Below are 135,813 nucleotides of genomic sequence, written 5' to 3' on the forward strand. Positions count from 1 at the left end.
CAAAGCATCAGCAATAATATTCTCTTTCCCTTTCTTGTGCTTAATAACATAAGGAAAAGATTCAATAAATTCAACCCACTTAGCATGTCTACTGGTTCAATTTCCCTTGACTACGAATATGCTTCAAAGACTCATGATCAGAATGAATAACAAACTCTTTGGGCCACAAGTAATGCTGCCATGTTTCTAATGTGCGAACAAGAGCATACAATTCCTTATCATATGTAGAATAATTTAGAACAGGCCCGCTCAATTTTTCACTAAAATACGCAATAGGTTTGCCTTCTTGTAACAAAACACCACCTAGTCCAATTCCGCTAGCATCACATTCAAGCTCAAAAGTCTTATTAAAATCAGGAAGTTGGAGGAGAGGTGCATGTGTCAACTTATCTTTTAACATATTGAAGGAGTTCTCTTGTACTTTGCCCCAACTAAAAGGCACTCCCTTCTTTGTAAGCTCATTCAAAGGTGCAGCAATGGTACTAAAGTCCTTCACAAATCGGTGATAGAAACCAGCAAGTCCTAGGAAACTCCGCACTTATGTGATAGTCTTTGGTATAGGCCATCCCTGTATAGCTTCTACCTTGGCTTGATCAGCCTCAATTCCATGTGGAGTCACAACATAGCCAAGAAAAGATACTCGATCGGTGCAAAAGGTGCACTTCTCAAGGTTACCAAATAAACGTGCATCTCGTAAAGCATTAAAAACAGCACGTAAGTAATCAAGATGTTCATCCATAGATTTGTTGTAAATCAATATATCATCAAAGTAGACTACAACAAATTTTCCTAATGAAAGCACGCAGAACCTCATTCATTAACCTCATGAAGGTACTAGGTGCATTAGTTAACCCAAAAGGCATGACTAACCACTCATATAAACCAAATTTAGTTTTGAAAGCATTTTTCCATTCATCTCCCAATTTCATATGAATCTGGTGGTACCCACTTCGCAAATCAACTTTGGAAAACACATTAGCACCACTCAGTTCATCAAGCATATCATCTAATCATGGAATAGGGTGTCGATATCGAATAGTGATATTATTAATAGCTCTACAATCAACACACATACGTCATGTTCCATCTTTCTTAGGCACTAAAATGACAGGAATAGCACAAGGACTAAGGGACTCACGCACATAACCTTTGTCGAGTAGTTCTTGCACTTGTCGTTGAATTTCCTTCGTTTCTTCTGGATTAGTCCTGTATGGCGCACTGTTTTGGCAATGATGCACCAGGAATAAGATCAATTTGGTGCTCAATCCCTCGTATTGGTGGCAGCCCCAGCTGGTATCTCACTTGGAAAAACATCCTGAAAACTCCTGCAAAATGTTAGCAACAGCAGGGGGCAAAGAATGCTGCATATCGTGAACTAAAATCAAAGCACCCTTGCATACCAAAGCATAGGCAACAGAAGTGGAAGCAACCAATTCATTAATATCAGATTTAGTAGCAAGCAAGCAATGTCCTTTCAATCTTATCTCATCTTTGTTACTACTATCAGATTTGACATTTTTATCGATCTCAGATTTAGTTTTCTTAGCTTTAGCAACATCATCACGCACAATAGCTTCAGGAGACATAGGAAGCAAAACAATTTTCTTATCATGGTGTATGAGAGAATACATATTTGATCTACCATGATGCATACAATCTGTATCAAATTGCCATGGTCTACCTAGCAGAATATGACAAGCTTCCATAGGCACAACATCACACTCAACAACATCATGATATGATCCAATAGCAAAATGAATTCGTACCAATCTTGTTACCTTAACCTTACCACTATTGTTGAGCCATCGAATGTGATATGGATGTGGGTGCGGTTTGGTTGTAAGTGCAAGCTTCTCTACCATATCGCTGCTAGCTAAGTTGTTGCAGCTACCTCCATCAATTATCAAATAGCACGAACGCTCTTTAATGACACACTTTGTTTGGAACAGTGTACGCCGCTGATTTTGCTCCGCTTTCTCCATTTGTGCGCTAAGCACACGCTGCACAATGAGGCTCTCATAATGATCTGCATCCTCTGCTCCAATCTGCTCTTCTGGTTGTTCCTCACTTCCTACATGGTCAGCAGCAAGCAAAGCAAGTGTATCTTCATCAAAATCACTAGCAGAGGAATACTCACCATCAACTTTGATGACCATAACACGCTTGCTTGGACAGTCACGCATCACATGTCCATATCCCTTGCACCGGTGACACTGAACGTCTCTTGTTCTACCTGTAGATGCCATGGATGAAGCACTCGCAGCAGGCTTCTGGGTCGTCTTCGCCACTGAATTTGCGGAAGTAGCATGAGGTTTGTCGCTGGATGTTGGCATAGGAGCACGTGTAGTTGGAGTAGTAGTCGTGCGGGGCTGCCATGAATTAGTTTTCCCTACAGAAATATTATTCTTGGTACTGGCACGTCGCCCCTACACTTCCCTTTCAGCTTTACAAGCAAGATGAAACAAACGGGTTACATTAGTGTATTCTTTATAATCAAGGATGTCCTGGATTTCACGATTTAACCCACCCAAAAATCTTGCCATAGCAGGTTCCTCATCCTCATCTAAATTACAACGCAACATACCCATTTGCAATTCTTGATAATATTCTTCTACACTTTTAGCACCATGTCTCAGTTGTTGCAATTTATTTAACAAATCACGTGCATAGTAAGAAGGAACAAATCTAGCCCTCATGATTCGTTTCAAAGCATTCCAAGTTCAGTGGTATGTTATTAGGATTTTTCTTGCCATATTCTATCCACCAAACAGTAGCAAAATCAGTAAACTCACTAGTAGCAGCCCTAACACGTGTATTCTTAGGAAATTCATGACATGCAAACTTTTGATCAACAGCAATTTCCCAAGTAATGTATGCATCAGGATCATATTTACCATCAAAAGGAGGTATCTTAAATTTTATCTTACTGAAAGCATCATTATTATTGGGTACCTCACTGTCGGCGGTGACCACCCATACCTCTATGATTATGGCGTAGGCGACGCCGGTCACGAGTGTCATGAGCATCGTGTTCAGTATCAGCAGTATAATCATCATCATAATTATCTTCGAATCGCTCTTCGTCCTTGTTGTCTTCATTATGCTGCTCTTTGTCTTTCATGTGGAAGTCATCAAAACGCTTCAGAAGAGCAGCAAGGCTTCTGTCCATACGGGCAACAGATGTCCTCCAATCCTGTAAGCTTGGTGGTGGAGGCAAGATTGGGTGGCCTCCAGTTGCCCAATCTTGTCATTGGTCACCTGTAAATCTTGATCAAGTCCTTCTGTATGCTGCTGCACTTGCCTTGTAAAATGTTGAATGATGCCCTTGGTGCGAGTAGATTGTGGCCTCCTTGTTAACATCCTATGATCCTGACATGGTTTAAAAGACAAGGGCAACAAGAAAAATAGGTGAAGAAATAAAAGCCCTACAGCTATTAGGATGTAGCTATTGCAAGGCGCTCACTCTCAACCTATTACAAAAGCTCTTACCAATTCTTACCTTGCTCAACAGGAGGGAACGGCAACCAACAAGTCTGCAACCTGTGGAATAAGTGTATCGGTGCCGCAACAACAACACCTGTCAAGCTGTAGTCGAAATATGTGGAGCTATAGGTGGGCTAAAGCAAGGAAGTACTAGCACCACGTTAGTCACAGAAGCAAGCTGAATAATCGTTTAACGGTGGTACTGTGCTGGTTCTAGCCTAGACCGTGCTAGAGACACGAGCCTGGGCACAAAGGAGGTCACAACACACCACCGGAAACAATGGAGAAGCACAACAAACAGCCCCCCTTTTTTCTTTTTTTTTCTTTTTTTCTTTTTTTCTATTTTTCTAGGGATCCTTAAAACTGATTATATAAACAAAAAGACTTCACAGGAGCTCTCTCTCTCTCTCTAGAGTAAAAAACTGAGCCAAAACGTATATGCAGGACGTGGAGTGTTTGAGTATAAGTAGGACTACTGCTGCACAAAGATGTACTCAGATTCGGACTCACAATAGCAGTCAGCTGTCAATTCAGACTAAAAACCGATTCCAACTTGAACTCAACACCACGTGGGATTCGGTCTCCAACTCATATTCCTACTCAGTCTTGAACACAAGGATGTATTCGGATTCAGCCAATAGAAAGTTTATATGTTAGCACACGGCTGTGACTAGAACGTGACAAGAACTCGAAACTCTAAAGGACAAAAACTAAGACCAGCAACTCGACACAACCGATGCAGCCGATGACTCAACAAGCCCTAACTAAGCAGTGCTAGCAAAGGCTCAAAGGGTTTATAGGATCGCGGTAAAACTAATCTACTATATTTTTTTTGGCTTTTCTGAACTATAGGAAAAATTAGAACAACGAAGAATTGGAAGACTCTCACCGATAAACCTTGCTCTGATTACCAACTGATATAAACCCGCTAGGGTTTGTTCCCGATCTTTCGATGAGAGGTGTGGGATAACTCGATTGGTGGGTGGAGATGACATTCATGGCCCGACTACAGCCTTCCAAGCTGTGCCTTAGCAACCGATACACCACCTCCAATGGCTGCCGCGATCTTGTGGAGCGCGTCACCCAGCCACTAGGGCACTCGTCCTGCAAGCAATCGAAGAACTAGCAAGAACAAGTATAGCAAGTACTGAATTACTAGATGTAGATGAAAGTTTCAAACTCAATCTCAATTAAGGTGGGGTTCCGAAGACAAGAAGACGGGCGGCTGATCCAGCACGCGCGCTTACAAGCAAGTAGTGAGAGCTAAACTTGATCTAAACAAAACCCGACTATTCTTGGTGGTGGCTAAGGAGTATATGAAGGTGGAAGGACGACCAGGGGGGTGTTGGGGTCGTTCTCCAACCCTAGGACGCGTCCCTAATGGACCCAACTTGATACACGGCCCATTGGACCAAACTAAGGTGACAGTAGCACCTTTGGACAGACAAGCTCTCAGTAGTAATTCAGTCATTGCGGCCGCCTCAAAAGAGATATGAACTTGATTCCAGATCCGTATGAAAATAGACTTCATAAGGATTCCATGAAGTACTTGAATGCCCCAATCCGAGTCCGTATGCGACCGTGGTGACCATCACAAGTTGGAGCTGTCCTGGAGTCCGAATTCAGCCTCCGCGGATCCTTGTCCCTTTCGGTCCTCTCCCTGGTTCCTAACCAAAACAAGAGTGCACGCGTCTCCATGGTCTAAATATGATGAACAGGAACTCAAGAGTGAACTTACTTGATGATTAATGTGACGAGCACGGGCACGAGTAATAGGACCAGAAACTGGTACTCGTGTCGGCGTGGATGTATCGTTGGTGTTCATGTCCTCATCAGTGCCCCAAATGTGGACGTCGGCCATCGTGCCGGCTTTTTCTTGCAGGTTTTGGAAACCTCCCCGTACAGGGGAGGTTCTGCTGATTTTTTCATGTAATAGTGATGTGTTTCTTCTTTTGCAGAGCAGGAGCTGTCGGAGGGGACCCGGAGCACCTCGGCGATCCCGATCATCTTCGTCGGCACTGCGGTCGTGCCTGCACTGCTTCGTCTCGCCACTGCACCGACTCGCCACTACGCCGCTAGCCTTTCTCCACCACCACCCTAGGTATAATAGACCTCTCTTGCTTACAGTTGTCGTACATAACCCAGTTAGGCGTCTCCCATCCGAAACAGATACGGTTGGAGGTATGTGGATCTTTGCATATCTATGACCGTATCTGTTTTGGATTGTCCACATTTTTTGGACAGCCCGTGGATACATAGATGGGTTAGTTTCCATGTTCTGCTCGGATCCGAGACAGAGTTTCGACACCACCTCCCCGTTGTTCTCCAAATACACACTCTCCCTTCCAGGATGTGTATCGGGAGAACAGCGGGGAGGTGCTAGCCGAAATTCTATCTCGGATCGGAAGTAGAGCATGGAAACTAACCTCATCTACGCATCCGCGGGTGGGATTAGGACCTATCCTCACCTATTAGACAGCAGGCACGCTGTGTAGATGCAACAGGGAGAACCGTGTGTATATGATATTGCTCCGTTATGTGTATATGCTAGAGGATGGAGAACCGTAAGTGGATGTACATGGGACACCCAAGTCAGGCTCAAATCACCCGTGAATGGATGGATAAGACTGAGAAATTCTTGGACCATGCATTTAAGGAAGCTAAGGGAGCGAGAGACACGTTCTGTCCCTGCAGCGATTGTGAAAACAAGAAAAGAAAAACAAGGGAAGTCATGATGAAGCATCTTTGCAAGTTTGGATTTATGCCAAACTATACCGTTGGTGCTATCCAATCGAGAGATGTCTAAAGACTGTTCGCCAGAAATATGTAAACAAAGGCAGGATTGAGGCTTCCATAGTAGAGGCATTCATTCATGAGGAGGTGTCAAACTTCACAACATTATACTATAGTGACAACCTTCCTAGCGTGCATAATCCACCCCCTTGTTACAACAAGGACGAAAATGAATCGACCCTCAGCCTATTCAAAGGGCAATGCGGGAGATCAAGTGGGGCATCCAAAAAGTTCTTGACCAATGAAGAGTGGCGCAAGATCATGCTCTACGTGTTGACGATCCTTGACTGAAGTCGACAAGTATCAGAGGTAAATTCTCAACGAACTTGTTACATAGCCAGTCATCTTTTCTGCATCCAACAACCTTGTTGCTTGTCGGTGCAGGGAATTTTTTGACCAATACTGGCATCATCCAAGGCCACCTTCTGACCATGAACGAGAGACCCTTCTTGAACATGGTTCGCCTGATTTCATTACATGGTTCCAAAGAAAGGTACCTTTTGACCAACTTAGCTCGTTCCAAGTTTGGCATTCCTAGTTACCTAATTTCATTTCTCTCCTGCTTTACCTTGCAGTGCCAAAGTGATTTGTCTATAAGTGCCGAATTATGACAAGTGGGCAAAGGCTTTGACTATAAGGTCTCAGTCATTTAATGCTTATGACATGAATGGATATCGCTTTCACACAACAAGCTACGAGAAGAGTCGGCCCAATGCAAAGACCACGAATACCAGAGTATATACGCCCGGAGTAGTTACGCCCGGCGCTGAGCAGGAGGACTATTATGGCATAGTTGAAGAAATATATGAGCTCCAATACCATGGTGAAAAAGCACCTAGGCCAGTCATATTCAAATGCCAGTGGTTTAATCCTGCAGTATCGAAAAAGTCCCCTAAACTTGGGATAGTCGAAACGAGACAGGATTCCTTCTATCTAGGAGATGATGTCTATATTGTGGCTCAACAAGCTAGGCAAGTTTATTATTGTCCATATGCTTGCAAAACCGACCCACGTCTTCAGGGTTGGTATATTGTGCACAAGGTATCACCACATGGTAAATTACCTCGCCCAAACGATGATGATTACAACTTGAACCCACCCACGCATGATGACGGGGAGTTCTATCAACAAGACGAGGGGCTACCAGGGATGCTTGAGATAGACAACAAGAGAGATTGAAATGGAAGTAGACGAGGAATGGGTTGTTGACGAGGAAGCTGCAGATGAGGTGCATGATCCGAGAGACTTGAAAATGCTTGACGGACTACAACTAGGCAACGACAGCGATGAGAATGAGGCTGTTGACGATTTGGAGGCTCTTGATAGTGATGACGATACCTATCGTTCAGATAATCCCGATCATGAAGAATATTAGAAATACATGTAATACTATGTTATTTTGTAATTACTTTTTTTGCATACCTTGCTAAGTACTTCTCGTTTATCTTGACTAATACTGGTTTATTCTTTTTAATTACATGTGATGGGGCCCACTAGGAGGAGCTATCACTCGACTTACATGAGATCGAGGGACACACCACAGGCTGAGGAGACGGAGGCGGAGGCGAAGACATCATAGAGGCAGAGGAGGCCGAGGGGCAGGCCTAGACGGGAGCCATCGACTGGCCACGAGCTCGGCTCCTCGCGCTCTTCTAGGGACGACGACGGCCCTCTGGCCACGGTGGGCGAGGAGGCGGCTCCACAGATGTACGACGAGGAGGTGGTTCCGCACACGTCCGAGGAGGGGGCAGGGGGTTTGACTTCCTCTGCAGCCTCCAAACCCTACTTGCGAGGTCCCAGCTAGCTCCCAAAGCGACCGATTCCTCCTCACCGCCGCCCACTGATTGCACCCGAGGGGGATAAGTAAGTAACTTCATATGTTCTTCATTTGATATGTTGAAAAATGATAATAAGAGCTAATAATAACTATTGTTAACCACTTGTGCAGGAATTGGATGCTTGTGGAGGAGGGGATCGAGGCTCGCAATGTCAATGGGATCCTGGGACTTCTGTGCAGGGAACACTTCCCTGGCCTGGTGTGGACGTTAGAGGATGGGGACCTAGTGGTACCCTCGTTTGACCAGTACACCCTCGTCGCCACCGACACTGAGCATAGAAACTTGGCGGATCGGGTGATTCAGGAGTTGTGGGTAAGCCTTTCTCGCACTACGGCCCTCAATTCATTGCATTCAATGCACATTCTTTAAACAAAATAATGGATACCTCGTGTCTTTATGCAGGACTTCTTCAGATGCCAGCCGAGACAGGAGGATAGGGCGTATCAGGTGGCTTACGCTTCCTGTAAAATGCGTGTCTCGGACTTGTATTACGAGGCCCGCCTCCAGGCGCACAGAGACTACAACGCCACCTTCCGTAATAGAAGAATCAACAAGACACAGGCAAGAAGGGAGACAGAGGTTCTTACCAGGGAGCAGTACCTACAGGTAAATAGAAAACAATCTCCTATTGATTTCTTCTGAGATTAACTATGCCTAATTTGATCTTATGATGGCTTGTAGGTGATTCCAAACTGGTGCGCCACCCACCCCGATTGCTGGGCTGCTATAGTGGACAAATGGTTGGACGCGAACTGGCAGAGGGCGCACCAAGAGAAAAGCGAGCACCTATGATGATGCCAGGTGTACCTCACCATCAGGGCAGCGCCAGCCTCAGCAAGTATGAAAAGACATATGTAAGTCTCCACCATTTGTCTTATCTAGCCGCGCTCAGTTTTGCATTATTTCTTACCACATGTTGTTGTCTTTCTCGCAGTCGGCGGCGCACGGTGGCCAGCCAATTGGCCAACTCACTGGCGTATGCTCTGGCCCACATGGGCCCGGTAAAGTCCAACATCGAGTACAACCCGATTGCGGGCCCAGAGGCGTACACCAACTCCAGCGTCCACACCCGCCTCACTTCTTACACGAAGGTGGCAAGGTCAGTCCACGGGCCCGCCTATGATCCGAGGACCGAGGAGCGCCTTGATCCTGAGCTCGTGATGAGGGTGGGGGAAGGCAAGAAGCATGGGCGTTTCTGGATTGGTGATGGCATCCTCGACACGGGCTCTACTCCTCCTATCTAGCACCTCCGAGCAGCGAGCACGAGCTCTAGCGTGCCCATAAGGCAACGACCGTCATCGGTGGCGGCACTCCAGGTAAGTATTCCAGTTTCATTCGTCGTTCTTTGTCATTTACATTCCTTAGCTATGCATTATTGAAACATTGGTGTCAAATGTTGCAGGCCGAGCTGCAGCAACTTCGGTCCCAGCAGGAGGCCCAGCTGGCTGAACGGGAGGCCGAGCGTTAGAGGCTATAAGCTTTGGAGGCCCAGCAAGCAGGTTTGCTCCAGTTCGTGCAACAACTTGGGCTGCAACAAGGTTGGGAGATCCCAGCCAACCTGCTTGCACCACAACAACCACCACCACCACATCGTCCAGATTCTACTCCGGTGAGTATGAGTACGGATGCTTTACTTTCTATGCTCATGCTTAGTGTCAAATCTAGTGATGGCCTTCGTGCCGGATTTGTTGATGTGTGGGCCTTCGTGCCGGGTTTGTTGATGTGTCGGCCTTCGTGCCGGAAATGTGGTTGTCGGTCTTCGTGCCGACATTTTTCTTGCAGGTTTTGGAAACCTCCCCGTGCAGGGGAGGTGCTGCCGAAATTTTCAACTTTTCTTTAAACTGCTTACATTTTTATCTTGTCACTCACGTGCAATCTCTTCTCTTTTGTGCAGCATCAATCGGGGGCGGCGTCGAACCATCTCGGAGGGTCGCCGGCATCACAAGTTGGGGCGTCGCAACCCTCACATTCGCCGTGAGCCACTTCCGGAGTCAGTTTTATGTAGGCATGCCTTTATGTATTGAACTTGTGAACTTTGAACTTGTGGTTTGTAATATATTGTGGATTTCGGACATAATTGATCGTTTGTGATATATATATGTGGTTTCTGATATATTGTGTTGAATTGTGGTTTCTAATATATATATATGCACTGTTGTTTACATGGAAAAGCAAAAAAAAAATTTGCTGTGGCTTTGCCAAGTGCAATGACCATTGCACTCGGCAAAGTTGGAAAAATAGCAGCAACAATTTCCCAGATTTGCCGAGTGGAATGGCCATTGCACTCGGCAAAGAAAATTTAAAAAAAATAAAAAATGCTTTGCCGAGTGCCTTGACAGTGGCACTCGGCAAAGAAAATTTTAAAAAAAATAAAAACAGTCTTTGTCGAGTGCCTCGGCGCTATGGCACTCGGCAAAGAATTTTGAAAAAAAAAAGAAAATTCTTTGCCGAGTGTTGCACTCGACAAAGAAATTAAAAAAAATTAAGACAGCGTGAGCCTTCGGCCAACGGCCATCAATCCTTTGTCGAGTGCTAGCTTGACACTTGGCAAAGCCTTTGCCGAGTGCCTGAGATTTGACACTCGGCAAAGCAGGCTTTACCGTGAAAAGGTTCGACGGAGCCTCTTTGTCGAGTGTTGTACTCGACAAAAGATTTGCCGAGTGCATGGGTGTCTTTGCCGAGTGCATGGGGCACTCGGCTGCTGTAGTGGTTAGTTCCATCACAACAAGTCGATCTTTGGCGGCAAATAAACTTTGTTCCCTGCATATATGTTCAAGCGATCTTTGTCTCTTCCTTTTGTATTGCTATATAAGGTGGACCATAGCTTTATACATGTGTATAAAGCTACGGTAGGCATCCTTCCAAAGCAAACTTCCTTTTGCTCCCGCTGGCCTACGGTAGGAGTATTTGTTTATGACGCCATGACAAAGAGCTGGTGGCTTGTCGCTCTCATAGACATTTTTAACTCACCATCATCTATATGGGCCGGCCCTTATAATTTACAAATAATGCAACTTGCATAGATGATTAGAAGCGACATCTTTTTAAAATATACAATACATTTGCTTAGGTCAGTCTTAGTGAGAGTTTTATTAGAATTTTATTTGCATTTAATAAGCTGCCATATAAGCGTTTTTGATGATGCGACAATATTTTTAAGAAGCGAGAAGATGTGACTTTCATGTGGATGAAACTCTCTTGATACGATTACAAGTTATCTATGAGTCATAAAATTAAATGCCTATGAAACCATAGAATAAAACTTACCATTAAGAGTGAGTGTTTCATCCATATTTTATTTCGTGATATATGCAATGTCAATCTTGAAAACAATGCCACAAAACTCTCTACTGAGACGGGCTATTAACTTATTTTCCAGGCCTTGAACTCTGGGTTATGCATGGTAGGCTGCTTTTATTAGGATTACTATCAATTAATTAATGCCAATAGGCTGCTCGTTAACTTAAATTACAGTACTCAACAACCGGCCCGATTAATTAATATATTAGCGTTTGAAGACTGCTTTTGTAGTCTACACGCGTCTTCTATCCATGTACCCATCACACATTATCCGCTAGATGTAACGAAGAGGAAGCAAGCTGACTGCTACCTCTCCAGTTTCCAGCTACTATTATATTTCATCCTTTAGCTCTGCTTGGGGCTGCTCAAGATATGCAAAGGGCCATGACCTCCAGCTGATGAAAGAAGACTTCTTATATCCTCCTTTGCCATCTCATTAAACTTGCAGAGATAGCAGAACATACTAATCAGGTATCTCTGATATCGTGATGATTCTTCTCCTCTTGTTAAGCACATATGCTAGCTATAGTTATTAATTCAACTAGGCTACAATTTAACAGGCAGTGTGTTGTGTACTTCTGTTTGTTTTCTTTTATGTAGGCGCCAGTGTGATCTATTGGTTTTCCCTTATCCAAGTCATGAATTGATACTCCTCTATCATCTATTCGATACATAGCATTGGTTTCTCCAAGCCGTTGCTTTTCATCTCTCCATGGATCCAGTGCGTCGAGATCTTAAAGAAGTGACGGGTTAAACGGCTGGAATTGCCTCCACAGGATGATTACTGCTTATTATCAACCACCTTTCAGTACCGAAGGATAGGTCTTTATATTAAAGGTAAGACTTGTAAGTTGTAACTGTGCTTTAGAAGTTTAGATAATGCATAGTTAATTGCATACGTATTTCCATGACATATGACGACTTCTAGGCTAGTTTGGTAGGAAAGCCTTGGCAGTAGTAGCAGACGGTGGGCATGGAGTGGAGACCGGACAAAGACCGGGCACATGGATTGAGTCGGAGAGCGGCCGGGTTGGGAGGATTGAGTTAGGAGCTTCAAGAGACGGGAGAGGAGGCCGGGATTGGAGGGGTGAGTGGGGAGAAGGCAGGGGAGTGGGGTGTTGCGGCAGCGGGAGGATTGGGGTGGGGAGTCGAGAGCTGGTTTTGTTTCATATATGTAGGGTTTTTTCTTGTGCACGCTTTAACAGCTTGTTGACTACATAGGTCATGCTTGTGCTAGCACTAGGGGCCAAGGCTGTGGCCCAGCCCAAGCATGACACTAGTCATCGCGTAATGTCGGCACGACCTGTTTAATTGGGGCGTGCCCCGTGCCGCATGTTGGGCCCGACCTATTTGACCATTTAGCCTTTCCAATTGTTCCATATTCAGCAGTTGTTTCAATTTCTAACAGCTTTGATAGTTCATGGTTACTGTTCATTATTCTTGCTAATTACTTGCTTCACTCATGAGTCATGATCCAAAATATAAATGGTTTATTCCCAGTGAATTCGATGGGTGTATAACTACCTAGTCAGAATGGTTTAAAAACTACTTCCTCCGTCCCAAATTATAAGTCATTCCAACTTTTTAGAGAGTTAAAGCATCTTAAGTTTGACCAAATTTATATAATAATAATATTTATAATACCATCTAAGAATCATTAGATTCTTCATTAATTATATTTTCATAGTATAACTAGTTGATGTCATAAATCTTTATAATTCTCTCTATAATTTTGGTCAAACTTGAGATGGTTTGACTCTCCGAGAAAGTTGCAATGAATGAGAGGTGTGACGGGATAACTCGATTGATGGGTGGAGGACGACTGTTCACGGCCCCTAACTACAGCCTTCCAAGCTGCGCCTTAGCAACCGATACACCACCTCAAGGCTGCCGTGATCTTGTGGAGCGCGTCACCCCGCCACTAGGGCACTCGTCCTGCAAGCAATCGAAGAACTAGCAAGAACAAGTATAGCAAGTACTGAATTACTAGATGTAGATGAAAGTTTCAACTCCATCTCAATTAAGGTGGGGTTCCGAAGACAAGAAGACGGGCGACTGATCCAGCACGCGCGCTTACAAGCAAGTAGCGAGAGCTAACTTGATCTAACAAAACCCGACCTATTCTTGGTGGCGGCCTAAGGAGTATATGAAGGTGGAAGGACGACCAGGGGGGTGTTGGGGTCGTTCTCCAACCCTAGGACGCGTCCCTAATGGACCCAACTTGATACACGGCCCATTGGACCAAACTAAGGTGACACGAGCACCTTTGGACAGACAAGCTCTCAGTAGTAATTCAGTCATTGCGGCCGCCTCAAAATAGATATGGACTTGATTCTAGATCCATATGAAAATAGACTTCATAAGGATTCCATGAAGTACTTGAACGCCCCAATCCGAGTCCGTATGCGACCAGTGGTGACCATCACAAGTTGGAGCTGTCCTGGAGTCCGAATTCAGCCTCCGCGAATCCTTGTCCCTTTCGGTCCTCTCCCTGGTTCCTAACCAAAACAAGAGTGCACGCGTCTCCATGGTCTAAATATGATGGACAGGAACTCAAGAGTGAACTTACTTGATGATTAATGTGACTGAGCACGGGCGCGAGTAATAGGACCAGAAACTGGTACTCGTGTCGGCGTGGATGTATCGTTGGTGTTGATGTCCTCATCATCCTCCCCTTCTTGCATTTGAGGCATCCTCGACTCAAGCTCGTCTTCTTCTCCCAAATATGGCTTCAAATCTGCAATGTTAAATGTGGGACTAACCCCAAATTCTACAGGCAGATCGAGTTTATATGCATTATCATTAATTTTCTCTAACACTTTAAATGGTCCATCAGCCCTAGGCATCAATTTAGACTTTCTGAAATCAGGAAACCTATCCTTTCTCAAGTGCAACCAAACTAAATCTCCTAGGTTCAAATATTAGTTCCTTTCTACCTTTATCACCAGCAATCTTATATTTAGCATTCATACGCTCTATGTTTTCTTTAGTTGTTTCATGCAGTTTTAACATCAATTCAGCACGCTTAGTAGCATCAAAATTTAGTTTTTCAGAAGATGGCAAAGGCATCAAATCAATAGGAGCACGAGGCAAGAAACCATAGACAATCTGAAATGGGCACATCTTTGTAGTAGAATGCAGCGAATGATTATAAGCAAATTCAATATGAGGCAAACAATCTTCCCACATCTTAATGTTCTTCTTTAAAACAGCCCTTAACATAGTAGACAAAGTTCTATTGACAACTTCAGTTTGACCATCGGTTTGGGGATGACATGTAGTAGAAAACAAAAGCTTAGTCCCCAGTTTTCCCCATAAAGTCTTCCAAAAATGACTAAGAAATTTAGCATCACGATCAGAAACAATTGTGTTGGGCACACCATGCAAACGAACAATTTCTCGAAAGAACAAATCAGCAATATGAGTAGCATCATCCGTTTTATGACAGGGTATGAAATGTGCCATCTTAGAAAATCTATCAACAACCACAAACACACTATCACGTCCCTTCCTAGTCCTTGGCAAACCCAACACAAAATCCATAGAAATATCTTCCAAGGGGCACTAGGAACAGGTAGAGGCAAATACAAACCGTGTGGATTTAACCGTGACTTAGCCTTTTGACATGTCGTGCAACGAGCAACAAACCTCTCCACATCTCTTCTCATCTTTGGCCAAAAGAAATGACCAGCAAGTATGTCCTCCGTTTTCTTAGCTCCAAAATGCCCCATCAAGCCACCTCCATGCGCTTCCTGCAGCAACAACAAATGAACGGAGCTAGCTGGAATGCATAGCTTGTTAGCTCTAAACACAAACCCATCACTAAAGATGAATTTGTTCCAACCTTTCCCATCTTTACAATGCAGCAACACATCTTTAAAATCAGCATCATTAACGTATTGGTCCCTTAATTGTTTCTAATCCAAAGATTTTGTAATCAAGTTGATTCAGCAAGGTATATCTCCTAGACAAAGCATCAGCAATAATATTCTCTTTCCCTTTCTTGTGCTTAATAACATAAGGAAAAGATTCAATAAATTCAACCCACTTAGCATGTCTACGGTTCAATTTCCCTTGACTACGAATATGCTTCAAAGACTCATGATCAGAATGAATAACAAACTCTTTGGGCCACAAGTAATGCTGCCATGTTTCTAATGTGCGAACAAGAGCATACAATTCCTTATCATATGTAGAATAATTTAGAACAGGCCCGCTCAATTTTTCACTAAAATACGCAACAGGTTTGCCTTCTTGTAACAAAACACCACCCTAGTCCAATTCCGCTAGCATCACATTCAAGCTCAAAAGTCTTATTAAAATCAGGAAGTTGGAGGAGAGGTGCATGTGTCAACTTATCTTTTAGCATATTGAAGGAGTTCTCTTGTACTTTGCCCCAACTAAAAGGCACTCCCTTCTTTGTAAGCTCATTCAAAGGTGCAGCAATGGTACTAAGTCCTTCACAAATCGGTGATAGAAACCAGCAAGTCCTAGGAAACTCCGCACTTATGTGATAGTCTTTGGTATAGGCCATCCCTGTATAGCTTCTACCTTGGCTTGATCAACCTCAATTCCCTGTGGAGTCACAACATAGCCAAGAAAAGACACTCGATCGGTGCAAAAGGTGCACTTCTCAAGGTTACCAAATAAACGTGCATCTCGTAAAGCATTAAAAACAGCACGTAAGTGATCAAGATGTTCATCCATAGATTTGTTGTAAATCAATATATCATCAAAGTAGACTACAACAAATTTTCCAATGAAAGCACGCAGAACCTCATTCATTAACCTCATGAAGGTACTAGGTGCATTAGTTAACCCAAAAGGCATGACTAACCACTCATATAAACCAAATTTAGTTTTGAAAGCAGTTTTCCATTCATCTCCCAATTTCATACGAATCTGGTGGTACCCACTTCGCAAATCAACTTTGGAAAACACATTAGCACCACTCAGTTCATCAAGCATATCATCCAATCGTGGAATAGGGTGTCGATATCGAATGGTGATATTATTAATAGCTCTACAATCAACACACATACGCCATGTTCCATCTTTCTTAGGCACTAAAATGACAGGAACAGCACAAGGACTAAGGGACTCACGCACATAACCTTTGTCGAGTAGTTCTTGCACTTGTCGTTGAATTTCCTTCGTTTCTTCTGGATTAGTCCTGTATGGCGCACGGTTTGGCAAAGATGCACCAGGAATAAGATCAATTTGGTGCTCAATCCCTCGTATTGGTGGCAGCCCCGCTGGTATCTCACTTGGAAAAACATCCGAAAACTCCTGCAAAATGTTAGCAACAGCAGGGGGCAAAGAATGCTGCATATCGTGAACTGAAATCAAAGCACCCTTGCATACCAAAGCATAGGCAACAGAAGTGGAAGCAACCAATTCATTAATATCAGATTTAGTAGCAAGCAAGCAATGTCCTTTCAATCTTATCTCATCTTTGTTACTACTAATAGATTTGACATTTTTATCGATCTCAGATTTAGTTTTCTTAGCTTTAGCAACATCATCACGCACAATAGCTTCAGGAGACATAGGAAGCAAAACAATTTTCTTATCATGGTGTATGAGAGAATACATATTTGATCTACCATGATGCATACAATCTGTATCAAATTGCCATGGTCTACCTAGCAGAATATGACAAGCTTCCATAGGCACAACATCACACTCAACAACATCATGATATGATCCAATAGCAAAATGAATTCGTACCAATCTTCGTTACCTTAACCTTACCACTATTGTTGAGCCATCGAATGTGATATGGATGTGGGTGCGGTTTGGTTGTAAGTGCAAGCTTCTCTACCATATCGCTGCTAGCTAAGTTGTTGCAGCTACCTCCATCAATTATCAAACGGCACGAACGCTCTTTAATGACACACTTTGTTTGGAACAGTGTACGCCGCTGATTTTGCTCCGCCTTCTCCATTTGTGCGCTAAGCACACGCTGCACAATGAGGCTCTCATAATGATCTGCATCCTCTGCTCCAATCTGCTCTTCTGGTTGTTCCTCACTTCCTACATGGTCAGCAGCAAGCAAAGCAAGTGTATCTTCATCAAAATCACTAGCAGAGGAATACTCACCATCATCTTTGATGACCATAACACGCTTGCTTGGACAGTCACTGCATCACATGTCCATATCCCTTGCACCGGTGACACTGAACGTCTCTTGTTCTACCTGTAGATGCCATGGATGAAGCACTCGCAGCAGGCTTCTGGGTCGTCTTCGCCACTGAATTTGCGGAAGTAGCATGAGGTTTGTCGCTGGATGTTGGCATAGGAGCACGTGTAGTTGGAGTAGTAGTCGTGCGGGGCTGCCATGAATTAGTTTTCCCTACAGAAATATTATTCTTGGCACTGGCACGTCGCCCCTGCACTTCCCTTTCAGCTTTACAAGCAAGATGAAACAAACGGGTTACATTAGTGTATTCTTTATAATCAAGGATGTCCTGGATTTCACGATTTAACCCACCCAAAAATCTTGCCATAGCAGGTTCCTCATCCTCATCTAAATTACAACGCAACATACCCATTTGCAATTCTTGATAATATTCTTCTACACTTTTAGCACCATGTCTCAGTTGTTGCAATTTATTTAACAAATCACGTGCATAGTAAGAAGGAACAAATCTAGCCCTCATGATTCGTTTCAAAGCATTCCAAGTTCGTGGTATGTTATTAGGATTTTTCTTGCCATATTCTATCCACCAAACAGTAGCAAAATCAGTAAACTCACTAGTAGCAGCCCTAACACGTGTATTCTCAGGAAATTCATGACATGCAAACTTTTGATCAACAGCAATTTCCCAAGTAATGTATGCATCAGGATCATATTTACCATCAAAAGGAGGTATCTTAAATTTTATCTTACTGAAAGCATCATTATTATTGGGTACCTCACGTCGGCGGTGACCACCCATACCTCTATGATTATGGCGTAGGCGACGCCGGTCACGAGTGTCATGAGCATCATGTTCAGTATCAGCAGTATAATCATCATCATAATTATCTTCGAATCGCTCTTCGTCCTTGTTGTCTTCATTATGCTGCTCTTTGTCTTTCGTGTGGAAGTCATCAAAACGCTTCAGAAGAGCAGCAAGGCTTCTGTCCATACGGGCAACAGATGCCTCCAATCCTGTAAGCTTGGTGGTGGAGGCAAGTTGGGTGGCCTCCAGTTGCCCAATCTTGTCATTGGTCACCTGTAAATCTTGATCAAGTCCTTCTGTATGCTGCTGCACTTGCCTTGTAAAATGTTGAATGATGCCCTTGGTGCGAGGAGATTGTGGCCTCTTGTTAACATCCTCTGATCCTGACATGGTTTAAAAGACAAGGGCAACAAGAAAAATAGGTGAAGAAATAAAAGCCCTACAGCTATTAGGATGTAGCTACTGCAAGGCGCTCACTCTCAACCTATTACAAAAGCTCTTACCAATTCTTACCTTGCTCAACAGGAGGGAACGGCAACCAACAAGTCTGCAACCGTGGAATGAAGTGTATCGGTGCCGCAACAACAACACCTGTCAAGCTGTAGTCGAAATATGTGGAGCTATAGGTGGGCTAAAGCAAGGAAGTACTAGCACCACGTTAGTCACAGAAGCAAGCTGAATAATCGTTTAACGGTGGTACTGTGCTGGTTCCTAGCCTAGACCGTGCTAGAGACAGCGAGCCTGGGCACAAAGGAGGTCACAACACACCACCGGAAACAATGGAGAAGCACAACAAACAGCCCCCCTTTTTTCTTTTTTTTTCTTTTTTTCTTTTTTTTCTATTTTTTCTAGGGATCCTCAAAACTGATTATATAAACAAAAAGACTTCACAGGAGCTCTCTCTCTCTCTCTAGAGTAAAAAACTGAGCCAAAACGTATATGCAGGACGTGGAGTGTTTGAGTATAAGTAGGACTACTGCTGCACAAAGATGTACTCAGATTCGGACTCACAATAGCAGTCAGCTGTCAATTCAGACTAAAAACCGATTCCAACTTGAACTCAACACCACGTGGGATTCGGTCTCCAACTCAGATTCCTACTCAGGTCTTGAACACAAGGATGTATTCGGATTCAGCCAACTAGAAAGTTTATATGTTAGCACACGGCTGTGACTAGAACGTGACAAGAACTCGAAACTCTAAAGGACAAAAACTAAGACCAGCAACTCGACACAACCGATGTAGCCGACTGACTCAACAAGCCCTAACTAAGCAGTGCTAGCAAAGGCTCAAAGGGTTTATAGGATCGCGGTAAAACTAATCTACTATATTTTTTTTGGCTTTTCTGAACTATAGGAAAAATTAGAACAACGAAGGATTGGAAGACTCTCACCGATAAACCTTGCTCTGATTACCAACTGATATAAACCCGCTAGGGTTTGTTCCCGATCTTTCGATGAGAGGTGTGGGATAACTCGATTGGTGGGTGGAGATGACAGTTCATGGCCCGACTACAGCCTTCCAAGCTGTGCCTTAGCAACCGATACACCACCTCCAATGGCTGCCGCGATCTTGTGGAGCGCGTCACCCGAGCCACTAGGGCACTCGTCCTGCAAGCAATCGAAGAACTAGCAAGAACAAGTATAGCAAGTACTGAATTACTAGATGTAGATGAAAGTTTCAAACTCAATCTCAATTAAGGTGGGGTTCCGAAGACAAGAAGACGGGCGGCTGATCCAGCACGCGCGCTTACAAGCAAGTAGTGAGAGCTAAACTTGATCTAAACAAAACCCGACTATTCTTGGTGGTGGCTAAGGAGTATATGAAGGTGGAAGGACGACCAGGGGGGTGTTGGGGTCGTTCTCCAACCCTAGGACGCGTCCCTAATGGACCCAACTTGATACACGGCCCATTGGACCAAACTAAGGTGACGTAGCACCTTTGGACAGACAAGCTCTCAGTAGTAATTCAGTCATTGCGGCCGCCTCAAAAGAGATATGAACTTGATTCCAGATCCGTATGAAAATAGACTTCATAAGGATTCCATGAAGTACTTGAATGCCCCAATCCGAGTCCGTATGCGACCGTGGTGACCATCACAAGTTGGAGCTGTCCTGGAGTCCGAATTCAGCCTCCGCGATCCTTGTCCCTTTCGGTCCTCTCCCTGGTTCCTAACCAAAACAAGAGTGCACGCGTCTCCATGGTCTAAATATGATGAACAGGAACTCAAGAGTGAACTTACTTGATGATTAATGTGACGAGCACGGGCACGAGTAATAGGACCAGAAACTGGTACTCGTGTCGGCGTGGATGTATCGTTGGTGTTCATGTCCTCATCAGTGCCCCAAATGTGGACGTCGGCCATCGTGCCGGCTTTTTCTTGCAGGTTTTGGAAACCTCCCCGTACAGGGGAGGTTCTGCTGATTTTTTCATGTAATAGTGATGTGTTTCTTCTTTTGCAGAGCAGGAGCTGTCGGAGGGGACCCGGAGCACCTCGGCGATCCCGATCATCTTCGTCGGCACTGCGGTCGTGCCTGCACTGCTTCGTCTCGCCACTGCACCGACTCGCCACTACGCCGCTAGCCTTTCTCCACCACCACCCTAGGTATAATAGACCTCTCTTGCTTACAGTTGTCGTACATAACCCAGTTAGGCGTCTCCCATCCGAAACAGATACGGTTGGAGGTATGTGGATCTTTGCATATCTATGACCGTATCTGTTTTGGATTGTCCACATTTTTTGGACAGCCCGTGGATACATAGATGGGTTAGTTTCCATGTTCTGCTCGGATCCGAGACAGAGTTTCGACACCACCTCCCCGTTGTTCTCCAAATACACACTCTCCCTTCCAGGATGTGTATCGGGAGAACAGCGGGGAGGTGCTGCCGAAATTCTATCTCGGATCGGAGTAGAGCATGGAAACTAACCTCATCTACGCATCCGCGGGTGGGATTAGGACCTATCCTCACCTATTAGACAGCAGGCACGCTGTGTAGATGCAACAGGGAGAACCGTGTGTATATGATATTGCTCCGTTATGTGTATATGCTAGAGGATGGAGAACCGTAAGTGGATGTACATGGGACACCCAAGTCAGGCTCAAATCACCCGTGAATGGATGGATAAGACTGAGAAATTCTTGGACCATGCATTTAAGGAAGCTAAGGGAGCGAGAGACACGTTCTGTCCCTGCAGCGATTGTGAAAACAAGAAAAGAAAAACAAGGGAAGTCATGATGAAGCATCTTTGCAAGTTTGGATTTATGCCAAACTATACCGTTGGTGCTATCCAATCGAGAGATGTCTAAAGACTGTTCGCCAAAAATATGTAAACAAAGGCAGGATTGAGGCTTCCATAGTAGAGGCATTCATTCATGAGGAGGTGTCAAACTTCACAACATTATACTATAGTGACAACCTTCCTAGCGTGCATAATCCACCCCCTTGTTACAACAAGGACGAAAATGAATCGACCCTCAGCCTATTCAAAGGGCAATGCGGGAGATCAAGTGGGGCATCCAAAAAGTTCTTGACCAATGAAGAGTGGCGCAAGATCATGCTCTACGTGTTGACGATCCTTGACGAAGTCGACAAGTATCAGAGGTAAATTCTCAACGAACTTGTTACATAGCCAGTCATCTTTTCTGCATCCAACAACCTTGTTGCTTGTCGGTGCAGGGAATTTTTTGACCAATACTGGCATCATCCAAGGCCACCTTCTGACCATGAACGAGAGACCCTTCTTGAACATGGTTCGCCTGATTTCATTACATGGTTCCAAAGAAAGGTACCTTTTGACCAACTTAGCTCGTTCCAAGTTTGGCATTCCTAGTTACCTAATTTCATTTCTCTCCTGCTTTACCTTGCAGTGCCAAAGTGATTTGTCTATAAGTGCCGAATTATGACAAGTGGGCAAAGGCTTTGACTATAAGGTCTCGTCATTTAATGCTTATGACATGAATGGATATCGCTTTCACACAACAAGCTACGAGAAGAGTCGGCCCAATGCAAAGACCACGAATACCAGAGTATATACGCCCGGAGTAGTTACGCCCGGCGCTGAGCAGGAGGACTATTATGGCATAGTTGAAGAAATATATGAGCTCCAATACCATGGTGAAAAAGCACCTAGGCCAGTCATATTCAAATGCCAGTGGTTTAATCCTGCAGTATCGAAAAAGTCCCCTAAACTTGGGATAGTCGAAACGAGACAGGATTCCTTCTATCTAGGAGATGATGTCTATATTGTGGCTCAACAAGCTAGGCAAGTTTATTATTGTCCATATGCTTGCAAAACCGACCCACGTCTTCAGGGTTGGTATATTGTGCACAAGGTATCACCACATGGTAAATTACCTCGCCCAAACGATGATGATTACAACTTGAACCCACCCACGCATGATGACGGGGAGTTCTATCAACAAGACGAGGGGCTACCAGGGATGCTTGAGATAGACAACAAGAGAGATTGAAATGGAAGTAGACGAGGAATGGGTTGTTGACGAGGAAGCTGCAGATGAGGTGCATGATCCGAGAGACTTGAAAATGCTTGACGGACTACAACTAGGCAACGACAGCGATGAGAATGAGGCTGTTGACGATTTGGAGGCTCTTGATAGTGATGACGATACCTATCGTTCAGATAATCCCGATCATGAAGAATATTAGAAATACATGTAATACTATGTTATTTTGTAATTACTTTTTTTGCATACCTTGCTAAGTACTTCTCGTTTATCTTGACTAATACTGGTTTATTCTTTTTAATTACATGTGATGGGGCCCACTAGGAGGAGCTATCACTCGACTTACATGAGATCGAGGGACACACCACAGGCTGAGGAGACGGAGGCGGAGGCGAAGACATCATAGAGGCAGAGGAGGCCGAGGGGCAGGCCTAGACGGGAGCCATCGACTGGCCACGAGCTCGGCTCCTCGCGCTCTTCTAGGGACGACGACGGCCCTCTGGCCACGGTGGGCGAGGAGGCGGCTCCACAGATGTACGACGAGGAGGTGGTTCCGCACACGTCCGAGGAGGGGGCAGGGGGTTTGACTTCCTCTGCAGCCTCCAAACCCTACTTGCGAGGTCCCAGCTAGCTCCCAAAGCGACCGATTCCTCCTCACCGCCGCCCACTGATTGCACCCGAGGGGGATAAGTAAGTAACTTCATATGTTCTTCATTTGATATGTTGAAAAATGATAATAAGAGCTAATAATAACTATTGTTAACCACTTGTGCAGGAATTGGATGCTTGTGGAGGAGGGGATCGAGGCTCGCAATGTCAATGGGATCCTGGGACTTCTGTGCAGGGAACACTTCCCTGGCCTGGTGTGGACGTTAGAGGATGGGGACCTAGTGGTACCCTCGTTTGACCAGTACACCCTCGTCGCCACCGACACTGAGCATAGAAACTTGGCGGATCGGGTGATTCAGGAGTTGTGGGTAAGCCTTTCTCGCACTACGGCCCTCAATTCATTGCATTCAATGCACATTCTTTAAACAAAATAATGGATACCTCGTGTCTTTATGCAGGACTTCTTCAGATGCCAGCCGAGACAGGAGGATAGGGCGTATCAGGTGGCTTACGCTTCCTGTAAAATGCGTGTCTCGGACTTGTATTACGAGGCCCGCCTCCAGGCGCACAGAGACTACAACGCCACCTTCCGTAATAGAAGAATCAACAAGACACAGGCAAGAAGGGAGACAGAGGTTCTTACCAGGGAGCAGTACCTACAGGTAAATAGAAAACATCTCCTATTGATTTCTTCTGAGATTAACTATGCCTAATTTGATCTTATGATGGCTTGTAGGTGATTCCAAACTGGTGCGCCACCCACCCCGATTGCTGGGCTGCTATAGTGGACAAATGGTTGGACGCGAACTGGCAGAGGGCGCACCAAGAGAAAAGCGAGCACCTATGATGATGCCAGGTGTACCTCACCATCAGGGCAGCGCCAGCCTCAGCAAGTATGAAAAGACATATGTAAGTCTCCACCATTTGTCTTATCTAGCCGCGCTCAGTTTTGCATTATTTCTTACCACATGTTGTTGTCTTTCTCGCAGTCGGCGGCGCACGGTGGCCAGCCAATTGGCCAACTCATGGCGTATGCTCTGGCCCACATGGGCCCGGTAAAGTCCAACATCGAGTACAACCCGATTGCGGGCCCAGAGGCGTACACCAACTCCAGCGTCCACACCCGCCTCACTTCTTACACGAAGGTGGCAAGGTCAGTCCACGGGCCCGCCTATGATCCGAGGACCGAGGAGCGCCTTGATCCTGAGCTCGTGATGAGGGTGGGGGAAGGCAAGAAGCATGGGCGTTTCTGGATTGGTGATGGCATCCTCGACACGGGCTCTACTCCTCCTATCTAGCACCTCCGAGCAGCGAGCACGAGCTCTAGCGTGCCCATAAGGCAACGACCGTCATCGGTGGCGGCACTCCAGGTAAGTATTCCAGTTTCATTCGTCGTTCTTTGTCATTTACATTCCTTAGCTATGCATTATTGAAACATTGGTGTCAAATGTTGCAGGCCGAGCTGCAGCAACTTCGGTCCCAGCAGGAGGCCCAGCTGGCTGAACGGGAGGCCGAGCGTTAGAGGCTATAAGCTTTGGAGGCCCAGCAAGCAGGTTTGCTCCAGTTCGTGCAACAACTTGGGCTGCAACAAGGTTGGGAGATCCCAGCCAACCTGCTTGCACCACCACCACCACATCGTCCAGATTCTACTCCGGTGAGTATGAGTACGGATGCTTTACTTTCTATGCTCATGCTTAGTGTCAAATCTAGTGATGGCCTTCGTGCCGGATTTGTTGATGTGTGGGCCTTCGTGCCGGGTTTGTTGATGTGTCGGCCTTCGTGCCGGAAATGTGGTTGTCGGTCTTCGTGCCGACATTTTTCTTGCAGGTTTTGGAAACCTCCCCGTGCAGGGGAGGTGCTGCCGAAATTTTCAACTTTTCTTTAAACTGCTTACATTTTTATCTTGTCACTCACGTGCAATCTCTTCTCTTTTGTGCAGCATCAATCGGGGGCGGCGTCGAACCATCTCGGAGGGTCGCCGGCATCACAAGTTGGGGCGTCGCAACCCTCACATTCGCCGTGAGCCACTTCCGGAGTCAGTTTTATGTAGGCATGCCTTTATGTATTGAACTTGTGAACTTTGAACTTGTGGTTTGTAATATATTGTGGATTTCGGACATAATTGATCGTTTGTGATATATATATGTGGTTTCTGATATATTGTGTTGAATTGTGGTTTCTAATATATATATATGCACTGTTGTTTACATGGAAAAGCAAAAAAAAAATTTGCTGTGGCTTTGCCAAGTGCAATGACCATTGCACTCGGCAAAGTTGGAAAAATAGCAGCAACAATTTCCCAGATTTGCCGAGTGGAATGGCCATTGCACTCGGCAAAGAAAATTTAAAAAAAATAAAAAATGCTTTGCCGAGTGCCTTGACAGTGGCACTCGGCAAAGAAAATTTTAAAAAAAATAAAAACAGTCTTTGTCGAGTGCCTCGGCGCTATGGCACTCGGCAAAGAATTTTGAAAAAAAAAAGAAAATTCTTTGCCGAGTGTTGCACTCGACAAAGAAATTAAAAAAAAATTAAGACAGCGTGAGCCTTCGGCCAACGGCCATCAATCCTTTGTCGAGTGCTAGCTTGACACTTGGCAAAGCCTTTGCCGAGTGCCTGAGATTTGACACTCGGCAAAGCAGGCTTTACCGTGAAAAGGTTCGACGGAGCCTCTTTGTCGAGTGTTGTACTCGACAAAAGATTTGCCGAGTGCATGGGTGTCTTTGCCGAGTGCATGGGGCACTCGGCTGCTGTAGTGGTTAGTTCCATCACAACAAGTCGATCTTTGGCGGCAAATAAACTTTGTTCCCTGCATATATGTTCAAGCGATCTTTGTCTCTTCCTTTTGTATTGCTATATAAGGTGGACCATAGCTTTATACATGTGTATAAAGCTACGGTAGGCATCCTTCCAAAGCAAACTTCCTTTTGCTCCCGCTGGCCTACGGTAGGAGTATTTGTTTATGACGCCATGACAAAGAGCTGGTGGCTTGTCGCTCTCATAGACATTTTTAACTCACCATCATCTATATGGGCCGGCCCTTATAATTTACAAATAATGCAACTTGCATAGATGATTAGAAGCGACATCTTTTTAAAATATACAATACATTTGCTTAGGTCAGTCTTAGTGAGAGTTTTATTAGAATTTTATTTGCATTTAATAAGCTGCCATATAAGCGTTTTTGATGATGCGACAATATTTTTAAGAAGCGAGAAGATGTGACTTTCATGTGGATGAAACTCTCTTGATACGATTACAAGTTATCTATGAGTCATAAAATTAAATGCCTATGAAACCATAGAATAAAACTTACCATTAAGAGTGAGTGTTTCATCCATATTTTATTTCGTGATATATGCAATGTCAATCTTGAAAACAATGCCACAAAACTCTCTACTGAGACGGGCTATTAACTTATTTTCCAGGCCTTGAACTCTGGGTTATGCATGGTAGGCTGCTTTTATTAGGATTACTATCAATTAATTAATGCCAATAGGCTGCTCGTTAACTTAAATTACAGTACTCAACAACCGGCCCGATTAATTAATATATTAGCGTTTGAAGACTGCTTTTGTAGTCTACACGCGTCTTCTATCCATGTACCCATCACACATTATCCGCTAGATGTAACGAAGAGGAAGCAAGCTGACTGCTACCTCTCCAGTTTCCAGCTACTATTATATTTCATCCTTTAGCTCTGCTTGGGGCTGCTCAAGATATGCAAAGGGCCATGACCTCCAGCTGATGAAAGAAGACTTCTTATATCCTCCTTTGCCATCTCATTAAACTTGCAGAGATAGCAGAACATACTAATCAGGTATCTCTGATATCGTGATGATTCTTCTCCTCTTGTTAAGCACATATGCTAGCTATAGTTATTAATTCAACTAGGCTACAATTTAACAGGCAGTGTGTTGTGTACTTCTGTTTGTTTTCTTTTATGTAGGCGCCAGTGTGATCTATTGGTTTTCCCTTATCCAAGTCATGAATTGATACTCCTCTATCATCTATTCGATACATAGCATTGGTTTCTCCAAGCCGTTGCTTTTCATCTCTCCATGGATCCAGTGCGTCGAGATCTTAAAGAAGTGACGGGTTAAACGGCTGGAATTGCCTCCACAGGATGATTACTGCTTATTATCAACCACCTTTCAGTACCGAAGGATAGGTCTTTATATTAAAGGTAAGACTTGTAAGTTGTAACTGTGCTTTAGAAGTTTAGATAATGCATAGTTAATTGCATACGTATTTCCATGACATATGACGACTTCTAGGCTAGTTTGGTAGGAAAGCCTTGGCAGTAGTAGCAGACGGTGGGCATGGAGTGGAGACCGGACAAAGACCGGGCACATGGATTGAGTCGGAGAGCGGCCGGGTTGGGAGGATTGAGTTAGGAGCTTCAAGAGACGGGAGAGGAGGCCGGGATTGGAGGGGTGAGTGGGGAGAAGGCAGGGAGTGGGGTGTTGCGGCAGCGGGAGGATTGGGGTGGGGAGTCGAGAGCTGGTTTTGTTTCATATATGTAGGGTTTTTTCTTGTGCACGCTTTAACAGCTTGTTGACTACATAGGTCATGCTTGTGCTAGCACTAGGGGCCAAGGCTGTGGCCCAGCCCAAGCATGACACTAGTCATCGCGTAATGTCGGCACGACCTGTTTAATTGGGGCGTGCCCCGTGCCGCATGTTGGGCCCGACCTATTTGACCATTTAGCCTTTCCAATTGTTCCATATTCAGCAGTTGTTTCAATTTCTAACAGCTTTGATAGTTCATGGTTACTGTTCATTATTCTTGCTAATTACTTGCTTCACTCATGAGTCATGATCCAAAATATAAATGGTTTATTCCCAGTGAATTCGATGGGTGTATAACTACCTAGTCAGAATGGTTAAAAACTACTTCCTCCGTCCCAAATTATAAGTCATTCCAACTTTTTTAGAGAGTTAAAGCATCTTAAGTTTGACCAAATTTATATAATAATAATATTTATAATACCATCTAAGAATCATTAGATTCTTCATTAATTATATTTTCATAGTATAACTAGTTGATGTCATAAATCTTTATAATTCTCTCTATAATTTTGGTCAAACTTGAGATGGTTTGACTCTCCGAGAAAGTTGCAATGAATTATAATTTGGAATGGAAGGAGTATTACACAAATACTTTGGTGACTTAAAATCTTTGTCTAGTTTTCTAAAAGCTTGATTATTCTCACTAAAGATAATTTAGCAAAAAGAATTTCGAATGCAGATTCGTCTTGCTGTTTTCGTAGCAACCCTGAAACCATTCGACATCTTTTCTTTGAGTGTGCTAAGTTTTTGTGGAGTGCAATACGAGTGGTGCTAGGAATTAACCCACATCGAAATGCCTTAAACCTATTTCATGTTTGTTATTCTTGGAGAAACAAAACTTTTTTTCCTTTTAATTGATTAGGTGTAGCAGCCGTTTTATGGTCAATTTGGATAACTCGGAATGAATTTGCTTTCGACGAATGTGGATCCAAATCTCTTTTGTAGGTTCTATTCATGAAATTCATTGGCTTCAATTTTGGGCCTAATTCCAACGGTGTGAGCTTTGACAAGAGCTTATGGTTTGTGTTATGGATGCCCTTTCATATTGAAATTAGGTCTTAATCTGAACATGTTTAAAACTAGTTTGTTCGACTTGTCGTGTTTAGTTGTAATAAGTTGGTCTAATTCCTCTCTGATAGGCATGAAGTGATACTCTTTCCATTATTAAAAAAGTACTTGCTTCAGTCACAATTCATTACATAATTTTAGTGTAATAACTTATCTGATTCTCTTGGTCGCAAGAGATTCTCTTGGTCGCAAGACATGAAACCGAATATTTTCCTTTATCTAAAAAAATAATTGCTAAGCTTTTCTACCCATAAGTGTTGACCAACAAGTCTAACAATTAATTTGTGTTGACACCGATTTGGGTCATACAATAGCAATGGCTAGCATGCCCAAGGTTGTACACGACTTTGATCAAAGCAATAACGCAGTGAATCGAAGAAACCGACTGACAACAAGCCGGTTAGCCCGATTTGAATCCCATTCTTCGCCCGGTAGACTCCCAAACGCCTCTTGGAAAGACTCGTTGGGCAGGGGCACATGGAGATTGTCTTAGGGTCGGCAAGGCTACCTAGAACGCCACCAAATCTCGTTGAGACTTGAGAGACATGACGAACATCAAGGTAGAGAGAAAGTAGGGCAAAAGGGTAGTTGTGTTTTTTTATAATTAGAAGTTGTATTCATCAATCAGTCGTGATTCTCTCGTTTATATAGAGGGTGGTGGTCTTATATCCCAGTAGAAAACAAGTCCAAAACGCAATCTCCAAGTGTCCCATGTCGAAAATAGATCCAAAACAAATTTGGAAATAAATCGGTTTGGAATAGGCAGGAAAACCAGCCTGTTTTCTCGTGGCATGTCCAGGCTTAACATAGGGAAACCAGCCAGGCCAGTTTGGGCAGGGCAAGCCCAATTTTGTCCATCCTTTGCTTATGCTTTGAATTTTATTGCACTAAATATTTTCTAATATAACTTTGACGCCAGGAACTTATTGGTATAGCCCAAACTTCCTGTTGGCACATTTTTGGTTGTTAACAATATGCTAAGCAATTCTAGGTGTCCCCACTATTTGTCGGAGTTGTTGTGTGGTCACTTGGTTTTCTTTTCTCTAATGATCGGGTGATATTCGTGAGTTATTTATTCTATCTTTTCAGGCACTTGATTTTTAAACTTCTCCCCTCACCTGGAGATCTTAAGGCCTAATTTGCGAGCAAGGGAAGCCAAACCCAGGGAGAGAAAACCTCCCATAAATAACTAAATATCTTATTCAAATAACATCCCTATTGGTTGCTCACCCTGGGAAAAGTCAGGGATCCAAACTAACCCTAAAAGTAATGATATGAACAAACTTCTTCTGCGAGATGATTAATACAGGTTCTTATTGTCAAACTCTTTTCCGCAGGTGGTTTCTACTTCTAGTAATCACTTCATGGCGACCATATTATTTCCTTTTGCGGGATCATGCATCCAAAAGCATCAAGAGATTATTACAAGTGAAGCAATCCAAATACTAGGAGTTAAACAAGAGATTAGTGATCTGCAGCAAACAATGACACAAATACAGTGTTTTCTCATAGATGCTGATCGGAGAAGGATATATTGAAGACTTATCGGTTAGCAATTGGCTTGGTGAACTGAAAGATGCAATGTATGATGCTGATAATATCATTGACTTGGCCAGATTTAAAGGCAGCAAGCTACTAGGAGAAAACCTTTCTTTGCCATCAAGAAAATTATCCGCATGCAATGGTTTTCCACTTATCTCTTGCTTTTCTAATACTTGGACACGTCGTGAGATTGCTATAAAACTTAGAACCCTCAACAAAAGAATAGAGAAGATCACAGAGTTAGGTACAAAATTCAAGTTTCAAACAGAACCTGTTGCTAATATTTTAGATCATAGAAAAACGTCCCACCTTATCGAACCAAATATTGTGGGAAAAGAGATTGTTCATGCTACCAGGACATTAGTAGGGTTGGTGGTGGAGCATAGGGAAGAGAAGGCTTACAAGATAGGTATTGTTGGAACAGGAGGAGTTGGAAAGACAACACTAGCTCAGAAAATATACAATGACGAAGGGTTAAAGGTTACTTTAAGAAACATGCATGGATCTGTGTTTCCCAACAGTACTCTCAAGTTGCTTTGTTGAAAGAAATACTTCGAAATATCGGAGTGCACCAAGAGCAAGGTGAAAGTGTAGGAGAGCTCAAAGGCAAACTTGCAGAAGCTAAGGAAAGAGCTTTTTGCTTGCGTTGGATGACTTGTGGGAGTCTGATGTATGGACCAATATGCTAAGAACTCCTCTACATCTTGCTGCTCAAGTAACAATTTTAGTAACAACTCGGCATGATACAATTGCAAAGGCAATTGGGGTGAGACATATGCATCGTGTTGAACTGTTATCAGACGAAGTAGGATGGGAACTACTCTGGAAGAGTATGAATATCTCCGACGAGAAAAATGTGTGCAACTTGCACGACATAGGAATTGAGATTGTTCGAAAATGTGGTGGCCTTCCTCTTGCAATTAGTGTTGGCCCACAGGATCACCGGCTCAGATGAGTGAACCACTCACCAGTCTTGCCGAGCACTCACTAGTGTTGCCGAGCACCCACCAGTTAAGTCGACCACGAACAAGCGTTGTCCGTCCCCACACATTATGGCTAGAGGTTGAAGAAGAGGGAGAACAGAGCATACACACACAGTACAAGACACCAGCGTTGGCCGAAGCCCTATATGGGAGATGGCAAATCTGAACTCTCTTTACTGAGTTTCCGTGGTAGTCTATTTATATAACTATATCCATCTAGTCTCAGTACAGCGCACATGCTGTAACAGTAACTAGATAACATACATGGCTGACTCTACACCGGCCTCTGCATGTGGCTACAGTGTTGCAGATGAGCCGTTCGGCGCCTGCACCTGTAGCGCGCTACAGTATCACAGCAGGGAGCCTTTTCGGTGCCGCCTTCCCCTTGTTGTGTGTTCACACAAGGAAATAGTAGATTATTCTAACAATTCTTCCCCTAATCCTACTGATGTCCCTTGTACCCCCTCCATGCCGATCATCTCCTTCAGCTCCGTGAGTCGAAGACGTCTGAGCGGCTTGGTGAGAACGTTCACGAGTTGCCGACCAGTTTCGACGAACTCGATGACGATCTGCCCTCCATCGACACAGTCCCTGAGGAAGTGGAACTTCACGTCGATGTGTTTGCTCCGGTCATGCAGAACCAGATTCTTCGCGAGGGCGATGGCGGGCTGGTTGTCCACCATAAGTGCTGGTGGGTGAGCTTCCACGCTGGTCAGCTCGCCCAGCAGCAGGCGCAGCCACACAACTTGGCACGCCGCTGTGGCCACCGCTATGTACTCTGTCTCGCACGTAGATAGCGCCACCACCTTCTATTTCAGCGACAGCCATGAAATTAGGGCCGACCCGAGGAAGACGAGCACGCCAGAGGTGCTCCATCGTCCGTCGATGTCCCGTGCTATGTCTACATCGCTGAACACAGTGAGCTGCAAGCTACTTCTACCAGCTTTTGGGAAGATGATCCCCTGATCTACCGTCCCCTTGACATAGCGTAGTAGCCGCTTCACCGCAGCCCAGTAATCCTCTCTGGGATCCTCCATGAAGCGGCTGACGTAACCCACGGCGAACGCAATGTCTGGCCTCGTGTGGACTAGGTAGCGCAGACCGCCGACAATGCTCCGGTAGAGTGTTGCATCCACATTCGCCGCGGTGCTGACCTTCGTCAGTTTTATCCGCTCCTCCATCGGAGTCACGCATGGCTTGCACTCAGCCATGCCGCCCCGCTCCAACAGCTTGGAGGCATATGTGCTCTGACCGAGCGTGAGTTACTCCTTCCCTTGTCTCACCTCGATGCCAAGGTAGTAGGAGAGTGCACCGAGATCGCTCATTCAAAAATGAGTCGTCATCTCACGCTTGAAGCCGTTGATGTCCTCCTTGCGCACGCCGGTGACGATTAAGTCATCCACATACACGTCGACGACGAGCACCTCCTTCCTCCGTCATCGCGTGTAGAGTGCGTGCTCGGTTGCGCACTGCTGAAACCCAAGCTCGCCCAGTGTGGCGTCAAGGTTGGCGTTCCATGCTCGTGGGGCCTGTAGCAGCCCGTAGAGCGCCTTGCGCAGTCGGAGCACCCTGTGCTCGTCTCCCTTGACGGCGAAAGCTGGAGGTTGCCTGACGAAAACCGTCTCCACCAGCTCACCGTTGAGGAAGGCCGATTTAACGTCCAAGTGATGGACATGCCAGTCCTTTGCTGCTGCCAAAGCTAGTAGCAAACGGACTGACTCCAAGCGCGCTACTGGCGCAAAGACCTCCTCAAAGTCTATGCCCTCGCGCTGAATAAAGCCTCTGGCAACGAGGCACGCCTTGTACTTGACAATGGCGCCGAGCTCGTCCCGCTTGAGCTTGTATACCCACTTTAGGCTGATCGGACGACATCCTAGAGGTGGATCGACGAGCTGCCATGTCTCGTTTTCCTCGATCGCCTTCATCTCCTCCAGCATCGCCCATCGCCAGTTTTAGTCATGCTCGGCTAGCACGAATGTAGGTGGTTCCTCTGCACTGATGAGCAGCAGCTCTTGGTCATTGAGCAACCGACCAACTAGTCCTGAGGACCCTATGTCGCCGACGATGTTGTCCAGCCTGCGGAACCGCACCTCCTCACATTCGTGAAAGGCATCCACGAACTCAGTGATGTCACTTGGGGGTGAGGCAAACTCAATCAGTGTTGACGGAGTTCCCTGTGTTAGATGATATAGGTTGTTGCCGTGTATCACGGCATGTAATCTTGGCTGTTACTATAACTTGTATGCTAAGTATAGAATAGATTAGATTAGATCAGGTGTATCAATTTGTTGTAAACCATTCCATGTAAGTGCCACGGCAGGGACTCTTCTTGTCATATATATAACAAGGAGCCGAGAGACCAGAAAGGGTCATCTCGTTCACCCTATTTCGTCTTACATGGTACCAGAGCCATACACGCCATAAACTTCATCCATGGCGTTTTCATCTTCATCTGCACAGTCTGCGGCGGTGTTTCTCGGTCTCATGTTCATCCATGTGACCGAGAAGCTGACCCAGAACAATTACCAATCCTAGAAATCCCAAGTCCTCACGGCGATCAAGGGAGCCCAAGCCGGGAAGTTCATCGTGACAAGAGCCGTCCCACCCGTCGAGTTCCTAGAGCCCAAGAATGAGAAAGAGCCACCAGTCTCCAACCCGGAGTACGAGAACTGGGTGGCCAAGGATCAATAGGTTCTGAGCTACCTGTTGAATTCGCTCTCCAAAGAGATCCTCGGTCAAGTCTCGGCTGAGGTGACTGCGTCGGCGGCATGGGCCAAGATAGAAAGCATGTTCGCGTCCCAATCACGGGCGCGGATCATCGCGACGCGAATGGCACTTGCCACCGCGTCGAAAGGTTCCTCCTCCATCAGCGACTACCTCACCAAGATGAAGGGGCTTGCTGATGACATGGCATCAGCAGGCAAGAGACTTGAAGATGAGGAGTTGATCTCCTATATTTTGACTGGTCTCGACATCGACTATGACCCAGTTGTTTCGGCGGTGGCGGCGCACGTCGAGCCCATCAGCGTGTCTGATCTGTACACGCAGCTCATTAGTCATGAGCAGCGCATGGAGTTGCGCAACAACAACAACGGCGGAGGACATCAATCCTCGGCAAATGTTGCGTCTAGAGGAGGTCGTGGTGGTGGAGGCTCTCCCCATGGCCACGGAGGGCGCAACGGCAACAATGGAGGACGCGGCGGTCGTGGTGGTGCTGGTCGTGGCAATGGAGGCCGTGGCCAGAACCCTAACACGTTTTTTGAACCAGGTGTGTACTGCCAACTTTGTGGCAAAGAGGGGCACATGGTAGTGCGTTGCTTCAAGCGCTTCAATCGTGACTTCACCGGGCCACCGCAAAGGAGTGCATCCGCGGCAACTAGCTCCTACGGCGTCGACACCAACTGGTACGTCGACTCGGGGGCAACCGACCACATCACCGGTGACCTGGAGAAGCTGACCGTTCGTGATCGTTACCATGGTGGTGATCAAGTCCATGCAGCGAATGGATCAGGTATGGAGATAGACCACATTGGTCATAGTGTGTTGCAATCCTCTAATGGCAAAATCAATCTACAAAACATCCTTCATGTGCCTAAAGCTAACAAAAGTTTGATCTCTGTTAACCGCTTGACTCGTGATAACAATGTTTTCATTGAATTTCATCCAAATTATTTTTCCATCAAGGAACAGCAGACGAAGAAAACGGTTCACAGCGGCAGATGTGAGCGTGGCCTTTATCCCTTGAAGCTGTTGAATAAACAAGAGCCTGGTGGTGTGAAACATGCTCTTGGTGTCGTGAAACTATCCAGTTCTTTATGGCATTCTAGGTTAGGTCATGCGTCTACTCAAGTTGTTCAGAAAATAATTAGTCGTCATAAACTTCCTGTTTCCAAAGATTCAAGTCATCAAGTTTGCAATGCTTGTCAGCAAGGCAAATGTCATCAATTGCCTTATAATCATTCTAGTACTATTTTGTCAAATCCTATGGATCTTATTTTTTCTGATGTGTGGGGGCCGGCGCCTACTTCTGTAGGACGGCATACATACTATGTCAGTTTTATCGATGATCACACTAAATTCATTTGGATCTATCTGTTGCGACAGAAATCAGATGTTTTCAAGTGTTTCACCGAGTTTCAGCACTTAGTTGAGCGACAGTTCAATAAGAAAATTAGATCTATTCAAACCGATTGGGGGGGGAGTACCAATCCCTAAATTCCTTCTTTAAGCGGATCGGACTAGTTCATCGTGTTTCCTGTCCGCACACACATCAACAGAATGGTGCTGCAGAAAGGAAACATAGACATATAGTCAAAGTGGGTTTAACTCTCCTTGCTCATTCGAGTATGCCTCTGAAATTTTGGGACGAGGCATTCCTTACTGCTGTTTTTCTCATCAATCGGCTCCCATCTAGAGTTATCAACAATGAAACCCCCTATGAGCGCTTGTATGGTCATACACCTGACTATAGCTTTCTACGCACTTTCGGCTATGCGGTTTGGCCAAATCTAAGACCATATAACGCTCATAAACTTCAATTTCGTTCCAAACGCTGTGTGTTCCTCGGATACAGTAATATGCATAAGGGGTTCAAGTGTTTAGATCCTTCAAAAGGTCGTGTCTATATCTCTAGAGATGTTATGTTTGATGAATCCATTTTTCCCTTTTCCGAGCTTCACCCAAATGCTAGAGCAAGACTTCGCTCCGAGATTTCTCTCTTACCAGACACATTGCTCAATCCAAATGCCAGTTTTGGGGATGCAACATTACTTGACAATGTTCGGTCTACTCCTATGCCTACCGACTCTGCTATGAGTTTTACTCGAAATCCTGATTGTGCAGGTGAAAACGGGAGTAAAAATGATCAAGAAATCAACACAAGGCGTCGACATCTCATGTGCTAGGATAACGCCAAAAATTGCACAGGATCTGAGGCTGATCCGGCGGCGGGATCGTCTTCGGGATCGGCAGCATCCGATCTGTTGCCGGGTCCGATCGGGGTGCCAACGTCCTCGCCTGGTGATGCGTCTGCGCTCGACGGCGGATCTTCCGCGCCCCAAAACGACGGAGCTCAAGTTAATTCACAAGCTGTTTTGCCACAGCTTGATCCGGCCACGGGAGACTAGCACGCCGACCGGATCTACTGATCCTGGAGCAAGCGGATCATCTACATCAGCTGATCCTGTGGCCGCGCCTGCTCAACGTCCTGTTACACGTCTTCAGCGAGGAATCAGTAAGCCAAAGATTTACACTGATGGTACTGTATGTTGGTGCAACAATATTGTATCATCTACAGGTGAACCTGCAACACTTGCTGAAGCACTGGGTGATCGAAATTGGGTTTTAGCTATGGATAGTGAGCATCAAGCACTACTTCATAATAGGACTTGGCACTTGGTTCCACGCCCTAAAGGGAAAAATATCATAGGTTGCAAGTGGGTTTACAAAATTAAGAGGAAAGCAGATGGGACAATTGACAGGTATAAGGCACGATTAGTGGCAAAAGGTTACAAGCAACAATATGGTATAGATTATGAAGATACTTTTAGTCCTGTTGTTAAAGCTGCTACTATACTACAAATCTTGTCCATTGCTGTCTCAAGAGGTTGGTCCTTGCGACAACTCGATGTGCAGAATGCCTTTCTTCATGGTGTGCTGGAGGAAGAAGTTTACATGCAGCAACCACCTGGTTATACTGATAAGTCACATCCCAGTTATGTGTGTAAATTGGATAAAGCTTTGTATGGAATGAAATAGGCACCAAGAGCATGGTATGCACAGCTCTGTGGCAAGCTGAAAGAGTTGGGGTTTCAGTCATCCAAAGCAGATACATCCTTGTTTTATTATAATAAAGGAGGACATACTTTATTTGTTCTTGTTTATGTGGATGACATTATAGTTACTAGTTCTTCACAAGCAGCTACTGATGTTCTACTAAGAGATTTGCAGGTAGAGTTTGCACTCAAAGATCTCGGTGATTTGCATTACTTCCTAGGTATTGAAGTTAAGCGGTTGGAGGACGGTCTGATACTCTCACAGGAGAGATATGCAACCGAGATACTCAGCAAGGCTGGTATGAGGAATTGTAAACCGATCAATACTCCTTTGTGTACTTCGGAGAAGCTAAGCATTACTAGTGGTGACAAGCTCGGGGAGGAAGATTCTACCAGATACAGGAGTATGGTGGGAGCTCTACAATATCTCACTCTTACTAGGCCTGATCTTTCTTTTGCAGTTAACAAAGTGTGCTAGTTCTTGCATGCACCGACTACTGCTCACTGGGTTGCTGTGAAGCGAATCTTGCGATATGTGTGTGGTACACGCAACATGGGTTTGAAGATAAGAAAGTCAAAGTCCATGCTGGTGAGTGCCTTCTTAGACGTAGACTGGGCTGGGTGTGTCGATGACAGGTGATCCACTGGTGGCTTTGCAGTATTCTTGGGGTGTAATTTAGTCTCCTGGTGTGCACGTAAACAAGCTACAGTCTCACGGTCCAGTACAGAAGCAGAATATAAGGCACTTGCAAATGCTACGGCGGAGATGATGTGGGTTCATAAGGTTTTGCAAGAATTGAAGGTATCCCATCCTCCTGCGGCAAGGTTGTGGTGTGATAACCTTGGTGCTAAGTATTTATCAGCAAATCCTATCTTTCATACTAGGACGAAGCATATTGAAATAGATTTTCACTTCGTCCAAGAACGGGTTGCTCAGAAATTGCTTGATATCAGATTCATAAGCACAGCAGATCAGATAGTAGATGGTTTCACAAAGCCACTGTCGGCAGCCAAGCTACAGAGTTTTCGGTTCAATCTCAACCTCAGAAGTGGCTGAGATTGAGTGGGGGTGTTAGATGATATAGGTTGTTGCCGTGTATCACGGCATGTAATCTTGGCTGTTACTATAACTTGTATGCTAAGTATAGAATAGATTAGATTAGATCAGGTGTATCAATCTATTGTAAACCATTCCATGTAAGTGCCACGGCAGGGACTCTTCCTGTCATATATATAACAAGGAGCCGAGAGACCGGAAAGGGTCATCTCGTTCACCCTATTTCGTCTTACACCCTGTTCCGCCGGAGTGCTCGGCATAGCACCTGGAGTGCTCGGCGCCCTGGTTGTAGTGCTCGGCACTACTTCTGGACAGCTCGTCACTACTCCTGCAGTGCTCGGCACCACTGTAGGAGTGCTCAGCCTCAGTCTTGGAGTGGTTGGCACCACTGCAAGACCTCTTGGCTCTGGCACGGGAGTGCTCGGCACCCGTCCAAGAGTGGTCGCCACCACTGCAGAACCTCCCGGCACCACTCCTGACATGCTCGGCATCCCTCCAGGAGTGCTCGGCACTCCTCCTGGAGTGCTCAACACTCCTCCTGGAGTGCGCAGCATCCCTCCCGAAGTGCTCGGCACTGCCCTAGGAGTGCTCGGCTCTACGACCCACGCGGAGACAAGGTACTTGTCTCGTGCGACGTCGTATTCGACGAGAAGGCGGCTTGGGACTGGAGCAGTCTGAGCACAGGGGATCATCGGCTTTGATACTACTTGTTGGCCCACAGGATCATCGGCTCAGGTGAGTGAACCACTCACCAGTTTTGCCGAGCACCCACTAGTGTTGCCGAGCACCCACTAGCTAAGCTGACCACGAACAAGCGTTATCCGTCCCCATACACTATGGCTAGAGGTTGAAGAAGAGGGAGAACATAGCATACACACACAGTACAAGACACCAGCGTTGGCGGAAGCCCTGTATGGGAGATGGCAAATCTGAACTCTCTCTACTGAATTGCCGTGGTAGTCTATTTATACAACTCTATCCATCTAGTCTCAGTACATCGCACATGCTGTAACAGTAACTAGATAACATACAGGGCTGACTCTGCGCCGGCCTCTGCAGCGGCTACAGTATCGCAACAGGGAGCCTTTTTGGCGCCGCCTTCCCCTTGCTGTGTGTTCACACAAGGAAGCAGTAGATTATTCTAACAACTAGGACTATGGCTACTGTCCTAGCAACAAAGGAGACAACAAAGAAGGAATGGCAGAAGATTCTAAGCAATGATGCATGGTCTATGAGTAAGCTCCCTATTGAACTGAGAGGTGCTTTGTACTTGAGTTATGACTACCTGCCACAAAAGTTGAAGCAATGCTTCCTTTACTGTGCTTTGTATCCTGAAGATTGTTCAATGCAACGTGGTCATCTTGTTATGTCTTGGGTTGCTGAAGGCTTTATAGAAAAGCAAGAGAACCAACTAATGGAAGATACAACAGAAGAATATTACTATGAGTTGATCTCAAGGAACCTCCTCTTACCAGATCCTTTGTATGCTAACCAAAAGTGGTGCAAAATGCATGATCTATTAAGACAGCTTGCCCATTATTTATCAAAGGAGGATTGTTTCCTCGGAGACCCACAGTTGCTGGAGGGTACCATTGTATCTAAACTATGACGTGTGTCATTTACAACAGACAAGGAAATGGTTGTTTTCCCAAGTGTGGATAATCAACAACGCAAAGTGAGAAATATAATAAGTTTTTGTGACAAGTCACTGAAAATTGAACCTTCAATGTTCAAAAGATTTCTATATGTTCATGTTTTGGATATCAGCAGGTCAAATATAAAAATAATTCCAAACTATATTGGAAGTTTGATTCATCTGCGTTTGTTCAATCTTCTGGGTACTAGTATAACTTGCCTCCCTGAGTCCATCGGTTCATTAGAAAACCTTCAGGTACTGAACTTGCAGCAGTGTGCTGATTTGCACAAGCTTCCTCTAGCAGTCACTCGATTATGCAACCTACGGCATCTTGATCTTAAAAACACACCGATAAATCAAGATCCAAAAGGAATAGGCGGATTACAGTTTCTCAATTGTCTGGAAGGATTCCCTATTGGTGGTGGTAATGCAAATAGAACTAGAATGCAAAATGGATGGAACCTGGAAGAGTTGGGCCCTCTTATGCAGTTGAGGTGCCTTGATATGATTAAACTGGAAAGAGCACATCATTGCAGTACTGATTCAGTACTAATAGACAAAAGGTATCTCAAAAGATTATCTCTAGTGTGCACTGAATCAACAGATGAACCACATTCTAAAGATTCTGTAACCAAAATTGAGAAGACCTTTGATTCGCTAATCCCTGCGCACAACCTAGAGGATCTTCGTTTTGTGAATTTCTTTGGTCAGAGGTTTTCCAACTGGCTAGATAGTGCTGCCCATTTGCCTTCACTGAAATATCTGCAGCTCCTAGAATGCTAGTCATGTGTGCATCTTCCAGCAATCGGTCAGCTCCCAAATTTGAAATATCTAAGAATCAATGGAGCAACTGCGGTTACCAAGATTGGGCTTGAATTTGTTGCTCTGCACTGGGTACAGAGGCAGTAGCTTTCCCCAAGCTTGAAACGTTGCTCATCAAGGATATGCCCAACTGGGAGAAGTGGACCTTTGCTGAAGAAGAAGAACAACAAGCAAGTACAGCGGGTAAGGAAGGGGGAGAGGATGGAGCTGCTGCAATCCAAAATCCATATAACAGGGGCATGCCGTTGGATATATTATGGGCTTGGCCCATATAATATTTAATAAAGCAAATAAAACTCTATGGTCCGTAACATTAAGCGTCGTATGGTTTAATACCGTACAGAATTTTGACTAAACGTTGACTCAACTTATTTGGTTGGAAATTATCCATCTTAATTGAGAAGCTGAGAAAATGACACAAGAGTGCCACACACGCACGCGCCGCCGCCGCTGGCCGGGCCGAGGCCGTGGGCGTGGAAGGCAAGGCGACGAGCGAGCGGACGGGCGGGCGTGGCTTGCGCCACTTGCTGTCTCTTCGTGTCTCCGTCTCCTGAGTTCCTCGGTTGGCTTTCTCCCTCCCCGCCGCAGGCATAAAAGTAGAAGTCCTCCGTCAGTCCAATCTTCCCTTTCGCTTCTGAGAGACCACATCTCAGCCGTCCTTTGGTTTTCCCCGTCCCGTACCTCTGCGCACAGAGCAACGGGAGAGCAGGTGCCTCCGAAACCCTCGTCCGCCTATGAACCTTGCACGGGGTGTGCGGCGATTAGGTTTTTGGGGAGCGATTTCGCGACTGCTCGTCCACATCGCAAACGTCTTCTTCCTAGTGATCGCTCGCGGAACAACAAGGTGTCTTCTTCCTGGTGACCATTCGTGGGACTGCACTGCGAACACCTTCCTACATCGACTGTGGTCCACGACTTCGAGTAACGCACTATGTCTGGTGCGAATGGAGCCTCCGATGCCCTCGGCATGGGACCCTCCGCTGGGTACACTCTTAACTCTCTTATTACCGTACTTTGCGTACTTACTGTATCGATCGATATGTCATACTTGCATGCTGTAGCGTTTGTTAGTGATATACACATACACATATATGTCGTCACGAACATGCTGATGTTTTATTTCTGAATTAAATTGACCATGAAAATACCTAATTATCTAACAATCCAAAAACCTAATGTTAGGCAATTTTTATCAGTGGTTTTGCTGCTGCTTTGAAGCCGAATATTTTTTATGGCAAGAATTTCATGATATGGCGTGCCAAGTTGGTGTTGTGGTTGACTGCTATGAACTGCTATCACGCCGCATAGGAGGAGCCTGAACAATTTACTCCTAAGGAGGAGCAAAAGTTCTTGGCTACCGATAACCTGTTTTGAGGCACCGTGATTAGTGCACTTCATAGTAAGTATGAGAAAAACTACATATCTTGCACATCAGGCAAAGAATTATGAGATGCTCTTGAGGCAAAGTTTAGAGTTTTTGATACTGGTAGTGAGTTGTACCTTATGGAGCAGTTGTATGACTATAAAATGGTTGAAAACCGTTCTGTAGTGGAACAGGCTCATGAGATACATGCGCTAGCAAAGGAACTAGAATATTTTCCATGTTTGTTGCCCGACAAGTTTGTGGTCGGCGGTATAATCGCTAAGCTGCCACCTTCTTGGAGAGATTTTGCTATTTCTCTAAAACACAAGAGACAAGAGTTTAGCGTGGCTGAGCTTATTGGATTTCTTGATGTTGAGGAGAGGGCGAGAGCAAAAGACAACCGTGGAAAAGGAGTTGAGTCTTCCGCTGCCAATATGGTGTAGAAGAAAAACTCATTTGCATCCCGTAATAAAAAGAAGAAGAACATGTAAGAGAACAACAATACAAAGCCTAAGCAAACTGTTCAGTTTAAGAAGAAAAACAACAAGAAAGGTGGAGGTTGCTTTGTTTGCGGGAGTGATGAGCAGTGGGCAAGTGCATGCCCAGATCGCAAATATAGGCAAGAAAAGAAATCAGCAAACGTGGTGATTAGCGAGACTGGAGGAGGAATATCTGGGTATGGTAATTCTTTACCTTTTGTTCTTTTAGTTTATCTTTCACCTGAGTGGTGGATGGATAGCGGTGCTAATATTCATGTGCGTGCTGTTGTTTCTTTGTTTACTTCTTATCAGGCTGGCGGGACTGGAGCCTTGCTGATGGGAAACAATTCGCATGCACGTGTTCTTGGTGTTGGTACGGTCGTTTTGAAGTTTACTTCAGGAAAGATGATGCTATTCAAGAACATGCAACATGTCCCCTCCATCAAGAAGAATCTTGTTAGCGGTTCTCAAATGTGTCGCGATGGCTTTAAAATTATGCTTGAGTCCAATAAGTGTGTTGTGTCGAGACATGGAACATTTGTTGGAAAATGTTATGATTGCGGAGGCTTGTTCCACTTATATTTGCTTGATGATGTGTGTAATAAAGTAGTGAACAATGTTAATGTTTCGGATTAGTCGAATATATGGCATTCACGACTTTGTCACATTAATTTTGGTTGTCTCATGCAGCTTACAAATCTGAATTTAATCTTAAAATTTAACTTAGTCAAAGATTCTAAGTGCCAGGTGTGTGTGCAATCGAAGGCGCAAGCCTCACAAGGCTACTGAGCGCGAGGAACTTGGCACCATTAGAACTCGTTCATTCTGAAATATGTGAAATGAATGGAGAATTGACTAAAGGCGGTAAATGACACTTCATGACATTTATAGATGATTGTACTAGATTTTGCTACGTGTATTTATTGAAAACTAAAGATGAAGTGTTGCATTATTTTAAAGTCTATAAAGCTGAGGTAGAAAATCAACTTGAGAAGAAAATCAAACGTTTGCGGTCCGATCGTGGGAGGAATATTTCTTAAATGAATTTTCTGAGTTTTGCGCGGTGCATGGAATTATTCATGAGAGGACGCCACCATACTCACCACAGTCCAATGGGATTGCAGAGAGAAAGAACCGCACTCTAACTAATTTGGTTAATGACATGTTAGAGACTGCGAGACTATCTAAGGAATTGTGGGTGAGGCTATATTGACAGCGTGTCATGTCCTGAATAGGGTGCCCACAAAGAATAAAGAAATTACACCATTCGAGGAATGGGAGAAGAAGAGATTAAATCTCTCTTACCAATGAACTTGGAGTTGTTTGGAAAAGGTGAATGTGCCAATAAACAAAAAGCAAAAGCTTGGACCAAAGACTGTTGATTGTGTTTTTCTTAGTTATGCTATTCATAGCGTGGTTATAGATTTTTAATTATAAATTCTAGTATTCCTGAGATGACTGTTGATACAATCATAGAATCTAGAGACGCTACATTTTTTGAGATTGAATTTCCCATGAAAAATGCACCTAGCACGACTGGTCATGAATTTATAATTCTCCATGAGCATGAAAATTTTACTCCGATAGAACAAATTGAGGAACCCTATATGCAAAATCCTGAGGAGGATGACACTATAGTCACTAGAAAAAGTAAGAGACAGAGGACTACAAAGTATTTTGGTGATGACTATATTGTGTACCTTGTGGATGACACACCAACGACCATTGAAGAGGCATATTTCTCTCTTGATGCTGACTTATGGAAGGAAGCAGTATGGAGTGAGATGGATTCTATTATGTCTAATGGAACTTGGGAAATAGTTAATCGTCCTTATGGGTGCAATCCTATAGGGTGCAAATGGGTGTTCAAGAAAAAGCTTAGGCCTGATGGTACTATCGAGAGGTACAAGGCAAGACTTGTGACCAAGGGTTATACTCAAAAGGAAGGTGAGGATTTCTTTGATACTTATTCATCGGTTGTCCGATTGACTACAATTCAAGTTTTGCTTTCCCTGGCAGCCTCTTATGGTCTTATCGTTCATCAAATGGATGTTAAGATAGCTTTCCTAAACGGAGAGTTAGAGGAGGAGATCTATATGGATCAGCCGGGTGGGTTTGTAGAAAATGATCAAGAAGGCAAGGTATGTAAATTATTAAAGTCATTATATGGTCTAAAACAAGCTCCTAAGCAGTGGCATGATAAGTTCGATAGAGCTCTAACATCTGCTGGCTTTGTTGTGAATGAAGCTGACAAATGTGTATACTATTGGTATGGTGGAGGTGAAGGAGTTATTTTGTGCTTATATGTTGATGACATACTGATCTTTGGATCCAGCCTCAAAGTGATTGAGGAGGTGAAGGGATTTTTATCTAATAATTTTGAAATGAAAGATTTAGGAGAGGTTGATGTTATTCTTAATATCAAGCTTCTGAGAGAAGGTGATGGTGGGGTAACTCTGTTACAATCCCACTATGTGGAAAAGGTGTTGAGTCGCTTTGGGTTTAGTGACTGTGAACCTGCTCCTATACCTTATGATCCTAGTGTGCTATTGAGGAAAAATTGGAGAATAGCAAGGGATCAATTGAGATATTCCTAGATTATTGGTTCGCTCATGTATCTTACTAGTGCAACAAGGCCTAACATCTCATTTGCTGTGTGCAAGCTGAGCCGATTTGTGTCAAACCCAGAAGATGATCACTAGCGTGCTTTTGAGAGAGTGATGCGCTATCTAAAAGGTGCTATGAGCTATGGTATTCGTTATACCGAACACCCGAAGGTGCTGGAAGGCTATTATGATGTCAATTGGATCTCTGATGCTGATGAGCTTTATGCCACAAGTGGATATGTGTTTTTGCTTGGAGGTGGTGCTGTTTCCTAGAAGTCTTGCAAGCAAACTATCTTAACGAAGTCTACAATGGAAGCAGAACTCACAACTTTAGACACCGCTGGCTCTGAGCCTGAGTGGCTTCGTGATCTCCTTATGGATTTACCGGTTGTTAAAAAACTCATACCAGCTATTTCTATGAACTGCGATAACCAGACTGTGATTACGAAGGTTAACAGTTCTAAGGATAACATGAAGTCCACAAGGCATGTTAAGAGATGACTAAAATCTGGTAGAAATTTGAGAAACTCCAGAGTAATAGCATTGAACTATGTTCACACGTCTAATAATCTGGTAGATCAATTCACTAAGGGTCTGTCACGCAATGCGATAGAATGTGCATTGAGAGAGATGGGTTTGAGACCCATATGAAATTTACTATAGTGGTAACCTATTCTATGTGATCGGAGATCCCATGAAGTAGGATGGTGAAACAAGCTAGTAGTAAATTGTGAGGAAAGATCCTTAGTAAGACTCATTTCTGATGCATATCTTTCTTTTCTGTAAGGTAGGTTGGTTTTTACCTTAATGTGTTCCAAGTGGCTTGCTAAAGCAAAGATATTGTCATATAGAACATCTTTTGAGGAACACACCTATATGAGTCAGACTGCTGGTCACAGTCTATGAGATTGGGGTGGTCTCTAAACACTCATGAAGGGCACTGGAGTATGACTTATATGCTTCAAATAGAGGGGATGTCTTTTGCAGCCTAGTATCAGCTAAGGACTTTAGTGACATTCACCTCACACAAAACTATCAATTCAAGGCTTAGTCCATTATTTAGTTGTGACTGAGTGAAATTATTGCTCTAGATGGATGTTCAACTTAACAGTCTCCATCGAAACACTGGTATATAAAAGAAATGTGATTCTAAGACTACTTTGTTATAAACCCTAAAGTTTGGTGGGGATCGTTGGATATATTATGGGCTTGGCCCATGAAAGGATCAAGATGCCCAAGAGGGGGTGAATTGGGCTAATTCTAAATTTCTTTGCAATAAATAAATCATATGGTTAGCCCAATTAACCCCTTGTGCCTAGAAAGTGTTTCTAATTGTTCTACTGCACAAAAGACTTGCAACCTAAATTCCAATCCTACTCTAGTATGGCCATTCTATGAATGTAAAGACACGAATTGAATTGCTCAAAGTAAATGCTCAAAGTGAATAGAGAAGGAGGAACGCGGCGATGTTTTGCCGAGGTATCGGAGAGTCGCCACTCCCCACTAGTCCTCGTTGGAGCACCCACGCAAGGGTGTAGCTCCCCCTTGATCCGCGCAAGGATCAAGTGCTCTCTACGGGTTGATTCTTCGACACTCCATCGCGGTGAATCACCCACAACCGCTCACAACTTGAGTTGGGTCATCCACAAGCTCTCCGGATAATCACCAAGCTCCCAATCACCACCAAGCCATCTAGGTGATGGCGATCACCAAGAGTAACAAGCACGAACTCTCACTTGACCACGACAAGCCTAATGAGAAGGTGGATGCACACTTTGCTACTCTTGATCTTCACTAATGAGGGCTCTCTTTAGGATTCTCAAATCTCAATCACCTCACTAGGACCTTGTTCTTCTTGGCACTCTCTAAGGTGTTTCTCAGCTGTTAGAATGAGCAAAAGTACCCCCACATACGAGCAGAGGTTGTATTTATAACACCGGCTAAAAACGAACCGTTATGTGCCTCTGCGGGGTGACCGGACGCTCCGCTCATGTTGACCGACGCACCGGTCAGTACACCCCGAACTCCAGTTGTTAAGAGTTGACCAGACGCTGGCAGCGTCTGATCAACACTAACCGGACGCGTCCGGTCAAGTTTTCCCCTCACTGGAACCTTACTGATGTCGATCAGGACTCTGGACCCCCAGCGTTCGGTCACTTGCATGAGCAGCGTCCGGTCAGTATTCGAAACCTAATCAGCGTCCGGTTAGCATTGACCGGACGCTGTCCTGATCAGGATTCTCCCTCTCTAGGACCTTACTAGGAGTCGATCGGATGCTGGCCCTCAGCGTCCGGTGACATGACCTTGTAGCGTCCGGTCACTTCCAGATGCTTTCACCTTGGTCAAATGAACTGACCGGACCCTGAGCCCGCTGTCTGATCACACCGGAGCCAGCGTCCGATCAGTATTTGAACCCTCCATTCACTTCCAACTCTCGAACATATGTGAATGAAGTTTGCTCCATTGGATCAAAGGGTTGTTGTGGAGCTACCTAGTGCTAGTTTTAACAAGTGTGCACCACACCTAACTCACTAGACTCACCTAGGTCAAGCTACCCGTTCATACCCCCCTTAATAGTACGGCCAAAGGAAAAACAAAGTCCTAAACTACTCTAAGTGTCTCTCTAACTCCAAACGACACTTAGAACTAGTCCATCCTTAACCTTGTCGTCCATCCTTTGAAAACCGAAACGATTTCCATCGTAGGGGCATGACAACCATGATTGCCCAATCAATCTCCATTGTCGTGACCTAACTCAATTGTTTCTGCAAAACACACGTTAGTCACAGTAATCACATATTGTCATTAATCACCGAAACTCAACTAGGGGCCTAGATGCTTTCAATCTCCCCCTTTTTGGTGATTGATGACAATACTACCTCGAGTATGTGAAAGAGATGAGGTTTTTAACATGCTTGGTTCATATAAGCTTTTGGCAATAAGAACAAAAGTGTTAGACAAGCTTATATGACCCAAGCCAACATGATGTACTCAAAAGATATGAAATAAGCATGAGTACAAGAGAGAAGCTCATTTGCATCGGAGTAAAACGCGGAAGCAAAGGCAAATGAGCAAAACACAAGTGATATGACATATAAGGAATTCAAAGTAGAGAGCACACATGTCATATATCACGATCACATAGATATCACTATCACATAGATATAGTAGTAAACATGAATGCATAATGTATCACACACACAAAAGCATAATAGTGTATCTCACACATAAAAACTCCAAATGTAATAGATAAGCTAATATAATAACTAAGCTCCCCCTAAATAAGTAGCTCCCCCTAAGCCTAACATATTCAAACCCTCTCCCCCTTTGGCGTCAAACACCAAAACCTAAGGGTCGGTCGGCGGGGCTGCAGCGGACGAGCCGGGCGCTGAGGTACGAGGAGCGAGGTGGAACTGGGTGCCATCATCGTCTGATCCTGAGTTTTGGGCTGTCTGACCCTCTATAGCTGGTAGTGATGCTGAAGTAGTCTGGGTCAGATTAGGAACTGGTGCTGCTGTAGGATGAGCTGGTATAACTGAAGCAGCCGACTCTGATGATGCCATGGAGGAAGGGAGCGTCTCTGTCGTCGCTGTGATAGGTGTAGCCATAGAAGGACCTAGAACATGCAGGTATGGAGGAGTGGGCTGCCCTGTCAACTCACTGAAGGAGGCTCCAAGACTCCTGGAGACTGAAGTGTCTGGCTCAAGCAGCGACAACATCTGTGCCGGTGTGAAGCCTGTCTGGAGTGGTGTGAACTGCGGGGCTACCACTGGCGAAGCGAACCACTGGGACACCTACTCTGTCGGTGAAGCATACTATGCTGGTGACTATCCCTGACTCTGAAGCCCACTGGGCTGTAACACTAGAGTGATCGAAGTGGTGGTAGGCTGACCAAGCTGGGGCGAAGCCTATGGCGGTGGGGCCCCAATCGCTGTCACTACATGCTGTATGAATCCGAGAAGCTGCTGCTGCATGAGGATCTGCTGCTAGTGCATAGCCTACTGCTGCTGCTGTAGAGCCTATGTCTGCTGCTGAATGACTAGCTGCTGGCACTAGAACTCATCCTGCCAAGTCTGGAACTGAGCAAATGTAGCAGCTGTCTCCTGAGCCTGTCGTGTCTGGTCCTGCCTCATCTGCTCAAGTATAGCCAAAAGAGCAGGGTTTGTCTATGGGGTAGGTGGCACTGAACTAGAGCTTTCGGCCTCAGCATCATGTCATCGTGGAGGCATCTGAGGAACGGGCTGGTAGTCATCATCAGAACTGTCACTGGGCTCGCTAGTGACCAACCCCTCCTGAGCAAGCTGCTCCTCCTCTGTGGCTGCAATACCCTTGATAATATCATCCTTCTGGGCTGCAGTCTCTGGCACCTCTGGACGATGGCTCGGCTGGCTAGGTGCCTGTGGTGTACTGTGGCGAATCATCCGAGTCAGGTTATAAGCAGGAAACTCTATAGTGGCACCACTGTACTCAGCAATCATCTTAGGCGACTTAATAGTAACTGCTCTATGGATAAGGAATGTGACCCAGTGAGCATAGGGTAGCAGCATGTGACCTCTGAAGCCCTCAGCTATAGTGTCCTCCATCTCTGACAGAAGAAGATCCCAGATATCAAAGACTGTCTGCTACATCAGAGAGTTGAGAAGCCAGAGCTGTATCTGAGTCAATCCCTCTCTATATCCCATCCTCGGAAGTAAAGTCCTCCTCATGATAGCCTCAATCACTCGAGTAGTGGGAGTGAGATCACTGGGTTCCTCCTCGACCCCTCGCCAAAGGGCTCTGTGAAGCAGTGACGAACCAAGTCTGTAGGAGGTACCATACCACCATGAGGGCGTCTGGGGGGTACGGTCTATCCATAGCACACCTCATGGAGCCTGACTGGCTACTCCTGAAGCCTAAGAATCTCCCTGACCCTGGTGCTCGTCAACCGGTAGTCTCTGCCTCCGAATGCAAAGTGTATAAATCTATGATGTGGGTCAATCCATAGAGATGCATAGAACTGGCGAACCCAAGATGGAACATATAATCTGGTCCGTCCAATCAAATCTGTCAGCCCTGGCAGATATGCAAGGTAGGGGCAAATGTTCTCTCCAGCTGCTGCAATAATAGACTCTATGTTGCACACTCTCTACGATCTGAAGACTGCTCCACTATTGAGATAGGCATTATAGAAGTCCTCCTACAAGGGTGTATAGAATCCCTCTGATGCTCTCTCATCCCGCCTAGGTGGAAACCACACCTCAAAGTCCATGAACCTCAGCTGCTGCACCTGCTTGGCCATGGCGGCTCTCAAGTCAAGATGGGTCACTAGAGACGGACCCTGTGGTCGAGGCGGTGGACGAGAACCCCTACGCTGAGTGGCTGGCCTCGGTGAAACTGGGACACGAGTACGACTAGAGTGGCATAACTATGGCTATGGTGCCGGCTCTGTCTCCTCGGCCTACTTGACCTGCTCACCCTCCTAAGACTGTTGTGCTGGCTATGGCTCCTGAGTCTGCTGAGCTGGCTGTAGCTCCTTAGTCTGCTGAGCTGGCTAAGGCTCCTGAGTCTACTGAGCTAGCTGAGCCTGCTGCTGTGGCTCCCCCTGTGACTGAACCTCATCAATGTCAACACACCATCCACCAATCATGAGAGTCCCAGCTAGACCACCATGAAGGCGCTCAACTCGCTGAAGTGAAGTCATCGCCTCTGGTGAAAGCGGATCAGCAATCCGGACTCCACTGCGAGCACCTCCTCTCTCGGCACGCTCTACGGCCTCAGCAACTTGAACCTCATCAATGGCAACATGCCGTCCACCAATCATGAGAGTCCCAGCTGGACCACCATGAAGGCGCTCAACTCGCTGAAGTGAAGCCATCGCCTTTGGTGAAAGCGGATCAGCAATCTGGACTCCACTATGAGCACCTCCTCTCTCGGCACGCTCTGTGGCCTCATCAACTACGGCGGCTCTCGCTGTATCTACATCTGGATACTTGCGCTTCCTTATTGCCAACTTCTTGGTCACCTTCCCTTTTGGTTCTATGGGCTGGCGAGGTGGGGGCCTCGGATCCTTGTCACTAGGACCACCTCCGACATTCTTCGTACGAGCCATCTGAAGGATCAAAGAAGAAACAACTGCCCCTGACAAAGATCAACTGACACTTTTGAGGCTTGGCCTCGTTCTGTACTCACGAGCTTGGCCCCGAGTTAACTGACAACTACAATGGACACCAAAATGGCACCGACTCACTGCACGATGGAATAGATAGGATATACAAATAAATACAATATATCTAAAGATGTGAAACCCTAGGAAGCAAGCAATTTAGATACAAAATTGAAATGACTGGCTTGCTACTTGATGAACCAGCGATCCGAAGAAAAAGAAGTGACACGCGAGGAACCACCGAAAGATCCAGGGTTGCTGGTCGGCGAGGATCTGCAATGCGATGCGGTGAATCGATGGCCGAGGGTTCGCTGTGCTGAAGTTGGGGCAGCTAGGGTTTCGGAGTTAGGGCTTTACCGGCGCTGGATGTGATGGCATTGCTATTGTGGAGGCATGGCGGCTCAGGCAAGGCACAGCATGGTGGCGCGCGGTGCAGCAGGGGAGCCCTCAGGTGGCGCTGGTGCGGCTCAGGTGGCATGGCGACGTGTGGGCAGTGGAGGCACTGGCAGGCACGAGCTTGCGGTGGCTCGGGGAGGCGCTGTGGGCGATGGCACAAGGAGCGGTGTGGCTATGCGGAGAGCAGGGCAGGAGTGGCGGCGACGCACGGTGTGGTGGTGTGGCGCTCGGGCGAATGGAGCACAGCGTGGGACTGTGGCGATGAAGGAGAGCTCGGTGGTGGTGGCTAGGGCATGGCTAGTGTGGTGGCTCAGCGATGACGGCGGCTAGGGTTAGGTGCGGATGCTATGGATTGAACCCCATGCGAATAAATGGAGGTCCCCAACCGTAACAGAAAAGGAAACAGAGAAAGAAACCTGATGCCGCACGTTATCTACTAACCGGACGCTCCGGTGGCAGCGACCGGATGCTGCCACCTAGCGTTTGGTCGATTCTAGGGAGGTCCAATTCCTCTGGAATCATGACCGGACGCATCCGGTGGACACCGACCGGACGCAGCCAGAGTCTAGTCAATACAACCTTCGTCTTCTTCCACACGATTGGACGCTGAAAACCTTCTGACCGGACGCTAAAACGTAGAGTCCGGTCACTCCTTCGCAGCAAGTTCACCTCCTGTGAACTGACCGGATGCTGGAGCACAGAGTCCGGTGCAACGTTCGGTCACTCTTTCTTCAGCGAATCTTCAAAGACCTTCATGCTGCATGTTCCCAATCAAGTCCCAACTTGAATAAGATCCAAATAAACACCAATTGGGACTGATATGAGTGACCTCTCTCAAACCCTCAAGTTTTTCAAGATATTTTGCCTTAGGCTATAATTCTTTTTAAGAAAATAGGCAATAAGAGGGCAATTTGAAGACGAACGACAAACAACAATCATGCAAATGCAATGCAATACTTGAAAGTAAATCTAGTTGCTTGTCAAGTTTGATCTAAGGTTAAGCTTCTTCACACGCTTTTTGGCGGTTATCTTAACCATGTTAGACAAGCCCTATATGCATTATGAAACATTAAACATGTTGTATATTACAATGTAATGCAAGGGACAACACAAGCTCAATTTTTAGTGAAGTTACTAAAATCAAGCACATTGAGCTCATTCCGCAATCTACAAAATGTTGCCTCATCTAGCGGTTTAGTGAAGATATCCGCCAATTGATCCTCGGTCCTTACACCTTCTAGTGATATATCATTTTTAGCAATATGATCTCTAAGAAAGTGATGGCAGATATCTATGTGCTTGGTGCGAGAGTGTTGAACCGGATTATTTGCAAGTTTTACCGCACTTTTCATTGTCGCACAAAAGAGATACTTTATCTAGAACTACACCATAGTCTAGCAAAGTTTGTTTCATGTAAAGTATTTGTGCACAACAAGCACCCGCGGCAATGTATTCCGCTTCGGCGGTGGACAAAGCCACACTATTTTGCTTCTTGGAGGACAAGACACAAGTGATCTACCAAGCAAATGGCACCCTCCAGATGTGCTCTTTCTATCAACTTTGCAACCGGCATAATCCGAATCGGAATAGCCAACCAATTCAAATATAGCTCCTTTGGGATACCAAAGGCCAATGCTTGGTATGTGCTTAAGATACCTAAGGATTCTTTTTACGGCAATTAAATGAGTTTCCTTAGGATTAGCTTGAAATCTAGCACACATACACACAATAAACATGATGTCGGGCCTAGATGCGGTCAAATATAACAAGCTACCAATCATAGAGCGGTAGAGAGTTTGATCAACAGGGTTACCTCCCTCATCTAGGTCGAGATGTCCATTAGTTGGCATTGGTGTCTTGATTGGCTTACATTCATCCATCTTGAATCTCTTGAGAAGATCATTAGTATATTTCTCTTGAGAGATGAAAATCCCTTCTCTCATTTGCTTGACTTGAAAACCAAGAAAGAATGTAAGCTCTCCAATCATTGACATCTCGAACTCTTTCGACATCAATTCACCAAACTCTTTGCATGAATCTTCATTTGATGATCCAAAGATGATATCATCAACATACACTTGACAAATGAAGATATGCACATCAAGCTTCTTGGTGAATAGTGTGGTGTCGACCTTCCCAATAGTGAAGCCCTTCTCAATGAGAAAGTCCCAAAGGCGCTCATACCATGCTCTTGGGGCTTGCTTAAGCCCATATAGTGCCTTGGACAACCTATAAACATGATTAGGATATCTAGGGTCTTCAAACCCGGGAGGTTGATAAACATAGACTAGTTCATTAATAAAGCCATTTAAAATGCACTTTTCACATCTATTTGATAAAGTTTTATTTCATGATGTGATGCATATGCAAGGAGGATACGGATGGCTTCTAATCTTGCAACCGGGGCAAAGGTCTCTCCAAAATCCAAACCTTCAACTTGAGAGAACCCCTTTGCAACTAGTCTTGCCTTGTTCCTCACAACAACATCTTGATCATCTTGCTTGTTTCGGAACACCCACTTTGTTCCAATGACTCTTGCACCTTTTGGCCGCTCTTCAAGAGTCCAAACAGGTGAAGTTGTTTAACTCTTCATGCATGGCATTTATCCAATCCGGATGTTGAAGAGCTTCTTCTATCTTAGTAGGCTCAAAGCAAGAGACAAAAGAGTGATGAGCAATAAATGAAGCAAGTTTTTAAGATCGAGTCATTACAACCTTTGATGGACTCCCTATGATGAGATCTTGTGGATGGTCTTGAAGTAGAGGTGTATTTCTTCTATTGACCACTTGAGGGGGAGGTTGTGGAGCATCAACATCTTGTGCTTGTACCACCATTTGTTCATGGGAGATATGAGTATCTTCATTTTCTACTCTCCCATCTTTTTCACCATCTTGTGGCACACTTGATGAAGAAGGTGGATCAATCACTTGTACATCATCTTTATGCTTGATGTCTCCAACCGGAATGTTCTTCATAGCCTCCCTCAATGGTTCATCACCTACATCATCAAGATTCTCATGTGCTCATTGGGAGCCGTTAGATTCATCAAATTCCACATCATATATTTCTTCAACTAAGCCGGTGGCATGATTAAATAGTCTATATGCTTTGGACTTCGATGAGTAGCCAACAAGAAAACCAATATCACAACGTCTTTGAAACTTCTCTAGGTGTTGCCGCTTCTTGTAGATGTAGCATTTGCAACTAAACACCCTAAAGAAGGAGACGTCCGGCTTCTTCCCATTGAGCAACTCATAAGGTGTCTTGCCAAGGAACTTTTGAAGGAATAGGCGGTTTGATGCATAGCATGCGGTGTTGATTGCTTCCACCCATAGAGCTTCGGGGGTGTTGTACTCATCAAGCATTGTTCTTGCAAGAGTGATCAATGTCCGGTTCTTCCTCTCAACTACACCATTTTGTTGAGGAGTATATGTTGCGGAGACCTCATGTTTGATTCCAACTTCATCACAATAAGCTTCTATGTTTGTGTTGTCAAACTCCTTCCCATTGTCACTTCTTATCTTCTTGAGCTTCACTTCAAATTCATTTTGTGCTCTCTTGGCAAACTTCTTGAAGCAAGATGCAACTACAGATTTGTCATGAAGGAAGAATACCCATGTATACCTTGAATAATCATCAATGATCACAAGACAATAGAGATTTCCTCCCAAACTCTTGTATGTTGTTGGTCCAAATAAATCCATGTGAAGGAGTTCTAGCACTCTTGCGGTTGACATGAAAGCTTTTGTTGGATGGTGTCGGTGTTTCAGACCGGGGGGTCCTCAACCAACCAGTGAATTTGAACTACGTGTTTCCAATCCCGGATGGTGATGCAAAGAGACACAAAGCTTATACTGGTTCGGGCAATTCGTGCCCTACGTCCAGTCTGAGAGATTGATCTTGTATTCCTTGCACCGAAGTGCTTGTAGTAGGGGGTTACAAGCTAGGTGAGAGAGGGAGCCAGTCCCAGGTCTCGGTGAGGTGTGATGTGGGCTGCTTGAGACGTTGCTCTCAGGCGGTAGGGAAATGTGTGTGTTACAGGGTGTTGTTCTTCGTGAGTGCCTGTCCCCCCAAAATAGCCCAAGTCCTTTCCTTTTATAGTTTGAAGGGAGGACAAGGGTAGTACATGAGCTAACTGTACGGCGTCGTGCAAACAGAGGCGGCGTGTCCGAGCCCTGTGGCCTGTTCCTATGGCGGCGTAGTCATCGGAGTGGTTCGTCCTTGGGGCACTAGGGCGGCGTGCTGGTCACATCCGATCCTGTGCATCATGGGAGCTCCAGGGTTGCCTTAGAGTGGGTGCGACGGTCAGTGTGCGAGTTGCTGTGGACTGACTATGCGCGAGGCCGAGGCTCGATCGGTGCTGAGGTTGCATCGCAGTGGGGGTCTCGACAGACACGAATCCCGAGATAGCCGAGACCCTGGTGCATAGTGCCGAGGCCTAGAGAGAGCGGTTGATCTGGTGTGCTGGCTCAGAGGCGGTGATGACCCGGGCCAGGCTGTCTGTGTCGTGTTGTTTTCAAGGCAGGGATCGCGGGGCACAGTGTAGTGCGGGCGCTGATCGTGGGCACAACGTCAGAATACAGTGACTGGTAATCCCCGCCATGCCCTGTCTCAGCTGGTATGGTGCTGATGCGACCTCACATCCCATCGGCCACTCCGCGGTGTCGAGCCATCGTCCGGCTGAGATTGCGGGAGTGGTTGACGTATTAATGGGACATGACGTGCTGTCAGGAAGATCGGTCGAGGTGGGGGCGACTGGCTATGGACAAGCCAGCCTCGAGCGATACGGAGAATGAGGCCTCGCGCGAGATGGAGATTGGGCTCCTTGCCGAGGCCTTCCGTGAGAGGCCTCGCACGAGGCGGAAATTGTGTCAGGATGCCTAGACCTCCCGTGAGAGGCCTGAGGCGATGCGGAGAGCCGGGTGGGCTCGGATGGGGCTGGTTATGAGCCCATGGCTTACCCTCTAACTTTGCCATTGATGGGACTTTAGTGCCTCTTTTGCTATACGCTTGGGGTACCCCATTTTATGGTACCCGACAGTAGCCCCCGAGCCTCAGGGAGGGTGAGTGCATTCTCCCTGAGGGTTTATCGAGACTTGGTTTGCAGTCGCTCCCGTAGGGATTGTGTTTTGTTTCTTGAGGTTTTGGTGGTTGCACGCGAGCGCACCCGTCGGGTGTAGCCCCCGAGGCCCTAGAGGAGTGGAGTTACTCCTCTAGGGGCTTTTTTTGTTTTTGTGTTTGAGTGAGGAGTTTTTATCGTATTTGCCGAGCCCACAAGTGCGAGTTCGGGTCGCGGGGGTCTCGGCGAGGTTGCAGGAAGAGCCCTCTAGCCTTCGCATGGAGCGAGAGGTCTGTTAGGGGTTCCCCTGGCTTTTGGTATGACCCTCACGCTTCCTTTTCGCTCAGAAGGAGGGGTGGACTGTGCCAGGCTACCCTCGATGGGCACAAGCGTCGACACTTCCGGTGAGCTGTTATCGGGTGAGTCCGAGTGGAGGCCTGTGCCCCATTCGCTAGGGGACGGCTAGCGGTCCAGAGACGCACTCCAAGAGTACCAAAGGGTTTCTCTAGTGGATGCCGAGGCCGTTCGCTGGGCCTCGGTGGCTCGGTGCCTCCCTATGGTGGGATCCCATTTGGAGACTTCCCTGCCGGTCTCGGACACGACTTAGGATGCCCCAAGCGATTGTTCGCTCGGGCCTCGGCCATTCGTAGGCTCGCCCCAAAGTCGTCCCTGACTCTGTTGCCCTAGGGCGGCTATCGAAACCTCTAGGGGCCCAGCCTTCAAACCCCTAGACCGTAACGGGCTCAGTGCCCTTTATCGTATTTGTAACGAAACTTCTAGCGCGGACTTAGATCGTTTGTCATTGTCTAGGGTGCAGGAGGAGCCCTCGAGCCGCCGCCTGGAGCAAGAGGGCGGTCAGGGGTCCCCTGGCTTTTTTATTCGACCCTCACATATCCTTTTCGTTTGGACGGAGGGTTTGTTTGCCGAGCCCATTCGGGTGCGAGCCAGAGCCGCTGGGTCTTGACAGGGTTGCAGGAAGAGCCTCCTAGCCTCTGCACGGGGCGAGAGGGCCATCGGGAGCTCCCCTACCTTTTTATACGCCCCTCACGCTTGAGGGTTTGTTTGCCGAGGCCCCTTTGGGTGTGAGCCTTGGTCGCGGGGTCTCGGCGAGGTTGCAGGGAGGGCTCCCTAGCCTCCGCATAGAGCAGAGGGCCGTCAGGAGCTCCCCTGGCTTTTTGTACGACCCTCGCGCTTCCTTTTTGCTCGGAAGGAGGGGTTGTTTTGCCGAGCCCCCTCGAGTGCGAACCGGGGTCGCTAGGTCTCGGCAAGATTGCAGGAAGAGACCCCTAGCCTCTGCACGGGGCGAGAGGTCCGTCGGGGGTTCCCCTAACTTTTTTGTACGACCCTCATGCTTCCTTTTTGCTCGGAAGGAGGGGTGGAATGTGCCAGGCTACCCTCGGTGGGCATGAGTGTTGGCACTTCCGGTGAGCTGTTATCGGGTAAGTCCGAGTGGAGGCCCATGCCCTGTTCGCTAGGGGACAGCTAGCGGTCCAGAGACGCACTCCAAGAGTACCAGAGGGTTTCTCTAGTGGGTGCCAAGGCCGTTCGCTGGGCCTCGGTGGCTCGGTGCCTCCCTACGGTGGGATCCCATTCAGAGACCTTCCTGCCAGTCTCGGACACGACTTAGGGCGTCCCAAGCGTTTCGCTTGCTTGGGCCTCAGCCCCGTATAGGCTCGCCCGTGGTCATCCCTAACTCTGTTGTCTTGGGGCGGCTGTCAAAACCCCTTGGGGCCCAGCCTTCGAACCCCTAGACCGTAATAGGCTCAGGGCCTGGTTCCTTCATCTGAAAGGAATAGGCCGAGGGGAATATCTTCCCCATTGGCTCGGCAACGGGTGGCGCGCCTTTTGAGGCAGTTTCCTAGGGAGGCGAAATGACGCCTGCTGCCATAGTGGCCGAGCGTGACGTGGTGGATGGGACATAATTGTTCCCGCAATTAATGAGAAAGAAGTGGGCGCGTGGGCGGCAAAATCGGCTCGTGGTTAACTGCGCCGGATTGGGGGGAAACTTCCCTGATTTCATCGCCTGTTTGTTTCGCCTCCCCCCTACATAAATACTCGAAGAGTCTCGCCCCTCCTCACCTTACCTTGCCTGCGTTGGCTCTGCCTCCATCGAGCCGTCGCTAGAGCAGCGGGTGCCGGGAAGAAGAAGGGAGAAGAGCGAGCCAGGGAGAAAGCGAGAAAAAGCGAGAGCGTGGGAGAGAGAGAAAAACTCACCGCTGCCTCTGATCCTTCCATCACGCTCATGGCCAGCGACATCATTGTTGTCGAGGCGGACCCCTGGGATCCTTCCGATGTCACCGTGGAGACGCTCTAATCGCTCGTCGATGGCGGACTCCTTCGTCCGGTGACAGACCCCAACAGGCCAGAGTGGATCGCTCCGTACGGCAAGCCAGAGCCGAGGCCTCACGACGGCTATGTCGTGAGCTTCGTCTCCTTCCACGAGTGCGGCCTCGGTGTCTCGGCGGATCGGTTCATGCGGGCGCTCCCGCACTACTATGGCGTGGAGCTCCACAACTTCAACCCCAACTCCATCGCACAGGCGGCCATCTTCGTTGCCGTCTACGAGGGGTACTTAGGGATTGCTCCCCATTAGCAGTTGTGGCTCCATCTATTCCGGGTGGGGCACACCACTAAGCCGACGGGCACGTTGGGTACGAGGAAAGTGATGAGGGCCGGCGGCTGCACTCTCCAGGTGCGCCAAGACCGCCAGCATCTCTACATCCCGGCCCAGCTCGCGTCATCCAATCACCGGTGGTACACAAGTTGGTTCTACCTTCGTAACGACGATGGAGGACTTCCCCCCTACACTGGGCGGATTGTGGGGAGCTGCCCGGAGAGATGGAAGTACGGCGTCCCGAAGGACGACCAGCCCAAGCTGCAGCCGCTTCTAGAGGGGTTGGAAAGGCTACAGGGCCGTGGCCTTACTGTGGCTGTGGTCGTGGCTACCTTCCACCATCGGAGGGTGCTGCCGCTGATGGCTCGGCGGCGGCGGCTGTTTGAGATGAAGCCGGGTGAGCCCATTGAGGGCATCCGGATGTCCTCCTCCGCCCTTTCCGACGAGGAAATTGTTCGTTGGGTGGGGGAGACGGTAGAGGCGAAGTTGAGGGGTGGCAACTTGACCCCCATCGCGATGCAACCGTCGCGGCGGTTCCTCTCGCTGGTAAGTTGTGTGCCGCTGTAGCCCCCGAGCCTCCTCCGTTTCCCCTTACCTCTTGTTCCCTTATGCGCGTTCATCGTTCCTGCAGGGGATGAGGGATGTGCGCTCCTCTCTGCCACCCGTTCCTGAGGACGCGAGGTGGCGGGCGATCAACCGGGCGCACGCCGACGCACAGAAAAAATGGAAAGACGCCAAGGCGGCGAAGCGCACAAAGAAGATCCTCGCGCGCGAGGAGGTAGACAAGCGCCGCCGTCAACAGAGGAAGGATGGCCTCCCGTTGGAGGAATCCCTGTCACCGTCGCTATCGACAGAGGCCTCGGACGGGGATGACGAGGGCGAGGTGGGGTGAGGTCCCCTGGACCATCTCCCTGATGTAGTGGAGGTGGTACCTAGGGCGTCGGCAAGCAGCCCAGCGCTCCCGGGAGGAGGAGGAGGAGTGGACCCGGGGTCGGCGATTGCCCGCTCCGGGGCCGAGGCCGACATGCCTGGGGCGTGGGCATTGGGCAAGCGCGCCGTCAGCCCGGTGGGCTCGACGGCGGTGGTGGAACAAGTGGCGGCGGAGGCGACGCAACCGCCCCCGTAGAGGACCGACGGGGCACCGGGGTCCTTTGAGGACCGGCCGACGCCGATGGACACGGAGGCGATGCCTCTGCCGCCGCCACCGCCTTTGTGGACGAGGGTCGCCGTGGCGAAGCGGTTGCTGCCCCGTTCAAGGTAGGTGTATTTTTGGTGGGGTCGTAGTACCTTCCGTTCACTCTTTGGTCTCATGCTGACCCTGTAGGTGATTTTTCCTTAGTCAGAAGCGGCCTGCGGATGAGCTTCCCTTGGCGCCCCTTAAGGCGCTCAAGGCGAGCCCCGGCTCCTCCGCCCATTGGGTGGCGGAGGCACAAGCCGCTATACAACGCGGCGCGGCGTCGGCGAGGGCCGACCCGAAGGAGCCGGCCACCCAAGGAGGGGCTGCCGAGGCGACCCCGACACAGACAGGGGAGGGAGTGCTTTCGCCCCGCGAGGGCAAGGCTCACGAGTCGGATGGGGCCGGGGTGCCCTTGGTTGTCGAGGCCCCCGGGGTCTCCGAGGCTGAGGTGACGGAGGCCGGGGCGCCCAAGACCGCTGAGACCGCAGCGGCGGAGGTCGGTGTTTCTACGACCATCGAGGCCACGATGGTGGAGGCCGGAGCCCCCGAGACCGTCGAGGCCATAATTGTGGAGGCTGGAGCCCCCAAGATTGCCAAGGCCAATGTGATGGCGGCGAGGCCATCTATCCAGGAGGCGGAGATGAAGGCGGCGGAGGCCTTGGTGGCGCCCTTGGTTCAGGGCCCGCCGTTGTTACGAGAGAGCGCCCGAGAGGCGGAGGTCTATCCGATCTCCTCCGACGATACTTCCCGGGCGTGGGAGGCGGTCGACGCCGAGGAGACCGGCGCCGTGGAACAGCCGGCTCCGATCTTGGGTGAGGGAAGCTCGGCCCTCATGCGGGCGCGACCTGAGCCTCACGGGTGGGATCACCTGCGGGTACTGTGGCGGAGCCGGGACGACCCTGAGGGGGAGCCTCTATTCACCCTCGAGGACACAACCGAGGGCAGGCGCTGGGGCACCTTCGATCAATACCACCAGCTGGCAGAGCGGTCACTATGGACGGCGTTGTCCGTGGTGGCCGACGAACTGCCCAGAGTCGCCTAGGTTCGCGTTTTCTTTTCTCGCGCGACGTTGTTTTTTCTGAGTTTTGTTGCAATCAATGACCCCTATTCTGCTTCCCTAGGAGCTCGAGACCTGGTCCCTTGGGAAGTCGGTCTTTCTCCGACGAGAGAGGGACATCTGGGACTAGCTCCAGCGGCAAAAGGGCCTGCTTGCGGGTGCCAACGAGCTCCTGGCGGCGCGGAGCGCGGAGGTGGAGGACCTCCGCCTTCATTGTGCCGACGTGAAGGTCAAGGTGGCCACGGCCTAGGAACAGCTTGCCCCTCTGGCGGTGCGGGTCAAGGAGTTGGAGGAGGAGCTCGCCCGCGCGGCCAGTGATCGGGATGCCTTCAGGGCTCAAGCCGTTGAAGCTACGGCCTCGGCCACCGCTCTCGCGGGGCAGCTAGGGGCAGAACAGAATGCGCACCAGCTGACGAAAGGTGCCTTAGATGAGGCTCTTGCTGCAGCTGAGGCCTCGCAAACCGAGGCTGTGGTTTGGAGGGGGACAGTCGAGGGTGAGTTTTAGTCCCCTTGTCTTGTTTTCTTTTCCTTATGTTCGCTCCCTAACTTCCTTGTGTGACACAGAGCTGGGGAGTGAAGCTTCTAGGGCGGCCGAGGCTTCTCGGGTCGAGGCCCAGTGCTTGAAGGAGAAGGCCGAGGCTTCCCGGGCCGAGGCCCTATGCTGGAAGGAGAAAGCCGAGGCCTATCAGGTCGAGACCCGACGCTGGGAGCAGAAGGCCAAGGGTGAGTTCCGTGGGCTTCCACCCCTAATTTTGGTTGTTTTTTCCCTCGCTCAACCTCATTCCGCTTTCTGTGGTGCAGAGTCAGAGGTGAAGGTTACTCGGGCAGCTGAGGCTTCCAGCATGGTGCAGACGGTGCTCGAGACCAAGATCGGGGAGCACGAGGCGCTGAAACGTGCCGCCCTTTCCGCCTGCGAGGCCTTGGAGGTCGAAGGGGTTTAGTCAGGCAGCTCCCTTGGGAGCCGTTTGATCACGCTGAGCAGCCAGATGCACGAGTGGCTCCGAGGAGCACTGCACACGGGTGTCAAGCGCGCGTTGGCTGTCATCTCCTCTCACTATGTTGGCGTCGACCTCCCGGCCATCAGTGATGGCTATGTACTGCCTGATGATGACGAGGAGGCCGACGCGGCGGTCACGAAGCTGATGGAGGCAGCGGAAGGCCCTGGCATGATGTTGGCGATGCTCTTCGAAGAGGAGGTGGTCCCTCCCCTACCATCTGCCGATGCTGGAGACCCTGAGCCTTGACCTGGGCCCAAGGGGCCATGTAAAAATAGAGTAGGAATTATCTTTGCATCGTAACGCTTGTGGCCGTCGAGGCCTTTCTTTTTGAAGTATTTGTGTTTCTTAGTTGTTTTTCTCGTGTTTCCGAGCCTCTACCCTCTGTTGCTTCTGATCATATTTCTTTTGCAAAACGCCTCCTTGGAGCCTAAGCCGTCCCTTGGGCGAGAGGTAGTGAGGGAGTGCCGTAGCCCGGAGGCGTAGGCCATCTTGTGACTCTACCGGCCTCTTGCTTAGGAAACATACTTTGGTCCGAGGGGTTTTTACATCCGATTCGTCAGAGCGTGCGTGGGACTTAGGGGGAGTCCCCCATTTAGCCCCCAAGGGAGGCTTGGTTCTGCCGAGGCAGAGCCGAGTCTCCCTTACCGTGTTATTGTATTGCCGAGACCCACAATGGGCTTGGGGGGTTTCTCGAAAAATTAGACCAACTAAAGAACACTTTTTAATTGTATTCCGAGAAACAACATATACAATGCTTGGAAATTTAAGGATAAAAGCGACGTAGTTGTTCTATGTTCCAAGCGTTGGTGAAGATTTTGCCCTTCTCGTTGGCCAGCTTGTAGGTCCCGGGCTTCAGTACTTGGGCGATGATGTACGGTCCTTCCCATGGTGGGGTCAGCTTGTGGCGGCCCTTGTTGCTCTGTGCTAGCCTCAACACCAAGTCGCCTACCTTCAAGTCTCGGCTTCGGACGCGCCAGGCCTGATAGCGCCGTAGGGTCTGCTGGTATTTAGCCGAGTGTAGTAGCGCGATGTCTCGGGCTTACTCTAGTTGATCGAGGGCGTCCTCTCGGGTGGTGCGGTTACTTTGTTCGTTATAGGCTTGTAGCCTTGGGGAACCATATTCCAAGTCAGTGGGGAGGATGGCCTCGGCCCCATAGACTAGGAAGAAAGGCATGAACTCCGTGGCTCGGCTTGGAGTGTTCCTCAGGCTCTAGATGACCGATGGGAGTTCGGCGAGCCATTTCTTGTCAAACTTTTTCAACCGGTTGTAAATTATTGGCTTGAGGCCTTGTAGGATCATGTCGTTGGCATGTTCTACTTGGCTGTTGGTCCTTGGGTGTCCTACGGCTGACCAGGCCACACGGATGTGGTGGTCGTCGCAAAACGTCAGGAACTTTTTGCCGGTGAACTGTGTCCCGTTGTCGGTGATGATGGTGTTAGGAACCCCAAACCTGTGGATAATGTCAGTGAAGAATAGCACTGCCTGCTCAGATTTGATTCGATTGATCGAACGAGCCTCGATCCATTTGGAGAACTTGTCGATTGATACCAGTAGAAGCATTTAGCCTCCGGGGGCCTTTTGTAGAGGCCCGACCATGTCGAGCCCCCATACGGCAAACGGCCACATGATGGGGATGGTTTGGAGGGCCAGGGCCGGAAGATGTGTTTGTCGAGCATAGTACTGACATCCTTCGCAGGAGCGTACTAGCTTGGTGGCGTCGGCGACCGCCGTTGGCCAGTAAAACCCTTGGCGGAAAGCATTTCCTATGAGCGTCCGAGGCGCCGCATGGTGCCCGCAGGCACCTGCATGCAAGTCCCAAAGCAGGGCTCGGCCCGCCTCAGTAGTGATACATCGTTGGAGGACAAAGGACGTAAGTCTTGGCTCGGCGCGCAAGCTGTTGGGCTTCGGCCCTGTCGCTAGGAAGCTCCCCCTGATCAAGCCAACCGAGGAACGGGATTCGCCAATCCACGTCCTGGTCGGTCTGCAGAGGCTCGGTGTTGACTTCCATGACCTCGAGCTCGGTCGAGGGGGTCTCGGCAGTAGAGGGGGCGTCGAGCCCCGCCGTGGTTTCCACAGGTGGGCCCTTCTCTATTACCAGGGTGTGGTCAATGGAAGGTTTGTGAAGGTCCCTGGCAAATACGTTCGGGGGACCGGAGCCCGTGCCGAGGCCATCCTTGCCAGTTCGTCGGCGGCCTCATTGTACTTCCACGCGATGTGGTTTGGTTTGAGACCGTCGAACTTGTCTTCTAGGCGACCAACCAACTTGCAGTAAGCCTCCATTTTGGGGTCGAGGCAATTTGACTCCTTCATGACTTGATCGACGACGAGCTACGAGTCGCCCCGGACATCGAGACGCCGTACCCCAAGTTCGATGGCGACTTACAAGCCATTGACGAGGGCCTCATACTCGGCCACGTTGTTGGAGGCGGCGAAGTGGAGCCGCACCATGTAGCGCATGTGTACTCCGAGGGGCGAGACGAAGAGGAGTCCCGCGCCTGCCCCGATCTTCATCAGAGACCCATCGAAGTACATGGTCCAGCATTCTGTCCGAACTTGGGCAGGTGGTAGATGGGTGTCGGTCCATTCAGCCACAAAATCGGCCAAGACCTGAGACTTAATCGCTTTTCGAGGCACAAAAGTCAAGGTTTCCCCCATAAGCTCGACGGCCCACTTGGCTATCCTGCCTGAGGCCTCCCGGTTATGGACTATCTCTCCCAAGGGGAAAGACGATACCACGGTCACTGGGTGAGACTCGAAGTAGTGACACAGCTTGCGTCGGGCCAGGACTATGGCGTAGACCAGCTTCTGGATGTGGGGGTAACGCGTTTTGGTCTCGGAGAGCACTTTGCTGATGAAGTAAACAGGTCGTTGGGTGCGTAGAGCATGCCCCTCTTCCGGCATTTCTACTACTATGGCAGCGCTGACCACTTGGGTCGTTGCGGTGACGTAGAGTAAGAGGGCCTCGTCCCTGGCCGGGGGTACCAGGATGGGAGGATTTGTGAGCAGTGCTTTGAGTCTGTCGAGGGCTTCTTTGGCCTCGGGGGTCCAAGAAAAACGCTCGGATTTTCTCAAGAGTCGGTACAGAGGCAATCCTTTTTCGCTGAGGCGCGAGATGAAGCGGCTCAGGGCCGCAAGGCATCCCATGATCCTTTATACTCCCTTGAGGTCTCTGATTGGTCCCATGCTGGTTATGGCTGAGACCTTCTCTGGGTTGGCTTCAATGCCGCATTCTGAGACTATGAATTCCAAGAGCATGCCTCGGGGGACCCCGAACACACACTTCTCGGGATTGAGCTTGATGCCCTTCTCTCTAAGGCATTTGAAGGCTATCCTCAAGTCGTCGACGAGATCCTCGGCCTTTCTAGTCTTGACCACAATGTCGTCCACATAGGCCTCGACGGTCCGCCCAATGTGGTTGCCGAAGACCTGGGTCATGCACCGCTGGTATGTGGCCCCTGCGTTTCTGAGGCCGAAAGGCATAGTCACGTAGCAGTACATGCCGAATGGGGTGATGAAAGAAGTCATGAGCTGGTTGGACTCTTTCATCTTGATTTGATGGTAACCAGAATACGCATCAAGGAAAGACAGGGTCTTGCACCCAGCAGTGGAGTCAATGATCTGATCGATTCAGGGTAATGGGAAGGGAACTTTTGGACAGACATTGTTCAAACCGGTGTAATCTACACACATCCTCCATTTCCCATTTTTCTTCCTAACTAACACGAGGTTAGCCAACCACTCTGGGTGGGACACTTCCTTGATGAACCCGGCCGCCAAGAGCTTCTGCACCTCCTCACCGATGGCCCTACGCTTTTCCTCGTCGAAGCGGCGCAGGCGTTGCTTCACCGGTCTAGAGCCGGCATGGATATCCAGGGTGTGCTCGGCGACCTCCCTCGGTATGCCCGGCATGTCCAAGGGACTCCATGCGAATATGTCGGCATTCGCATGGAGGAAGTCGACGAGCATGGCTTCCTATTTGATGTCGAGGGTGGCGCTGATCCTCAGCGCTCGGTTGTCGAGGCAGGCGGGGTTGACCGGGACGAGCTTGATGGCCTCCACGGGCTCAAACGTCCCCACGCTACGCTTGGAGTCAGGTGCCTCGCCACTGAATTGGTCGAGGTTGGCGATGAGGGTCTCGGCCTCGGCGAGAGCCTCGGTGTACTCGATGCACTCGACGTCATAGTCGTATGCATGTTCGTACGTGGACTCAATCGTGATGATACCGCTGGGGCCTGGCATCTTGAGCTTGAGGTAGGTATAATTGGGAACTGCCATGAACTTGGCGTAGCATGGTCGCCCCAGGATGGCGTGGTAGGTTCCTCCGAACCCGACCACCTCGAAGGTAAGGACTTCCTTGCGGTAGTTGGAGGGGGTGCCGAAGCAGACGGGAAGGTCGATGCGCCTGAGGGGTCGCGTGTGTTTCCCTGGCACGATGCCGTGGAAGGGTGTGGCGTCGCCTCGAAGCCTCAATCGGTTGATCTCCAAGAGCTCTAGGGTGTTGGCGTATAGGATATTGAGGCCACTGCCTCCGTCCATCAACACCTTGGAGAGTCGGGTGTTGCCGATGATCGGGTCGACAATAACTGGGTACTGCCTAGAATTCGGAACATGGTCGGGGTGGTCATCTCGATCAAAGGTGATCGCCTCCCGAGACCAGTCGAGGTATCGGGGAGTGGCCACCTTGACTGAGAAGACCTCTCGGCGTTCCCTCTTTCACTGCCGTGCCGTAAGGCACGCCGAGGGTCCGCTGAAGATCATGAAGGCGTTGTGTACCTCGAGGAACCCGTCGTCCTTGTCATCGTCCCGGTCGCCGGCGTCCTTCTGCTTGGCGTCGTCGTCGGGGGGCCCGAGCCTGGCGTAGTAACGCCGTAGCATGGAGAAATCCTTGAGGGCGTGCTTGACCAGGCCTTGGTGGTAAGGGTAGGGTTTCTTAAGCATGTCGTCAAAGGGTCTAGGGCCCCTAGGGCCTCAGAGATTCTTGCATTTGCGGCAGCGACCATATTGGTCTCGAGGACGGCCCGCTTCCCCTAGTGATCCTTCTTCTTCCTTTTGGGGAGGCGGGGAACCGAGGCCTCGAGGGCCTCATCCCTTCGCTTCCCCTTGGCATCGTCCGTGGGGAAGATGGCCCCTACAGCCTCCTCGCCTGAGGTGAAGTTGGTGGCGATGTCGAGGAGCGCGGCGGCCGATCGCGGCACGTTCCAGCCTAATTCTCGGACCAAGTCTCGGCAAGTGGTGCCAGAGAGAAAGGCCTGGACAATCTCTGAGTCGCCGACACTGGGCAACTCGGTGATTGTTTTGAGAAGCGTCGGATGAAGTCTCGGAGAGACTCGTCTGGTTTCTGGCAACAACTCTTAAGGTCCCAGGAGTTTCCAGGGCGCATGTATGTGCCCTGGAAATTCTCAACGAAGATCCGAACTAAGTCGCGCCAATCGTGGATCTGAGAGGGAGGAAGGTGCTCGAGCCAGGCTCATGCTAAGTCTGATAAGAGCAATGGAAGGTTGTGGATGATGAGCCGATCATCGTCGGCGCCGCCTAGCTGACAAGCCAGGCGGTAATCGATGAGCCAGAGCTCAGGGTTGGTCTCACTGCTATACTTGGTGAGGTTGGCTGGCTAACGAAACCGGGCTAGAAACTGAGCATCGTGGATGGCTCTTGTCAGGTACCTTAGAACAGGGTACCCCAAGCAAACATCAAATGGGTCGCTAAAATCCCATCTAAGAAATAAAGCTAGAAGGTAAGCCATGGGCCCCTCACCTGCCATGATCGAGCCCACTGGGTCCTCCTCCACCTTGCCTCGAGCCTCAAGCAGGAGGTCTCGGCATCCTGGAACAAACTCCGCCTCACGCGAGGCTCCCCAGGGAAGGCCTCGGCAGGGAGCGCCGTCTCCATCTCGCCCGAGGCTCTCCAGGGAAGGCCTCTGCAGGGGGTACATTCTCCGTATCGCATGAGGCGTCTCGCGCAAGGCCTCGGCAAGGAGCCCGATCTCCGTCTCGCGCGAGGCCTCAATCTCCGTGTCGCTCGAGGCCGGGTCACCCGTAGCCCGTCACCCCCCGCCTCGACCGACCCTCCAGACAACGCGTCATGTCCCATTAATGCTTCAACCACTCCTGCAATCTCAGCCGGACGACGGCTGAACGCCACAGAATGGCCGACGCGACCCGAGGTTGCATCAGCGCCATACCGGCCGGGACAGGGCACGGCGGGGATTACCAGCCACTGTGTCCTAACGCTGTGTCCACGATCAGCGCCATACCGGCTTGGACAGGGTACGGCGGGGATTACCGGCCACTGTGTCCTAATGCTGTACCCATGATCAGCCGCCCACTCGAGGCCTCGGCACTGTACACCAAGGTCTTGGCTATCTTGGGGTTCGTGCCTGCCGAGACCCCTCCACCATGGTGCAGCCTCGACACTGACCAAGTCTCGGCCTCGCGCATAGTCCGTCCACAGTGGCTTGCACGTTCACCGCCACACCCACTCTGAGGCAGTCCCGGGGCTCCCACGACGCACAGGATCTGATGGGACGGCCACGCCATCCTAGTGCTCCAAGGACGGACCACTCCGATGACTACGCCGCCACAGGAACAGGCTACAGGGCCCGGACACACCGCCTCTGTTCACACGACGCCGTATAGTTAGCTCATGTACCAGTCCTAGTCCTCCCTTCATGCTATAAAAGGAGAGGACTTGGGCTGTTTTAGAAAAGAGGAAGAAGAACACCTTGTAACACACACACACACACATCCCTGCCGCCTGAGAGCAACGTCTCAAGCGGCCCGCACGACACCCTGCCGAGACCTGGGACCAGCTCCCTCTCTCCTTTAGCTTGTAACCCCCTACTACGAGCACCTCAGTGCAAGGAATACAAGATCGAATCTCTCAGACTGGACATAGGGCCTCGATTGCCTGAACCAGTATAAACCTTGTGTCTCTTTGCATCACCATCCGGAATCGGGAGCACGCAGAACAAATTCACTGGTTGGTTGAGGACCCCCCGGTCCTAAACACCGACAGTTAGGCGCGCCAGGTAGGGGGCGCTGCTGTGTCGGTTTCGTCATCCCAGCAGGTTCTGGATGGCAGACCCCGTACGACCATTGCGTCTCGGCACCGTGGTTTGGTTCGGGAGCCTAGAGTTCATGTCTCTAGGGCATGAGTACGACATGGTACTCCTCACTCCTCGAGCCCCACCGTCCGACGATGAAGTTACGCCCCGGCAGCCCAGGCGCAGGCGGCGTCCGGGCGGCCGCTCTCGCCGCGCTCGCCAAGCACGGCACGAACAAGGCCACCCCGACGCTACGCGAATCCTGGGGCGACACGCCACCCCCCTGCCGATATCCTACGACCAGCTGTTGGCACAGGGTCCCTGGCTGGGGACCTGTCTAGCCTGAGCTTAGGACAAAGGAAAGTTGCCTGTGGCACGCGGCGATGCCCAGTCGTCAAGCTCCGCTCCACCACTCCCTGAAGAGCCGACCCCGGCGGGGCAGAATCTGGCGACGGCACCGTCCCCATACCCCTTTGGGTTGAGAAATGCCGCCGCCTCTTACGCCTACGCTTACATTGCCGCTCACGAGCATCCCTCGGAACTGCAGCCAGCGCTTCGCTCTCGACCTGAGCACCCACGCCGACTCCTCGGATGAGAACGAGGCATGGCCCGGAGTGGATTTCTCCGGACTCAACAACCCTGGGGCTCTGCGCCAGTTCCTGGCCGCAAGCGACTACTGCTTCGGCTACTCCGACTCCGACGACGAAGGCACCTACGACCCCACTCGCGAGTGTTTTCACATCGGGCTCGGGATGCCGAGGGCGGGCGAGGAGGACGAGGGGGCAGGTAGCCGTTCCCCGCTTCGCCCAGGCGCGGGCGCCGTCACACCTCCACGCGCCGTCCTGCCGGCCGCACGAAACGAGAATGTCGCTCTTGCGCGACCTCAGCGCCCAGACCTAGAACAGCTCCGCGAGCTCCAGGCCAAGGTCGAACAAGACCAACTCCTTCTGTAAGCAGCTTCGAGACTCTCTCGAACAGGAACAGCGAGGTCGCAGGCGAAGGCGGGGGAGCCCAATGGAGGGCCCGCGATGTGCATCACCACATCCATGACGACGAAGGGAGTGAGCAACCCCCAGTCTTTAATCGCGCTAGCCAGAACGTCGCGGCTGCGGTAATGCTGGTCCGCGTAATGCCCGAGCCTTCTACCACGGAGGGGCGGCGGGTCCGCGGCGAGCTCCGAGATCTCCTAGAGACCGCCGCGGTTCAGCAGGCTGAGAGTTCTGCCTCCCGACGACATGGGGGCGCCTCGAACCTGCCCACGGCACCGCCTCGGCAGGACAGGGAAGCCCCAGCTCATCCTGAGCCCGACCGGGCACCGATAGCCCACAGGGCCCCCGTGCTTCTGGACCGCCTCGGTAATCGACGCGAGGTACAGGGAGACCATGAGGTGGTCAGCAGGCGACGACGCCACGACAACGAGGGGCCCGCTCGGGGCTACCACCCACACCGAGATGGTCGCTACGACAGCAGAGAGGACCGCAGTCCTTCCCCTGAACCTGCCTAGGCCCTCGGGTCTTCAGCAGGGCCATCCACGCTGCTCTTTTCCCCGCCCAGGTTTCGGCAACCAGCCAATCTCGCGAAGTACAGCGGCGAGACCAACCCTGAACTCTGGCTTGCCGATTACCGCCTGGCCTGCCAGCTAGGTGGCGCGGACGATGACCTGCTCATCATCCGCAATCTCCCTTTGCTCTTGTCGGACTCAGCGTGAGCCTGGCTCGAGCATCTTCCTCCCTCACAAATCCACGACTGGCGTGACTTGGTGAGGATATTCGTCGGGAACTTCCAGGGCACATACGTGCGTCCTGGGAACTCCTGGGATCTTAAGAGCTGATCGCCAAAAGCCGACGAGTCTCTCCGAGACTTCATCCGGCGCTTCTCCAAACAGTGCACCGAGTTGCCCAGCGTCGGCGACTCAGAGATTGTCCAGGCTTTCCTCTCCGGCACCACTTGTCGGGACTTGGTTCGAGAGTTAGGTCGGAACATGCCGCGCTCTGCTGCCGCACTCCTCGACATCGCCACCAGCTTCTGCCTTAGGTGAAGAGGCTGTTGGAGCCATCTTCCCCGACACCGACACCAAGGGTAAGCAGGAGGGACGAGGCACCCGAGGCCTCAGCCCCCCACCTCCCCAAGAGAAAGAAAAAGGGGCGCCTGGGGAAGCAGGAGGTCCTGGAGGCTGATCTGATCGCGGCCGCAGAACGCAAGAATCCCCGAGGCTTCAAAGGCCCTAGGCCCTTCGATGACATGCTCAAGAAGCCCTGCCCTTACCACCAGGGTCCTGTCAAGCACGCTCTCGAGGATTGCACCATGCTGCGGCGTTACTACGCTAGGCTCGGGCTCCCCGACTGACGACGCCAAACAAAAGGGCGCCGGCGACCGGGACGATGACAAGGACGACTGGGTTCCCCGAGGTACGCAATGCCTTCATGATCTTCGGTGGGCCCTCGGCATGCCTCACGGCGCGGCAGCGCAAGAGGGAACGCCGAGAGGTCTTCTCGGTCAAGGTGGCCACCCCCAGTACCTCGACTGGTCCCGAGAGGCGATCACCTTCGATCGAGATGACCACCCTGACCATGTTCCGAATCCCGGGCAGTACCCACTGGTTGTCGACCCGATCATCGGCAACACCCGACTCTCCAAGGTGTTGATGGATGGAGGCAGCGGCCTCAACATCCTCTACGCCAACACCCTGGAGCTCTTGGAGATCGACCGGTCAAGGCTCCGAGGCGACGTCGCACCCTTCCACGGCATCGTGCCAGGGAAGCGCACGCGACCCCTCGGGCGCATCGACCTTCCTGTCTGCTTCGGCACCCCCTCCAACTACCGCAAGGAAGTCCTCACCTTCGAGGTAGTCGGGTTCGGAGGAGCCTACCACGCCATCCTGGGTCGGCCGTGCTACGCCAAGTTCATGGCAGTGCCCAACTATACCTACCTCAAGCTCAAGATGCCAGGCCCTAGCGGTGTCATCACGATTGAGTCCACGTACGAACATGCATACGACTGCGACGTCGAATGCATCGAGTACGCCGAGGCCCTTGCGGAGGCCGAGACCCTCATCGCCCACCTCGACCAACTCAGTGGCGAGGTGTCTGACTCCAAGCGTCGCGCGGGGGCGTTCGAGCCCGCGGAAACCATCAAACTCATCCCGGTCGACCCCGCCTGCCCTGACGACCGAGCGCTGAGGATCAGCGCCACCCTCGACATCAAATAGGAAGCCGTGCTCAGTCGACTTTCTCCTGTGCGAACGCCGACATATTCGCATGGAGTCCCTCGGACATGCCGGGCATACCAAGGGAGGTCGCCGAGCACTGCCCTGGACATCCGGGCCGGATCTAGACCCGCGAGACAACGCCTACGCCGCTTCGACGAGGAAAAGCGTAGGGCCATCGGTGAGGAGATACAGAAACTCTTGGCGGCCGGGTTCATCAAGGAAGTGTCCCACCCAGAGTGGTTGGCTAACCCCGTGTTAGTCAAGAAGAAAAATGGGAAATGGAGGATGTGTGTAGACTACACCGGTTTGAACAAAGCCTGTCCAAAGGTCCCCTTCCCATTACCTCGAATCGATCAAATCGTTGATTCCACTGCAGGGTGCGAGACCCTGTCTTTCCTTGATGCGTACTCTGGTTACCATCAAATCAAGATGAAAGAGTCCGACCAGCTCGTGACTTCTTTCATCACACCATTCGGCATGTACTGCTACGTGACGATGCCCTTCAGCCTCAGGAACGCAAGGTGCCACGTACCAGCGGTGCATGACCCTAGGTCTTTGGCGACAACATCGGGCAGACCATCGAGGCCTACGTAGATGACATCATGGTCAAAACCTAGAAAGGCTGAGGATCTCGTTGATGACTTGAGGATAACCTTCAAATGCCTTAGAGAGAAGGGCATCAAGCTCAATCCCGAGAAGTGTGTGTTCGGGGTCCCCCGAGGCATGCTCTTGGGATTCATAGTCTCGGAACGTGGCATTGAAGCCAACCCAGAGAAGGTCTCGGCCATAACTGGCATGGGACCAATCAGGGACCTCAAGGGAGTACAGAGGGTCATGGGATGCCTTGCGGCCCTGAGCCGCTTCATCTCGCGCCTCGGCGAAAAAGGTTTGCCTCTGTACCGACTCTTGAGAAAATCCGAGCGTTTTTCTTGGACTCCCGAGGCCGAAGAAGCCCTCGACAGACTCAAAGCACTGCTCACGAATCCTCCCTGTCCTGATACCCCCAGGCCATGGACGAGACCCTCTTACTCTACGTCGCCGCAACTGACCCAAGTGGTCAGCGCTGCCGTAGTGGTAGAGAGGCAGGAAGAGGGGCATACTCTGCCCACCCAATGACCTGTTTATTTCATCAGCGAGGTGCTCTCCGAGACCAAAGCACGCTATCCCCACATCCAGAAGCTAGTCTACGCCGTGGTCCTGGCCCAGCGCAAACTGTGCCACTACTTCGAGTCGCACCCAAGTGACTGTGGTATCATCTTTCCCCCTAGGCGAAATAGTTCATAACCGGGAGGCCTCGGGCAGGATAGCCAAATGGGCTGTCGAGCTTATGGGGGAAACCTTGACCTTTGCGCCTCGAAAAGCGATCAAGTCTCAGGTCTTGGCCGATTTCGTGGCTGAATGGACAGATACCCAACTGCCACCCGCTCAAATTCAGACGGAGTGCTGGACCCTGTACTTCGACGGATCCCTGATGAAGACCAGGGTAGGCGCGGGTCTGCCCTTCGTTTTGCCCCTCGGAGTACACATGCGCTACATGGTGCGGCTCCACTTCGCCGCCTCCAACAACGTGGCCGAATACGAGGCCCTCATCAACGGCTTACAAGTCGCCATCGAACTTAGGGCACGGCGCCTCGACGTCCGAGGCGACTCATGGCTCATCATAGATCAAGTGATGAAGGAGTCAAACTGCCTCGACCCCAAAATGGAGGCTTACTGCAAGTTGGTACGACGCCTAGAAGACAAGTTCGACGGTCTCGAACTAAATCACGTCGCACGGAAGTACAATGAGGCCGCCGACGAGCTGGCAAAGATGGCCTCGGCACGTACCCTGGTCCCCCCGAACGTCTTCGCTAGAGACCTCCACAAACCTTCCATTGGATACACCTCGGCAACAGAGGAGGGCCCACCTGCGGAACCCGCGGCTGAAGCTCGACGCCCCCTCTGCTGCCGAGACCCCCTCGACCAAGCCCGAGGTCATGGAAGTCAACGCCGAGACTCCGCAGACTGATCAGGACGTGGATTGGCGAGTCTCGTTCCTCGATTGGCTTGATCGGGGGGAGCTTCCTGACGACAGAACCGAAGCGCGACGGCTTGCGCGGCGAGCCAAGACCTACGCCCTCTACAATGATGAATTGTACAGGCGAAGTCCCTCAGGTGTCCTCCAACGGTGTATCAGTTCCGAAGCGGGCCAAGCCCTGCTTTGGGACTTACACGCAGGCGCCTGCGGGCACCATGCGGCGCCTCGGACGCTCGTAGGGAACGCTTTCCGCCAGGGGTTCTACTGGCCGACGGCAGTCGCCGACGCTACCAAGCTGGTACGCTCCTGCGAAGGATGCCAGTACTATGCTCGGCAGACACATCTCCCGGCCCTGGCCCTACAAACCATCCCCATCACGTGGCCATTCGCCGTGTGGGGGCTCGACATGGTCGGGCCTCTGCAAAAGGCCCCCGGGGGCTTCACCCATCTATTGGTATCAATCGACAAGTTCTCCAAATGGATCGAGGCTCGTCTGATCAATCGAATCAAATTCGAGCAGGCGGTGCTGTTCTTCACTGACATCATCCATAGGTTTGGGGTCCCCAACACCATCATCACCGACAACAGGACGCAGTTCACCTGGCAAAAGGTTCCTGACGTTTTGCGACGACCACCACATCCATGTGGCCTGGTCGGCCGTAGGACACCCAAGGACCAATGGCCAAGTAGAGCATGCCAATGGCATGATCCTACAAGGCCTCAAGCCAAGGATTCACAACCAGTTGAAAATGTTTGGCAAGAAATGGCTCGCTGAGCTCCCGTCGGTCATCTGGAGCCTAAGGAACACTCCAAGCCGAGCCACGGGATTCACGCCTTTCTTCCTAGTCTACATGGGCCGAGGCCGTCCTCCCCACCGACTTGGAATATGGTTCCCCGAGGCTGCAAGCCTATAACGAACAAAGTAACCGCACCACCCGAGAGGACGCCCTTGATCAACTAGAGGAAGCCCGAGACGTCGCGCTACTGCACTCGGCCAAATACCAGCAGAGCCTACGGCGCTATCAGGCCCGACGCGTCCGAGGCCGAGACTTGAAGGTAGGCGACCTGGTGTTGAGATTAGCGCAAAGCAACAAGGGTCGCCACAAGCTGACCTCGCCATGGGAGGGACCGTACATCATCGCCCAAGTGCTGAAGCCCGGGACCTACAAGCTGGCCAACGAGAAGGGCGAAGTCTTCACCAACGCTTGGAACATAGAACAGCTACGTCGCTTTTATCCCTAAATTTCCAAGCATTGTATATATCGTTTCTCGAAATACAATTAAAAAGCGTTCTTTAGTTGGTCTAACTTTTCGAGAAACCCCCCGAGCCCATCGTAGGCCTCGGCAATACAGTAACACTGGCAAGGGAGACTCGGTTCTGCCTCGGTAGAACCAAGCCCCCCTCGGGGGCTAGATAGGGGACCCCCCTGGGCGTCCCCTAGGTCCCATGCGCCATTCTTCAGTTGTTTTTCAAAAATTCCTACGCTAAGTCCCTAGCAGGCTCTGATGAATCAGTTGTAAAAACCCCTCGGACCAAGGTCTGTTTCCTAAGCAAGAGGCCAGTAGAGTCACGAGATGGCCTACGCCTCCAGGCTACGGCACTCCCTCACTACCTCTCGCTCAAGGGATGGCTTAGGCCCCAAGGGGGTGTTTTGCAAACGAAATCCGATCAGGAGCGACAGAGGGCAGAAGCTCGGAAACATAAGAAAAAACAACTAAGAAACACAAGTACTTCAAAAGTAAAGGCCTCGACGGCCATAAGCATTACGATACAAAAAATAACCCATATTCTATTTTTTACATAGCCCCCGGGGCCCAGATCAAGGCTCAGGGCTTTCAGCACCGGCAGATTGCAGGGGAGGAACCACCTCCTCTTCGAAGAGCGTCGCCAGCACCGTGCCAGGGCCTTCCGCCGCCTCCATCAGCTTTGCGACCGCCGCGTCAGGCCTCCTCGTCATCATCAGGCAGAACATAGCCATCACTGATGGCCGGGAGGTCGACGCCAAGGTAGTGAGAGGAGATGACGGCCAGCGCCCGCTTGACACCCGTGTGCAGTGCCCCTCGGAGCCGCTTCGCGCATCTGGCTGCTCAGCGCAATCAAGCGGCTCCCAAGGGAGCTGCCTGACTGAACCCCTTCGACCTCCAAGGCCTCGCAGGCGGAAAGGGCAGCACGCTTCAGCGCCTCGTGCTCCCCGATCTCAGTCTCGAGCACCGTCTGCACCATGCTGGAAGCCTCGGCATCCCAAATGATCTCTGCCTCTGACTCTGCACCACGGAAGATGGAATGAGGTTGAGCGAGAGAAAGGACAACCTAAGTTAGGGACGGAAGCCCACGGAACTCACCCTTGGCCTTTTGCTCCTAGCGACGGGTCTCGGCTTGACAGGCCTCGGCCTTCTCCTTCAACCGCTGGGCCTCAAACCTAGAGGCCTCGGCCGCCCTGGAAGCTTCACTGCCTAGCTCTGCGTCATACAAGGAAGTCAGGGAGCAAACATAAGGAAAGGGAAACAAAACAAGGGGACTGGAACTCACCCTCGACCGCCCCCTTCAAAACCACAGCCTCGATTTGCGAGGCCTCAACCGCAGCAAGGGCCTCGTTCAGAGCGCCTTTTGTCAGCCGGTGCGCACTCTCCTCTGCCCCCAGCCGCCCGGCGAGGGCCTTGCCCGAGGCCGTCGCTTCTTCGGCCCAGGGACCTGAAGGCATCCCGATCGCTGACCGCGCGGGTAAGCTCCTCATCTAGCTCCTTGACCCGCGCTGCCAAAGGGGCGAGCTGTGCCTGGACCGTGGCCGCCTCGACCTTCGCGTTGGCACAGCTGAAGGCGGAGGTCCTCCACCTCCGTGCTTCGCGCCGACAGAAGCTCGTTAGCGTCGGCAAGAAGGCCCTTCTGCCACTGAAGCTGGTCCCAGACGCCCCTCTCCCGCCAGGAGAAAGACCGACTTCCCAAGCGACCGGGTCTCGAGCTCCTAGGGAAGCAGAACGAGGGTCATTGGTCGCAACAAAATCAAGAAAGGAAATGTCGCGCGAGAAAGGAAAACACGAACCTGGGCGACTCCGGGCAGTTTGTCGGCCACCACGGACAGCGCCGTCCGTAGCGACCGCTCCGCTAGCTGGCGGTATTGCTCGAAGGTGTTCCAGCACCCGCCCTTGGCCGCGTCCTCAAGGGCGAACAGAGGCTCCCCCTCAGGGTTGTCCTGGCTCCGCCACAGTACCCGCGGGTGATCCCACCCGCGAGGCTCGAGCCAGACCCGCACGAGGGCCGAGCTTCCCTCATCCAAGAGTGGCGCCGGCTGCTGCATGGCATCGGTCTCCTTGGCGTCGACCACCTCCCGCACCCGAGAAGTATCGTCGGAGGAGATCGGATAGACCTTCGCCTCCCGGGCGCTCTCTCGCAACAACGGCGTGCCTTGAACCAAGGGCACCACCGAGGCCTCCGCCGCCTGCATCTCCACCTCCTGCACAGACGGCCTCACCGCCATCATGATGGCCTTGGTGACCTCAGGGGCTCCAGCCTCTGCAATTATGGCCTCGGCGGTCTCGGGGGCTCTGGCCTCCACCATCGTGGCCTCGGCAGACGCAGAGACACCGACCGCGGCCACCGCAGGTCTCGGCGGTCGTGGGCGCCGTAGCCTCCATCGCCTTAGCCTCGGAGACCCCGGGAGCCTCGGCAACAAAGGGCACGCTAGCCCCATCCAACTCGTGAGCCTCGCCCCCATGAGGCGGAAGCGCTCCCTCCCTCGTCTGTGTAGGGGCCGCCTCGGCAGCCCCTCCTTGGGCGGCCGGCCCCTTTGGGTCGACCCTCGCCGACGCCGTGCCGCGTTGGATAGCGGCTTGTGCCTCCACCACCCAGTGGGCAGAGGAGCCAGGGCTCACCTTAAGCACCTTAAGGGGCGCTAAGGGGAGGTCGTCCGCAGGCCGCTTCCGACTAAGGAAAATTAACCTACAGGGTTAGTGCAAAACTAAAAAAGCGACTGAAAGACACCATGACCCTGCCAAGAATAAACTTGCCTTGAACGGGGCGGCCCCCGCTTCGCCACGGCAAACCTCATCCACAGCGGCGGAGGCGGCGGCAGAGGCGTCGCCTCCGTATCCATCGACGCCGGTCGGTCTTCAGCGGACCACGGCGCCCCTTCGGTCCTCTGTAGGGGCGGTGGCGTCGCCTCCGCCGCCACCTGCTCCACCATGGCCGCCGAGCCTACCGGGCTGATGGCATGTTTGCCTAACGCCCGCGCCTCGGGCGTGTCGGCCTCGGCCCCAGAGCGGGCAACCGCCAGCCCCGGGTCCGCTTCTCCTCCCCTTCCTAGGGGTGCCGGGCTACTTGCCGACACCCCGAGCGCCACCTCCACAACATCAGGAAGGTGGTCCAGGGGACCTCGCCCTCCCTCGACCTTGTCGTCCCCGTCCAAGGCCTCCGTCGACAACGACGTCGACGGGGATTCCTCCAGCGGAAGACCGTCCTTCCGTTGTTGATGGCGGCGCTTATCCAGCTCCTCGTGTGCGAGGATGTGCTTCGTGTGCTTCACCACCTTGGCGTCCTTTCGCCTCTTCTGCGCATCGACGTGAGCGCGGTTGACCGCCCGCCGCCCCGCGTCCTCGGGAACGGGCGGTGGAGAGGAGCGCACGTCCCTCATCCCCTGAAGGAACGACAAACGCACATGAGGGAACAAGGGGTAAGGGGAGACTAAGGAGGTTTAGAGGCTACAGCGGCGCACGACTTACCAGCGAAAGGAACCCCCGTGACGGCCGCATCGCAATAGGGGTCAAGTTGCCGCCCCTCAGCTTCGCCTCTACCGTCTCCCCCACCCGATGAAGAATCTCCTCCTCGGAAAGGGCGGAGGAGGACATCCGGGTGCCCTTAATGGGCTCACCCGGCTTCATCTCGAACAACCGCTGCCGCCGAGCCATCAGCGGCAGCACCCTCCGGCGGTGGAACGCGGCCACAACCACAGCCACGGTGAGGCCATGGCCCCGTAGCCTCGCCAGCCCCTCTAGGAGCGGCTCTAGCTTGGGCTGGTCGACCTTTGGGACACCCCACTTCCACTTCTCCAGGCAACTCCCGATAATCCGCCCGGTGTAGGGGGGAAGCCCTCCACCGTCGTTACGAAGGTAAAACCAACTCGTGTACCACCGGCGGTTGGAGGACACGAGTTGGGCCGGGATGTAGAGGTGCAGGCGGTCCTGACGCACTTGGAGAGTGCAGCCTCTGGCCCTTGCCGCCTTCCTCTTACTCGACGTGCCCATTGGCTTTGTAGTATGCCCCGCCCGGAACAGATGGAGCCACAACTCCTAATGGGGAGCGATCCCTAAATACCCCTCGCAGACGGCAACAAAGATAGCCGCCTGAGCGATGGAGTTGGGATTAAAATTGTGGAGCTCCACGCCGTAGTAGTGCGGGAGCGCCCGCATGAACCGGTCCGCCGGGACGCTGAGGCCGCGCTCGTGGAAGGAGACGAAGCTTACGACGTAGCCATCGCGAGGCCTCGGCTCCGGCTCGCCGTATGGAGCAATCCACTCCAGCCTAGTGGAGTCGGTCACCGGGCGGAGGAGCCCACTGTCGACAAGCAACTAGAGCATCTCCTTGGTGACGTCCGACGGATCCCAGGGGTCCGCCTCGACAACAACGATGTCACCAGCCATGGGTGCAATGGAGGAATCAGGTGCGGCGGTGAGTCTTTTCTCTCCCTCCCACGCTCTCGCTTTTTTCTCGCTTTCTCCCTAGGCTCGCTCTTCCTCCTCTTCTTCTCGGCACTCGCTGCTCTAGCGATGGCTCGACGGGGGCGGCGCTAATGCAGTCAAGGTAAGACGAGGAGGGGCGAGAGTCTTCGGGTATTTATGCGGGGAGGAGGTGAAACGAACGGGCGACGAAATCGAGGAGGTTTTCCCCCCCGATCCGGCGCGGTTAACCACGAGCCGATTTCACCGACCCACGCGCCCACGTCTCCCGCATTAAATGCGAGGACAGTTACATCCCATCCACCATGCCACGCTCGGCCACTACGGCAGCAGGTGTCGTTTTGACTCCCCATGAAACTGCCTCAAAAGGTGCGTCGCCCGTACCGAGCCAATAGGGAAGATATTCCCTGCGGCCTATCCCTTTCGTATGAAGGAACCGGGCTCTGAACCTATTACGATCCAGGGGTTCGAAGGCTGGGCCCCAAAGGGTTTCGACAGCCGCCCCAGGATAACAGAGTCAGGGACGACCGCGGGCGAGCCCATACGGGGCCGAGGCCCAAGCAAGCGAAACGCTTGGGACGCCCAAAGTTGTGTCCGAGACCGGAGGAAAGTCTCCGAATGGGATCCCACCGTAGGGAGGCACCGAGCCACCGAGGCCTAGCGAACGGCCTCGGCACCCACTAGAGACATCCTCTGGTACTCTTGGAGTGTGTCTCTGGACCGCTAGCCATCCCCTAGCGAACGGGGTATGGGCCTCCACTCGGACTACCCGATAACAGCTCACCGGAAGTGCCACCGCTCGTGCCCATCGAGGGTAGCGAGGCACATTCCACCCCTCCTTCTGAGCGAAAAGGAAGCGCGAGGGTCGCACAAAAAGTCAGGGGAACCCCCGACGGCCTTCTCGTTCTATGCAGAGGCTAGGGGGCTCTTCCTGCAACCTTGCCGAGACCCAGTGACCCTAGCTCGCACTCAAAGGGGCTCGGCAAAACAAACCCTCCTTCCGAGCGAAAAGGAAGCGTGAGGGTCATACAAAAAGACAAGGGAGTTCCTGATGGCCCTATCACCCTGTGCAGAGGCTAGGGGGCTCTTCCTGCAAATATGCCAAGACCCCACAACTCAGGCCCGCGCCCAAAAGGGGCCTCGGCAAACAAACCCTCATGCGCGAGGGGCGTATAAAAAGTCAGGGGAACTCTTGACGGCCCTCTCGCTCTGCGCAGAGGCTAGGGGCTCTTCCTGCAACCTTGCCGAGACCAGAATGGGCTCGGCAAACAAACCCTCCTTCCGAACGAAAAGGATATGTGAGGGGCGGATGAAAAAGTCAGGGGAATCCCGACCGTCCTCTTGCTCTAGGCGGAGGCTCGGGGGCTCCTCTTGCACCCAAAGACCAAGACAAACGGTTCAAAGCCATGCTAGAGGTTTCATTACAAAACACGATAAAGGGCACCGAGCCCGTTACGGTCCAGGGGTTCGAAGGCTGGGCCTCTAAGAGGTTTCGACAGCCGCCCTAGGGCAACAGAGTCAAGGACGACTTCAGGGCGAGCCTACGAATGGCCCAGGCCTGAGCGAACAGTCGCTCGGGGTGTCCTAAGTCGTGTCCGAGATCGGCAGGGAAGTATCCGAATGGGATCCCACCGTAGGGAGGCATCGAGCCACCGAGGCCCAGTGAACGGCCTCGGCACCCACTAGAGAAACCCTCTAGTACTTTTGGAGTGCGTCTTTGGACCACTAGCCGTCCCCTAGCGAACGGGGCTTGGGCCTCCACTCGAACTACCCGATAACAGCTCACCGGAAGTGTCCACGCTCGCGCCCATCGAGGGTAGCCTGGCACATTCCACCCCTCCTTCCGAGTGAAAGGAAGCGTGAGGGTCATACCCAAAGTCAGGGGGCCCCTGACGATCCTCTCGCTCCGTGCGGAGGCTAGAGGGCTTTTCTTTTCTGCATCCTCGCCGAGACCCCCACAACCCGAACTTGCACTTATGGGCTCGGCAAATGCAATAATAACTAATCGCTCAAACGCGAAAATGGAGAAAGCCCCTAGAGGAGTAACTTCACTCCTCCAGGGGCTCGGGGGCTACACCCGGTGGGTGCGCTCGCGCGCACCCACCAGAACCTCAAAAAACAAACCAATTCCTACGGAGTAGGCACAAACCCAGCCTCGACAAACCCTCAGGGAGAGTGCACGCACTCCCCCCGAGGCTCGGGGGCTACTGTTGGGTACCTTAGAATGGGGTACCCCAAGCAAACATCAAATGGGTCGCTAAAATCCCATCTAAAAAATAAAGCTAGAAGGTAAGCCGTGGCCCCCTCACCTGCCACAACCGAGCCCACTGGGTCCTCCTCCACCTCGCCTCGAGCCTCGAGCAGGAGGTCTCGGCATCCTGGAACAAACTCTGCCTCGCGCGAGGCTCCCTAGGGAAGGCCTCGGCAGGGAGCGCCGTCTCCGTCTCGCCCGAGGCTCTCCAGGGAAGGCCTCGGTAGGGGGTACATTCTCCGTATCGTGTGAGGCGTCTCGCGCAAGGCCTCAGCAAGGAGCCTGATCTCCGTCTCGCACGAGGCCTCAGTCTCCGTGTCGCTCGAGGCCGGGTCGCCCGCAGCTCGTCACCCCCCGCCTCGACCGACCCTCCAGACAACGCGTCATGTCCCATTAATGCTTCAACCACTCCCGCAATCTCAGCCGGACGACGGCTCAACACCACAGAATGGCCGACGCGACCCGAGGTCGCATCAGCGCCATACCGGCCGAGACAGGGCACGGCGGGGATTACCGGCCACTGTGTCCTAACGCTGTGTCCACGATCAGCGCCATACCGGCTGGGACAGGGTACGGCGGGGATTACCGGCCACTGTGTCCTAACACTGTACCCACGATCAGCTGCCCACTCGAGGCCTCGGCACTGTACACCAAGGTCTCGGCTATCTTGGGGTTCGTGCCTACCGAGACCCCTCCACCACGGTGCAGCCTCGACACCGACCAAGTCTTGGCCTCGCGCACAGTCCGTCCATAGTGGCTTGCATGTTCACCGCCGCACCCACTCCGAGGCAGTCCCGGGGCTCCCACGACGCATAGGATCTGATGGGACGGCCACGCCGTCCCAGTGCTCCAAGGACGGACCACTCCGACGACTACGCCGCCACAGAAACAGGCTACAGGGCCCGGACACGCCGCCTCTGTTCACACGACGCCGTATAGTTAGCTCATGTACCGTCCTAGTCCTCCCTTCATGCTATAAAAGGAGAGGACTTGGGCTGTTTTAGAAAAGAGGAAGAAGAACACCTTGTAACACACACACACACACACACGCACATCCCTGCCGCCTGAGAGCAATGTCTCAAGCGGCCCGCACGACACCCTGCCGAGACCTGGGACCAGCTCCCTCTCTCCTTTAGCTTGTAACCCCCTACTACGAGCACCTCAGTGCAAGGAATACAAGATCGATCTCTCAGACTAGACGTAGGGCCACAATTGCCTGAACCAGTATAAACCTTGTGTCTCTTTGCATCACCATCCGGAATCGGGAGCACGTAGAACAAATTCACTGGTTGGTTGAGGACCCCCCGGTCTGAAACACCGATAGCTCTACTGAAGACTCAAGGGATAGGTGGTTCAGGAGAAGGACTGCGGTCCTCTCCGCTATCGTAGCGGCCGCCCCGATGTGGATGGTAGCCTTGGGCGAGCCCTGAGCTGTCGTGGCATCGTCGTTGGCCGACCACCTCGTGGTCACCCTGCGCCTCATGTCGATTATCGAGGCGGTCGTGGACCAGGGGGACCCTACCAATTGCCGGCACCCGAACGGGTTCAGGACGAACCGAGGCCTCCCTATCCTGCCGATGCGGTGCTGAGGGGAGGTCCGAGATGGCATCGCACCGCCGGGAGGCGGAACTCTCGGCCTGCTGCACCACGGCGGTCTCGAGGAGATCCCAAAGCTCACCGCGAACCCGCCGTCCTTTCATGGTGGAGGGCTTGGGCATCGCGCGCACTAGCATTGCCGCAGCCACGACATTCTGGCTAGCGTGATTGAAGATTGGGGGACGATCGTCCCCCTCGTCGTCGTTGATGCGATGGTGCACGTCATGAGCCCGTCGCCGGGCTCCTCCGCCATCACCGTGGCCTTGCTGCTCCTACTCGAGAGTGCTTCGGAGCTATTGCAGAAGGAGTCAATCTTGCTCGACCTTGGCTTGAAGCTCATGGAGTTGTTCCAGGTCCGGGCGCCGGAATTGTCCGAGGGCAAGGTTCTCGTTCCGTGTCGCCGGTGGGACAATACGTGAAGGCGTAGCATCGCCCGTTCCCTGATGAAGCAAAGTGCAGTTATCTGCCCCCTCGTCCTCGTCGCCCGTGCTTGGCATCCCAAGCCCGACATGGAAGCACTCATGAGTGGGATCGTAAGTACTTTCACCGTCGGAATCGGAGTAGCCAAAGCAATAGTCGCTAGCGGTCAGGAAGCGGCGCATGGTCTCGCGGTCGTGGAGGTCAGAGAAATCCACTCCAGCCCATGCCTCATCCTCCTTCGAGGAGTCGGCGTGGGTGTGGGTCGACGCGGTGGTATCGAAGTTGAGAGCGAAGCACTGGCGGCGCTCCGAGAGATCCACGTGAGCAAAAGCATAGGCGTAAGCATAAGATGCGGCGGCATTTCTCAACCCAAAGGGGTATGGAGATAGTGCCATCGCCGGGCTCTGTTCTGCCAGAGTTAGCTCCTCAAGGATTGGTGGGGCGGAGCCTGATGTCGGGGCGTCGCCAGGTGCCACCAGCGTTTTTCCCTTGTCCATGCTCAGGATAGATAGGTCCCCAACCTGGGACCCTGCGCCAACAGCTGGTTGTAGGGTGCCGGCGGAGAGCGGCGAGTTGCCCTGGGTTTGCATGGCATCGGGATGATCTTGCTCGCGTCGTGCCTAGCGAGCGCGGTGAGAACGGCCGCCCGGGCGCCGCCTGCGCCTGGGCTGCCGATGCGTGACGTCGTCATTGGCAGGCGGGGCTCGGGGTGTGAGAAGTACCATGTCATACTCGTGCCCTAGAGACATGAACTCTAGGCTCCCAAACCACACCACCGTGCCGAGACGCAGCGGTCGTACGGGGTCTGCCATCCGGAACCTATTGGGATGATGAAGCTGACACGCAGAGTCCCCTACCTGGCGCGCCAACTGTCGGTGTTTCAGACCGGGGGGTCCTCAACCAACCAGTGAATTTGAACTGCGTGTTCCCAATCCTAGATGGTGATGCAAAGAGACACAAGGCTTATACTGGTTTGGGCAATTCGTGCCCTACGTCTAGTCTGAGAGATCGATCTTGTATTCCTTGCACCGAAGTGCTTGTAGTAGGGGGTTACAAGCTAGGTGAGAGAGGGAGCCAGTCCCAGGTCTCGGCGAGGTGTGATGTGGGCTGCTTGAGACGTTGCTCTCAGGCGGCAAGGAAATGTGTGTGTTATAGGGTGTTGTTCTTCGTGAGTGCCTGTCCCCCCGAAATAGCCCAAGTCCTTTCCTTTTATAGTTTGAAGGGAGGACAAGGGTAGTACATGAGCTAACTGTACGGCATCGTGCAAACAGAGGCAGCGTGTTCGAGCCCTGTGGCCTGTTCCTGTGGCGGCGTAGTCATCGGAGTGGTCCGTCCTTGGGGCACTGGGGCGGCATGCTGGTCACATCCAATCTTGTGCATCATGGGAGCTCCAGGGCTGCCTCGGAGTGGGTGCAGCGGTCAGCGTGCGAGTTGCTATGGACTGACTATGCATGAGGCCGAGGCTCGGTCGGTGCCGAGGCTGCATCGTAGTGGGGGTCTCGGTAGACATGAATCCCGAGATAGCCGAGACCCTGGTGCATAGTGCCAAGGCCTGGAGAGAGCAGTTGATCTGGTGTGCTGGCTCGGAGGCGGTGATGACCCGGGCCAGGCTGTTCGTGTCGTGTTGTTTTCGAGGCGGGGATCGCGGGGCACAGTGTAGTGTGGGCACTGATCGTGGGCACAGTGTCAGAATACAGTGACCGGTAATCCCCGTCGTGCCCTGTCTCAGCTGGTATGGCACTGATGCGACCTCACATCCCGTCGGCCACTCCACGGTGTCGAGCCGTCGTCCGGCTGAGATTGCGAGAGTGGTTGACGTATTAATGGGACATGACGCGCTGTCGGAAAGATCGATCGAGGCGGGGGTGACTAGCTATGGACAAGCCGGCCTCGAGCGATACGGAGAATGAGGCCTCACGCGAGACGGAGATTGGGCTCCTTGCCGAGGCCTTCCGTGAGAGGCCTCGCACGAGGCGGAAATTGCGTTAGGATGCCGAGACCTCCCGTGAGAGGCCTGAGGCGATGCGGAGAGCCGGGTGGGCTCGGACGGGGCTGGTTATGAGCCCATGGCTTACCCTCTAACTTTGCCGTTGATGGGACTTTAGTGCCTCTTTTGGTGTACGCTCGGGGTACCCCGTTTTATGGTACCTGATAGATGGGTATTTGCAACTTGCTTGCCGGCTTGGCATGCACTACAAAGCTTGTCCTTCTCAAACGTCACATCCTTCAACCCTCTCACCAAGTCATTCTTCATAAGCTTCTTGAGTGAGCTCATCCCAACATGAGCAAGTCTTCTATGCCATAGCCACCTAAGTGTTATTTTGGTGAATAGGCATGTCTTCAAGTTTGCATCTTCGGAGGTGAAGTCTACTAGATATAGGTTGTTGTATCTAAATCCTTTGAATATCACATGATCATCATCCTTCTTGGATACAACAACCTCCTTCTCGGTAAACAAGCATTGGAAGCCAAGATCACACAATTGTCCAACGGATAGCAAGCTGAAACTCAATGAAGCAACATATAGCACATTGGAGATGGAATGATCATTTGATATTGCCACTTTGCCCAATCCTTTGACCTTGCCCTTTGAGTTATCTCCAAATGTGATTCTTTCTTGTCCATCTACTTCTTCATCTAGTGAGGTGAACATACGAGGATCACCGGTCATATGTTGTGTGCAACCACTATCAATAACCTAATGACTTTCTACCGGTCTTGTAGTTCACCTACACACAAGAGATTAAGCTTTAGGAACCCAAACTTGTTGAGGGCCCTTCACCTTCTCAATAAGTGACTTTGCAACCCAAATTTTCTTAGGCCTATTATTATTTGGAGGACCTAAGAACATCATTTTCATCTTCCCACTAGAATCCTTTCTAAGCATGTAGTGAGCATTGAAGGCAAAATGTCTAGCATGCTTGGGCAAGGGTTGTGGTGGTGGAGTTTGGCACTCATGAGTAAAATGGCCTTCTTGTCCACACTCAAAACATCTCTTTGGCTTTGGCTTGGTCTTATGTTGTTGTTGAGCTTGAGCCTTCTTCTCTTGATTTGCCAAGTACTTAATGCCACTTCTATCCATCTTTATGACGGTGTTCATAAGTAGCTCACTTTGAAGATGCTTGCCTCTAGTGAACTTGCTCAATCCAATCTTAAGATGCTCTTTCTCCAACTTGAGCTTCTTGTTTTCTTCCTTGTGAGCATCATTGTTCTTTTCTTCCTTAAGCTTCTTGTTCTCATCTTTGAGCTTCTCATTCTCAAGGATCAAACCATCATCATGAACAATAGTTTCTAGCACAATAGACTTGGTGGTTTTGAGTTCTTCAAGATCTTTCTTGAGCTTTTCATTGTCATTCTTGAGCTTGACAAACTCATCATAGTCATCGGCTTCAACCACTTGCTTGCCCTTGCTACTAGAACTTTGCTCAATGCTCTCAATAATCAAGTCATCACATGATGTAGCTATATCAATCTTAACAACATCGTTAGTAGCATCATGTGGCTCATTGGATAAGAATTCTTGAGCAATAACAAGAGTATCATGATTAACCTTAAGAGTGGTATATTCTTCTCTTAGCTTGTTGTGGCTAGTGATGAGCTCATTATGTGTCCTCTCAAGTTTATCATGTTTATCTTTAAGCTCTTTCTTAGAAGATTTGAGCTCCTTGAGTTTGGATGTTATAGCATCATTTGCTTCTCTAAGCTCAACACTAGCCTTTTCGGCTACATCACATTTTGCTAAAAGAGCATCATTTTTAGCTTCTAGCTTTTCATTCTTAGCTCTAGTTTTTATAATGATCTTAGTGTATTGTTTTAGTAATCTAGCAAGATCATCATAAGTAGGTGATTCATATTCATTATCATCACTATCGCTATCATCATCACTAGCATGCTCATCATCACTACTATCATCATTGTTAGATACCTTGCGGTCACCCTTGGCCATAAGGCATAGGTGTGTAGAGGATGATGGCGGTGGTTGCGATGAAGATGATGAAGAGTTGATAACAATTGTGGCCACCTTCTTGTTGTCACTATCATCATCGGATGAGGCACTAGATGAGTCAATGTCCGTGAGCCAATCACCGACAATGTATGCCTTTCCACTCTTCTTCTTCTTATGGAAATCCCTCTTATTGCCATCTCTCTTCTTGTATGGCTTCTTCTTCTTCTCTTCTTCTTCTTCATTACTTGAGTCATCTTTCTTGCCCTTGTATTTGTTCTTGAACTTGTCTTTCTTGGGCTTAGTGCATTGGTGTGCTAGATGACCAAGTTCTCTACAATTGAAGCTATCCATCTCGGAGATTGGCTTCCTTCTAGAGCTAGTGAAGAACTTCTTCTTCTTCTTGCCATCAAACTTGATGCCACTCTTGTTAAGCTTCTTTAGCATCTTGGCAGTCTTCTTCACCATGAGAGCAAGACTTTCATTATCAACTTCATCTTCACTTGAGCTCTCATACTCAAGTCTTGCTTTGCCCTTCTCTTGGCTAGCTTTGAATGCTAAATCCTTATCTTTCTTCTTGGTAGAGGATGAGCCATCTTGTGGCGTGATGTGCATGTACATCTCATGAACATTGATCTTTCCCAAGATTTGTGTCGGTGTAGCGGTGGAAAGATCACCTTAATGTAGCACGGTCACAATATCCCCATATTTGTCAATGGGGAGGACACTCAAGATCTTTCTTACAACATCAGATGGTTGCATTTGAGTGAGTCCAAGCCCATTGACTTCCTCTACAAGAACATTCAAACGTGAATATATTTTATTAGCACATTCCTTAGGAAGCATTTCAAAAGAGTTGAGCTTTTTCATGACAAGATGATAGCGTTCCTCACGCTCACTCTTAGTTCCCTCATGGAGCGCACAAACGTCCGACCATAGTGCATGGGCGTCTTTATGGTTCCTCACCCGATTGAACACATCTTTGCAAAGGCCTCTAAAGATAGTGTTTTGAGCCTTTGCATTCCATTTATCGTAATTCACCTCATCGCCTTATAGGTTAGTAGCATCCCGAGGTTTTGGGAAGCCTTGTGAGGCGACTCTAAGTATACCAACATCTAGAGCCTCTAGATACGTCTCCATGCGAATTTTCCAATAAGGAAAGTCATCTCCCTCAAAGATAGGCGGAGGTCCATCCCCATGAGACATCTTGCTCTAGGCGGTTAAGCCTAAATACATAAGCATGAGGCTCTGATACCAATTGAAAGGATCAAGATGCCCAGGGGGGTGAATTGGGCTAATTCTAAATTTCTTTGCAATAAATAAATCCTATGGTTAGCCCAATTAACCCCTTGTGCCTAGAAAGTGTTTCTAATTGTTCTACCACACAAAAGACTTGCAACCTAAATTCCAATCCTACTCTAGCATGGCAATTCTATGAATGTAAAGACACGAATTGAATTGCTCAAAGTAAATGCTCAAAGTAAATACTCAAAGTGAATAGAGAAGGAGGAATGCGGCGATGTTTTGCCGAGGTATCGGAGAGTCGCCACTCCCCACTAGTCCTCGTTGGAGCACCCGTGCAACGGGTGTAGCACTCCCTTGATCTGTGCAAGGATCAAGTGCTCTCTACAGGTTGATTCTTCAACACTCCGTCACGGTGAATCACCCACAACCGCTCACAACTTGAGTTGAATCATCCACAAGCTCTCCGGATGATCACCAAGCTCCCAATCACCACCAAGCCGTCTAGGTGATGGCGATCACCAAGAGTAACAAGCACAAACTCTCACTTGACCACAACAAGCCTAATGAGAAGGCGGATGCACACTTTGCTACTCTTGATCTTCACTAATGAGGGCTCTCTTTGGGATTCTCAAATCTCAATCACCTCGCTAGGACCTTACTCTTATTGGCACTCTCTAAGGTGTTTCTCAGCTGTTGGAATGAGCAAAAGTATCCCCACACACGAGCGAAGGTTGTATTTATAACACCGGCTGAAAAACGAATCATTATGTGCCTCTGCGGGGTGACCGGACGCTCCGATCATGTTGACCGGATGCACCGGTCAGTACACCCCGAACTCCAGTGGTTAAGAGTTGACCGAACGCTGACAGCGTCCGATCAACACTGACCGAACGCGTCCGGTCAAGTTTTCCCCTCACTGGAACCTTACTGATGTCGACCGGACTCTAGACCCCCAGCGTTCGGTCACTTGCTGAGCAGCGTCCGGTCAGTAGCCGGAACCTGATTAGCGTCCGGTTAGCATTGACCGGACGCGTCCGATCAGGATTCTCCCTCTCTGGGACCTTATTGGAGTCGACCGTACGCTGGCCCTCAGCGTCCGGTGACATGACCTTGCAGCGTCCAGTCACTTCCAGATGCTTTCACCTTGGTCAAATGAACTGACCGAACCCTGAGCCAGCGTCCGGTCACACCGGAGCTAGCGTCCGGTCAGTATTTGACCCTCCATTCACTTCCAACTCTCGAACATATGTGAATGAAGTTTGCTCCATTGGATCAAAGGGCTGTTGTGGAGCTACCTAGTGCTAGTTTTAACAAGTGTGTACCACACCTAACTCACTAGACTTACCTAGATCAAGCTACCCGTTCATACCTCCCTCAATAGTACGGCCAAAGGAAAAACAAAGTCCTAAACTACTCTAAGTGTCTCTCCAACTCCAAACGACACTTAGAACTAGTCCATCCTTAACCTTGTCGTCCATCCTTTGAAAACCGAAATGATTTCCATCGTAGGGGCATGACAACCATGATTCCCAATCGATCTCCATTACCGTGATCTAACTCAATTGTTTATGCAAAACACACGTTAGTCACAGTAATAACGTATTATCATTAATCACCGAAACCCAACTAGGGGCCTAGATGCTTTCAGCCCATATAATATTTAATAAATCAAATAAAACTCTATGGTCCGTAACATTAAGCGTTGTATGGTTTAATACCGTACGGGATTTTAACTGAACGTTGACTCAGCTTATTTGGTTGGAAATTATCCATCTTAATTGAGAAGCTGAGAAAAGGACACAAGAGTGCCACACGCGCGCGCACCGCCACCGCCGCTGCCGGCCGAGCCGGGCCAAGGCCGTGGGCGTGGGCGTGGCAGGCAGGTAGGCAGGCGGCGAGCGAGCGGACAGGCGGGCGTGGCTTGCGCCAGTTACCGTCTCTTCACCCTTGCTAGGGTTTTGTGGAGATTGATTCTCTTGTAAGCAGCCATAGGCGTGTAACCCAAAACTCTTGAGATAGTGAGATTGTTGCTGGCTGGTGCCCGTGGTTTTTCCCCTTCACATTGGAGGGGTTTTCCACGTTAAATCGTGTGTCTCCTCTGTGGCTTGATTCTTTACTTCTTATTCCTATACGTCGTTCATAACAGGTTTCTCCCTCCCCGCCGTAGGCATAAAAGTAGAAGTCCTCCGTCAGTCCAATCTTTCCTTCACTTATGAGAGACCACATCTCAGCCGTCATTTGGTTTTCCCCGTCCCGTACCTCTGTGCGCACGGAGCAACGGTAGAGCAGGTGCCTCCAGAACCCTCGTCCGCCTGCGAACCTTGCACGGGGTGTGCGGCGATTAGGTTTTTGGGAGCGATTCCACGACTGCTCGTCCACGTCACAAACGTCTTCTTCCTGGTGATCGCTCGCAGAACAGCAAGGTGTCTTCTTCCTGGTGACTGTTCGTGGGACTGCACTGCGAACACCTTCCTGCATCGACTGTGGTCCACGACTTCGAGTAAGTAGTAACGCACTATGTCTGGTGTGAATGGAGCCTCCGATGTCATCGGCATGAGATCTTCCGCTGGGTACACTTTTAACTCTCTGATTACCGATCGGTATGTCATACTTGCATGCTGTAACATTTGTTAGTGATATACACATACACATATATATCGTCACGAATCTACTGATGTTTTATTTCTGGATTAAATTGACCATGAAAATGCCTAATTATCTAACAAATGCAGCTGCTACCACGATTGAATGAGTTGGAACTTAGCCCTCCCACGTCAGCTTGGACAGGCGGCCACCATGTTGAAGTATCTCCGTTTAAGAGGTGTGGGCAGCCTTAAGATGGTGGAGAACTTCCCGTTCCTCTCAAATGGCCTTTTAATTTCTGGATGCAAATGCCTAGAGAGGGACTCAAATCTTCCCCATGCGAGACTGCTACGGGTAGCTCGGTGTCCAAGTTTAAGACATGTCGAGGAATTGGGTAGTCTGGAGCAGCTGTGGCTGGATGTAGATATGCAGGACCTCTCCTCGCTGTGGGTGCCTAGTAGCGATGAAAACGGTACGGATATTTTCCGACCGTATTCGAAACCGAATTCGTTTAGAGGGGTTGAGATCTGTCCGTATCCGAGTCCGGATATCCAACATCCGATACCGTATCCGTATCCGAATATTCAAATCGCATATTTATTATGTCGATATCCAATCGTATCCTATCCGACATAGTTGACACTATCCGTATTCAAATTCGAATCCGGACAAAAATATGAAAACAAATATAATATCGGTAATATCCGTCCGTATCTGATGCGTTTTTATCCCTAGTGCCTAGGCTTAAACACCAACGCGATGGTGAAGACCTAGACGTGTACACATGGACTGGAGTCTGAGAAACACTAAATCAGTTATGAAAGTAGAGAAGCCTGTTGGGTGGGCAGCAGATACATGGTATGAACCTACTCCTGGTTTGGCATTAATTTGATTGGTTGCGCTTCCTGCTCCTTTCTTTGGGTTATCCATTTATTGCTGTTTTGTTGTTCTTCACGATATTTGCCTTCTGAAGGAAGGAGGCTGTTTATGGAGTAGATCACCCAAAACGAGCTGATGTGGAACACAAATTAAGGAGAAGGAAAGCCAGCGTCAGGCCTACAGGAATGCTTATTATGCTTACACGTCCATAGGCTCCGTTCGCTGCAGCTTGCAGCTAGGTCGGCTGTGGCTGCACCTCTAGCTTCTGAACTGTGTCGTCCCAGTAAAAGTTACGTATCTCGAATAACCAGAAAAACTTACAGTTTGAAATGAAGTGGAGAGAATGATATTAATAAAAAAAACATAGTTGTATGCCAGCCTGTTATCAGCGCTTGGCATTTGTATATGTAACAACGAGCATGTTCGCTGATTGGTTTCTGGGTTGATAAGCCCAGCTGGTACTGGTTTGTTGTGAGATGAAAACACTGTTAGCTGGCTAATAAGCCCTAACTGAAACCAATAAGCGAACATGCTGTACATCAAGAACTTCATCTATCCGTTGTCATTTGTTGGCGTTGTAATTTTGGCCGGTTTTCGCTGAAAATCAGAGACTTTTGTTCCTACTAGTGACCTTCGCTGATAATTTCAATTCCATTTGGCTCAGGGTTTTCAAATTTTAGCTAAAATTTTAGGTAGAATTGAACTTTGATCGAAATCTCAGTGTATTTTCACCGGCTTTCGAGATTTTCGTTTCTTTCGATCCCCTCCGATATTTATGTCTCAAACCGGTAGGGTGAACCTTGCGTTTTAGAGAAAAAAAAATCTACTTAGCCCCCTAGAAAACCTTCTTGGGTTTACTTGAACATTATTAGGCGATTTAAGGGTTACGATCTCAGGTTTTATAGTTGACAGGGTGTCGGGGTTATATAGTCGATGCTTGATGTATTAGGTGGTTATATATATACTTTTTAATATGTCACATCAACGAAACCACTTTTAAAATCGTCTTATTTAGACGATTTTCAATAGTTTAAGGAGTAGAATACTCGAGTAGGTGAAATAGACAACTACCAACTAATCGAAGGGGTTAAGTAGACTTTTTATCTGCATTGTAGTGTATATATCAGGGGTTAATCTCTATTTTGTTGGGTTTGTCTGGGGGGCCTCGGACAGGATATCAGCCCATTGCCATTCAGTACGAAATGAACATGATCAATGCCCACGCTACCATGGTCAACACACTCGCGGATGAAATGAAAATGGGTGTGGGATGTGCTTGCTCCGGTCATCAACCGAGTTTAGAATTTGGGCTGAAATTTGGCGAAAATCATTTCTAGCTGGTGCTCGCACTTCTAGCTTGGGCCGCATCGCGCATATGTGTTGCCTTCCGTCGGATGGCCAACGCATGGCATCGGGCGTCAGGACGTCCGTCTGACGTAGATTTCTCTCTGTGCCTTTCTTTCTGGCGGCGACGACAAGGCGAGCGTCGCCGCCGCCACCGCCCTACGCCAGGTGCCCAGGTCGTCGGGCCCTTCTCCGGCGACAAGCAGCCGCCAGGTATGCCTACCATACCTTCTCTTTTCTTCCTGCTTTGCGAAACCGAGCACCCAGTGACCCAGACCCTAATGTCTGTGTTCGGATCTGTGTATACATGTATTATGCCTACCAGCTTCGTTATTTAGGTATCGGGTACACAATTGTACACCCATGGCATATGCTGGCTCTGCTCTCATCTGTACTTCCACTTCGTAAATAGGGATCTTTTTGTTTTCCACGGAGGATAGGCCAAAGAAAACCGAATTGTTCATGAGTGTCGATCCGGAATTTGTTAAGAATTAATCTCGTATTTATTTAAGAGCAGTCGATATTCAGATGACTAATTTGTATTATTGTGGTTGGCCTAATCTCGAGCTTAGTTTTACCGACGAATTATGATACAATGTATTCCTTGTCCAAGTAATTGGACTATGCCATGTTTTTGCCTGGTATTCGTCTTAGTTATCTTAGTTTTTTTAATGCATTCTAAGGTCAGATAACTTTCGTATCTGTTATGCATTTGCATTGCCCTGGTTTATACTCGATTGGTGTGGGTAGGCAGCATTTGCACTAGTGCTTGGTGAAATCACAATACTTAGGTGTGGTGGGTGATGAGTAGGATGAGCATAGACCAGCGGTATAGGCCTGTAGGGAGTACGGCAGGGCTGGCCATGCTTGGGATCTGTGGCCTGCAGACTAGGGCATCATGGACATATCGGTGATGCGGCAACTGGGTTGTATTGGAATTGGGTGATTATTTCCTTCATTTTCGATTCTCCTGTGGCACTGTAATGTGCTATTTTCATTTTGGTGAATGACAGTTTCAAGCATTGTCTCATATTTGTGAAACATCAGATCTATTGCTTTGTGGCAAACAATTTGTTAGAGAAAATTTCCTATTTAGCATCAGGAAGATGACATGGTTCCTTATTTAGCACCGAAAGATAAAATATTCTCAATATAGCACTGGGTTCAGTTTCCGTTCCCTATATAGCACTGCTGCTAAATTTGGTCTCTAACGTCGTCAACTACAAGCAGAAAATTCCATTTATACCCTTGTTTCATGTGCAGCCACATCAGTTTATTAACAATGATATTTTATTGTACAGATTTTTTTTGACAGTTCCATTTTCTTACATTGAACATTTTTTTGACAGTATAATTTTTTGGACCATGAATATTTTTTGGCAGTACAATTTCTTTTGCACAGATTATTTATGATAGTACAATTTTGTGGACAGTACCAAACACACAATTTTGTGTATATGTGCCTATGTGGACTTGGTGTACAGTTTGGTACTGTAAAAAAATGATCATTATTCACAAAATTGTACCGCCATAAATAATCTATGCAAAAAAACTTGTACTGCCAAAAAATATTCATGGTCCAAAAAAGTTGTACCGTCAAAAAATGGTCAATATAAGAAAATGGTACTGTCAAAAAATCTGTACAATAAAATATCACTGTTAACATGTAATGGCGCTACATGTGAAACAGGGGTAAAGTGGTCTTTTCCCCTCGCAGTTGGCAGTGTTAGAGCATCTCCACCAAATCTCCTATTCCTTCTCCCCTCTAACCAGTTATATGACATCTTTCAGAAGTAAATTTAGGATATAAGAAACCTATGGTCTAGTAGATTGCCAAAACCTCATCTTGATTTAGGAGAGGGAGGGGTCTCCCCTTTCTTTAGGAGAGATGGTGATGAATTTAGGAGATCTTCTAAAGAATATAGGGATAGGAGATGTGATAGGAGATCTGCTGCAGGCTGTTATATTTCCTATTTAAGGGATAGGAGAGAGTATAAGCGATCTGGTGGAGATGCTCTTAGATGCCACATTTAACAGGCAGTGCTATATACGGAACAAAAAATGAACCCAATGCTATATTGGCAAATTTTATCTTTCAGTGCTAAATAAGGAACCGTGTCATATTCCGATGCTCAATAGGGAATTTTTCTCTAATTGCCTGTTGCCACTTGGGTTCTAGGGTGATTTATGGGAAATTTGTGTAAGGGTGTAACTTGATATATTGATTGCTTTATGCAATAATTTGCAAATTCTAAGATTATTTTATGATTTTTCATGTTATTGAAATGCTGGTTATGCTGCAGAACTAACTGTTTAACACTTTCAAAGTTCCACCTAACATGTTAGCTTGTTGATGTCATTGGAGGATTCATGTTGAACTATTACTATGATTGTGATATTTTTAGTTCTGATTCTGTTTTGGCCAATTGATCCTGTGGTGCAGTGAGGGAAGCTATTGGTTGGTGCTCACAGGCCCTGCTAACTTATGCCATTCCTGTTCGGTTAGCAGTTCCTCTATGTTAATCATACATACAGCACCTGCCCTTGAGAGTGGTAGGAGTGTGAGGGAGACAAATGTTCAATTTTACGTACTTATGTTTTTGTGTGAGAAAGGTTGTGTTCGAGAAAGAAAAAGTCATGTAAGATTCTATCAGTTCATTCTTATTTTTGTCCATCATTAATGTAATCTATTCATTACTGTAGGACAAAGTGCATCTGAACTGCATTGGATCCTTAGAGATGATGAATGAGTCTTTTCTTGATAGGATGGCTTCCCAACTTTGGTCAACCTGCAAGTAAGGATACATGTACTGTCTTTAAGCATTCCAGCTCATTATTCATTTGTATTTTTTTTCTGGTGAATATGCAGCTCACACAAGTTTACGTTTATCTATTAATCATACTGCTGTTATGCCAATTAATTTCATTTTAACAGACTATTATGGAGTGTAGAAGAATGTATAACTAACAGTTGATCTTTCTAGTTAATTTTCTTAGCTATATTTTAAATTATTAGAGAGAAATTTGAACATGCTCTATTTGATAATGGTTATTATTTTCCAATTAGATCAGAAGATATATTTTTATCTGTTTTTGTTGGTTGCTCATGTTGGGTTTTTATTCTAGCCTACCCTAGAGACTGAAAATCTTTGTTGCTGTTGTTATATATAAGAATGTAGGATAGATTTTGAACTCATTCTTAGCCTACATTTGCTCTTGGCTCATGTCACATTTCAGTAGTGACAAGTGTGGTTGCCACCTGTCTTTTCACTAAGGTTTAGAAAGGTTGATTTCATGCCTCCTGTCATTCATATCACATTCTTCAATTAGTCATTTCACTACTATGCTCTGTTTGTAATGTGAACCAGTCATCTTGGCTTCAAAGCATACCTTGTGTTGATCTACATCATTTAGAATTTAAAATAGAGCATTGAGTATGCAAAAACAGTTTCCCAGCACCTGAAGTCATGGTAGATGTGGACCTAAATCTTAAGTAAATTGTCAATACACACAATGCATGAGCTGGCTTGTAGATATGGAAAAAATGGGTGGGGACGGTCCCCATAGAGCAATCATGGGCACCCAATGTGGATTTGTGACGTGTGTCCATGTGTATGCATCTAACGCATGAGAAAGATGTGGTTTTTCTTTCTAACTATTCCTCCTAAATTTATGGAACAAATTTATTTGTTGGATGCAAGCACATGGACACGTGTCACAAATTCACGGTGGGTGCCCATGGTTGCTCCATGGGGACCATCCCCAATCATTTTTTTTCTACGTAAGATGCCACCACAACAGATAGAAACTAGAGCGATCAACAATAATTTTTGGCGGCATCTCCCCTTAAAACAAGAGCAATGCGGAACCATGTTTTTGAGGCGCCACGGCGAGGCGCGGCGCCCGACCCCCTTCACAACGCCTAGGCGTTTGTGGCGGACGCCTAGGCGACGCCATACACACATTTATTAGGCGCCATATGATCATCTTAATATATATGCTACTAAAATTCAGAAGCAAATCATACCTTAATATTGCAAGTCTTAGCATGTAATACCATAATAAATTAGCTACCAAGAGTGCTAGTGCACAACATAATAAAGTAGCAAAATAGCAAATCTGAAATCTCTCATCACTCAATAGCAACAAATTAGTTTCTAATATCATAATTGCTGGTAATGGAAGATGTACTCGCCATTGTGCTATTAGCTGTAACTGTAAAAACAAAGAACTCGAGCAGTTCCAGTCACCTCTCTGTAACAAAGCATGAGAGACAGGGAAAGAAACAGAGGAAGAGGGAAGGAAACAGAGGAAGAGGAGGGAAGCAGATGGCTCCAGAGGAGGGGAGGGAAAGCAGACTGCAGAGTACACGCCTCAAATATTTGGGAAAGCAGAGGAGGTAGGAGGGAAAGCAGAGGAGACGAGAGGCATACCAGGCGGAAGGGGAAGTACCCGACCAAGGCAAGGCAGAGCAGGTGTGGACGGATATGCGGACTCGAGGCAGAGGCAGAGTCGCGATGTGCGAAGCAGGGGCGGCCGGCCGGTGGACTGGAGCAGAGGAGCAGCCAAGCGGAGCTCGAGGTAAGCCCGCCGCCTTCTCTCTTCCTCTTCCGGTCGCCCGGTCTTCCTACCGCCTTTCTCTTTTCCTCTCCCCTCGATCTCAGTCGTGGCCGCGGGTAAAGGCCTCGCACGGTAAATTTCCCGCGCGGAAGGGCCTATCTACTTCCCGCGCGGTCAATTTCCCCCCTGCGCAGTCGATTTCCCGCCGCGCAGCCACCGCGCAGTCGATTTCCTTTTGTGCGGTCGATTTCCCGCGACCGCGAGGGCCACGGTCTTTTGGCGCCCTTCCCCTCGCGAACTGGCATCCGGCGTCCGCGGCGAGCTTGTAGGCGTCCGCCCGACGCCAAACCAGTCCTAGGCGACGCCTAATGCGATTAAGCGGACGCCATACCACTCCAGGTCGTGGCGCCCCCGACGCCCAGCCCCTCTGCCACGCCTTGTCGCCTAGGCGACGACTAGGCGACGACTAGGCGACGCCTCAAAAACATGGATGCGGAAGCAACAACATAAAGAGAGAATATAAATAAGCTCAACAACAAGATATAGTATCCTAATGAGCAGGTCATCATCAAACAAAGTGTAGAAAGATTTCCCAACAACAACCAGAAGCCAATGTTAAGGTTAACCAATTAACAGAGACTAAGTTCTAGTACTATTATTATTATAGCACAAGTTTTCACACTAAAAGATGACATGAATGTGCTGAGTGTGCTGCTATTTTCCCACCCTTCAAGCAAAAACCACCTGAGCGCCTGGAAAGATAGAAAGGGGGTGTGAGATATAAAAATCTTAGCAAGTAAAATAATTTAACAAGTTATTTACACTACAAGTTCAATAAGCATTGATTTTAAAAGTTGTTTATGTGTAATCCAACAATAAGCAATTAGATATAACCAACAATTGATACGACCTCATATAAGGTAAAGATTAATAATCACCGATCCCTGGAGAGCATAGCTTCTCACTAGCTCTCCCAATGCCTTAGTCCAAGCCACATATGCCATAGTCCAAAATTATAATGCATATAATGCAAATGCCATGTCTCATGCCTTCATACCCAACAAAGTATGAAGCCGCACATCGTTATGCCAAATAAACGATGTTGTACCGGTACGGTCGCGGCTAGCAAGCGGCGACACAACTCCATATGCCAATGCAGGAATGGGATGCAATGCAATGTTTATGTTTTTTACTCAAACACGCAGTGTGTTAAAAGGAGAAAAGAGTCATACATAGACCCGAACACACACACACACTCAGTAGCTATGGAGCTAAGACTCAATCATCTTTTACAGAATGGAAGAAATGACCTCTAAGATTCAATCTAAGCTCCCCTAGCTGTGAGCAGGGATAGACCCTTAGCTCCTGCGAAACAGAGCCGCTCATTGAAGGTACAATCATTCCAGTTCTTCCGGATGCTCCAGGCGCCAAGGATAATGAGTGAGTTTAGGCCTTTCCTTGCATCACCAGTAACAACTACTTCCACTTTTGCCCACCAATCATCCAAGATTGAATCAGTAGGTTGTGGGACGAGGGAGGAGAGCCCCACACAGGAGGAGAATACCAGAACTGTCTAGCAAACACACACACAATGAGGAGGTGCTGAATGCTCTCTTCTTCCTGGTCGCATAGAAGGCATTTGTCCAGGGTGGGGAAGACCTCGCCGAGCTAACCTGTCAGCTATCCAACATCGGTCGTGAGCGACCAGCCACATGAAGAAGCGACATTTTGGGGGGCCCATGACTTCCAAATTCTTTCATAGGGTCTGATAAAGTGGTGCCTTGGAATATTGCCTCATATGCAGACTTTGCAGAACCAGAGAGCCTCCAAACGTGCTTGTCATGTATCGCCTCTTGAAAGTTCCACATCAGATAACACATCCCATAATTCTAAGAATTCCATCAAGGCTTCCACAGAAATTCCCCCTTGGATATCTTCAAGCCATTTCCCATGACAAAGGGTGTCCCTCACCGTACGCATGCTTGATGTTCTCTTAGGAACCAAAGCATATACCCTCGGTCCTAGTTCCTGAATACTTTTAGTGGTAGACAGGCCCATGGTTTGTTTGGCTCAATTTTCTTAAGCCATGACCATCTTGTCCTTAATGCATATCCTCGGTATTTTAGGTCAGCAATTCCCAATCCCCCAAGCTCCCGAGTTCGACACACTTTGGGCCAAGAGATGAGACAGTGCCCTCCATTTGCTTCCTTTAGACCTCTCCGTACGAAGGCTCTTCTAATCTTATCAATGGCTTTAATAGCCCATGGTGGTAGATCAGTCGCCATGGCCACATAAATCAGCTGATGCAATCAGGACATGTTGTACTTGAACCACCCTTCCTGCCCGTGTCTGCTTTCCACCCAGGTAACTGATCAGCAAGTTTGTCAATGATTGACTGGAATTATTCCTTGGTCAGCTTCTTAGTGGTCAGCTTCTTAGTAGAGAGAGGCAGCCCAAGGTATTTGCAAGGGAAATCCTAGGACTGCACAAGGTAACAAACTCTGCTGCAATGCCATGTTATAGAAAGGAAAAGATATACCACATATAACATCATGAGCGTCTCGCCATAGAGACATCAAGCCACATTCCATTACATGAGCGTCATCAACCATTAGTAAATGAATATAGATATTCACATAGAAAGCATAGAGGACAAGTCAAATGAAAGAAACATGGTTTGAAAGGCCATAGGGTATTAGTTGTGGTTCTGAATTTTTAAGGTGGAGGTAGAGTTAATAACAAGTTAAAGCTTGTAGCAACCGCCACTATGTTTACTTGCCTCCAATGAAGTGATGACCGCTCTATGTGCGATCTGAAGCACTACCACCTACTTAAGTAGTATAATATCAGAGAGAGAACTCATTTAAACAAATATAAACAGTAGGTAAAGCGCTCCTATGCCCTAACCTGACATTGAAGCAAACAGAGAACAAAGCAACAAGCCAACTGCAGCAGTGTTGCTTCACCTTTTTGTATCAATCAATCTATTATGGCTATGATAGCAACCAAATAAACTATTAGAATCCACACAAGTCCTACAACTTTCATGAAGAGCTTATATTTTTTATCACACTTTAAGATGGCCTAAATTGTTGTTAGAAACAGGCTTCAGAAACTGTCTAAGAATTGAGACAGCAGACTTTACATTTTCATATCTCCATATCCTTATGTCCAAAAATTATGCAATTTCACCCGATAGCAAACCATCTCATGATGTACAACTTTCATATTACTCATATTTGCAGATAGGGTCAGAAAGATGGCCTGATGCATGAGCAAAGCTTAACTGAATTCTGCAGAGAAAACAATACATCTAACTTTGAAAATCTATATCTAGAGTTCCTCTTATCCAAAGGCCATGATATTTGCCAATATGGAAAGCTAACTGAATGAAAAGTACTAAAAAACTCTAATGATTTGTAAAGTACCATCATGCCTCTAAGGTTCTCCAAAACCTCTAGATCCACTTCTGTGTCAGAACTTTGTCAGGGAAAGACAGCTTGCTTAGAAAAAACATAACTCCCAAACTGCTTATGCTAAAATCACAGAATTTCATGAGCTAATAGATCTAAAAATTATCTAAAAGTTTCTTATTATCCACTTTCGCAGAAAAATAAATTTAGGTTGCGGAAACTACAAGAACAGTTACAGTGCTCAAACTGTCAGGCAGCAGAATCCTAGATTTGATTTCCAAAGGTGATTCCTCCCTCAATAACTAATACCAAGACCAAAGACCATCCAAAACATCTCAATCAGAAGACCCAAAGGGGTAATCATCTCACCTTGGTTATCCCAAGCTAGGGCAGCAAGAACAGATGGGGGAAAGTCGATCTACACCAAGTTGCAGCTCAACTCGATCCTCTCCTCGTCCTCAATCCATTTTCCTCTTTCCCTTGGTTATTACTGGTTTGGGGAATGTGTTGGAGAGGGTGAGGACGCAAGGAAGAAGGGGGGGACGTGCTGGAGGGGAGGAGCACGAACAGGAGAAGGGTGAGTGGCTGATGGGTCTGGAATGTGAATTCTAGGGTTGGGGGCGACTTGGGCCTGAGAAGGTGGTGGGCTGGCTGGGCTTTGGCCCGTCTAGCCCGTTTCTTTCAGTTTTTGATGTTGAACACATCAAAAAATGGCTTGGAAGAGGGCCAAGGCCCATCCAGCCCACGACCTTCCTAGCCCCAACTCCCCCTCCCCCTCTACCCTCTGCAGAGAGTGTTCCTCCCCTGGTATGCTTCTCTTTTTCTCGTGTGTCTGACCTCCCTCTTCCCTACGCCCCCTTTCTCTTACCTGCACCCTTCCCTCTCTAGCACCTCCTCTAAATCAGCAATAACTAGGGGAAAAGAGGGAAAATGGATTGAAGAGGAGGAGAGGATCGAGTAGAGCTGCATCTTGGGTGTAGATCAACTTCTTCCCCACTGTTTCTTGCTTCCCTAGGTTGGGGATAGCCAAGGTGAGATAATTTTCCCCTTGGGGTCTTCTGATTGAGGTGTTTTCTATGGAATTTTGTCTTAGAATTTAGGGGTTTTGAGGGAGGAATCACTTTTGAAAATCAAATCTAGGATTCTACTACTTAACAAGTTTGAGCACTTGTAGCTGTTCTTGTAGTTTCTGCAACCTAAATGTGTTTTTCTCCGAAAGTGGATAATACGTAAGTTTTAGCGAACTTTCAGATCTATTAGCTCATAATTTTAGCATAAGTAGTTCAGGAGTTATGATTTTTCTAAGAAAGTTATCTTTCCCTGACAAAGTTCTAGACAGAACTTGTTCTAGGGGGGTTTGGAGAACCTTAGAGGCATGATGGGATTGTACAAATCATAAGAGATTTACCGTACTTTTTCATTAGCTTTACAAATTGGTAAAGATCATGACTATTGGATAAGACGAACTCTAGATTTTCAAAGTTAGATGTACTATTTTCTCTGCATAATTTTCAGTTAAGCTTTGCTCATGCATTAGGCCATCTTGTGGACCCTATATGCAAATGTGCATAATATGAAAGTTGTAGATCATGAAATGTTTTGCTATCTGGTGAAAATTGCATAATTTTTGGCCACATAAGGATATGGATATATGAAAATGTAAAGCCTGCTGTCTCAATTCTTAGACAATTTCTAAAGCCTATTTGTAACAACAGTTTAGGCCATCTTAAGGCGTGATAAAAATATATGATCTTCATGAAAGTTGTATGCCTTGTTGTGTAGATTTCAAAAGTGTATTTGTTTGGTATCATAGCCTTAATGGATTGAAATATAAAAGGTGCAGTAGCATTGCTGCACTTGACTTGGTGCTTTGTTCGCTGTTTTGCTTGTATGTTGGGTTGGGGCGTAGGAGCACTTTACCTACTGTTTATTTTTGTTGAAATGAGTAGTACCTCTGATATTATACTACTTAAGCAGGTGGTAGTGCTTCGGATCACACATAGAGCGATCATTACTTCATTGGAGGCAAGTAAACATAGTGGTGGTTTGCTACAAGCTTTAACTTGTTATTTATTCTACCTCCACCTTAAAATTTCAGAACCCAATACAATATAATGTTACCTCTCAACCATGATATAATATTTTGTGACATGCTCTATGCTCTCTATTTGAATATCTATGTCCAACACTTGTGGTTTGATGATGCTCATGTTGATTTAGTGGAACAAGGCTTGTTGTCCACATGGAGAGATGCTCATGGTGCTATATGTGATTATTTATCATTCTTCTTATGGCATTTGCATTGCATCGAACGCATTCATTGGCATATGGAGTTATGTCGCCGCTTGCTAGCTGCAACCGTACCGGTACAACATCGTTTATTGGGCATAATGATGCAGCTTCATACCTTATTGGGTATGAAGGCAGGAGACATGGCATTTGCATTGCATATGCATTATGATTTTAGGCATGAAAGCCTTGGACTAAGGCTTTGGGAGAGTTTGTGAGAAGTTATGCTTCTCCAAGGTTTGGCGATGACTAATCTTTATCTTATATGAGGATGTATCACTTGTTGGAATTATCTCATTGCCTATTGTTGGTTTGCATATAATTGAAGATTGAATTGATGCTTAATGAACTTGTAGTTTAAAAAGCTTGTTAAAGCAATTTACTTGCTGAGATTTTTATCTCAAGCACCCTTTCTATCTTTCCAGGCACTCAAGTGGCTTTTGCTTGAAGGGTGGGAAAGTAGCAGCACACTCAACACATTCATGAAATCTCGTGTTGTGTAATAATAATAATGATGATGATAATAATAATAATAGTACTAGAACTTAAAGTCCCTGAAAGCAGAGTATGGCACAGGAAATTCGCCCTGTTCTTTAGCAGTATTTTTCAGCGAACAAACAATGTTTTCCTCTCACAACAAATCAGCATAAGCCAAATTTCAGCGAAATGAACAGGCCCATTGAAAGATTGATTAGGAGGTCAATGGCAAGGTTACATATGTAGGCAAGGAGGACCCTAGGTTGGTTTATAGAAGTATGACCACCGTCGGATCTCCTTGCCTAATAACATCAATCAATCTATAGCTAACCATAATGGGCCGATGGCCCAGGTGCACATGCAGGCTGTCTAACTGTCCCTATTTATTGGTTAACCCTAACTTTGGCTTGTAGTTGTTGTTGGGAAGTCTTTCTAGACTTTGTTTGATGTTTACCTGCTCATTAGGATGCTATATCTTGTTGTTAAGCTTATTCATATCTTTCTATATGTTTTTGCTTCCGCGTTACTCTTATTTTTAGGGGAGATGCTGCCAAAATTGTCAATGTTTGCTCTAGTTCTATCCCTTGTGGTGACATCTTAGGTAGGGAGGCTTTGGGGTGTTACAGTATTTTTCCTTCCTGTAGATATACTTGTTCTTGGAACTAAACTCATTATTGCCTTTTTATTTTATCATGTAACACTACGTCTTAATGCTATCTTAATCTTGAAAATTACAGTTACTACACTGGATATCCCAAGGACCTAGGGCCTTCAAGAATTATACCATTCACATCTGAGCGTCAGTTTGTGCAGCTACTGCATGAAGGCAGGCCTGTACTTGTTGCCTTTACTATTAAGTATACTAACTCTGCTGTATTTTTTTTTTCAGAAAAACTAACTCGAATAGCAAATCCTCATGAGCAGTTCTCACTTCAATCCTGAAAATTGCATTTTGTTAGGTGCACTTATACACAGCATCTTGACAAACTACTGGAAGAGGCTGCTGCTACATTTTATCCGCATGTCAAGTTTGTCAGAGTAAGCCACTCTTCATTTTACATTTACAAGAAAAATTCCTCTTAGTCTTGTCAGATCACTTCTAATTGATGAACTAATTTGGATAAGACTGTGAACTTATGGTGCTTCATTGACTACTTGTTGCCTAAATTAAAACTATACTCCCTCCATACTAAAAAATGTAGTCGTTTTGGACAAGGCTTGGGTCAAACATTGAGAATATAAATCATGAATAACTTAAGTTGTTGAGTTTGGAAATGTGAAAACTATATGTATAGATTTGTCTTGAAAAATACTTTCACAAAAAATTACATATATCACTTTTTGATAAATATCTTTATAAAAATAAGTAGTCAAAGTTATGCTTTGAAGACCGTGTCGCTATCTAAAACGACTTCATTTTTTAGTATGGAGGGAGTACATGTTATAGCCTATTATGCCTAAAGTGCAACTTTTTGTTGGTGATTAAAACTATAATTTATCTTGAAGGGCGGGCCTGATGCAAGCGGTAGAGTCTTACCACCTATGACCGGAAGGTCCCAGGTTCGAGTCGCGGTCACCTCGCATTGCATAGGCGAGGGTAAGGCTTGCCACTGACACCCTTCCCCAGACCCCGCACAGAGCGGGAGCTCTCTGCACTGGGTACGTCCTTTTTATTAAAACTATAATTTATCTGAATGATAAAGCTATAAACTTTGTTCCTGGTTGGCTCATTTTAATTTTACCGTGTAAATTGATCTGATGTTACATCTATCCTTAATCAATGTTTTCTGTTGTTGTATTTAGCTTCACTTGATCAAATTATGTGTTGTCTATGTTTGCATATATGGCTTAGTATATGTTCTTTTTTCAACTTCCTGTTTCACTTAGACAAGCAAGTTGATTGAGGTTGGGGGGGGGGGGGGGGGGGGGGGGGGGGAGGGGTCGGTTCTTTTTGGTTAGGCTTGCCTCCAGCAAGGAACCATTGAACATCTTCTTGTCTGCCATCAGGTTGAGTGCCCGAAGTATCCAGGGTTTTGCCTCACCAGGCAATGGAATGAATATCCATTTGTTGAAGTATTTTACAGCCCAGAACAGGTTATCTTTGTTTACTTGGTATTTGTTTGGATCTTTCATGCAATTTTAATTCATTCTCTGGTTACTATTTCACTGCTTTTTTTAAAAAAAAATGTGCCAACTGGGATAACAGATAGCAGCATAGTGGATCAAGGCGTGATTTTGTTGTGAGCTCATTGCCTGCTAAGTTAGTATCATTGTATTGTGATAATTTTTCCTTCTTAATATTTTATATTCTTTATAATTTCCTTAGTACTCATGGCTAGATGATGATAAGTGAAACAAGATTGGTACATGACAAACTTCTGCTTGCCGAACAACTCACAGGAACTAGCTACTAGCCTGCATGCACATTTAGTGTGTTACTAGTTTACAGGGGTACTTTTGACTAAAAGCGAGTAAAAAATACTTGGGAACATGTGTGCTCCCTCTAATCTTGCACAGCAATTCAAAAATTACACGCCCACTAATTTAAAATGGAGGGAGCTACAGTTCAAAAAAAAATGGAGGGAGCACTTGTTCAGCTGCCTACAAGGCCAAAATGTTGTTTTCATTCTTTCATCCTCAGGCATCGCTATTGATTGGTTGTAGAGTTGCAGATATTTTTCTTTCACAACCATGAAGATGTTTTCATTTATGGTCTTGGCTTGACTTTTTTTCTATACTTTAGGCTGCAAGCCAAGGAAAGAGCGTGGATCCTAACATCACAAAGTATTCTGTAAAAGTGCTACCTGTAAGCTGGTGCCTTTCCGTTCAATAGTTGAATTCATGTTTTGTTGTTGAGCTGACGATGTATTGTATCTCCTGCAGTTCAACTATGATCAGAGCATGTATGGATTTCGTGAATATTTCAGGAAGCATGGTTTCAAGTGTTCTGAAACAAACTGAAACTAGATCTGTCAATAAGAATCTGCCTTAGGAGTAATCCTGGGAACTTGAGTAGCATGGAGGCAGTTGTTGTTTATAATTGAAATGCAGTGAGGCTCTACTGGTGTCTTGACTCTTAACCAGTTCATTCAATGGTCTGTTTGGTTGTTACTCAGGTAAGTTGCCTGGTGCTGTGTAGAATCTCGATCAGTGGTCTGATTTCTTTTTGGTTTGGATCCTGGAAAGGCTGCCTGGTCAGGCAGCAATCCTAGGTGTCCAAAGTTGTTGGGCAAGTTTCTTAGGACACTAACCAAACAAGCCAGTGTCGGGTGCTGATGAATGAATGCCTGGCTCATGAGGGCAGGCCATAAATCAAACAGGCTAAAATTCATGTCATGTATTCATGTACAGGGGGTACTGTTCATGCCTATAGATTAGCTTTAAAATACCTATGGACCTTTGGATTTGGTAAATAAATAATTTACCGCTCAGCCAGGACTGAGCATTTTGCATATATTCTTTTTCCAGCGTTAGTGATTTGCGATTTTTATGGTCGGAGATGGCAGTTGTTACCTGTTAGAGGTCAAAGCCCCTGGACGAAATGAAGTTATAACCTTTTATCTCATTAATTACCAAAACCTAAACAGGATTTTTACACTCAGCTAGCGCTCTCCTCGACTATCTATCTGACCGGCCTATGTTTTCAAGGATTTTGGGTCTTGAGCCGTAGCCGTAGATATTGATTGAGCAACACTAAACCCCAAGATATTGGCTCCACGTCTCTCAACACTCAGGTTTTGTCCGCAGGCAAGGCTTCATAACCAAGCATGATTCCTAGGCATTCAATTTTGATCGCCTAGGGTTGAGATGGTTGCCTGCCGCCGGCCAGGACACAATCCAAACAGCCACTGAATCTGAGGACCAACTTCAACAAATGCTGCAGGTTAACCGAATGCTGGAAGAAACTTTGCCACTTCCATGTTTGGGCCTTGTTTAGATTGCAAGTTTTTTCACTCTCTTCATCACATCAAATCTTTGGACACATGCATGGAGTATTAAATGTAGATAAAAAAATAACTAATTACACAGTTTGATTGTAAATTACGAGACGAATCTTTTTGAGCCTAGTTAGACCATGATTGAACAATAATTGTTAAATACAAACAAAAATACTACAGTGTCAAATAGTGATTCCTAACTCCAATCTAAACAAAGCCTTGCTTTCGACACAAGAGCAGAACATTAAACCTGATGGCGCTACCAGGCCTGCCTATTCTAAGTTGTGTAGGTCTCACAGTGTGGCGTTCACCCACACTTCCAATGGTGCAAGGATCGCAGGTCGTTCCTATTCTAATTTGCACCTCTGGGGCTCTGGGCTAGCTTCAGATCCAGACTTCTGTAACAAAACGCCATATTGAAATGGGCTGCTAAAAGCCAGACCATGGCTTTCAGATAAGGCCGAACCTATCATTTATTTTCTCCTTAGAAATATGGCATTCGATGTTTCTTATGTTTTAGACCTTGTTTGGTGGAGCTATGGCCAGCTCCGGCTCCACCCCTCCGTGCATTATAGTAGAAGATGACAGATGTTTTAATCTGTCTTACTAAAATGAACTAGGAGCTTATGAAACCAATATTTTGAGCTTCAGGAGCTCCAACCCTATAGTTAGGAGCCGGAACCATGCTAAATGGAGCCTTAATGTTTTAAAACATATCTCCGTAGATTTATGAAAGTGCTGTTGTTTTGAAGACTTTTTTTTTAACTCACATAGAACATAACACAAACTAAGTGGGCATGTTTTATTTTTAACATGAAATACAGCAGGGGAGACCCCCACTGTATGATTTTATTAAAAGAAACAGAGCTGTACAGAAAAACCTCCAAAGGGAGGAGAAACAACAGAGGAAAAGAAAAACCTAGGGGAGGGACAGCCAAAACAAAACAAAAACAAAAAAACTAAGGAAGCTATACAGTCTAGGAAGACAGGACGCTTCAACTCACTGAATCTATGAGCTTGTAATTTGGCCTCAACACAGAAAGAGCTCTTCCAGGAAACAAAGGAAGGCCGGACTCTATCGAAGATAAAATTGTTTCTTTGCTTCCTAATTTCCCATGCCGCAATGGTGAAAATCTCCATGAAGAAGGTGCTTTGATATTGAAGCTTCGCCTGATGCATCATTTAAAAGAATTCCAAAGAGAAATCCCAGCAAATTCCAAGATGCTGCCAACAAGACTGACTGAAAGGGCAGCTGAAGAACAGTCGCCTCCGATACAGAATAAAATTCAACCAACCTTTCACAAATGTAATCTTCAGCCCTCCAGTAGACACACTGAGTTCCCGACCGTACTTGGGGCCACAAAAGGCTTTAAGGCTCCAGTGGTGACAAAATGGCAGCAGGTTGTCACACTCTCAGATACTATAACTATATCCCCTCTAGATGGGAGGGGGCTGTCCAGAATCAAGAACATGATGATAGCAGTCACTCTATATGTACAAGATGGATGGCCTTGCATAGCACAGAAAACGTAAGTTAGCATCACAATATGATCTGGTAGCACAGCGCATTCCTAACAACTTCAACATTCACAACCGCATGGATAGAGAAGAACGAAAAAAAAAACTGTAAAATACTATCACTGCTCAAAATTTTAATGTCTGACAGATGAGGTGGTGTGCAGTAATCCTGTTGTGGAAACCACCACAAAGGTTTTGCATAAGATAAGAAAATAGCCCTAAACTATTTACCACTCAATCTAACAGCAAGTGGCTTCCACTCAGCTAACACAACAGCTGGGTACAGTTACAAGCAAATGTCCTTGATCTGACCAATATCCAAGGAAAAAATAGGCTTCAGTGTTCTCTACTCCGGGTTGACCTTTTGCATCTTTGAATATAATGCTCCTTGTTTATTTTGGCTTCACGACGCTCCCTCAGTCCCTTTATGTCATTTGATAAGGTCAACTTCCCAACCTGAATTCAGTCAAAACCACGAATCAGGTTACCATGTCAAATGCAATGTCGACCTTTATGATTGTTCCAAAAACAAATTCAGTACAGACCTGCTGGTCTGGCATGTAGACTTTGCCCAGCTTGCCCTGCACTGGATCCTTGGTGACGTTTTTCATCTACAAGAAGGTTCATGGTGGTTGTGAACACCATAGCGACTAAGGAAGATTTTAGTGAGAACATAGAACAATAGAAGACATGGGAGGGGACATTAGTTGTACAAGGCTAATGGAACCGCAGTTGGCGATAGATGACTACAGTGACTGAGAAATGAAGAACAGTTAGTTCCATGTTGTATACCTTCTTAGCATGCTCAGCAGTCCTCATAGCTTCTTTCTTCAAACTTTCAACTGGAAGCCTGTGCCTCCGATTTGTCTCATATAGTTGTGTTTATTTGTGTGCTTGGTGACAGACATGCATGATCATGTATTTACTAGTGTTGCAATAATCATTGTATGGTGCATCATTGAATTCTATCCAACCTGATAATCCTATCAGAAATAAAATGAACATTCTTTGTTTTTCTTCTAATCTTTTTATTGTTGATTGAGTTCTCTGTCCTCGTATCTTAGATTATATCCGTTCATTGGTTTCATGTGTGCTTTTCGAGAAGCACTCTATGCATGTTGACATGCAACGTACAAACATAGTCACTCGACGTAGCGCCACTCTCGGGCGCGGTACGCCGCCCACACCCAGTGCACTGTTCGTCATGCTGCGGGATTGTTGCGCCTCTATAGGACTAACGTCGTGTACCCTGAGATCAATGTAAACGTGCGGTCAATGAAAAACAAGGCGCGATTCCGCGCTCGCCTAGGCGCGCTTCAGCGCTGGGCGGAGGGGTAACGCCTCGCCTAGGGGGATAAGCGGAGAATAGGCGCCGTGCCACCAGATCCAGAGCCGCGCCGCCCGAGGGAGGGAGCTGCGCCGCCGGATCCATTGCCGGGCCGCTTCCTCCGGGCCTCCCTCCTCCCAATCCCATCAGATGCGCATCCGTTTGAAGGAGAGGGGAAGGGAGTAGAAAGGAAAGGCAGGCCTTGGGTCGTGATGGCGTGGGGGCGCGAGGCGAAGCTGCGGCAACGCACGAAGGCTGAGCCTGTGGCCTGCCTGCCTGCAGCCGGCCTCCATGAGAGAGAGAGAGAGAGAGAGAGGTCACGGGAAAGAAGGGAGAAGAAGGTCACGGGAAAGAAGACGGACTGCTCGGGCTGCAGATGAGATGTGGATAAGACCGAGCGATTTTGCGACTTGCCCCTCCACTTTGTAAAAAATTTCAGCAAATTTTCTTGCTATGATTTCCTTTACTGATTTCTTACATTCTAGTCCCTAGAACTTCTATTTTTTCACAAGATACCACTTCTATTGCTGTATGAACTTCTATTTATTCAGCATTTCAGCAACTACATTTATATATTTATTCAGCTATACATGCTGAATGCAAATTTATCAAAACGCCTAGGCCTGCCTAGGTGCGCCTAGGCGCTAGGCGATGGGTCACCGCCTAGAAACCGCCTAGCGCCTACAAAAACACTGCGTGCGGTTGATCAATTCTCCCTCTTACATGGTATAAGGACCGACAGATCCTGATCCTTCTTCAATCTGTTCGCCACAGCATCCGCATCTATGGCGTCATCCCCTTCCAACAACGACGCCTTTTGACTCTGACCTCAATCCACCAGAACCCGCTGTTGCTGCTGTTGTCCAAAGCATCAACATACGATCCCACGTCCCAGTCACCCTCGACCTCGACGACGGCAACTACTCCCAATGGTGCTGCTTCTTCAACTCTGTTCTTGCCAAGTTCGGACTCATGATGCACGTCCGATCACCAACACCGACGGTAGAGCGCACTGGCGAGTGGCAACTCATCGACCCCAGCATCGTCAATTGGTTCCTCAACACCGTCTCCGAGTCCATCTTCGACATCGTCCACAAGCCCCATCTCACCGCCTTCTCCTTGTGGACCGCCATCGAAAAGCTCTTCCTCGACAATGAACTCCAACGCACCGTGTACCTCGAGGACGAGCTACGCAGCGTTCAACAAGATGACATATCCATCAACAACTACCGCACCAAGCTCAAACACCTTGGCGATGAACTTCGCGACATCGGCCACCCCATCTTCGAGCCGAGCCAAGTTCTCAACCTACTCTGGGGTCTCAGCCCGCGGTACCGTCATCTCAAGCCAGTGATCACCGCCAAGTTTTCGCCCCGCACCTTCATGAGCACCAGATCATTCCTGATCCTCGAGGAGCTTAGCGAGAAACATGACGCCAAAGCTGAGGCATTGGTGCAGCAACAGCAACGCCGCCGAGCATGGATCCGGCAACAGCACGGCCTCCGCTGACGTCCCGCACTGTCGGGTCCGCTGACGGCGGCTCCAGCTCAAGTGCCTACCGCTACCGTTCAAGTACAGGCAGCATGGACGCGGCGGAGGCTACACCGGTGCGGCAGCCATTGTCCCCAGGGCCCCTCTAGACCCTGGACCACGGGTTACAACCGATGGACCGGCTACGTGCAGGCCTGGCACGCCCCTTTTCGGGCACCCGGCACTGGCCTCTTGGGTTCTCGACCACCCCTTCAGCAGCAGCAGGCCATGATGGCATATCAGGCTCCGACTCCCACCCCTCCTGGCAAATCAACAGGGACTTGGGACTCATCGTCCCCTACACGGCGCTGTCCAAAGCTGGCGTGCGCACCCATACTCCAAGTGCTGCCAGATGGTACCTAGACATAGGTGCTACCACTCATATGGCTTCCTTCCCTGGTAACTTCCCTACCACCCGCTTCAAACCTTCCTCTTCGATGATCACAGTCGGCAATGGTGCCCGATTGCCTCTCACCAAACCTTCAGTTCCATTCCAACATCTTCCTCCCTACTTTATTTACGCAATGTTCTTGTTGCTCCTTCTTTGATAAAGAACTTAGTTTCTGTCCAGCGGCTTAATCGTGATAACAATGTTTCAATTGAATTCGACCCCTCTGGTTTTTCAATCAAGGATCTTCCAACGCGGGTGGAGATGCTCCGATGTGAAAGCAGTTGGGATATTTATCCACTTCGGTTCCAACCACATCAAGCTCTCACTGCCTCATTGTCATCAGCAGTTTCTTTGTGGCGCCAATGCCTTGGACATCCAGGAAACAATGTTCTTTCTCAAGTTCCTGTAATCTGTTATTACTTACCGGTTATCTCCTAGATCTAACCGACTTGTAACACTACCCCCCGGCTATATAAGGCGGGTAGGGGACCCCCTCAAAACGCACGCAATATCATACGATAGCCAATACAAACCAACAGACCATAGGAGTAGGGTATTACGTCGTGCAGACGGCCCGAACCTGTCTAACTCTTGTGTCTCTGTTGTCTTCTTGTTCTTGATTACGCGCACCTCTGCCGATCAATCTACCTTCGTGGGATACCCATCGGAGAACTACCGACGATATTCTATCGACACTTATGGACGATGTCAAAGACAGACTTGGAGATGGTGTTGAGGATCCAATTGATGCAGGGGGTCAATGAGTTGCCACTTGCGTGCGCTCCTTCGGCGTTAGCGACCGGACGGGTGTCGTGAGTCCAAACTTGCCAAGAACGGAGTCGAAAAAGCAGCACCATTGGGAGTAGTTGCCATCGTCGAGGTCGAGGGTGATTGGGACGTGGGAACATATGTTGACACTTTGGAGAACAGCAGTGTCGGGTACCATAAAACGGGGTACCCCGAGCGTACGCCAAAAGAGTCACTTAAACCCCATCAACAACAAAGCCAGAAGATAAGCCGTGGGTTAACCACCAGCCCCGTCCGAGCCCACCGGCTCTCCGCCTCGCCTTAGGCCTCGCACGGGAGGTCTCGACGCCCTGACGAATCTCCGCCTCGCGCGAGGCCTCTCGCGGGAGGCCTCGACAAGGAGCCCAATCTCCGTCTCACCCGAGGCCCCGTGCGTACAGCCTCGAACGAGACAGCGATTCTCCATATCGCTCGAGGCTGGCTTGGCAATAACCCGTCGCTCCCGCCTCGACCAGTCTTCCCAACAGCGCGTCACGTCCCATTAATGCGTCAACCACTCCCGCAATCTCAGCCGGACGACGGCTCGACACCACGGAGTGGCCGACGGGACAAGGAGTCGCATCAACGCCATACCGGCTACGACAAGGCGCGGCGGGGATTACCGGCCACTGTGTTCTGGCGCTGTGCCCACGATCAGCGCCTGCACTACACTGTGCCCCGTAACCCCCGCCCCGAAGACAACGCGGCATGGGAAGTCTAGTCTGGGTCATCATCGCCTTAGAATCAGCGTACAAGATCAACCGTTCCCTCCGAGCCTCGGCACTCTACGTCAGGGCCTCGGCTATCTTGAGATTCACGTCTGCCGAGACCCCCCACGACGGTTCGGCCTAGGCACCAACCGAGCCTCGGCTTCGCGCGCAGTCAACCTACAGTGACCCGCACGCCGACCGCCACACCCGCTTCGAGGTAGCCCTGGAGCTCCCACGACGCACAGGATCAGATGTGACCAGCGCGTCGCCCCAGTACTTCAAGGACGGACCACTTCGACGGCCACGCCACCACAGGAACAGGCTACAGGGCTCGGACATGCCGCCTCCGTTCGCACGACGCCATGTAGTTAGCACACGTACTACCCTTGTCCCCCCTTCAACTATAAAAGGAAAGGACCTGGACCGTTTCTAGAGGACGAACAGGCACATGCACAAGCAACACTCTGTAACACGCACGCTTCCCCGCTGCCTGAGAGCAACGTCTCAAGCAGCCCGCACCGCTCCACGCCGAGACCTGCGACTAGCTCCCTCTCTCATCCAGCTTGTAACCCCCTACTACAAGCACTCCGGTGCAAGGAATACAAGATCGACCTCTCAGACTGGATGTAGGGCACCGATTGCCTGAACCAGTATAAGCCTTGTGTCTCTTTGCATCACCATCCGGGATCGGGAACACGCAGTACAAATTTACTAGTTGGTTGAGGATCCCCCGGTCCGAAACACCGACAGTTGGCGCGCTAGGTAGGGGACTCTGCGTGTCAGCTTCGTCATCCCAACAAGTTTCGGATGGCAGACCCTGTACGACCACTGCGTCTTGGCACGGTGGTCTGGTTTGGGAGCCTAGAGTTCATGTCTCTAGGGCACAAGTACGACATGGTACTCCTCACACCCCGAACCCCGCCTGCCGACGACGACGTCACACACCCACAGCCCAGGCGTAGGCGGCGCCCGGGCGGCCGCTCTCGTCGCGCTCGCCAGGCGCGACGCGAGTGGAGCCATGCCGACTCCACGCGAACACAGGACGACACGCCGCGCTCCACCGGTATCCCGTGCCCAGCTGTTGGCACAAGGTCCCTGGTTAGGGACCTATCTGACCTGAGCCTGGACAAGGGAGAGACGCCGGTGGCGTGCGGCAACGCCCCGTCACCGAGCTCTTCTCCGTCACCGCCTGAGGAGCTGGCTCCGGCAAAGCGGAATCCGGCGATGGCAACATCTCCGTACCCCTTCGGGTTGAGAAATGCCGCCGCCTCCTATGCTTATGCCTACGCTTCCATTCACGCGGAGCCCTCAGGACACCACCAACGCTTCGCCCTCGACTTCGGTACCGCGACTTTGACTCACTCCCACGCCGACTCCTCGGAGGAGGACGAGGCGTGGGCCGGAGCGGATCTCTCCAGGCTTCGCGACCCTGAAGCCATGTGCCGTTTCCTAGCCACGAGTGACTATTGCTTTGGCTACTCGGACTCTGACGATAAAGGTACTTACGATCCCACTCGTGAGTGCTTCCACGTCGGACTTGGGATGCCAAGCACGGGCGATGAGGACGAGGGGGCAGGCAACCGTACTCCGCTTCATCAGGGAACGGGCGATGCCACGCCCTCTCGCATTGTCCCACCGGTAGCACGGAACGAGAACCTTACCCTCGGACAACTTCGACGCCCGGACCTGGAGCAGCTCCGTGAGCTTCAGGCCAAGGTCGAGCAAGATCGACTCCTTCTACAATAGCTCCGAAACACTCTCGAGCAGGAGCAGCAGGGCTGCGGTGACGGCGGAGGAGCCCGGCGGCGGGCTCGCGACGTGCACCACCGCATCAACGACAACGAAGGGGACGATCGTCCCCCAATCTTCAATCATGCTAGCCAGAATGTCGCGGCTGCGGCGATGCTAGTGCGCGCGATGCCCGAGCCCTCTACCATGGAAGGGCGACGGGTTCGCGGCGAGCTCCGGGATCTCGAGACCGCCGTGGTGCAGCAGACCGAGAGTTCCGCCTCCCGGCGGCGCGGAGCCGCCTCGGACCTCCCCTCGGTACCGCATCGGCAGGATAGGGAGGCCTCGGTTCGTCCCGAGCCCGCTCGGGCGCCAACAGCCCACGGGGTCCCCTTGCGACTCGACCGCCTCGGCAACCAACGCAAGGTGCAGGGAGACCATGAGGTGGTCAGCAGGCGACGACGCCACGACAATGAAGGGCCCGCCCGGGGCTACCATCCACACCGAGGTGGCCGTTATGACAGCGAGGAAGACCGCAGTCCTTCTTCCGAACCGCCTGGCCCTCGAATCTTCAGCACAGTCATCCGCGCTGCTCATTTCCCGGCCCTGTTTCGACAACCAGCCAACCTCACGAAGTATAGCGGCGAGACCAATCCCGAACTCTGGCTTGCCGATTACCATCTGGCTTGTCAGCTAGGTGGCGCGGACGATGACCTGCTCATCATCCGCAACCTCCCCTTGCTCTTGTCAGACTCGGCGCGAGTCTGGCTCGAGCACCTTCCTCCCTCACAGATCCACGACTGGCGCGACTTGGTTAGGATCTTCGTCGGGAATTTCCAGGGCACATACGTGCGCCCTAGAAACTCCTGGGACCTTAAGAGCTGTCGCCAGAAACCGGACGAGTCTCTCCGAGACTTCATCCGGCGCTTCTCTAAACAGTGCACCGAGTTGCCCAGCGTCGGCGACTCATAAATCGTTCAGGCTTTCCTCTCCGGTACCACCTGCCGAGACTTGGTCCGAGAGTTAGGCAGGAACGTGCCGCGCTCCTCGACATCGCCACCAACTTCGCCTCGGACGAAGAGGCTGTTGGGGCCATCTTCCCCGAGAACGACGCCAAGGGGAAGCGGAGGGATGAGGCCCCCGAGGCCTCGGTTCCCCACCTCCCCAAAAGAAAGAAAAAGGGTCGCCAGGGGAAGCAGGCCGTCCTCAAGGCCGATCTGGTCGCGGCCGCAGAACGCAAGAATCCCCGAGGCCCCAGGGGCCCCAGGCCCTTCGACGACATGCTTAAGAAACCCTGCCCTTACCACCAGGGCCCGGTAAAGCACGCCCTCGAGGATTGCTCCATGCTGCGGCGTTACTACGCCAGGCTCGGGCTCCCCGACGACGACGCCAAGCAGAAAGGCGCCGGCGACCGGGACGATGACAAGGACGACGGGTTCCCCGAGGTGCACAACGCCTTCATGATCTTTGGCGGACCCTCGGCGTGCCTTACGGCGCGCCAGCGAAAGAGGGAACGCCGAGAGGTCTTCTCGGTCAAGGTGGCCACTCCCCGATACCTCGACTGGTCTCGGGAGGCGATCACCTTTGATCGAGAGGACCACCCCAACCATGTCCCGAATCCCGGGCAGTACCCACTCGTCGTCGACCCGATCGTGGGCAACACCCGGCTCACCAAGGTGTTGATGGACGGAGGCAGCGGCCTCAACATCCTCTACGCCAGCACCCTGGAGCTCCTGGAGATCGACCGGTCGAGGCTCCGGGGCGACGCCGCACCTTTCCACGGCATCGTGCCAGGGAAACGCACGCGACCCCTCGGACGCATCGACCTTCCCGTTTGCTTCGGCACCCCCTCCAACTACCGCAAGGAGGTCCTTACCTTCGAGGTGGTCGGATTCCAGGGGAACCTACCACGCCATCCTGGGGCGGCCGTGCTACGCCAAGTTCATGGCAGTCCCCAACTACACCTACCTCAAGCTCAAGATGCCGGGTCCCAACGGCGTCATCACGATTGAGTCCACGTACGAACATGCATACGACTGCGACGTCGAGTGCATCGAGTACGCCGAGGCTCTCGTAGGAGGCCGAGACCCTCATCGCCAACCTCGACCGACTCGGTGGCGAGGCGCCTGACTCCAAGCGTCGTGCGGGGGCGTTCGAGCCCGCGGAGGCCATCAAGCTCGTCTCGGTTGACCCCGCCTGCCCCGACGACCGGGCGCTGAGGATCAGCGCCACCCTCGACATCAAATAGGAGGACCGTGCTCGTCGACTTCCTCCTGTGCGAATGCCGACATGTTCGCATGGAGTCCCTCGGACATGCCGGGCATACCGAGGGAGGTCGCCGAGCACGCCTTGGACATCCGGGCCAGCTCCAGACCGGTGAAGCAACGCCTACGCCGATTCGACGAGGAAAAGCGTAGGGCCATCGGCGAGGAGGTGCAGAAACTCTTGGCGGCCGGGTTCATCAAGGAAGTGTCCCACCCAGAGTGGTTGGCTAACCCCGTGTTAGTCAAGAAGAAAAATGGGAAATGGAGGATGTGTGTAGACTACACCAGTTTGAATAAAGCCTGTCCAAAAGTCCCCTTCCCATTACCTCGAATCGATCAGATCGTTGACTCCACTGCGGGGTGCGAGACCCTATCTTTCCTTGATGCGTATTCTGGCTACCATCAAATCAAGATGAAAGAGTCCGACCAGCTCGCGACTTCTTTCATCACCCCATTCGGCATGTACTGCTATGTGACTATGCCTTTCGGCCTCAGAAACATAGGGGCCACGTACCAGCGGTGCATGACCTAGGTCTTTGGCGACCACATTGGGCGAACAGTCGAGGCCTATGTGGACGACATCGTGGTCAAGTCCAGAAAGGCTGAGGATCTCATCAACGACCTGAAGATAGCCTTCAAATGCCTTAGAGGGAAGGGCATCAAGCTCAATCCCGAGAAGTGTGTGTTCGGAGTCCCCCGAGGCATGCTCTTGGGATTCATAGTCTCAGAACGCGGCATCGAGGCCAACCCGGAGAAGGTCTCGGCCAGTGACCAGCATGGGACCAGTCCGAGACCTCAAGGGAGTGCAGAGGGTCATGGGATGCCTTGCGGCCCTGAGCCGCTTCATCTCGCGCCTCGGCGAAAAAGGCTTGCCTCTGTACCGCCTCTTGAGAAAATCCGAACGCTTTTCTTGGACCCCCGAGGCCGAAGAAGCCCTCGCCAAGCTCAAAGCACTGCTCACCAATCCTCCCGTCCTAGTACCAGCCGGCCAGGGACGAGGCCCTCTTACTCTACGTCGCCGCAACGACCCAAGTGGTCAGCGCTGCCGTAGTAGTAGAGAGGCAGGAAGAGGGGCATGCCCTACCCATCCAACGACCTATCTACTTCATCAGCGAAGTGCTCTCCGAGACCAAAACACGATACCCCCACATCCTAGAAGTTGATCTACGCCGTAGTCTTGGCCCGGCGCAAGCTGCGTCACTACTTCGAGTCTCACCCAGTGACCGTGGTGTCATCTTTTCCCTTGGGAGAGATAATCCATAACCGGGAGGCTTCGGGTAGGATAGCCAAGTGGGCCGTCGAGCTCATGGGGGAAGCCCTGACCTTTGCGCCTCGGAAAGCAATAAAGTCTCAGGTCTTGGCCGATTTTGTAGCAGAGTGGACCGACACCCAGCTGCCACCAGCTCAAATTCAGACGAAGTGCTGGACCATGTACTTCGACGGGTCCCTGAATGAAGACCGGGGCAGGCGCGGGTCTGCTCTTCATCTCGCCCCTCGGAGTACACATGCGCTACATGGTTCGGCTCCATTTTGCCGCCTCCAACAACGCAGCCGAGTATGAGGCCCTCGTCAACGGCTTGCAGATCGCCATCGAACTTGGAGTACGGCGTCTCGACATCCGGGGCGACTCGCAGCTCGTCGTCGATCAAGTCATGAAGGAGTCAAACTGCCTCGACCCCAAAATGGAGGCGTACTGCAAGTTGGTACGTCGCCTGGAAGACAAGTTCGACGGTCTCGAGCTCAACCACATCGCGCGGAAATACAACGAGGCCGCGGACGAACTGGCAAAGATGGCCTCGGCACGGGCTCCGGTCCCCCCGAACAGTCTTTGCCAGGGACCTCCACAAGCCTTCCATTGATTACGCCTCGGCAGCGGAAGAGGGCCCACCGACTGAAACCACCACGGGGCTCGGCGCCCCCTCCGCTGCCGAGACTCTTTCGACCAAGCCCGAGGTCATGGAAGTCAACACCGGGCCTCCCCAGACCGACCAGGACACGGACTGACGAATCCCGTTCCTTGATTGGCTTGCTCGGGGAGAGCTTCCTAGCGACAGGACCGAAGCCCGACGACTTGCGCGACAAGCCAAAACTTACGTCCTCTGCAATGGTGAATTATACAGGCGAAGTCCCTCCGGTGTCCTCCAACGATGCATCACTACCGAGGCAGGTCAAGCCCTACTTTGGGACTTGCACGCAGGGGCCTGCGGGCACCATGCGGCGCCTCGGACGCTCGTCGGAAAACGCCTTCCGCCAAGGGTTCTACTGGCCGACGGCAGTTGCCAACGCCACCAAGTTAGTACGCTCCTGCGAGGGATGCTAGTACTATGCGCGGCAGACACATCTCCCGGCCCAGGCCCTCCAAACCATTCCCATTACATGGCCGTTTGCCGTATGGGGGCTCGACATGGTCGGGCCTCTGCAAAAGGCCCCCGGGGGCTACACCCATCTACTGGTAGCAATTGATAAGTTCTCCAAATGGATCGAGGCTCGTCCGATCAATCGAATCAAATCCGAGCAAGCAGTGCTGTTCTTCACTGACATTATCCACAGGTTCGGGGTCCCTAACACCATCATCACCGACAACGGGACAAGTTCACCGGCAAAAAATTCTTGACGTTCTGCGACGACCACCACATCCGTGTGGCCTGGTCGGCCGTAGGACACCCAAGGACCAACGGCCAAGTAGAACGTGCCAACGGCATGATCCTACAAGGCCTCAAGCCAAGAATTTACAACCGGTTGAAGAAGTTTGGCAAGAAATGGCTCGCCGAAACTCCCATCGGTCATCTGGAGCCTGAGGAACACTCCAAGCCGAGCCACGGGGTTCATGCCTTTCTTCCTGGTCTATGGAGCCGAGGCCATCCTCCCCACTGACTTGGAATATGGTTCCCCGAGGCTACAGGCCTACAACGAGCAAAGCAACCGCACCACCCGCGAGGACGCCCTCGACCAACTGGAGGAAGCCCGAGACGTCGCGCTGCTAGCACTCGGCCAAATACCAGCAAGCCCTACGGCGCTTTCAAGCCCGGCGCATTCGAAGCCGAGACTTGAAGGTAGGCGACCTGGTGTTGAGGCTGACACAGACCAACAAGGGCCGCCACAAGCTGACCCCACCATGGGAAGGGCCGTACATCGTCGCCCAAGTGCTGAAGCCCGGGACCTACAAGCTAGCCAACGAGAAGGGCGAAATCTTCACCAACGCTTGGAACATAGAACAGCTACGTCGCTTTTACCCTTAAATTTCCAAGCATTGTATATATTGTTTCTCGGAATACAATTGAGAAGCGTTCTTTAGTTGTTCTAATTTTTTCGAGAAACCCCCCCGAGCCCATCGTGGGTCTCGGCAATACGATAACACTGTAAGGGAGACTCGGCTCTGCCTCGCAGAACCGAGCCTCCCTCGGGGGCTAGATGGGGGATTCCCCCCTAAGTCCCACGCACCATTTTTTAGTCGTTTTTCGAAAAAATTCCTACGCCAAACCCTCTAGCACGCTCTGACGAATCGGTTGCGAAAAACCCAAGGACCGAAAGCCCGTCTCAGGGCCGGAAGGCCGGTAGAGTCGCGAGACGGCCTAAGCCTCCGGGCTACGGCGCTCCCTCACCACCTTTCGCCCAGGGGACGGCTTAGGCTCCAAGGAAGTTTTTTGCGAAGAAATCTGATCAGAGACAACAAGAGGGCAGAGGCTCGGAAATACAAGACAAACGATTAAGAAACACGAGTACTTTAAAAGAAAGGCCTCGACGGCCACAAGCGTTACGATACAAAGTTAATTCCTATTCTATTTACATGGCCTCTTAGGCCCAGGTCACGGCTCAGGCCTCCAGCATCGGCAGACGGCGGAGGAGCGACCACCTCCTCTTCGAACAGCTTGGCCAACGCCGTACCGGGGCCCTCCGCCGCCTCCATCAGCTTCGCAACCGCCTCGTCGGCCTCCTCATCATCATCGGGCAGGACGTAGCCATCGCTGATGGCTTGGAGGTCAACGCCTATGTAGTGCGAGGCGATGACGGCCAGCGCGCGCTTGACGCCCGTATGCAGCGCTCCTCGGAGCCGCTCGCGCACTTGACCGCTCAATGCAATCAGACGGCTCCCAAGGGAGCTGCCTGATTGAACCCCCTCGACCTCCAAGGCCTCGCAGGCGGTACGAGGCGGCACTCTTCAGCGCCTCGTGCTCCTCCGATCTCGGTCTCGAGCACCGCCTGCACCGCGACGGAAGCCTCGGCTGCCCGGGTAACCTCCGCCTCCGACTCTGCGCCACGGGAAACGGAATGGGGTTGAGCACAAAGGAAAATAAGCCAAATAGGGACGGAAGCCTACGGGACTCACCCTTGGCCTTCTGCTCCCAGCGTCGGGCCTCGACCCGAGAGGCCTCGGCTTTCTCCTTCCAGCGCAGGGCCTCGGCCCGGGAAACCTCGGCTCTCCCTCAGGTGCTGGGCCTCAACCCGAGTGGCCTCGGCCGCCCTGGAAGCCTCTCTCCCCAGCTCTGCATCACACCAGAGAATGAGGGGCGAATACAAGAAAAGCGAATAAAACGAGGGGAATAGGACACCCTCAGCCTTTCCCCTCCAGACCATAGCCTCGGTCCGGGAGGCCTCAACCACCGTAAGGGCCTCGTCCAAAGCGCCTTTCGTCAGCTGGTGCGCACTCTGCTCCGCTCCTAGCTACCCAGCGAGAACCATACCCGAGGCCGTGGCTTCTTCAGCTCGAGACCTGAAGGCATCCCGATCACCGGCCACGCGGGTGAGCTCCTCCTCCAACTCCTTGACCCGCGCCGCCAAAGAGGCGACCTGCTCCTGGGCCGTGGCTGCCTCGACCTTCGCATCGGCACAACGAAGGCGGAGGTCCTCCACCTCTGTGCTCCGTGCCGACAGGAGCTCGTTGGCGCCGGCAAGAAGGCCCTTCTGCCGCTGAAGCTGGTCCCAGACGTCCCTCTCCCGCCGGAGAAAGACCGACTTTCCAAGGGACCGGGTCTCGAGCTCCTGGGGAAACAGAACAGGGGTCAATCCCTACAAAGAAAACTCAGGAAAAAGACCACCGCGTGAGAAAAGAAAGCACGAACCTGGGCGACTCCGGGCAGATCGTCGGCCACCACGGACAGCAGCCGTCCGTAGTGACCGATCCGCCAGCTGGCGGTACTGCTCGAACATGTCCCAGCGCCCTGCCCTCGGCCGCGTCCTCGAGGGCAAACAGAGGCTCCGCCTCAGGGTCCTCCCGGCTCTGCCACAGGACACGCGGGTGATCCCACCCGCGGGGCTCGGGTCGTACCCGCTGCGAGGGCCGAGCTTCCCTCGCCCGAGGTCGGAAACCGGCTGTTCCACGGCACCGGCCACCTCGGCGTCGGCCATCTCCTGCGCCCGGGAAGTATCGTCGGAGGAGATCAGAAGGACCTCCACCTCCCGGGCGCTCTCCCGCAACGACGGCGGGCCTTGAACCAAGGGTGCCACCGAAGCCTCCGCCGCCTTCATCTCCACTTCCTGGGCCGACGGCCTCACCACGATCACGTCGGCCTCGGTGGTCCTCGGGGGCTCCTGGCCTCCGCCATCGTGGCCTCGGTGGTCCCGGGGGCTCTGGCCTCCACCATCGTGGCCTCAGGTGGTCCCAGGGGCTCCGGCCTCCGCCATCTTGGCCTCGGTGGTCGCGAGGGCTCCGGCAGCCCGCCGCAGCGGCCTCGATGGTCCTGGGCGCCCCGGCCTCCGCCGCCTCGGCCTCGGAGACCAAGGGGGCCTCGACCTCGGCGGCCTCGGCAACTGAGGGCACTTCGACCCCATCCGACTCACGGGCCTCACCCTCGTGGGGCGTAGGCGCTCCCTCCCCTGTCCGTGTTGAGGGCTGCCTCGGTAGCCCCTCCTTGGGTGGCCTGGCTCCTTCGGGTCAGCCCTTGCCGACGCCACGCCACGTTGTAGGGTGGCTTGTGCACTCCGCCACCCAGTGGGGCGGTGGAACCTGGAGGTTCACCTTGAGGCCTTAAGGGGCGCCAAGGTAGGCACCTCCGCAGGTCCCTTCCGACTAAGACCAGAACACTTGCATGGGTCAGCACGAGACCGAAGAACACATGGAAAACGTCTGCGGCTCTACCAAAAATACGCTTACCTCGAGCGAGGCTGCAACCGCTTCGGCACGGCAACCCTCTGTCTACAAAGGCGGTGGCGGTGGCAGAGGCACGGCCTCTGTATCCGCCGGCGCCGGCCGGTCCTCGACGGACCCCGGCGCCCCCTCGGTCCTCTACGGGGGCGGTTGCGTCGCCCCCGCCGCCACCTGCTCGATGCTGCCAGTCGAGCCCACCGGGCTGACGGCACGCTTGCCCAGCGCCCGCGCCTCGAGCGTGTCGGCCTCGGCCCCAGGGCGGGCGATTGCCGACCCTAGGACAGCTCCTCCTCCCCCCCTGGGAGCGTCCGGGCTGCTTGCCGACGCCCAGGCACCGTCTCCCCTATGTCAGGGAGATGGTCCAGGGGACCCCGCCCCATCTCGCCCTCGTCATCTCCGTCCGAGGCATCCGTCGATAGCGACGGCGACAGGGACTCCTCCAACGGGAGACCGTCCTTCCTTTGCTACCGGCGACGCTCATCTAGTTTCTCGCGCCCAAGGATCTGCTTCGTGCTCTTCGCCGCCTTGGTGTCCTTCCGCTTTTTCTGCGCCTTGGCGTGCGCCCGGTTGATCGCCCGCCGCCTCGCGTCCTCGGGAACGGGCGGCGGGAGGCTCGCACGTCCCTCATCCCCTGCAGGAACGGCGAACGCGCATGAGGGAACGAGAAATAATGAGAAACGGAGAGGGCTCGGGGGCTGCGGCGGCGCGCAACTTACTAGCGAGAGGAACCCCCAGCGACGGACGCATCGCGAGGGTGGTCAAACCGCCTGCTCCTCAGCTTCGCATCCACCGTCTCCCTCACCCGGCGAAGAATTTCCTCGTCGGAGAGGGCGGAGGCAGACATCCGGATGCCCGCGATCGGCTCATCCGTCCTCATCTCGAACAGGCGCCGCCGCCGAGCCATCAGCGGCAGCACCCTCCGGCGGTGGAAGGCGGCCACGACCACAGCCGCGGTAAGGCTGCGGTCCCGCAGCCTCTGCAGCCCCTCCAGGAGCGGCTGCAGCATGGGCTGATCCTCCCTCGGGACGCCGTACTTCCACCTCTCCGGGCAGCTCCCCACAATCTGCCCAGTATAGGGGGGAAGTCCGGCGTCGTCGTTGCGGAGATAGAACCAGCTCGTGTACCATCGACGATTAGATGACGCGAGCTGGGCCGAGATGTAGAGGTGCTGGCGGTCCTGGCGCACTTGGAGAGTGCAGCCGCCGGCCCTCACCGCCTTCCTCGTGCCCGACGTACCCGTCGGCTTGGTGGTATGCCCTGCCCGGAAGATATGGAGCCACAACTCCCAATGGGGAGCAATCCCCAAATACCCCTCGCAGACAGCGACGAAGATGGCCGCCTGTGCGATGGAATTGGGGTTGAAGTTAGTGGAGCTCCACGCCATAGTAGTGCGGGAGCGCCCGCATGAACCGGTCCGCCGGAACGCCGAGGCCTGCGCTCGTGAAAGGACACGAAGCTCACGACGTAACCGTCGCGAGGCCTCGGCTCCGGCTCGCTCGACGGAGCGATCCACTCCGGCCTGTTGGGGTCAGTCACCGGACGAAGGAGTCCGCCGTCGACGAGCGACTGAAGCATCTCCACGGTGACGTCAGATGGATCCCAAGGGTCCGCCTCGATGACAACGATGTCGCCGGCCATGAGTGTGGTGGAGGGTTCGAATGCGGCGGTGAGTCTATCTCTCTCTCTCTCTCTCTCTGGCTCGCCCTTCTCCCTTCTTCTTCCCGGTGCCCGCTGCTCTAGCGACGGCTCAATGGGGGCAGAGCTAACGCAGGCAAGGTAAGGTGGGGAGGGGCGAGGCTCATTGCGTATTTATGCAGGGTAAAGGCGAAACGGACGGGCAACGAAATCGGGGAAGTTTCACCCAGATCCGATGCGGTTAACCCCGATCCAATTTTACCGCCCACGTGCCCACCTTTTCCTCATTAATCGCGGGAACAGTTACGTCCCATCCGCTGAAACCATGTCGCGCCCGACCGCTGCAGCAGGCGTCGTTCCGTCTCCCCAGAAAATTGCCTCAAAAGGCGCGCCAGCCGTTGTCGAGCCGACAGGGGAGACGCTCCCCCCACCCTATTCCTTTCAAACGAAGAAACTGGGCGCCGAGCCTATTACGGTTCAGGGGTTCGGAGGCTGGGCCCCTAAGGGTTTTGACAGCCGCCCCAGGGCAACAGAGTCAGGGACGACCGCGGGCGAGCCCAAACGGGGCCAAGGCCCAAGCAAGCGAAACGCTTGGGACGCCCTAAGTCGTGTCCGAGACTAGCAGGGAGGTCTCCGAATGGGATCCCACCGTAGGGAGGCACCGAGCCACCGGGGCCCAGCGAACGGCCTTGGCACCCACTAGAGAAACCCTCTGGTACTCTTGGAGTGCGTCTCTGGACCACTAGCCGACCCCTAGCGAACGGGGCATGGGCCTCCACTCGGACTCACCCGATAACAAATCACCGGAAATGCCACCGCTCGCCCCATTGAGGGTAGCTTGGCATATTCCACCCCTCCTTCTGAACAAAAAGGAAGCGCGAGGGTCGTACGAAAAGCCAAAGGAACCCCTGACGGTCCTCTTGCTCCGTGCAGAGGCTAGGGGGCTCCTCCTGCAATCTTGACGAGACCCAGCGACCCAGGCTCGCGCACGAGGGGGCTCAGCAAAACAACCCCTCCTTCCGAACGAAAAGGACGCGCGAGGGTCAATTCAAAAAGTCAGGGGAACTCCTGACGGCCCTCTCGCTCCGTGCAGAGGCTAGGGAGCTCTTCCTGCAGATATGCCGAGACCCCGCGACCCAGGCTCGCACCCGAGGGGGCTCGGCAAACAAACCCTCACGTGCGAGGGGCGTACAAAAAGCCAGGGGAACTCCCGACGGCCCTCTCGCTCCGTGCAGAGGCTAGGGGCTCTTCCTGCAACCTTGCCGAGACCCAGCGACCCAGGCTCGCACCCGAATGGGCTCGGCAAACAACCCCTCCGTCCGAACAAAAAGGATGTGTGAGGGTCGAACGAAAAAGTCAGGGGGACCCCTGACCGCCCTCTCGCTCCGTGCGGAGACTCGGGGGCTCCTCCTGCGCCCAAGACAAAGACAAGCGACCTAAGCCCGCGCCAGAAGTTTCGTTATATACACGATAAAGGGCATCGAGCCCGTTACGGTCCAGGGGTTCGAAGGCTGGGCCACCTATGGTTTCGACAGCCGCCCCAGAGCAACAGAGTCAGAGACGACTATGGGCGAGCCCACGTATGGCCAAGGCCCGAGCAAACAAACGCTTGGGACGCCCTAAGTCGTGTCCGAGACCGGCAGGGAGGTCTCCGAATGGGATCCCACCGTAGGGAGGCACCGAGCCACCGGGGCCCAGCGAACGGCCTCGGCACCCACTAGAGAAACCCTCTGGTACTCTTGGAGTGCGTCTCTGGACCACTAGCCGACCCCTAGCGAACAGGGCACGGGCCTCCACTCGGACTCACCCGATAACAGCTCACCGGAAATGCCACCGCTCGCGCCCATCGAGGGTAGCTTGGCATATTCCACCCCTCCTTCCGAACGAAAAGGAAGCGCGAGGGTCGTACGAAAAGTCAGGGGAACCCCTGACGGTCCTCTTGCTCCGTGCAGAGGCTAGGGGGCTCCTCCTGCAATCTTGCCGAGACCCAGCGACCCAGGCTCACGCACGAGGGGGCTCAGCAAAACAACACCTCCTTCCGAACGAAAAGGACGCGCGAGGGTCAATTCAAAAAGTCAGGGGAACTCCTGACGGCCCTCTCGCTCCGTGCAGAGGCTAGGGAGCTCTTCCTGCAGATATGCCGAGACCCCGCGACCCAGGCTCGCACCCGAGGGGGCTCGGCAAACAAACCCTCACGTGCGAGGGGCGTACAAAAAGCCAGGGAAACTCCCGACGGCCCTCTCGCTCCGTGCAGAGGCTAGGGGCTCTTCCTGCAACCTTGCCAATACCCAGCGACCCAGGCTCGCACCCGAATGGGCTCGGCAAATAACCCCTCCGTCCGAACAAAAAGAATGTGTGAGGGTCGAACGAAAAAGTCAGGGGGACCCCTGACCGCCCTCTCGCTCCGCGCAGAGACTCGGGGGCTCCTCCTGCGCCCAAGACAAAGACAAGCGACCTAAGCCCGCGCCAGAAGTTTCGTTACAGACACGATAAAGGGCATCGAGCCCGTTACGGTCCAGGGGTTCGAAGGCTGGGCCCCCTAGGGTTTCGACAGCCGCCCCAGGGCAACAGAGTCAGAGACGACTATGGGCGAGCCCACGTATGGCCAAGGCCCGAGCAAACGATCGCTCGGGATGTCCTAAGTTGTGTCCGAGACCGGTAGGGAGGTCTCCGAATGGGATCCCACCGTAGGGAGGCACCGAGCCACCGGGGCTCAGCGAACGGCCTCGACACCCACTAGAGAAACCCTCTGGTACTCTTGGAGTGCGTCTCTGGACCACTAGCCGACCCCTAGCGAACGGGGCACGGGCCTCCACTCGGACTCATCCGATAACAGCTCACCGGAAATGCCACCGCTCGCGCCCATCGAGGGTAGCTTGGCATATTCCACCCCTCCTTCCGAACGAAAAGGAAGCGCGAGGGTCGTACGAAAAGCCAGGGGAACCCTTGACGGCCCTCTTGCTCCGTGCAGAGGCTAGGGGGCTCCTTCTGCAAACTTGTTGAGACCCAGCGACCCAGGCACGCGCACGAGGGGGCTCGACAAAACAACCCCTCCTTCCGAACGAAAAGGACGCACGAGGGTCGATTCAAAAAGACAGGGGAACCCCTGACGGCCCTCTCGCTCCGTGCAGAGGCTAGGGAGCTCTTCCTGCAGATATGCCGAGACCCTGCGACCCAGGCTCGCACCCGAGGGGGCTCGGTAAACAAACCCTCACGTGCGAGGGGCGTACAAAAAGCCAGGGGAACTCCCGACGGCCCTCTCGCTCCGTGCAGAGGCTAGGGGCTCTTTCTGCAACCTTGCCGAGACCCAGCGACCCAGGCTCACACCCGAATGGGCTCGGCAAACAACCCCTCCGTCCGAACAAAAAGGATGTGTGAGGGTCGAACGAAAAAGTCAAGGGGACCCTTGACCGCCCTCTCGCTCCGCGCGGAGACTCGAGGGCTCCTCCTGCGCCCAAGACAAAGACAAGCGACCTAAGCCCGCGCCAGAAGTTTCGTTACAGACACGATAAAGGGCATCGAGCCCGTTACGGTCCAGGGGTTCGAAGACTGGGCCCCCTAGGGTTTCGACAGCCGCCCCAGGGCAACAAAGTCAGAGACGACTATGGGCGAGCCCACGTATGGCCAAGGCCTGAGCAAACGATCGCTCGGGACTTCCTAAGTCGTGTTCGAGACCGGCAGGGAGGTCTCCGAATGGGATCCCACCGTAGGGAGGCACCGAGCCACCGGGGCTCAGCGAACGGCCTCGGCACCCACTAGAGAAACCCTCTGGTACTCTTGGAGTGCGTCTCTGGACCACTAGCCGACCCCTAGTGAACGGGGCACGGGTCTCCACTCGGACTCACCCGATAACAGCTCACCGGAAATGCCACCGCTCGCGCCCATCGAGGGTAGCTTGGCATATTCCACCCCTCCTTCCGAACGAAAAGGAAGCGCGAGGGTCGTACGAAAAGCCAGGGAAACCCTTGACGGCCCTCTTGCTCCGTGCAGAGGCTAGGGGGCTCCTCCTGCAAACTTGTCGAGACCCAGCGACCCAGGCACGTGCACGAGGGGGCTCGACAAAACAACCCCTTCTTCCGAACGAAAAGGACGCACGAGGGTCGATTCAAAAAGATAGGGGAACCCCTGACGGCCCTCTCGCTCCGTGCAGAGGCTAGGGAGCTCTTCCTGCAGATATGCCGAGACCCTGCGACCCAGGCTCGCACCCGAGGAGGGCTCGGCAAACAAACCCTCACGCGCGAGGGGCGTACAAAAAGCCAGGGGAACTCCCGACGGCCCTCTCGCTCCGTGCAGAGGCTCGGGGGCTCTTCCTGCGATCTTGCTGAAAGCCCGCGACCCGAACTCGCACTTGTGGGCTCGGCAAATACGATAAAAACTTCTCACTCAATACGAAAAAAGTCCCTGGAGGAGTAAATCCACTCCTCCAGGGCCTCGGGGGCTACACCCGGCGGGTGCGCTCGCGCGCACCCACCGAAACCTCAAAAAAACAAAACACAATCCCTACAGGAGCGGCTGCAAGCCAAGTCTCGACAAACCCTCAGGGAGAATGCTCGCACTCCCCCTAAGGCTCGGGGGCTACTGTCGGATACCATAAAACGGGGTATCCCGAGCGTACACCAAAAGAGTCACTTAAACCCCATGAACAACAAAGCCAGAAGATAAGCCGTGGGTTAACCACCGGCCCCGTCCGAGCCCACGGACTCTCCGCCTCGCCTTAGGCCTCGCACGGGAGGTCTCGACGCCCTGACGAATCTCCGCCTCGCGCGAGGCCTCTCGTGGGAGGCCTCGACAAGGAGCCCAATCTCCGTCTCGTCCGAGGCCCCGTGCGTACAGCCTCGAACGAGACAGCGATTCTCCGTATCGCTCGAGGCTGGCTTGGCAATAACCCGTCGCTCCCGCCTCGACCAATCTTCCCAACAGCGCGTCACGTCCCATTAATGCGTCAACCACTCCCGCAATCTCAGCCGGACGACGACTCGACACCACGGAGTGGCCGACGGGACAAGGAGTCGCATCAACGCCATACCTGCTAGGACAAGGCGCGGCGGGGATTACCGGCCACTGTGTTCTGGCGCTGTGCCCACGATCAGCGCCTGCACTACACTGTGCCCCGTAACCCCCGCCCCGAAGACAACGCGGCATGGGAAGTCTAGTCCGGGTCATCATCGCCTCAGAATCAGCGTACAAGATCAACCGCTCCCTCCGAGCCTCGGCACTCTACGTCAGGGCCTCGGCTATCTCGAGATTCACGTCTGCCGAGACCCCCCACGGCGGTTCGGCCTAGGCACCAACCGAGCCTCAGCTTCGCGCGCAGTCAACCTACAGTGACCCGCACGCCGACCGCCACGCCCGCTTCGAGGTAGCCCTGGAGCTCCCACGACGCATAGGATCGGATGTGACCAGCGCGTCGCCCCAGTACTTGTGACCAGCGTGTCGCCCCAGTACTTCAAGGACGGACCACTCCGACGGCCACGCCACCACAGGAACAGGCTACAGGGCTCAGACATGCCGTCTCCGTTCGCACGACGCCGTGTAGTTAGCACACGTACTACCCTTGTCCCCCATTCAACTATAAAAGGAAAGGACCTGGGTCGTTTCTAGGGGAGGAACAGGCACATGCACAAGCAACACTCTGTAACACGCACGCTTCCCCGCTGCCTGAGAGCAACGTCTCAAGCACCCTGCACCGCTCCACGCCGAGACCTAGGACTAGCTCCCTCTCTCACCCCGCTTGTAACCCCCTACTACAAGCACTCCGGTGCAAGGAATACAAGATCGACCTCTCAGACTGGACGTAGAGCACCAATTGCCTGAACCAGTATAAGCCTTGTGTCTCTTTGCATCACCATCCGGGATCGGGAACACGCAGTATAAATTTACTAGTTGGTTGAGGATCCCCCGGTCCGAAACACCGACAGGCAGCAACGGGATATGGTGGACGGTTGAGGTCAGAGTTGAAAGAGGTGTCGGGGTTGGAAGGGTAGGACTCCATGGATGCGGAAGTTGTGGCGAACGGATTAAAGGAGGAGGATCCACCTATCAGTGATACCATGTAAGAGGGATAATTGATCAACCGCACATTTACATTGATCTCAGGGTATACAATTTATACAGATTACAACACAACGTGTTAGTCCTATATAGGCGCAACGATCATGTGGCATGGAGAGGAGTGCGCTAGGCATGGGCGACATGTCGCACCTGAGAGTGGCGCTGTGCCAAGTGACTGCGCCTGTCCCTTGCATGACGGCATGCGTAGACTGATTCTCTAAAAGCACAGATGAAACCAACGAACGGAGATAATCTATGATACGACTCAATCAAGAATTAAAAGATTAGAAGAGAAGCAAAGAATGTTACATTCTATTTCTGATAGGATTATCAGGTTGGCTAGAATTCAATAATTCAGGTTAATGAATTATTCTAATTCCAATCCATACAATGAATTGTTGCAACACTAGTAAACACATGATCATGTTTGTCACCAAACACACAAATAAATGCAAACTATATGAGACAAATCGAATAACTCACCACTATAAGGTTGAGAGAGAAAAACTCCCGATTCCAAAGGCCTAATGTTGTCATTTTTCTTGGTGTATATACTTCACAGCATTATCACACTTCATCAGGTGGTAAATATCTGACAGGACAGAGTTCCACATGGCACAAGTCTTTGTACCATGGAGGATAAGCATCGTCTTGCCTGTCTCAACCTGACAAAATTATCAGAGCACAAGTCAGATGCGATTCAGTCACAATAAAACACATGATGTTTTTTGTTTTCAAAGTTGTTACCATATACAAGGTTTGAAATAACCAGAACCAATTGTCTAATACCTATACCAGCTATCTAACAATTAGGTATGGAGAAGTCATGCCCTACTAGTAGCAATATCAAGTAGCAACAAAGCATTGCTTTTTCTTCAGACCAAATAGCAATCACACATACAAGCTATACAGTACTGTATATATTTACAACGCTACAGGTATGATAATGCAATGTTTCATTCTCATTGACAGCCGTGTGTGTATAAATATATTGCCGAAACGGAACATTTGAAACGTGTCTTCAGCAGACACCGAAACCCATGGAACGCCAAGCCCGTGGAAGGCATAGATAGATTTTGCGAGAGCCGCACCTAGGTTTTGGAAAGACGAAAGAGAACATGGGTGGGATGAGGTGCAGACTGCAGAGGAGGCTTACGATCTTGGGCGTGTGCTTGAGGAGCTCCCTCCTGGCGCGTTGGGTCTTGGGAACCCTGACCGCAGCCACCATCTTCTCCCTCCGCTCCGATGCAAGCCGCCGCCACGGAGAAGAAACCCCGGGCAGCAGCAGCCAGTAGCTTCGTCCTGGCGATTGAACAGAAGGGCGGCGGCGCGGCGCTGCTTATAGGCACAGGCGCACAGCCCTAATAAAACTAAAAGCCTCGCCTTTGTTGTAAATAAAATCTATTCTATTATTTATATACACAATCGTCAGGGTCGGCCCGCCCCCACGGAAAAAAAAACGTCCCCGTTTCCAATCGAAAAAACAAATACGGCAAAAAAAACCCGACAAAAAAAAGTTTCCCCGTTTTCAAAAAAATACCTTTCTAAAAAAAATATAGCAAGAAAAACGGTTGCGAAAAAAACAAATACGGCAAAAAAACTATTTCAGAAACAAACTCATCGTATACAGCAAAAAAAAAACCGTTTTCGAAACAAAATGTTCCACATCAAAAATCATATAAATGATTGATTACATGCCGATGAAACCAATCATTGAGTTTGGCCCTGGAAAAACTTGGTCTCTCCACCGACTACGGCGTGAGTCCAATCAGCAACCGCGTCACCTGTACTTAATAAATCCACAAGCGTTTTCATGATGTTCTGGATGATGTAGTCGATGAATGGACACGTTACTAGATGCCTCATCGTCCGGCACACATTGGCCCACATAAGGTCACGTGCCTCAGTGGCGGTGGCCGAAGATGGCGAAGACGAGGAGGAGTTGACCTGAGATGCCTTCCAGGACAAGGAGGTGGTAGGCGGAGACGTCGTTGACGACGGTGAAAAGGATGAAAAGGAGGTGCAGCGTATGTACTTGTAACTATCAGTGAAGTTGACGTCGTAGAACGAGACGACGCCGAGGGCAAGCAGGACACGAGGACCGGTGTGGCAACGGTGACGAAGATCATCCGTGA

The 135,813-nt window shown here is 50.4% G+C and overlaps 3 protein-coding genes, 1 non-coding gene and 2 pseudogenes across 8 annotated transcripts; all 6 read left to right on the plus strand.

Moving 5' to 3' along the window:
- Nucleotides 1–8,204: 8,204 nt before the first annotated feature.
- On the plus strand, nucleotides 8,205–8,756 carry LOC136466432 (uncharacterized; the record flags this gene model as incomplete). The annotated part of the gene is made up of 2 exons (XM_066464841.1): nucleotides 8,205–8,426; nucleotides 8,517–8,756. Coding segments are annotated over 2 exons (462 nt in total), but the record flags the coding sequence as incomplete, so codon positions are not given.
- A 14,826-nt stretch (nucleotides 8,757–23,582) lies between these two features.
- LOC136466434 (uncharacterized) lies at nucleotides 23,583–24,133 on the plus strand (annotated as a pseudogene).
- A 2,945-nt stretch (nucleotides 24,134–27,078) lies between these two features.
- LOC136465479 (putative disease resistance protein RGA4) lies at nucleotides 27,079–93,749 on the plus strand (annotated as a pseudogene).
- LOC136468270 (small nucleolar RNA Z247) lies at nucleotides 34,523–34,661 on the plus strand. Its single transcript, XR_010761787.1, has one exon. It is a non-coding gene; the product is annotated as a small nucleolar RNA Z247 (small nucleolar RNA).
- Nucleotides 93,750–94,991: 1,242 nt separating the features above from the next.
- On the plus strand, nucleotides 94,992–109,121 carry LOC136466959 (uncharacterized). 5 transcript variants are annotated; one of them, XM_066465496.1, is made up of 8 exons: nucleotides 95,009–95,189; nucleotides 97,420–97,529; nucleotides 97,680–97,771; nucleotides 106,453–106,572; nucleotides 106,675–106,753; nucleotides 107,723–107,809; nucleotides 108,459–108,521; nucleotides 108,599–109,117. In XM_066465496.1, the coding sequence occupies exons 3-8, from the start codon at nucleotides 97,716–97,718 to the stop codon at nucleotides 108,674–108,676; spliced, it is 483 nt and encodes a 160-aa protein (XP_066321593.1). In that variant the 5' UTR covers nucleotides 95,009–95,189; nucleotides 97,420–97,529; nucleotides 97,680–97,715; the 3' UTR covers nucleotides 108,677–109,117. The 5 variants fall into 5 exon arrangements, with proteins under 5 accessions (XP_066321595.1, XP_066321594.1, XP_066321593.1 ...); XM_066465495.1 differs by having other exon boundaries at nucleotides 95,010–95,189; nucleotides 97,420–97,477; nucleotides 108,599–109,116; XM_066465497.1 differs by lacking the exon at nucleotides 97,420–97,529 and having other exon boundaries at nucleotides 95,007–95,189; nucleotides 106,453–106,545; nucleotides 108,599–109,119.
- A 4,349-nt stretch (nucleotides 109,122–113,470) lies between these two features.
- Nucleotides 113,471–114,007, plus strand: LOC136465480 (uncharacterized). The gene has a single exon (XM_066464194.1). It carries the CDS (start codon nucleotides 113,471–113,473, stop codon nucleotides 114,005–114,007), a length of 537 nt encoding a protein of 178 aa, XP_066320291.1.
- The last annotated feature ends 21,806 nt before the right edge of the window (nucleotides 114,008–135,813 follow it).

This window comes from Miscanthus floridulus, chromosome 7 (assembly GCF_019320115.1).
Source record: "Miscanthus floridulus cultivar M001 chromosome 7, ASM1932011v1, whole genome shotgun sequence".
Lineage (NCBI taxonomy): Eukaryota > Viridiplantae > Streptophyta > Magnoliopsida > Poales > Poaceae > Miscanthus > Miscanthus floridulus.

Excerpts from the sequence above, each read along its gene's own strand:
- LOC136465480 (XM_066464194.1), top strand. The coding sequence starts at position 113,471 with ATGATGCACGTCCGATCACCAACACCGACGGTAGAGCGCACTGGCGAG.
- LOC136466959 (XM_066465496.1), top strand. The coding sequence starts at position 97,716 with ATGATGAATGAGTCTTTTCTTGATAGGATGGCTTCCCAACTTTGGTCA. Across the intron at positions 107,810-108,458 it reads TATTTTACAGCCCAGAACAG|GCTGCAAGCCAAGGAAAGAG; the intron begins GTTATCTTTGTT and ends TCTATACTTTAG. Across the intron at positions 108,522-108,598 it reads ATTCTGTAAAAGTGCTACCT|TTCAACTATGATCAGAGCAT; the intron begins GTAAGCTGGTGC and ends TATCTCCTGCAG.